The sequence below is a fragment of the Serinus canaria genome, chromosome 1, assembly GCF_022539315.1.
Source record: "Serinus canaria isolate serCan28SL12 chromosome 1, serCan2020, whole genome shotgun sequence".
Taxonomy (NCBI): Eukaryota; Metazoa; Chordata; class Aves; order Passeriformes; family Fringillidae; genus Serinus; species Serinus canaria.
Window position 1 is genome coordinate 5,096,497 of NC_066313.1, and position 140,848 is coordinate 5,237,344.

Sequence of the window (140,848 nt, forward strand, 5' to 3'; positions counted from 1 at the left end):
AACACTCTTTTGGGCTCCACCAGACCTTTACTGGTGAGACTCAGAGAAAAAAAAAAATCCTTTGTTATCCCTGGACAGGGATGTGTTTTTTGAGATTGAGTTTTGTGGTTTTGTTACGAAACTTATGACAGTCGGTCATGTGGTTTGCTTTCTGGGCCGACTGAACCCTGCTGAACCCGTACGCAAGGCAGCAGAGTTTAATGATTCACAGGGGCTATGTTTTGGGTTGGCTTCTGCTGGATGGAGGCCGTGCAAACCTGCATGGCCAGGGAACCCTGTCAGCTGAAGTCACTGAAAAAACTTAGCTCAAATCTCTGCAAGCCTGGACCCAACACGGCCCCGCTGCTGGGCCAGGCCTATTTTGGGTGTCTTGAGTTCCAAGAGCTGGCCATGCACACCTAGACTTTCTCCCTGAACAACTGGGCTTTCCCTCTATTTACAGTAATGGTCGGCTGCAAAATTTTTTTGGGAGTCCAAGAGGGCTTTTTTTTTTTTTTTTTGTGATTTCACTCTTGCCTTTCCCCCTTGCCTCCCACCGCCGCGTTGCTGCGGGATGAAACTGACCCCGAGGCCCTTGGCGCTGGGTCTCCGCCGTTTGGTGTGCCCGGTTATTTGCACGACCTTGGGAGGGGGGAAGCGGGGCGAATTCCTGGCCGGCTCCTCGGCAGATCCTCGAGGAGCCGGAGCGCTGGGAGCCATGGTTCGTGGCGGCGCTGCCGAGGGTGGGACGCGGCGGACCTGTGCTCTTTACTCGGCGGGTTTAGCGCTGCCTTTGCTGCCGGAGGGAGCCTGGAATGCCCCGATCCCTCCCGGCCAGGGGGAAAAGCGGGCTCCTGCCGCGTTCGCGGGGAGGCGGCGGGCGCCCTTCTCCGTGCCCCGCTCCTGTCACCGGAGTTGGAGTTCGCATGGAGGAGGCCGGCGGAGGAGGAGGAGGGAGGCGGGAGGCGGGAGGAGGAGGAGGAGGGAGGGGGCCGCCTTGTTTGTGGCTTGTCAGCAGCCGCTGGAGACAAGCCTCCATGTGTGAAAGCCGCTTGGCATGAATGCCTGGGCCGTACCAAGCGCCGCGGCGCCCGCGGGGGGAGGCGGCCCCGCCGCCCCGCCGCCCCGCGCAGACAAAAGGCCCGGCACGGCTTCCCCGTGAGTTGCCCCGGTGCTACCGTAGCGCCCGCCCGGCACAGCAGCGCCCGCTCCCCGCCGCCCCCGCCATGCCGCCCCGCGCCCTGGCCGCCTGAGACAGGTAAGCGCCGGCCGCGGGCGGGGGTTCCGAGCCGGCGCCGCCGCCCCCGGGGCCGCTCCCCGCCCGCCGTCGCTCCCCCGGCTCGGCCGCCGGCGGCGCGGAGCGGCCGCGTGTGCCGCAGTCAGCCCCGGGCCGCTGCCCGACGGCCCCGGCTCGGCGGAGGAAAGTTTTGCGGCGGCCGCGGCGCCGTGCCTCAGTTTCCCCCCCGGCTCGGTTTGCCCCCGTCGGCGGGGCGCGGGGAGGGACCGCGCCGGCCGGGGGGATCCCGGGACCGGGCGCGGGAGGGACAAAAAGCGCCTTCCACCTGTTGGCTTCTGTTCCGGCGGCTTTTATGGGGGCGGCGAGCCGAGGAAGGGCCGGGGGGAGAGCCCGGGGCGGCCGCCGACCCCGCTGCCCCGCGGCGGGGAGAAGCCCCGCGGGGGAGGGTGGAAAGCCGGGGTCTTTTGTCAGCCCTCCATCCCGCTGCCTCCGGAGCCAGGCAGATCGCCGCGGGGATGGGAGATGTTTTTTCCCTCCTGGATGTCGGGAGATTAGACGAGATGTATTTACAGTTGCCGTTTATCAGCAAGTAAATATCGAGCTCGGCGTGAGAGCAGCAACGTGAAGCCTGCTTGCTTGCTCTCTTGCCGGAGGTTTTGTAGCTGTTATCCTACTGTTGGTGAGGTGATAATGTACAAGAGCCAAAAAAAAAAAAAAAAAAAGAGCAAAGGGGAGAAAATTCCTGCTACTCACACCCGGGCTTATCACAGTATCGGTACTGGCTTTGGTTAAATTTGAAGGGATATTTTTTTCCTTGTGTTATGAGACACAGAAAGCCTCCCGAAATGCTAGGTGCATCCTCACGAGGTCTTTTAAGTTTGTCGTGTGCCATCGTTCAGGTTTCATTGATTCTAGCTGTTTTGTTAAAAAATAACCTACAAGATTCTGAGCTGCACAAATGTTCGTCATCCTAATGTCCTGGCACAACCTATGCGAGGCAGGAGCTGGAAGAGGGGGAGAGAGTGAGGATATGTGCTTTCCCAGTCAACGCTGGGAGGAGAGCATCATGTGTTGAAGAATATGAGCAGGAATGGGAGATGGGGGAGGGAGTCTAAATTGTCCTGAGACCCTATTCAATCCAGCAAGGAAGATGGAGGATCTTGCTGCTGCAAAAAAAATGCACGGCAGAAATCTCAGCCAGCTTCTCTCTGACTTGTTACCTCCCTTCAAAAAATAAATAAATAAATAAGCAGGAAAAGAATCAAAGCAAACCCCTGTGATTTGCTGTAACGTTTTCCATGATACCTTTATCCCACATGCCTTACAGTCAGTCCAGTGATGGAGGTATGTGAGAAGCAGGGAGGGAGACTCTGAGACTTATCATCACAGGAGGGGGAGAAGTATCAGATCATGTTTGAAAGGAGACTTGTCAGGCAATGAGGTAGGGAGGAAAAATGCCTGTTCTAGGCAGCTGGACCTGGGGAGAAGAAGGAGGTTGCTCCAGGACCTATGGTTCTGAAACTGGGTAGAAAATCCGTGGAGAGGGGATGTAGACAGATGGGGGAGCAGGGAGGAAGGATATCTAAGGAAGACCTTGGACTGTCTCCTTGGAGGGCTTTGAAAAAAGGGGAAATCCTTAACTGAATCAGGGCACGGGCAAGGCTAAAGCACAGCTAAGCTAAGTGTGATGTAGCAGGACTTTCCAGTATGGAAGAACACAGAGGTTGAGTTTTCTAACTTAGTGGAGTTTGGGGCATTTGGTGAGGGGAAGAGATTTCTGTAGCTGGAGTAATTGTGACTTGGGCAAGAATTGCATTTGGGAGGATGAGGAGAGAGCATATGGCTTGCCTTTTCCATAGGTGGCTTCTATGGTAGAGGGGTTAGAGGGGCCTTCTGTTAAAATATCTTTGTAAATTTCTGTTTATTTTGCTGGATTCTAACAATAGCAAGGAGAAAGTCATCTGTCCCTTGTGAAGTGTGGGGATGAAATAAACCTTTATTGCCTTATTGATGTTTCCACGCACCCAACACCTCCACAGACATGGAAACAGCAAGTTTGTGCAAACACACCTGCTTGAGTTGCACATCCTTGCTCTTGAGGGGTAATGTGCACATGTTGTGAGCATGGTTCCTGCACAGACATGGCCCAACTCTCGTTGTTTTCCTCAGTTTACAGGATAGTTTGTTCCCTCAGCCTGGTAGCAGTAGTATATGGCAGCCAACTTTGTGATAGCACCAACTGCACGTGAGGTGGCTGAGACTTAAAACCAGTATTTGACGTGTTTTAGCTTTTCCATTCATGGCAGCATTCCCATGATGGAGCAGGGACATACCACAGGTATCTCAGAGGCAAAAATTCAGTGTTACATGCACATGCAGAGGGCAGATCTCAGGTCTAATGTAACCCAAGTCACTCTCTTTGAGAGGAAGCTGAAGCAGCACCAGCTCATTGCAGGCAGAGCTCACACGCTGTTCCCACACATGCAGATCGCACGTGTGCACACTCTACCTTTATCCAGGATCACCTGTTTGAATTCCAGCTGGGCAGCACAGGGAAGTTTTGCACCCTCCTGGATGGGGATTTGATGGCCTTTCTGTTCCAGCTTGGCACTGGACGGGCTTGAGCCACAAAGGCTTAACAACAGGGAACACTAATGAGCCCCTGCTTGGCATGCTGAGAAGAAAGGCCAAGGGCTGAGTGGGCATAAAAACAGTGGCATGGAGCCCCTTGGCCAGAGTCTGAGCCTCGGCACGAAGGCTGGGGAGGGAGCAGAGTCTCTGGAGTCGGGAACAAGCCAGCAGCGCTGCAGCAAAGGCAGGAGAGGAGACCATGTTGGGGGGAGGAGAGCAGGCTGCTGTTTCCACATCATCTGAAAACTCAACCTGCTGTCAGGACAGAAGGAAGGCTTGTGCATATTTTATGTCACTTTTCTCCTTCTAGGACAAGCTGCTGATCTGATCAGCTATGCACTTTAAAATCCTTGACGCGCCAATCAGCAAGTATGACTCGAGGCCAATAACCAGCCTTGGCCTCCTGCCTCCGCTCCTTTGTGGACATCCCATGCCGCCCTTCCCCGGAGAACGTGTGCACAATTAAACCCTGCACGGCGTTCCTCAACTGCGGCATGGGATGTGACGAGCTGCATGGAGACGGGGACAGAAAATGGCAACGTGTCAGGGCTGGGGGGGGGGTGGAGGCGGGGAGGGGAGTTGGCCATTTCTTATGCTGTTTGCTGATGTCTGGAAGGAGACTAAATGGGTAAATCGGTTTTCCTTTGAACTGGTGCTGTGCTGTTCCAGTCAGCTGCTCTTGCTTCAGAGGTCTTCAGTGCCAGCTCAGGAGTTGGTGGGGCTGGCAGTAAACAAAATGTATTTCACTCCTTCAGCCTGAATTTTGTTGGGGGCTGTCAGACAACAGATTTCTCCTCAGCAGTTAGTTATTCAATGCTGCTTCTGCATGGCAGAGCCACTTGAGCCACTGCAGATGGGAGCACCACTGGTGCTCCCTGCCCTGTGCCTAAGGGTGCAGACAGCCCAGGCACCCTAGTTTTGACAGCAGTCTCTCACACACAAACATGTAACTCCTGTGTCCCATAAGCCAACTCACTGCCCTAAACACCATTTTGGGACATGTGGGGAAGCGAATATTTTTTCTATATGATGCAGATCTGTGACCCTAACTGAGGCTCTGCTTTATCCTTCACTTGTCCCATGTGAGAAATGGCCATCACACGTGGAGGTCGCACAGAACTTGAGGTCCTGGTACTGATCTGATGGGCAGCCTTAGGCAAATTGCCTTAAAGCTGGTGTGGAGCTTCCTGCTGCAGTCTGTGAGATGGGGTGATGCTTGCCCAGCACCCCAAAGGGCTGTGTGTGTGTGTGTGTCTGTGTGTGTGTGTGTGTGTGTGTGTGTGTGTGCAGACACCACAGTGGCTCGCACACCAGCCCACAGACAAAGCGTGTGGTTTTGCACCGAGCGTGACTCACGCGACGGTAACTTCTGCTCGAAGTATGCGCGCACTGGGCACTCTGTTGGACCATGAATTCTGTTTTGTCCTTCCAGCAGAAAACAGCACAACTTGCCAGTGACATGGACTGGACATGTATTCCCATAACAACAATATTATAAACATATGGTAAACCTGGTGGAACCACTGCTGTCCGTGTCTCCACGCAAAACAAGGAGCCAGTTAACAGAATCTTGAGGCTGTCTGAGGCTGTATCTCCCCAGACTGTGATCTCATCAGCTTTCCCAAGCTAACCTCAACCTGGTCACTGCTTGGATTGTAAACTTGGGCTGGGTGGGGGGGTGGGAGCAGTTAGCAGGAATGGCTTTTTGTGATTCAGTCCACTTCCCTGTGACTCAGAACTGAACCATCCCTGGGTAGAGTATTTGGGGATAGTACTCTTCAGATGTCGAACATCAGTCTAGTTCTTAGAAGTTCTGCAGTACGCTTGCTTGCTTGCTTGCTTGCTTGCTTGCAACTGGGTTTTTCTCAGCATCTTTTGTGAAAACAAAACCCTAAAAACTACTTCTGACTATTAAAGACGCCATGGTAATTTTTGCCAAAAGAAGAAGGGGGAGTGGTCTTAGCCCTGGGCACTTTGCCAGATTTGAGCTCAGGAAATTGCAGTCTATCTAGGTAAAACTCCCTATAGTTTAAATGAAAAAAAGTATTCATCTCTTACTGTCTTAAAGGGTAAGCACTGTGTTCTCTGGAGCCTTAAACAGACAGTACATTCTGGCTGGAGAGGTGGTTACAGTTGCTTGCTGGGAGAAGAATTTTTTTATGCAAAAACTGGGGCCTTTTTTGCATTTTTGGGATGCTTCTAATTGCAAAATGCTGTATGCATTTGAGGTTATTGCAAAGCTTGAATGAATATGTGGCTCAACATACAAATGCAAGGAAATATGCTGGTGTGCTGTTTGCACAGGGAGCAGGCACAGCCAGCAAGTATACATCTTTTCTGTGGCAGAAAAATAAGGACCAGTTTTTTAGTCTTGCGCGTGTGCATCTGGGGGCTGGATTTTGTATGTTTAGCAGCAATTGCTTTTGTAAGCTGCTGCTAGGGCACGTAACTGGCTGTGTGCAATTGCAGTAATGGAATGTGAAAATGCAACTACACACAGACCTGTAATCTTGCATGCAAAATACTGCTGGTCTAGTTCTCCAGGTACCAAAAAATGGTCTGAGATTGTACTTGCCTTTGTATTTAACTGTGTTCACCTGCATTTTTCAGGTGACAGCTGTGTGTGTGGAGTGCTGAATGATTATCCTTTCTATTTTTGCTCCAAGAAGAAGGAAATTAAATCTTTTACTAGTGATGATGGCAGTGCATGTGTTGTGATAAGTCCAGGATGGAGGTGGCTGGGGGGTTGCAATGAAAATTCCATAACGCTTTGAAATCCTGGGGAAATGCATGGGTGAAGGAGAGCAGAGTGGGCTCTTGCTCCCCTTACAGATGAGGAGTACTGAACTGTCTATGTCAGTGCTGTCAGGATCTGACCTTACCTTCTGCCAAATCCAGTACTTTCAGGCCCCCCCAAAACAGAATGTGCATTCGGGCACAGATGAATGCAAGGCTAAATATCCATGCTGGGAAGGGTGTCCTTGGATATTCCAGCCCAGGACTCCCAAAGTGTGAAGCAGATCTCCTCCTCCTCACTCAGTGATGTGCCTCAGCCCTGCCTCAGCAAGATGCAGGCAGCTGGGGGGGACGACACAGGAGAACAGCTCACTTTCTCTGCACTTCACTCTCCAGCTTCTCTGGTGACAGTGATAACAAAGGGCTGCTCAGCATTGGGTGATATGGATCTCTCTCAGCCCACTAAACTTGAGTCCTGCAGGCTTCTCACTAGCCCTCGGGGCTTGGGTGTCACTGCACCCTCCCAGCCTGGAGTGGCCTGGGACAGTACCCTTGGGGACTGACAGCTGAACTTTCTCCAGGAGTTCTGGAAGCATGGATTTCCTCTTACTGAAACCCGTGATTTTATTTTGAGGTTATTTCTTGCCATCCTGGGTCCTTGACTGCAATCACTTCCATTTTGCATGCTGCTCTTTGTAATTGAATCTATCGATGTATATTTAATCCACTTGGCACCGTGGTTGGTAACTAGGCACTGCTTTCCAGCCTTCTGTCACTTGTTTTCACAATTACTGTCTGAAGTTGGGGTGGGTGCCTGTCGCTCAGCTCTTTGCCCAATTGCTAGACTGCCTGGGAAGACCTGTGCTTGACAGTCAGTCCACAGCTGGTACAATGCCTGTCCTTCCATCTGGACTTCAGCCAGGTGTGTAGGACTTGGGTCATGGAAGCTAAGCCTGTTGGGTTTAATTCTCTTCTCTGCCTCTGATTTGCTTTGTGTGATCATGGGCAAGTCCTTTAACCTCAGATGGCCTCCACTGGGTTATCTACTTCAGAAAGGTGTTGTAATGCTAATTATTGCCAGCTCTTCAGAAACCCCTGGTGGGAAAAAAATGCATTTTATTCAGAAATATCACTGACCTCCCTGGCCTTTCTAAGCCACCTTGATGGTGCTAAGAGATATTATTTTTCCAACCTCAGTAATGTTTCTTCAATTTTTCATCTGTACGTTCAGCCACTCTCTCAGCTGCCTGTAAAAATGCCAAGCTGTCTGAAGCCATGGAAATATTTTTATAAACTTGACAGCACAGCAAACATTCCTCCTTGGCAATAAACAAACAAGGTACACAACCTGCCGTTAACTTCAATTTATAGCAGAGAGACCTTCGTCACTCATTGATGAGGGAATCCTAGACAATTCTTGTGCTAGCAAGCCATAAAGTAGTGTTGTCTGAGATTAGGAAAATGCTGGATCCTTTGGGTTCCTGTGTGCTGGGAGTAATTGGGAAGCTCTGTTTGCCCAAGTGCATGTGGGAGTTCAAGCAGGCACCAGGTATTTGGTTTATTCAGGGCTCTTACAAACTATGTTTGGTTCGGGTGTACGTGTGCTTGGGGGCTTGGTGTCTGTTTGTAGGCACAAAAAGCCTGTTTTCCATAGTGGAAGCTGAAACACAAAGGTGGTACAAATTAAGGATAAATTTTAGACACCTAAAAACAAAAGCTGCAAACAAAAGATATCAGTCAGCATTGCAGGAGCAGAGCCCTCGACATGCAGCCTCCTCTGCACCCTCCTTCCATTTTCCTTGCAGCTGGCTGTGGGCTCGGAGGGTTGGCAAGCACCTGAACCCACACTGCAACATCTCCTTGTGGGCAGCACCCCACGTAAGCACTCAGACAGTGCTCATTTTGGTGTGTTCTAGGTTAATTTACCCTGAATACATCTAAACACAGAGAGGTCTTCAGAGACCTAGGTGGTGCTGGCAAAATACAAAAGGAGGTACCCCTCTTTTTCTCTCATTACTTTGGGTTATCTCTTACTTTTGTAGCAGGCTCTCTTCCTGCCATCTTTGAGTAGTGGATTCTCTGTGGTGTGCTCAGGAAAAGAAAGTCTAGACTGTTCTTCACCCGTGTCTTTGATGGAAGACTCAAAGTAGGGAGCCAAGCTTCTTTCTACCACCTCACTCATTCACTGCCTCTCTGTCTCTGTGCTGTAGTTCCTCCTTTCTTCAAATGGGGATGACAAGTTTTCACTCTGCTTCCATAAAACCTTTGAAAACTAAGGAGAAAAACATGCAGGGCATTTGTCTTCCCTCTCCAGGAAATCATAAATCCCTCCCCTCTCCCCTCACCCCTCTCCCTTCTCCTCTCTACCTTTTTTCCTCTCTCCTCTCCTCTCTCCCCTTTTCCTCTCATTTTAAGAGTTGTTATTATTATATTCTGTCCCTTTAGGTCTCCTCTACTTCCACCGCTCTTGCAATCTGTCTCTCTCTGCTGTTTCCATATCCCCTTCTATTTGCAGCTCTCTTCCTTCTGTTCATGTCATTTTCTTCTCTCACCCTGTATCTTCTACCCTCCCCCACTATTCATGCGCCGCACACTCCTATCGCTTCGCTCTAGTTTATCCTCCAAATTCCTCCCTTATGTGTGTCTGCACCGTGGACCCCTTTTTGTTGCTGCCGGCTGCGTGTCCCTGGGAGCTGCTGGCAGGGTTGGCTGTCCGGGCCTGAGGGAGAAGGACAGGGTGTGGGATCAGCTGGACAGCCCCCTGTTGCAGTAGGGTGGGGGTTGCCCTCTGAGGGAGCAAGGTGAGACTCCCTCCATGTGTGTGCTGCTGGCTCTGGATGGAGCTGCCTCGAGTCCTGTTCTGAGCTGCAGCACGGTTGTCACTTTAATGTATGAGCACTTTGTTTCTGCCTGGAAGCTTGATGAAGTCTGTAGTCTCAAATGTTGTCTCCTGATTCACCTTACCTCCTTGGACATGACCTTGTGACTTTCTCTGGTCCCATTGTCCTGTTGCCATTCCCCTGACTTCCCCCTGGCTCTAGACACTCTGTCCTGAAAACATGGATTGTGTTGTGCCTGGCTGCTTGTTGACATCTGTGGTTGTTGAGAGGATGACTGTCCCATGTGTCACTTCCAACTGAGTTCTGAGCCCTATGCTCTGCCAGGGAAAGCCATGATGGAGGAGGGAGAGGCTGAGCACCAAAGGTCTGGGAAGCCCTGTGCATCTTGATGGAGAGCTGCACTGAGCCCACAAGCCAGTGCCCAGCAGGTCAAGACAACTGTTCAGTGTTCCTGGGAGACCTGTGCTTAGCGTCCTGCTGTTGTAACAGGACAGGAACAACAGGGTCACTGCCTTAGGGAGAACCCCTCCCATCTGCCTGAGAGAGCCACTTGATCCCACTATCTGATGTGGGATAGAGTTTCCTCCAAGTCAGCCAGGGTGGTTGCCGTGTATTTAACCACCTCTCTTCAGGGACAGGATTTTGGATGCAAGGATCAAGCCCAGTGGCAGCAATTAAAAAATAGTGGGTTTCTTTATATCCCTTCATGGACTCTCTTTTCTTCACACATAGGGGACATATGGCATGGAGAAGTCTCTTTCTCAGGGTAGGAGGAGAGGTGGCTGCATCTAGGCTGATGGGAGAACAGCCAAATCAGGGCTCATGAGGTGTTCCTGACAGCAAGGCACCAAGAGGTCAAGGAGATGGCCATGTGCTGAAGTTCATCCAGTGTCCTACAGAGCAGGGCATGGTGACTTTTTGGCCTCCAGTGGAGTTTAGCTGTACTCCTGGGTAGCACATTTCCCCCTGCCAGGTGTCAGTCAGTCCCAGACTCAGTAAAGTCATGAGCCTCAGTTCCCCTGACCAGACAGTTCCTGATTTCTCTCTTCTGTCTCTGCAACACTCCAACCCTTCCTTAGCGTGCTGGATGATTTCCCTCGTGCTTCATGTGAGGTGCTGTGCACCTTTTCCCATTTTTCCCACAGCCATTTTTATCCCTCTCCATACCTGCTTCACCTGTTTTACCTGCTTTTTCCCTCCTGCTCTGCCTCTGGGCTAGGTCTCTCTCCAGACTCTGTCTAAAACCCTCTGCCTCATTTGCCTTCCCATCTGGCTTCCTTGTCTCCGTGGTCATGCCCTGAGCTGTCAGAAGCCAGGGGAGGAGGACCATTGCAAGAGCAGAGCACAGACTGGAGGGTGTGAGGGAGAGCAGAGAAGGAAAGCAGATTCCTGAACCAGGCTCCATCATTTGCTGGTCTCTGGCCTCTCCCAGGTATGTGCTCTTAGCTACACCGCAGAAGTCCCCTTTTCCCAGAAGTGTGATTTTCCCATTGCTTCTACTTCACTATTGGCAAGCTCCTGAAAGGTTAATGAAGTCATTCACTGCAAAAGGAAAAAGCACATCTTCCCATGTTTTGCATAAATTAATCTTGGAGATTATGGAGCAGCCAGTGCACAGGCCACAGGATATGCAGCTATGTCCTTGAATCTTGTCACCCAAAATGCAGCTCTGGGAGTATCACGTAGGTGATAATGTGCTCTCCAGTCCTTGATATCAGCTGAGGCTAAAATGTAGGTAAAAAGCTGTGGCCTCCTCAGTCATCTTTATTCATGTTTCATTGTGTGTAACAGAGACTGGGGAGGAGGTACCCAGGAATGCCCACAAGCCCTTCCTCCCATTGCGGTGGATCCTTGTTTCCCACAGATCCTCTTTAGAAAATGCCCTGTATCAGGTTTCATTCCCCCTGGATTTTTTTTTTCTGCCTGAGAAGTATGCAGAAAATCATTCAATTGGTTTTGAACCACATGAGTGGGAGCAGGAACCAACCCAGAAGATAAGTGTTCTGACCTTTACCGCACTCAGATAACTGAAAATAATAACAAATAAATACATCTTGTTTCTAAACCTCAGACTTAGGTATGTGTCCCTGCCTTACTCAACAAGAACCTGAGCTCCTGGGAGGGCTGAGGTTATGAACCTGGTAGCTGCCTGCAGTAAGCAGCAGCCCCTTTGCTTTCCTTTTGTAAAAGGATCTGGGACCAGTCCAGATATTCAGGATGTGAGGGGACAGGGCCAACATCCCCACACTCCTACCATTTTGCTGCTAGGACACTGCATGTTTTCCCATGGCTGGTGTGCTGGGAGAATGAGAATTTGTTTATTTCTTGCCTGCATGTGTTTCTTTGTGCTTTTTGCCTCTTGTTTTCAAATACAGGGTTGACCATTTAGGGCCATGCAGGGCTGTCTACCAACTCTGCATGTATGCAGACTCTGGATAAGGTTATGGGATTTGCTCAGAAGAGAAAAGTGCTAAAACCTCCAAACCAGTGAGTGTTTGGAAAAAAAAGGGAACCTGTCTAGAAGGAGGACATGCTGAACTGTTACTTGCAGCGAGCTCCCCAGGTCTGGGTCTTAGGTCAATGACTCAGACTTCCATCATCTCTGCAGATGCCCCTGGGGAGGTCCATCTGAGACAGCCTCTTTCTGCAGGCTGCTGGTGACAGTAAATATTTGTATACTGCACGCTGAAGTGCTGATATGGGGCTGGAGTCCCATTGTGCAGTGTGCTGTTCAGAGCCTGGAAAGAGACAGTGCCTGTCCTGAAGGATTTACTGCAATCCCAAATTAGAGCTGGAAAACAGGCTTTTTGTGCCTACAGACACCAAGCACCAAATTCATGGTGCTTTCTGTCATGGCTGTGGCTTGATGTTCCTTCAGCAGGATGTTGCTTCCCTTCCCTCCTCTGTGACATGGGGAGATTGTTTGCTTGGTTTCTGCCATCCAAACCACCAGCCACTGTAGAGATGCCTGTATGCAGACTGTGGGGAGGATGTTGGGAGGTTTCTGGCACTCAGTCAGTGTAAAGCACCTTATTTATTAGAGTCTAATGCCCGTTTGGGATGTACTTCTGATCTAAAGCTCCTGAATTCCTCCCTTTTAACGCTAAAGAAGCCATTCAGAGGCCCCCTGGGCCCAATGTGTGCTTCTGCTGAAGACTGCCCTGATCATATATCTACCACTGCCCAGACTTCGGGTTCAGTGATTTTGTTTTCATTAGAAGATCTCCTCCAACTCACCTCTTCCTTCAGGGGTTCCAGCAGATACCCAAATAAATATGATATTCAGTGGGCTGTGCACGTGTTTCCATACGCTACTGCAGTGTATGGAAACGTGCATTTTCAGCATGCAACCTGAGACATGCCTGGATGTTTGCATTTGTGTTGTGTGGATGCCTGCATTCATGTCTGCCAGTGTATTTGGGCTGGAAGAGGTAGCAGCGAAGCCTCTGGCAGCTGGGAAGAAAGGAATGACAGGCTTGCTAGGGGAGGGAGGAGAGAGTTTGGTAGCTAAGATGAGGATTGGGTAACAACTGGAGAGGGAGATCAGATTTAGGATCCATGTTGCTCACTTAAGAAAATAGGAGAAGCAGTACATTGTTTATTGGGGATTGTGTTATTCCTGTGCATTATTTATTAGACTTCTGCTAATGGTGCTGCATAAAGAAGTGGCACTTCTACAAAAATTTCACAGACAGCTGGAGGATCAGTTCCAGGAGGTATTGTAACCAGGTCAGGTTGGTGTAGGGAATCCTGCTGGGCTCAGTTTTGACAGGCTTTGGAAAAGAGAAGATTGTTCAGGAGGCATTTGGAGGGTAGAAAGGGGGGGGGGGGTGTCTGTGACTCACCAGGGAACAATGATTGCTGTGAGGATAAAGGGGCAGGCTGGAAGAAGACCTGGAGACAATGGTGAATTCCTGGGATCAGCAGCTTCAGGATTCCAGCCTGAGGTACAAGAAAGCCTGAGAAAATGATGTGTTTAGGAGGAAGCTTTAGGAGTAATAAAGGCAGCTGGTGAGAAAAAGCCAAAAGTAAGGAGGAAGCAATGCTGCACCTTGAAGTGGGTCCTTTAAAGCTCGATTTTGAGGCAGGCTTTGGAAGAATGGATGTGCAGTGACTGTAACTGAACCCTTCCTGAGTTACCTGTAGTGTCTGTTAACACAGACCTGCTGGTCTGCAGCCTCTCCTCTACAGATGCAACAGGCAAAGCAGAGGTGTTGAGGTACCCAGGGAGAGGAGACCATGTAGGTTTGTGAAGTTCATAGTGCAGGCAGATGGGTACCAGGATATGTGCCCCCAGCTAGTTCTTGGATACTGGTCCTTTTTTTCATTTGCAAGATGTCCGGTCACTTAGAGAGGTGGGACTGCTCAGTTCTGGTAGGTGGCATTCTTCTTTCACTCAGCCATGAATCTGAAATCAGCCAATATTGGAGGAGGAAATCATGCCATTGGTGCAAACTGTCTTTGGGTGAGAAGCTAACTCATAGTCACCAAAATACCCCCCAAAATGTAAAGGTTTTATTTTTAAGGTTTGTTTTACCCCACCAGGTTCAACCATTTGGCGGGGAACACCCTCCTTACTGCTTGTGACTTGTTTCCATGAGCCAAGAGCAGGTCTAAATGGAAGTTGCCTTGGTGACACTTCAACCTGAGAATCTCTGTGCTGAGCTGGTGCAGAATTTTGGGGCTGGAAGGGAGGAGGAGAAACTACAACATAAGCACAGCTTCATGGGCTGACCTTTATTTTTCTGACTGCATTATGAAGCCTACTGTGTTAGATGGAGTCACACTGTGAACATGGGAAGTCCTGTAGCACAAACAGTAACTCCATTAGCCAGAGTCAGCTCCTGCCCTCAGTCATCACTTACAGCACAGCTGAGCTACCATTACTGAGTGGTATTTTATCTAATTTTGAGCAGAATTGGTGCAAATCATTCAACAAGTACCTGTGACTCTCAGTGTGTTTAAGAGTTGTTTTGGGTTTTATTTTTCAGTTATTGTCTGAGCAGTGTATTACACCCTACAGCAAACCTTATTGTGTGCAGCTATCCTGGGGTGTAGATAGGGCTAAGTGCACTGAGGACTGTAACAATAATTCTGTGAGTGGCCTGGAGGTTTGGAATTAACCAGGCCCTGATGGGACACGATTCTGTTAATCCACTGTGTCATTTAGAATAGAAAGTGACTTGGGCCAACCAGCTGAAATGCCTTCAGAGTGTTTCTCCACCTTGAGAGAATGTGTGATCATCTGAGATCTGAGACTTGAGTTCTAGCAGGGATTATCCATTGGGAAAGGACAGTCCATTTTGAAAGTGAAGTGCTGATGGGTCCAGGAATGATAAAATCACCCTTGGACTTTTTTTGTGTGTGCGTGAACTCCTAGAAGTCATCTATGTTGGTATAAATGAGATCATTTGGCCTAATTAGTTCCAAGCTTAATTAGCAGTAATTATCCCAACATGGGAGTAATACTCGAGTAGGAAGTACTGAGTCCTCGATTAGATAGATCTCTAATTGGTGTTACAATATTGTAATTAAAGCATGCTTGTACGCCTCTGCCTCTGCAAGTGATTTGTTTTATGTCTGATTAAGCAGGGAGTCCGGCAGCCTCAAGGAGGCCAGGACATCACCACTGATTGAAACAGTGTATTATTCTTTGTTATAGGAAAGAAATGATGAATCACATGTACTAGGAAACACTGTGGGCCAAATTAGTCCTTTGAGTAATTGCTACTGGAGTTAGGGAAATTACAAGAGGGGTAAATTTGGCCTCAAGTGTATCAGCTCTATCTGTGTATCACACAGTTAAACAAATACTCATTTGAATGTGCAGTCTGGCAATTACACCATCAGACAAATGCAAGTGAGTTAATCTGCATTTGCGATCACTGGATTGCAGGGGTGAGTTTGGCTGCTGGGTGATGGTTATTAGGTTGCACATTCTGCTCAGATTTTGTGGGAGGTGGTGCCATACGTCCCAGGATGCAGCTGGCACAGTTTCAGATGGCCGCTGCCGGCTGCAGTGTCCTCTCCTTGTTGAGGTGGGACATGGAAGGTACCGCTAGGGCCACCAGGAGCACCTGGCAACTGAAGGAGATGGACAGAGTCCTCTTACAGTAGTATTACCTTCAGTCTGGCTGGTCTGATCTTTCCTAGCAGAGGACCCCTCAGAATATCAGGTAAACATTTTTTTTGAAGAAGTTTGAAATGAAGAGAGTGATAATGGGAACTTTCTGAAATTAGTCAGCATCAAAACACGAAAGCTTCCTATGTCTTTTTAAGAAACCACCTCCTTAGGAGTTGGCAAGTGTGCTGCTTTATTACTTATCTGTTCGCTACATGAGTGGGCGACTGTACTTCCTGATTTGGTTCTCCAACATAGAGAGATCATCAGCATAGGTCTGTAGAGGACAGTAACTCCTCGCCTACAGAAAGTAACAAATAGGAATGCATGTATCCTCTGGCTGTCACAAAGGATTTCTAAGCACATTCGAGTCACATCCGAAGTAACACGTCATCTTATTTCCATTCTACAGCTGCAGAAACTGAGGCACAGATCAGTTACTTCTCTTGCTGCAGCTCATGGAGCTGGTGTATGTGGCAGCACCAGGAATGCAGTGCAGGTCTCATCACCTTCTGCTTCACCCACAAAAACATCTTTCTTTTCCAGGAGGGAGAGTCCTCCCAGAAGGAAGGAGATGACTTGAGCAAATAAAGTACACAGAATTCTGTTAAAGCAATATTAGGGATAAGAATTTAAACACCCCATACACGGGAATTCAAAGCAAGGGTTTCCATAGCAGCGTTGCTTGGCCATATTGTATATACACTGTTTTGCATTGTGCTGGTGATGTCAAAGGCATATTCTAATATCTGTGTGTGCAATATGTCTGAATCAGAGTTGCTATGAAACTTAAGGGAGAATTACACCGTGGAGGCATATTCTTGTGTGGTGTTGGGAAGAAATAACAGAACTAGGTTTTGCTAGGATTTTTCTCCAGAGATAATTTTTCTTAGAAAATTGCTGATTTGCCAGAATTGTTGCTATTTTCAGGAAAAGTTGACTCCAGTTTTGTTTTTCATCTTGGAAAAAAAAATGGAGAGAAATTTTAAAGCTGTCAAAATGAAACATTTCAAGAAGGTAAAATGAAACATTGCATTTAATTCATTTAGTCAGTTTCTAGGTAGAAATTTTGAAAACTACTTTTTCGTTTTGTGTTTTTTTTTTTTTTTAACCTGATCAGATATAGAACAGTTATTTAAAATTTCTGAAAATCTTGAAGGAATAAAAAGCTTGTTCTTTCACACCACGTAGTCCTGAACTGTCCTGGGAGTGGCAGGTGGCGAGGGAGTGACCGCATCACCCAGCACCGTGTGCCTGCCCGGTCCTGTGTTGCAATGGGAGCTGTGGGAGAGGTTTCCCACTGAATACCTCTCTAACTACCTGGTAAAGGCACGTAGCAAAAAATGCCTGCTCCAAAAACTGCTCAAGTCTTTCACAAGGCTCAGCTGTCTCTAAAAAGCTCGGTATCACCTGGATATCATGAGGTTAAGCCTCTGGACCGGGAGTGTTTTGGGTGGGAGCCACTGTTTGTCACATCGTTAAACCTCGATTCAGCAGATGATGGGATCTCCGAGGGGGAGCTGCAGCCTCCCCTGCCCCACACTGGGTATCATGGGGCCTCTTCTCACCTCCCTATGCATGGACAAAGAGAGGGCCTCCCGAGTGGCACCACAGCTCTTCCCTGTGCTCATCCCTCTCTGCCCTTCGCTTCCAGCACCTCATCCATGCTCTGAAGCTCTCCTGGGTAGCAGGAGGGATGTTGCACCCTGGGCTGGGAAAGAGTGCTTGCACTCATGGAAAAGCCCTGTGAGTTATTTTGGCACCACTCTTCCTGCTGGCAGCAATGTTTCTTCACTGCCAGCATTCCCAAATGTTGGTGTAGCCTGTATGCCAACGTCTCCTTTCTCCCTGCCCCCTCATGTTGCAATTGCTAATTTCTGTGCCTGTGCCTGAAGAGCTGTAGTTTAGACTTGCTTTCCCATGCATTGAAGCCATTCTTGTTTAGGGAAGAAACTGTAAAAGGGGTGTGGGAGAGAGAAAAAAAGAAGAGAGCTGGGTTTTTTTTCCTTATGTGGCAGTGACGAATGCTGGATATTAGAGAGACAAGCTGACAAACATCTGAATGAGTGGAAGAGACTTCTAACCCAAAGGGAGGAGTTGTGGTTTAGGTTAAAGCCACAAAGGAAGTGAAGGAGGTTACCACTTTCCTGTCTGTGGGCAGGAGGTTCTCCTTGTGCTCGATTGAAGGCTCAGCTGTAGCTTGTTCTTCCCTAGGAACATGCTCATCTGTGTACTTCTTGAAAGGCATTCGAGCTGGCGTCTGATCTTGGGAGTGACAAACATCCCCTTTATACTCAGAAATCAGCAGGAGCTTGGTGCTAAAGATCTGGGAATCACAGTCTAATTTATGGAGCCAGATATTCTAAAGCGTCTTGTTAGGCCATGTGTCTTGGTTGGTGCTAGTTCATGTAGTGTTTTTCTCTGTGCTTCTTCCTCTTGCTGATTCCATTTGGTTTTTTTGTTGTAAATATCTGTATGTACCTCTGGGGCTTGTTGGCTCCCCACAGGCCTCACTTCTCTCATGTTCCTGAATGATTGGCAAATTGTGTCTCCATCCTGCCTGGATCCAGCAGTCTAGCATGCTGATACAGGACAGATTCTGAATGTCATTGGGTTCCTACCAGCATGGCCTGTGATCAGGATTTTCCTTGATTTTCTGTGCTTACTTTTCTTTTAACGGTGCAAAGGCTTTAGCTGTATGTGGTTGCAAAGTTTGTTGTCTCAGCTCTGCAGCTTCACTCTTCATCTGAGAGAAGAGGGTGAGTGGTTAACCCTGGTGTGCTGCAGAAGGCATGCCAGGAGGGAGATGAAAGAATACAGGATTGCTCTTACAAGAACATGAGCCTTCTCCTGAGTCAGAGGAGCATGGGCATGCGAGCTGGCTGGCTAGCTTAATCCAAGCTATCAACTGGTGACTGCACAGTTAGAACCACTGTCAGGGACAGGGACTTCAGTGTGTGGTGCCACTGCCTTCTGATTACTGTGTACTGCTGTACATGAAAAGAGCATCTGAAAGGTGCTCCCTGAAGGGTTGTTTTGTGGTCTCTAACCTTCCATTAACAGCTCACCTTAGACCCTAACCCTGGCCTTGGGATGAAGCAGAGTTATTTCATTTACCAGGTGTGAAAATCATATTTTGCCATGTGAGGATGTTTGCTCTCTCAGGTGTATTACAGCAACTGGGGTTTCTTATTTTTGTTTGTTTGGGTTTTAATGCTTTGTTAAAACTACAAGATATCATTAAAGATTCATATGTGGCAAGTGTGTCCTTTTTTGCAGAGTGTTTCCTTTTAGAGACCTTCACAGTATTGATTTCAAGTAGATTTTCCTCCTCCTTTAAAATGTTTCTTTTGCCTATGGATTTTCAGCATTACTCACTGGAGCTGTGGGCAGTACATTCCCCAGACTATACTATCAAGCCAGAGTCCCTTACTGCTGCTCTTTAGGGACCACTTCTGAAGCTGGAAAGACCATTCATTTGCTGTGTTCACTCAGTCCTGCACAACTATCCTGCATAACATCCTCATTACTCCAGGATGTGCATTGTCATCTAACTGAGCCATGGGTCTGCTTTCACTGTGTGCCAGTGGATCCCACATAATCTGGCAGGAGCCTTGAGTCCAAGCCTCCTTGGACTGAGTGGCATTTGTTGGGATATTTTAGATGTAAAGGGAAAACAAGCTCTACGGTGGGGAGATGAAGAGACCGGAGTGATAAGCAGCTGATGTTGTAAGGTCATTTGGTTTTGGATTTCATTTCTCAAACTCAACCTTGTGGCCACTAGAGTGGGGAACAGGGATTTCTTTTTGGAGAGGGCAGAGGACTCAGCAGAAAGGCTGGGAGTGCTGGCCCAGCACAGATCCCAGAGGACTGAGGTACCACTGCCCTTTCAAGGAGGGGGGTGGTGTCCAGCAGCCATTTCTGTGCCCCAGGATGAGGCCCTGGGGTCCGTGTTCTCCTGGTGGCTGAAACACCTCAGTGAGAGCGAGCTGATGGTGTGGGTTCAGCCATCTTTTGGTGGATCGTATCTGTAAGATGTTGAAGACTTGGATTCAGACCTTAAAGCATCTGGCTTATGGAATTTGGCTTTGTTTACTGTAGTGTTATAGCCTTAGGGCCACAGAAAGTGCAGCTTTATTGAAATCATTGGAGTTGTGCTTGCTTATGGCAGCAGGGAGCTGGGGACGTGGTTTTTTGGAACACGTTGCCAGGAACATAAACCCTTTTCTTTGGGAGATGCTTTGTAAGGATGACTCAAGTAAATGCCTGGGAAACTTTGTCCTAATGGAAACAATTGGAGTGATCAGGTCTTAGAACAACTCTTATTTCTTCCTCTCATCTGTGACTTTCAGAAGCCACCATCCTAAGGCTCAGTTCTTCTCTCCTTCCTCATTATCATCTTAGTTTTGAACATCATATACACCACCATGAGCAGGAACACCCAGGGGACACTTCACTCTCTGCACATGGGGGAAATAAGGACTTGGAAGAGGAAGCCAGCTGACTTGCGTGGGATCCCGGCAGGGTGAAGTTGTGTCACTGGACAGAGTAGCAGCAATCTGTTATCGGATTCTGAAGTGGAAGGTATTTGTGCTTCAGCGTTTAAATATTTATGGGAGATTCTTGCTACACTCTTTGATGCTGGATGCTCAGATAAAAGCAATTACCAAAAATGCAAGTGATTTCTAAGGACAATGCACACAGAGTTACCTGAATTTCTTGCATGCTGGATGGACTGCTGGCATTAATTTTGTGTTGGTTTGACAGAGAGGGTGGGCAAAAATTGCAGGTTGTGTGTAGGAACAGCCCATGTTGTAAGCAAGTCAAGGCACAGGGAGTGTCCCATCAGAGTTCCGTTACCAAGGCTGGTCCCTTGTGCAGCACCAGCTGGCTTGTTAAATGGATGCTCTGAAATAAAAGGGTATAGATGGAAAGAAGCATGCTGTCCTAGGTGTCTCTCAGGACCTACAAGGCAGGTATTGTCAGCAGATGTATTCCTGCTGGGGAATAGCCCAGTAGTATTTAAAATAAGCTGGCAGATTTTGTGCTCAGATGGACCAGGAACATTCATGCAGTCTGTTATTGCAGTTCAGCTGTGAGAGGCCAGCACCACTAACAGAGAGGGACTAGCAAAATGTTTGGGCAGAAGTATGTCCAGTCATGACATCTGTTGCTAAAGTGGTCCACAGTTTGCACCATAAAAGTGCATAAGTAAAAATGGAAAAGAACAAGAGTGAAGCGTTTATATAGCTAAGCCAAAACTCTCAAGTGCTCTCTAATAATGAGGAGTCCTGGGTTTGTTGGTGTTGTCCTCTATCATCTAAGACCTTGCAGATCTGAAAACTGGTGATTAGTGCAGGAGAAAGTCAGCATCACACTGATGATAAGCCAATGTCTAATCTAAAGAGCAAGGGGGGAAATCTGCATGTTTTCTTTGGAGGCATCTCTCTGTTTTATGTAATTTTGGTACAACACCTGAAAATCAGTGGCTGGTACTTTTGAAGTGTATCTCTTTCATCAAAAGCTGTTTGAAACAACAGATTGCACCTAACCATTCAGTCTAAGCTCCCTTGACATTTTTAAATGACAGATAATGAAAACTGTCTTCATTATAACTCACGCAATTTCATCAGACTGTCACCAGCAAACAATGGCAAACTAAAGACTGAACAACCCTCAACTCTACTCTCCTAGGTACCTCTGCTAGAGTACCTGGTGTCTTTTCAGCTTCTAGGAAATATAAGAGGTGATATGTCTGCTGGGGAGGGTTCTGCATTGTGAGGCATTAGAGGTCAACAGGAACATGTTAAAATCTGTCTGGGAGCCAGCGGTCAGATGGCATTAAAATGGAGCACAAATGTGAGAATGATCGTGGGTGAGAGACATGGCTTATCTAGCTGAGCGCTGAATTCTGCACTGTCTTCAGTTTATGAATGGATTTAAAGCATGGTGCCAAACAGACCATATTGCAGTTGTCTAATCCTTAGGTGACAGAGGCAGGCATGATTGTAGGCAGAGCTGTATCCAAGAGGGCTCATCAGAACAGCCCAGTCAGCCTGGCATTATTGCTACCTGATCTGTGGGAATCGGTCCAGGCCCTGGGTCTGAACTGCCGCAGGGAAACCTGGTTGAAGGAGCAGCTGTTGAGGTATGGTACTGGCTTATCTTCCCCTGCCTGTCTCTCCCCAGCCAACATTGCTGCAGGCTTGCCTGGGCTGAGCATCAGTCACCCTGGTCCTTCCCTCCTTACCCAGCCCCCCACTCCCCAGATTTATAGATTTCACCAAGCTACCCCCCAGAGTTAGATTAGAAGGAGAGTGAGAGCAGTAGGGGCATTTCACAATAAAACATAATTTCTACACGATGGCCACAGTATGGGAGAGGCTAGCACTAGGGAGTGAATTACAGGGGTCCGGAGAAGAGAGAGGCTGTGGGAGAAAGAGAGTTGTTATTGGAGGACACAGGGAGGAAAATGACGGAGATAGAGGGTGTAGATAAATAGTTAGAAATGACTGCAGCAGTGTGATTTGGAAGGAAAATCAGTCACTACTTCAGTCACCAGTGGTGATCAGTTTAGGGAGCTGAGTGGTAAATTACAGGCAGGTTAGGACTCCAAGAACACCCGTGACCCTGTGAAATGCTGGAAAGAGAAAAGTTGCAGTAACAGTAAGACTCAGATCTCATCTAACTGAGCATGAGTATCTCAAGGTGAAATAGCAGAAGGAGAGGAGGCGGGAATATTGATTTCTGCCTTGCAAAACAGACAACAACGCCTACTTTTTCATAGCAAGAATTTAACCATTCGCTTTAATGGGCCAGTCTGTGGTACAGTGGGGGCTTGGTTTCTTTGTGCACAGTCTAGAGGGGAATTCATGCTGAAGTTGTTTTTATTTTTTTGTAACCTTGAAAGAGAGCCATTAGCAAAATTTTACCCCCAAACAACTCCATGCTGCTTGTAGGGGCAGCATGAGTGGAATCTGTCCATGTTGCTGGCCTGTTGTGCAGCAGGCGGGTACCCTGAGCAGCTGGATGCTGGAGGAGCACTGCTGGAAGGCACAAAAAGCCCGTTATGTCAGGGGAGCTGCTGTATGTGTTGGCGACAGATGACTTCTTCTGTCTGTCTGAGGGCAGACTTAGCCTCCTATTTATCCTATGAGAAGGATGCTTCTAATGAGAGGTGCTTTCTTCATCTGGTCATGGCTTTCTCAGAAATGTTGCTTTGGGAATGAAATTTTGTTTGCTTGGTTTTACACCATGGAGGTGCACATGTGTGCCCTGGCTCTGTGGGCAGGCAGCACAGAGAACGTGGCTGTGTGGCTGTGTAAGGGGGCTTGGTGGCTTGTACCAGGCTCAGCAGGTGGCTGAAAGGAAGCAGGAGGTGAGTTTGGCAATTTTGTGAGTTGCTGTCATGTCTGTTCTCATTGATGTCAAAGATGGCCATACACATACAAAGGGAGTGTAAAGACATGGCTGAGAATCTTAAAAGGCTCAAGGGTCAGGCAATTCCAAAGACAAATTTTCCTGGCAGGACCACAGCATTCAGTGTGTTAGCAGTTCCCTGTAAAGCATGGGGACTGTGTGGTGGAAGCAGTATTCCTGTGCAATCATTGGTTCTGAAGTCTTCTCTGTGCCAAAATTTCCCACCTTTGTTTGGTATGAATTCATATTTTTCATGTGTTGCATGAGCATATGCTTCCCCAGATTCTGTTTACCTGATTTCCCTTCTGAATCAGTATCTGTTCTCTCCCTCTTTTTCTTCTCCCTGTTTTTTTTTTTTTTAATCATAGGAGATAGAGCTGAGCATTTATCTCTATGGCTGCATGATACTTGCCTCATACCTGCTTATTGACTTGAGGAAAGACTTTCTAAACAGGGTAAGAGCATCCTGCAACTGGAATCTTTTAATACACGGGATTTGTTCATCGCATTAGAGTTTTTGATGGGAGATAATGTCTTCAAGTGGGCAGATCAACTATAAGTCTCTGTGGATGTCCAGAAGAATATTTTAACCACAGGCACAGTCCCCAGCCCAAACCTGATTAAGGCTCAGATTGTTTGGGTGCTCTTATGAACAGGAAAACACAACTGTTTTTCTCTTTTCAGTGCAGACAGGAAAGCGAGAGCAGGGCCTTACTTGCCCAGGTGAATTTGCCATCATCTGCACACTGTTGCCTTGGGGTGATGTGCAGCCAGTGCTGGTCAGATCTGTCAGCCAGTCTCATTCCCAGCACATCTCCATGTCTTGTGCAGCCAGCTGGAGAGTAGTCGTTGCTGAAGGTGATTTACAGGTAGTTTTTTTCACCAGCAGTGGGGACAGAAGTGGGGTTTGCATATGTGTGTGTTTTGGGGGATGTGTGTGACTTTATGTGGAAATTGATGTTGGTGTGAGTAGAGAGGCATTTCCCTCCTCTGGGAGGCTGTGAAGTCCAACCCCCAATGGGATGCAGAGGGACTGTTCACACAAAGTATGTTAAAAATATTCTCTGCTGGTTTGCAGGATGAAGGCTCAGCAAAACTGAGGAGACTCGGGTTAATGTCTAATACTAAAAGAAACTGAACAAGAAAGAAAGCCACAACAATCTCTCCCCCTCCCCCAGGCCTGATTTCCTAATCTTTTAGGAATGATTTACAATAAATAAAAGATTTTCTGAAAGAAGGTTTTTTTTCCAAGTTAACAATAGAAGTTAAAATACCCCTCCCTGTGGTCCTTTCCCATTTCTTTCACACTGTCCAGCTTTAGACTTCATCCTGCAGCAGGATTCATGAAGGCAACTCCCCTGTGCCCATGCAGAGAGATCAGGCGGTATGCAAACCATAATCACCTGGATTCCTTACAGAAATGGGTTGTTTCCTTTCGAGAAGGCTCATTAGAGCATGCAGCAGTGTAAACCTGAAAGCTTGTAAGAAAATGGTTTCATAGAGACTGATCTCTCTTGTCCCACAGCTCCTCTGATCATTTACACGGGAGCACAAAAGAGGGCAAAAAACTGCCAAACCTAAAGCAAACAAACAAAGCAAAACATCCTCCTAATGGTGTGTGTTCTTAATTTCCAACAGTGATGGTGTTTTACACCCACTTTGTGCAGGTGTACACAAATGCAGGTCGGGAAGCAGTGTAGAGAGCAAAGCTCTTAAGGAGTTAGTGGAGCTTCCCTGCTGGAAGGTTATAATTGCACTGAAAGAGGGAAATCTTGCCTCGGCAGACAGGAAATCTGTGATGCAATTTCAGCACAGCATTGCTAGAGATAGAATAGCCCATAAACTAAAAAAAAAAATTGTAGGGAACACCTTGCATGGCCCAAATGTGCCATGTCAAAGCTAATAGCAAGGGATCCCATGGCTGCAGAAGCAGTAGTGAGGGGCTACATGGTGTACGGTGTTGACATCCTTTACCTGTGAGGAGACATGCCCGTCCGTGATCCTGGGTATAGGGCCTGTTGGGAGATTCTTCTTACTGCTGACAGCTTTCCTTGAGGCAAGGTTTTTAAAAACATTATTGATTGAAAAGGCCCAAACTCCTGTTATATTTGAGGTGGAAGCATTTCATGTGGAATGACCGTGTGTGTGGTTCAAGAAGGCTCCACTTCAGGCAGTCCATGGTCAGGAGCAGGGTGTGACTTCAAAAAAGGGTACTGAGGATCCATGTCTCCATTTCACCTTCCCTCAGTCCCCGTCTTCAAAAGTTCCTGTTCCTCAGATGTTTCCACCTCCTCCAGTTGTGCCAGTTCAGCTGCTTGGGGGGATGAAATCGACATCAGGGCTTGTCTGGTGTTAAGGTTTTGTTCTCTTTAGTAGGGCTTTTAAAAAAAAGTTGGATCGTTTAAACAGCTCACCTATGCATGTAGCTACATAAATAGTTTAACTGGCACAAGTGAGCGGCAATAACTGAGAGAGCATGGCAGGATCCTCTAAAACTGGGTCTGCTGCAGATGGAACAGTGAAACAGAGCCACAGCCCTACACGCTCTCAATGTTATTTGCATGAGTAGCTCCATTGTGCTTCAGTGGGACTCTACTTACACATGTAAAATTAAGTGTTTGCAGGGCCAGGCCCTTGAAGAGAATAAAAGCCACGATCGGGGTGTGCCATGCTCTGAACCATGTACAGAAAGTGTCATGCAAATGTATTTTGCTGGCTGGGCTATCTTGTTTGATCTGTCTGCTCCGAAGAACCAGAGCTCCTGTGGCAACTTTCCTTAGGCTTGGGTTGCTCTAATGGAAGAGGGCCCTGATTTTGAATAGACGGGCTGATCTCCTGCCCTCGCTGCAGACAGGGAGTTGTGAGGAGAGCATACGCAGTCTGGTGAGAGCTGTAATGCTTCCAAGATGTTCTTGGATTTGCCGGAGTGCTCTGAAGAGTCGGGACAGCTGGTTTCTCTGGGACAGCTTTTATGAGCTTGGCCAAGGGAGGGCAAGGTCCCAATACAGGGGGCTGCTCTCGAGGCTGGTGGGGACAGTCCCAACATCTGGGGCTCTGCTACCTGAAATCCCGACTTACAACCAGTTAGGATCGTTTTGGAGCCTGTTGTTGTCATTTCCCATGGTAAAACCCTTCAAGGACAGCCTTGGGAATTCACTGCTGTGGCGGATTCCCAAAGGTGGTGGGTGAAGCAGCAACTTAACTCTTGAGAGTGAAGCAAACCACCTTGATTGCTGCTCTCCGGAGCCCCAAAGAGAGGAAGGAAGAGACTTAAAGCCGTTGGAGGGGAGAGGCTTGGTGTGGTTATTTGAGACCGCTGCCTGCAGAGTTGCACAGTCATTTATAACTGTTTGAAATGTAGGGGGATGGGGTCGGGGGGATGGGAGGGGAGTCGAAGGAACCACAGCATCTGCAAACTAGTAGCATTTTGTGCTCGTTTTCCCCGTCTGACTCCTAAAGGGACCAGGCAGGGAAGTACTGGGTTGGAGGAGGGAGGAGAACAAAAAAGGCAGTTCGCTAACTCCTTGTATTTTATCACTGCTGTTCCATGTGTCGGGATCGAGGCACGAGTAGGATTTTCAAAGGTACCTTTGGAAAATGGAAGTTGGGTGCCTGGCTTCCTTAGGCTCCTTAGAAAAATCCCAGCCTCTACTGCCCAAGGGCAAACAACTTCCTTTTAAGCAAACCACGATGGGGTTCCTGGTGGCAGTGAGAGTGGGACTGTATCTTCTGTGGGAAGCACTGTGAGGTACATTCTCTTCCTTGCACCATGTTGGACTGTCTGGCCAGCATGGTGGGATGCGTGAAGGACAGGAGGAATTGCAGGTGTAGCATTAAGAGATCCATATCAATGTAGAAATGGGCAAGGTTTAAACATCGTGTAGAGGAGAGTGTGGAACCGATGGCAGCAAAGGTGGTGGTTCCAGTTTCACCGACACTTCAGCTATAAAAGGTGCTGGCCGCGATCACTGGAAAGATGCAGGTGGGGCTGGCGTCAGTGGGTGGAAAGACTTGTCAGAGACCAAAGATTTCCACCTTCGGGTCGTGGATCCTGGGAACTTGTAGCCCCAGGGACTTGTCTAGAAACGGTGTTAGTAGGCTGGAAGTCTGTCCAGCGGAAAATGCTTCGGGTCTCTGTTCTGTAAACCAGAAGGCACTGAAACCCCACCGTTAAGAAGTGTGTCCCTGAAGAAAGAGTATCTATCTGGGGTAAGAGGTGATAATTAGCAACTGTTGCAGTGCTCAGGAAGCTGTAGAGTTCTTTAACAGTGTTTGCAAGTGGTCAGGGACAAGGGGAGGAGAAGAGAGGGACAAAAAGAGAAAAAGGGATTGAGGGCTGAGCAAAGAGAGGAGGTGGTTTTATCTGCCAAGAGCAACGCCCAGCGTGAATGTTGCGCTAAAAGGGTCTTCTTCCAAAGACTTGAGTTACTTAAAAGTGGGAGTTGGACAAAGAATGGGTCGTTTGAGGATAAAGGGGGAGGGAGGACACTGCATTTCTGTTCACTGATGTTGTATTGGCTAAACAGGTTATTCAGGCAGCACGGATAAGCAAAACTGATCCGCTGACTTTCTCTGTTCGGCTGCATCGGTGTGCCACCGGTGGCTTGGAAACCTCTTCCTTACAGCCACGAGATCGCCCATTTTAAGAACATTTTGTGGAGGTGAAGGAGAAGGATTAGTGGATGTTGAAAGCCGTCTTTTCACAGAGTAAGTCTCAGGCTGAAAAGGGCGGGGTATTGCTGCAAATCTTCAAAACTCTTCACTGCCAGTTTGAAACCAAACTACATTGATGTCTAATCCCCCAAACACGGAGCATTTGTCCAGGATGGGGCCCTTGAGCATTTTTAGGAGTTGATAGGTTGTGTCTGTTTGCCATTACTGCCTGGTCCCTCCCTGTTCAGTTCCAAGCTGCTGCTTATCCTGGCGCTTTCTCTCCTCAGAAGAAAGCCCTCAGGTCGCTCGGCGGGTGGGCAGTCGGGGTGCTCAGCCCCCGGGGAGGAGGGACGCGCTTCTCCTCCACTAATTCCCCCCCCCTCATCCCGCGTTCCTCGGAAACATGTAGAAGGAAGGGACATGTGCCAGCAGCCCGGGCCGCTACACGACGGTCCAGCGGCTTCCCCGGGCCGTGCCATCGGGCTGGCGGCGATTCCCGGTGGCCGCCTCGGGTCCCCAGGGCGCGTGGAATTCCCCTCGCGGGGGGGGTAGCGAGGCTGAGGCGGGGGTACCACGGCAGCGGAGTGGGCCTGGGCGGCCGGTGCCGAGAAGGGCGGGCAGGGCAGCAGCTTGGGGCCGGGCGGCGCCATCCCGTATCCCGCATCCCGCGGCCCCTCAGGGGCCCCGCGCGCCGTTTCCGTTAAGGGGGTACCGCCGTGGGGGGGGGGGGGGGGGCGCAGGGTGGGGGCGGGCCCCCCGCGAGCGCCGCCTCAGGGGAAGCGCGAGGGCCCCTCCCCGGCCCCACCGGGGGCGCCTTCCCTGCGGTACCTGGCGGGCACCGGGAGCGCGGGGAGCGCCCTTCCCGCCGCCCGGGGAACCGGGGGAATGGGGGCGACTCTCGGCGCCCGACTCGGCGGAGGGGAGTTTGGGGTGGAGGGGGGAAGGGTGGCAGGGGAGGCGGCCCCTTTAAGAAGAGCCCCGGGCGCGTGGTGTCTTTAAAAGAGGAGGAGGGGGCGTGGCCGCCGCGGGGCGGAGGCCGAGTTATGTTAATGAAGGGGCGTGGCCGCGAGGCCGAGGGTAGCCTGTCTCTTTAAGAGCCCGGCTGGTACCACCGTGCGGAGAAGGGGGAAGGGCCGCAGTCCCCGCCCTCTGGCCGGGGAGAGGCGGGGCGGGGGGGCCGGGCGAGACCACTGCGCGGCGCGGGGAGCGAGAGGCGGTCCCGCCGCCGGCCGAGTGAGTAGCGGACGGTACCATTGCCGGGGCGGGGCGCGCGCGACGGGCGGTACCATTCCTCTCTCCGCGGGTTGCGGGACGCGGCGGGAGGGGGGCGCGGGGGGGGGGAGGAAAGAACCGGTGTGGGGAGAAGGCGGGGGGGGTAGCGGGCGGGGGGAGCGGGAGCGAGGGGCTGCGCTGGGCGGTACCATGTGCGCGGGGAGCGGGGGGGGGAGGCGCCGGCGGACAATGGAGCCTGTGTGTGTGTGCGGGAGGGGGACGGAGCCGCCGCGCCGCCCCCGCCGGCCCCGGGCTGAGCGCGGTGAGTGCGGGGCGGGCACCGGGCACCGGCACCCGCACCGCCCGCCCCAAGTTCGGGAGTTGGGGGGGTCCCGGGGGCGCTCCAAAGGAGGCGGCGAGGGGAGCCCAGGGGTTGCATGGGGTGCCTGGGGGGCTGTGATCCATGGGGGGATGTGTGGGGAGCAGGGGGTGCTCTGGGAACTCTGCTCCTTGGAGGGATGTGCAGGGAGCAGGGGATGTGCTCCGTGTAGGGATGTGTGGGGAGCAGGGGATACCTGGGGGATGTGCTCCATGGAGGGATGTGTGGGGAGCACGGGATGCTCCGGGAGCCGTGCTCCGTAGGATGTGTGGGGAGCAGGGGATACCGGGGGGATATGCTCCATGGAGGGTCGTGTTGGGAGCAGGGGATGCTGCGGGAGCTGTGCTCCGTGGAGGGGTGTGTGGGGTATGGGAGGTATTCTGGAAGATGTGCTCTGTGGGGAGCAGGGGATGCCTGGAGGATGTGCTCCATGGAGGGACGCGTTGGGAGCAGGGGATGCTGCGGGAGCTGTGCTCCATTGAAGGAGGTGGGGGGCATAGGGAATACTCTGGGAGGTGTGCTCCTTGGGATGTGTGGGGTGCTTTGGGGTGCACTGGGAGCCCTGGAGGTTGTGCTGTGTGGAGCGGCACATGGAATGCAGTGCCTCGCGTTGTGGTGCAGGGGATGCCCCGGGGGCTGTGATGTATGGAGGAATGTATGGGATGCCGTAGGAGATGTGCTGGGAGGAGGCATGTGTGGGCTGTCCTGGGTCGCGGTGTGGTGCATTGGATGCTCCAAGAGCTGTGCTCTGTGGAGGGATGTGTGGGATGCTCGGTGATGCGGGGGATGCGCTGGGGCTCTCTGCTGTGTGGAGAGGTGTGTAGGGCACTGGGGCTGTGCTCTGTGGGTGCAGCACGGTGGTGATCTGTGCTGTCCCGAGGTGTGTGGGGCACTGGGGCTGTGCTCTGTGGGGCTGTGGGGGCAGCACGGCGGTGATCTGTGCTGTCCCGAGGTGTGTGGGGCACTGGGGCTGTGCTCTGTGGGGCTGTGGGGGCAGCACGGCGGTGATCTGTGCTGTCCCGAGGTGTGGGGGGCACTGGGGCTGTGCTCTGTGGGGCTGTGGGGGCAGCACGGCGGTGATCTGTGCTGTCCCGAGGTGTGTGGGGCACTGGGGCTGTGCTCTGTGGGGCTGTGGGTGAAGCACGGCGGTGATCTGTGCTGTCCCGAGGTGTGGGGGGCACTGGGGCTGTGCTCTGTGGGGCTGCGGGGGCAGCACGGCGGTGATCTGTGCTGTCCCGAGGTGTGGGGGGCACTGGGGCTGTGCTCTGTGGGGCTGTGGGTGCAGCACAGCGGTGATCTGTGCTGTCCCGAGGTGTGGGGGGCACTGGGGCTGTGCTCTGTGGGGCTGTGGGGGCAGCACGGCGGTGATCTGTGCTGTCCCGAGGTGTGTGGAAGTGCCTTCGGGCCGAGCTGTGGAAGGGGACAGTGTTGGGTGGACTAGAGAGGTGGTTGTGAGATTCCAATCTCAGTGAGGGGCTGGGACATCGGATGGGAGGGGCTGTTGGATTGGGAGTGAAGACTGGCCTAGGAGAAAGAAGCTGGTGTAAAAGTGGGGCGGGAGCTGTGTGTGTAAACTCTGTGGTTGGGCTGAAGTGAGGGGCTGGGGCACAGGGATGTAGGTAGTGGGATACACTCCCTACATGCAGTGAGAGGGTGGGAGATAGTGTGTGGGACATTAGATCACCTGGGACATGCTGTGAGGAAGGGATGGGGGCTGTGGTGCAGGAAGTACTGAGCTATGGGCATCTGTAGGAAAAAAATGTGGAGAGCTGGGTGAAGAAATGAGTATGAGGTTGCTGGGGAGAGTGGGGAAGCATGTGAGGAGTTGTGATTTTAGTCATTGTAAGAAAGAGATATGGGAGTGGGATTGGGGCAGCACTGGGTGCCAGAATATGAGCTAGGAAGTGCTTTCAGCAGGAGGGAGGTGGTGCGCATGGTCATGAGGGAAATTGTAGGGCTCCAGAGCTGGGAAGCAGTGTGGATGGATCAGGGGAGCAGGAATCCAGGGAAGCTAAGCCTGTAGTATCAAACTAGTAGGTGGGATACCAAGTGTGGGAGGGATCTTGTATATGGGGATTGTGGGGAAGAGCAATATCTGTCAAGGCAGGGGAAATGTGTTTATTTGGAAGGATTCCTACTAGGTATAGAGGAGAGGCTCTGTGTCTGTATGAGAGAGAGTCTGTGCTCTGGCTGGCTGCAAAGGGGGAAGAGAGACTAAATCTGAAGTTCCATGAGGTTAAGGGTTAGATTATGAGAAAAAAAAAATAATAGTAGAGACCCCAAAAGCTTAGGGAAATGGTGGGACAGGTGGATGCATGCAGGCAGCAAGGCTCCACTTCTTGGATGAGAACCCTGTATTTCTGTGTTGTCCAGCTGCCTGTCCCCAGGTTCTCTGTGTAGCTGATGGGTCTAAAAAGGCCTCTGAAGATGGAATGTTTGGGATTTGGAAGGTGGATTTTACTCAGGGAGGGTAGACAAAGCATGAGGAGACAGATGGGTAGAATCTGATGTGACAGTCAATTGTGGGTTGCTATTTGGGTGTAAAATATTAAGGTGGGATGATTACATGATTAGTGCTTTAATAGTAAACTACATGAGAAATCAGAAAATTGTCATGCAGCAAAGAAAGAATGAAATAAGTGTCAGATGGGAGCTGGTTGTGGAGTGATTCAAATCCCGCCAAGGTGAAAGGAAAGATGCATATATTCTTCAGATGCTAGACCCAGCATGGACTCTGAAGCTGGTCTGGAAATAGCCATGAACCTCACTTTTGGGAGAGAAACATCAAGTCTTGTAGCCCTTACCTGGTAAAGTAACACCTTCTCCTTGGTCTGGGCAGAGAAGAAAGGGTTGTGCCACGTCAAGTTTGTCTCCTTAAACCTCCTTGTTGGTGACAGGATGATTTTTCTGTCAAAACACAGTTGGAGGAAGCGGGGGAGACAGCTCTCTCTGTTTTTAGGGGTTCCAGTAACATTTTTATTTTCCTTGAAAGTATTTTGTCCTCGGTATCTCTGTGAAAAGCCCACACAGACATTGGATGCTCTGAAGGATCCTTAAATGTTTTTCCTCAGGCTTTAAAAGCATGAGGAAAAAAAGTGATGCAGATTTTTTTTTTCTGTTTTGTTGGATTACTTGATCAGTGATTGCTCGAGATATTACAATAACAACCATTGGAAAGCTAGGCAAGGCATTATATGAAATCAAATGGAAGAATTAACATACTTAAAACAGCTTTATTCCCACTTCTTTTTGTTTACCTCTCCTGCTTTCTCTGAGGTCTGCCATGGCCAGTCTCTGGCTGAGGTGGGGTGTTACAGGTGTGGAACCGGGAAGTTGATCGGGGCACACACGCACAGTCGTTTTGTGTCCATCCCGCAGATGGACAGAGGAGCTGTGCTTGCAGGAATGCACACTCTTGCATCCCATGGCACAGGGATCTGCTTTCTTGCCTGAACTACAGGGGTTGTTTTCCCGAGGTTTTATAGCCATTTTGGACAAGTTGGCATGATGGCTCTGTTATGCAGTGTGGATTTTTTTTCTTCTAACAGTGATCTCCAAAGAGATTATATTTAATGAATGTGTCCTTTTTTTCTTACTCAGTGCATAAAAATGGCTCAAGGGCTCATATTCTTTCCCTGTCTCCCTTGCTGGCCTCTCCTCAAACAACAAAAGAAAGGCATCTTTCTTTTTTTGACTTGGAGATTTAGCAACGATGTTAGTTTTGGGATTTTGGAATTTTCTCAGTGGGGCAAGTGCGTTTTTGTTTTGTTTTGTTTTTTTTAATCTGTTTTTTTCTTTTGGGTCGGGATTTTATTGTGGAGAGGGGTCTGGGGATCTTGGGTCTCACTGCACTTGTGTGAACTCTTAACACCTTAATTGAAGGGGTGGAGATGCTGAATCACTAACAAAGACCTCCTTTATCCAAAATGTTAATCAATCATTGACGTTAAATAAGTGTGAACAAAACCAAGCAAAAAAAACCCCCACCCTAAACAAGTTTTTGTGTAAGTCCCCCTCCCATTCAGCTGCTCATCTTTGGTCAGGTTAACGTGATAAATTCTTTTGGGAATGTATTTTGCCTGTGCGCTTGATTTTTGCAGTGTTTAGTAAAAGTTCTGTTTATGACTACCCAGTGTAGTTTTCCCAATACAGATTGTTTAGCTCCTAGATGTCTAAAGAGGTTCTGGGAAAAATTGTGATTTGCTCTGGTGTGGGGGAGTAGCTGGACTATGATAGTAGTGTTGTGACCATCTTTTTGTACACTATTTTTTTTCTTGTTTGTTTTGGGGAGTTATTTTGCTTTTCTCTCTTGTGATGACTTAATTTGTTTATTGGTCAACACAATCTTCTAAGCTAGGCAGGACCTGAATTTTAATGTGAAAGAAAATAAATAGCTTTCTGGTCATACAACCAGAAACTTTGTAGATATCTTCTGGATATTATGAATACAAAGGATGTGGACTCTTTCTTCCCTGTGCTTTCCCCTTCCTCCAACCCCCCCCCCCCTTACATTTCATCTTTACAGTTCATGTGCTTGGATTGTTTTCAGTTAGGGTTAGTCCACAGCCAAACTGCGTTTGTCACCAAATATCCAAATATAGAAACTGAGGCGACTGTAAGCCACAAGGCTAAAATATTCATATACTACAGCTTTTCTGAGCAGTTTATATGTTTGATGTGGATAAGAATGGAGTACCTTTGATCCATATTTCCCAGCTATTCAAAGGCTTGCTACTCTGCAGCACATTGACTTCCCATACCTTTTTCTACATGTTTCTTTCTAGATGTTGTTTTTTCCTCTGAATTCTTGACGTGGTGTGTCAATTCTCTTGCCTCACAAACTGTGCCTATGGCTTAGGAATTTTGCTGGTCTTTTATAAATTCAATAGGAAAAAACCCCAACCCCAAACAGTAACAAAAACTTTATCCTGAGAAGCAATTACACTCAAATGAGTATTCAAACTAATTTTATCTTAAATGTGAGCTGTGCTACCTTGCAGGGCTTTTTCTCTTCTGCTTTGTAGAAGTTTGTCAGAATTTCTTCATAGCAATACAAGCAGCCTTCATAAAATCCTTCTAACTCGTTTGTGTGGCCTTGGACTTCACAGAAATCTCTGTGCCTCCCTAAGGTCTGTGGTCTGTTTACACAGATATGAAGTCCTTTAACCCAGCAAGTTTTGCTGTGGGCTTGGATTTCCTGCTTACAAGCTCTGCTGGAGTCCCTCTAGTCTTCCTGCTGGCAAAATAAAGGTGTTAACTCAGTTTTTCAGAGCAATTTGTGAATGGAAGGAGATTTCATTGCCGAATTTTTGTTCAAGCACTGCTCTGCCTATTGAATTTAAAAGAACTTTCCCCCTTACTTGTCTGTTAGGTTTTTTTTTTTACTGCTTTAAAAGTTTAATTGTTTTGGAGCTTGACCTCCTTTGTAGTAGGCACTATAGAAGTCCAGAAGAACAGGAACTTTATTCATAATTAGGAAGTCCAGATAATCTTGAAGAACTTGAACAAAGAAAATCGATCTGTTGGGAAATTTCTGAAGGGTTGCCTTTAAGAACATGCAGGCTCATAAACGCTGTTTAGCAACAATAGGTGACATTTAACGTGCTGAATCCAAGTGAACTGTTCCAGTGTTAACTTTTGATTTATATTTTTGAAGAAGCAGGGGTGTGCGTTGTGCTGCACCCTTACCTGTGGGCTGAGCTGCCCTCTGTTCCTATTCCTGTGAGCTCTTCCTTCAGTGCTAGAGCTGGGTTTTGAGGAGTCCGTGGTGCTCATCTGTTTTGACTCTGCACCACCCTGCTGTGTGTGCTGGTGCTGCTGTTTTGGAGCAGCTGGATGCTGGAACAGATCAGGGAGCTGATCTGGATTAGAAGTAGTCTGGCAAAGAAATGATGATACTTAGCCTGCATCAGTTTGCCAGACTGGTTTGCTGTTTGGCCATGGGCACATCAGACAGTGTGGTGCAGGGTGGGAGTAAATATTGGTACCAGCAGTTCTCTAAGTTGGCAATGCTGCCAAAAGGAATGCTCATCTAAGTGTATAACTGAGAGTCTGCTAAACTTGCTAAATGTTTTTTACACCTGTTTGTTACAGCTTCCCTTGCCTGAGAACAGTTCCTCCAGCTTACCTTGTTCTTTTTGCCAAAAATCATCTCTGAACGTATATGCAAGGGATCAGAAGAGAAGCCCTCTTTAAGAAGCTTTAAGCAGGGCCAACAGAAGAGTGTGGTGGCTTTGCTATGGAAGAGTTTCTGCTGCCTCAAGACTTTCTAATGATACAGAACATGTACTGTAAATTGATGATAGACTATTTAGTATGGTTGCAATTAAGCAGTGAAACTCATGCTGTGAGAATCTTGCTGAGGAGCAAGAATTCAACAAGAGTTAAAAAGCATCAGATGTCTTTAAGAATATGAAGAATATTCAATTATCGTAATCAGTGGCAGTAGAAATTTTGGAAGAGGTATTAAGCTTGTGGTCTAAACCTTCTTTTTTATTCTGCTCTAGCAGTTGTGCTTCTATATCTGGAAAGGGAGGGGTGGAATAGCCTGTTGTGCCTTGGGTTTGCTGCATGGTTCTCACACCTCTCTGGAAACTTGATTGAGAACCAGTGTATGAGATGTGCCATAGACTTCTGGTTGGATCCTGGTGAACCATCCTGAAATCTGGTCTGAGTTACTAAACTGTGGCTATCGTGAAGTGAACTGCTGCCTCACAGCAGTTTATTCCCACTTTATTCCTACTTCTGTGGGCTGTTGTTACATATTCTTTTGCAGAGTTGAATCTGAGCACTCTGGTTTTGATCTTCTTTGACAATACTAATTGAATTTATTTTAAATACTGTTATGAAATTGCAGTTAACTATATCTGAAGAATGAATGTTCTCTTTAGAGAGATCCGTTTTTTTCAGACAGACTTAAAAGCAGAAGTGGGATTTTCCATGTTTGGCCTTCAAGAAGATGCTTGTGGAATAGGGAAAGGAGATCAACAGTGGACCTATAAGGTGGTTGGCCTGTTTGTTTTTTAAAGCCTAGGCAGAATCAATGAAATCCTTTTGAAGGAAGGAAAAAGTGCCTTTTACCACTGACGCAATTTCTTTCAACAAAGAAAGATGGAGCAATGTCCTCTGAGATTTCACTGAAAATTGGGTGCTGTAGTCTTGAAAACAGTGCTGGTTTTACGTGCTCCTTAGTGGTACAGTCATTGGCATAAAGAGTGGATGAGATACACAATAATTTAGCTGCATATGGAATCGAGGGAGAGCTTGCTGTTACTGTATTGAGTTCAGAGCAGTTGTTGTTCAGGCTCAGATAGCCATGCAGCTGCCTGTTCAGCTCCTAGCACTGGCAATTACTCTGAGCTGGGTGTCTTGTTTTCATGGCTGTTTGGCCTCTTAAGAAAGCAGCGCTGGTGTGTTTTTTCCTCCTTGGCTTTCTGGTGAGGCTTTGTCTGCATACCAGCAGAGCAAGAGAGCTTCAAATCACTGACCCACCTTGTCACTGATGGTCTTCGTGTGCCTGTGGTTGTCCTCTGTGCCTTCTGAACAAAAGGTGCAGATATCTGTTTTACCTTATCAGTGGGGTGGCTGGGGCCCATGGGCTCTTTTAAAGCCTGGGTTACTTGGATTTGGTGGCAAACTTGGGAACAGAGCTTGGCTCTTAACGTGCCTGTGGTTTATCTACTTGACCATGTTACTTACGCTCTACAAATTGCTTTAAGTCTGTGAGTCTGCCTGTGTATGTTGTGTCAAGCTATCTTTGCCACCTTTGCAGTGTGTGCAGAGTTGTGAAGACCTGAACAAAAATTCTGGTTTAGTGGTTCACTGATAAAAACACTGGGTAAGATCAAGCAGTGCAGACCATTTTTCAGGTTGCTCAGAGCTCTGCTTTCTGCATTTTACTAAACTGACTTCTTCAGGTGTCTTGATATCACTGTTCCACTGCCTGTGAAATGGCAGTGTTCTATCTATGTACCAATCTGGATTCGTTTGAGGATTGATTGGAAATGTATTTGCTGTGTAATATAAAACCAAGTTGTAGCCTGTTGAGGTGAGCAGCCACAGCCTCAACAGGGACAGCTGGTACAATGGACAGTTGAGGCAGTCCTATGTATGGAGAAACTCTTTTCAGAACTTCTGATGGTGGAGTGGAAGTTTTCCACCACATTTTATATGTATGTATGAGAAAAAAAAAAAAGTTAAAAAACTTCAGGTCAAAATGATTTGACAGCTTGTTAACAAGAAAACACTTTCTTCTGCCTCTTGAAAATAATAATAATTATATATATATATATATATATGCATATATACAAAAAAAATTAACCTTCTTGTGGCTGGGGGATAGAAGGTTGAAACTGTCAGGCAAATAGCCACCATCCAGCAGAAATGCTTCTGAATGCTTTAGTGAAAGGCAGCTTTGATTTGACAGTTATGAGGCTTTGAAAATAGCGCTGTGTTTATACAGCTCAGTAAATACTTTGAAGTGCGTTAGGCTGTGCTGTACATGCGTGGCTAACTAGAGGAATATTAAATGCCTACATCTTGTGTTGAGTGAGGGAGGATCCTGCAGCAATTGGAATTGCATGCTCCTCATACTTTTATAAGATCATGTCAAAGCAGTAGATTTGATAATAGACCTGATTATACAATTGCTTAATTTCTTGTCAAAATAACATTTTTACATGCAGTGTTCTGAGATCTTTGAGGTGACCTCATGTTATTTATCAAATGTCAGTTTTTCATCCCAGCAGCTTTGATATAATCATGTAGCATCGTGGAGTACTGTGTACATGCAGTTTTTGCTTGCTGGAGTTCTTTGAAGTGCCTTACTCCTTAGAAGAGTCATTGCTGTTTGGAAGATCCTGCATTTAATAACTGGGGAGCCAGTATGGAATCACTGCACTGTGTCACTGAGGGTCGTGCTCCCTCTCACATGCCTAATGTGGATCTGAAAGCAACGGAATGAGAGGTTCGGTGCACCAGGGACAAGCACACCCTGGCACACATTTTACCCAGCAGAAAGCTGCAGGGGATGTAGTAACTCTTCAGCTCTGCTCCCATGGGAATGTTGGCTTTGTGGTGTTGAGCTCCCCAGATGCCTGAGAACAGCAGGAGGGCTCCTGCAGAGGAGCAGAGTGGAGGGATGACTGGTGGTGACAGTCCTGAACGAAAACTGGTCTGGCAGGCACTGCTGGAAGGTAGTGGTGCTCAGGGGGGCCTTGGAAAAGTGCTCATTTGGGAGGAGAGAGAGCAGAGAGCTGTAAAGGTGAAGGTTAACATGAAGGAAGGTGTATGGTTTGCCCCCAGCAATTCCGACTGGTGTCATGTGTCATGTCCCCTTGCAGCAGAGTGGGGAATTACTGCTTGCTGTAGCCCTGGGTTTTTCTCAGAGAGCTCTGTCCTGTACTGACCCATCTCAGCCCCACTTAGCTTATGAAAACTGACAAGATTGCAGCCCAAGGAGTTGCGCCTGAGGTTTGCTTCTTATCTTTCATTCTGGAAGCCTGTTGAAGGGATGCTGAAAGGGAAGGAAAAAGCACTTGGGTTTTTTCTGTGCTGAACTGATTAGAGACTTGTTTCTCCCAAGTCTTTTGTTTAAGCAGTGTGGTGTTAATACTGCTAGAAGAGCAAACTGCTGTCTCCCTATTCAGTATTTCAGCATATTTTCCCCAGCCCCTTTCAAAAGATTAGTTTCTGTAGAATGGCCTGCTGGCAAGTTTGACACAGGTGTCTTTTACCTGTGGTTGTTCATGCTGATGTCCCTATTTAAAATTTTCAAAAAATAAACCCAGAGAAGTAAGAGGAAGGAGATTGCCTGTGGCTTCTCCTGACTCCTGAAAAGTAAATGAAGTTTTGACAGAAGCCAAAGCTATGAAAGCAGGACATGGAACTCTCATTACCCACTGGACTCCTGCATGCAATGCTGACTGATGCTAAGGCTATTAACTGCTAACATGACATGGAAAGCTGCAGAAGCCTGTCATATGTTAGGGAAATACTGTTAAAATGTTTCTTGAAAAATCGCTTATTGCTCGAGCTTTTGATCTTTATCGGTGTTTACAATAGCTGGGACTCCATGGCAGCCCAGCTGCTGCTCAGGTAGGCGACGCTCCATGTAGGGAGCTCCAAACTCCACTTGTAAAGTACATAGACTGCTCCCAGCACTGCTAACAGAGGTGGAGCTGAAGTGATGTTGGCAGCTGCGCTGGAGTGAGCCAGGGCTGAGCTGAGGTCAGCATGATGTCGTGACAGGGAGCGCAACGTCGTCCCCGACGCCCCAGCTGACCCGCACCTGCCAGTGCCACTGTTGCTGCTGAAGCTGAAATGGCAGGAACACTGAGGGGAAGTGTTCATAATGTTCCTGTAGAGAAGCAGATAGCTGTAGCTTAGGCTTTGAGGGTTTTTTTTAAATAATTTTTCTTTTGGCTTTTTCCCCAGACTGATTTCTGGAACTGTGTCAGAATCTGCCAAGAGCTTGTTCCAGTCCCAAGTGAACCAAGTAGTTCAAGTGTTTTTTACATAATAGCAGATGGGAAATTGAAAAGCTCTCAGTGTTTGTCTGTATACACCTTGAATTTGATCACCAGTATCCGTAAGTGTCTGTCTTCTCCTCTACTTTGGAGAAGGAATTTTACAGAGTCAGAAGCTGTCTAGGACAGCCATGCATCCCCACTGAATTATGCGCTGAAGTGTTGTTAAATACATTAAAAATAAAGTTTAATGGACATACAGTTGTCTGTTTGACAAGAAGTGTTAGTGTTATTCACAACTCTGAAAGTTATGCTTGTGAGAGTAGCGGGCAGCATGTCTGTTGCAAAAGTCTGTTTCAAAATGATTTTTTTGAAGTACCTAAAAAGAGTGATTACTTATACAGCCTTTATATCATGGCTACTGTTAGTTATCCATGTACTTATCAGAAGGAAGAGAATAGTTGCTAGAGATACCAGTTTCTCAGAAAAGGGGATAGTGACATGAGAAACTCATAAAACACTTAATTCTCTGAGCCTTTGAGTTTGTATTGTGCTTTGTCAGCAATTGTCTTCACTGCACATTTTAAAGATGTAGAGCAAAAGATTGGATTTTCTGTGCCCTTTGCTGTTTTGAATAGACTTCAGGAGAGATTTGTTCTTTGGGAAAGGTCCCCATCTGTGGTGATAGGGGCTGGGATGAAGTATGGGAGGAAGGGTGTCTGCACTGTCTTATTTGAGAGGTGTGGATGGGCAGGCAAAGGTAGGCTCAGCAGAGCTACATTGTGTGACCACATGTACTGCATTACTGCATTTGCATGGGCCTGATGAAATATTCTTACAGTTTCTGGGAGGCTTATCCTGTGGTCCTAAATTCTTATATTTAATGGAACAACTCAAGGGAACTTCTCTCCATTTAATGGCATAGAATCTTGCATGCCCTTTTCCTGTCTGTGTCTGTTGCTCTTCAGTGTGCTAATTTTAGGTGAATCTGTCTTTGCTCAACCCCATTCTCTGTGCTTCAGAGCTTGATCTTGTTGTGGACAATAACCTACTCATTTAGAATTCAACAGAAATGCTTACAAACCACCACAGGAGAAGGTATTTTCCCTGTGGAGGTTGCAATGCTGCCTGGTGGAGATTGTGTAGCCCCCACATTCTTGTCACTAAACTTATTTTGCTACAAGTTCTTTATTATTTTGTTTATTCTGGTATAAAACTGTGAACATAGAGATAATCCTGTGCAGACTTTGGAATAGCAGTGATTTCTCTGATGTGGTAAGATGGAATTCTCTGGGAGACTGTGAGAACTTTGTGCATAATTTTTTATTGTTATGGCATGAACACAGGAAAGTCCATATTGTTTCAGGGTAAGTTAGGACCATCTAGAAACTGATGACTGGCTGGGAGTTGCTATCTAATCACCTTAGATGAACAGCTTATCACTACCTACCCTTAGGTATCCAAGTTACTATCTGAAGGTACCTGATGTATTTTCTGCCCTTGTTTACGAAAAAGGGCAGAGTGACCTGGCAGAAGACGGGCACAAATATGTTTCAATAAGCATAAGTATATCCATGCCTTTGCCATCAGTCAGCACTGCCTCCTTTGTGCCAGTACCAGTGAGCACATGGACACCTTGTGGGATGAAACAGGAAAGCTGTCTCCTGAATATTATTTATATCTTCACAAGTGCTGGAAGGGATAGAGTTGAATTGGCTTAGGCTGGTTGAAGTTGCTTTCCTGGGTCCAGTACAGAGCTGGTGTGCAGAAGGTAAGGTTGCATTTTGGACAGACCTATTTGAATGATGATAGATTCAATCCTAGTAGTGCGACAGGCACGTGCTTTATCCATCCCTGGGAAAGGATGAGGAGGACAGCTTTTGCTAGAGAGACAGATTTAAAGGTGTATTTAATAGCCCTTGGTAGGGAGCCCTGTCTAAAAATTAGGACTGCTTTAAAGGATTGAAGTGTCTTGTGTCCCTCTATCCTCAAGTGCCACAGGGAGATGTATGGAGTGTAGAATATTCATGTCATTTTATCTATTTGCTTTTACATGATCTTAAGGAAGTTGGACAGCTCAATAAAAGCTTTGAATAACACTTCCTGTGTCCTCCTTGTTTGCCAGTCGCTCTCCTTATCAATGAAGTGTGTAATCAAGTACTTTATTAAAACAGCAGCTTATTAAAAACTAATGTGCAGCTCAGCTGCAAGTGTGTAAAATAAGCAAATGTTCAACAAAACTGGTAAGTGCAGCACGTGATGAAAACCAGTGGTAGCTCTTGGGTGTAGTGGAGTCACCTTTTGCCAGTGCAGCTATTCTCCCTGTCATGTGGTTGAATGAGGGTCGGAGAAATCGGAGGTGCCCTTCCCAGTAAAAAATGTGCTGAAGGAGCGTGTTGGCTGATTCATTGCCTTGCTCCACCTCTCAGGTCACACAGGGAATCCACTGGTGGATGCACTTGCAGAAGTTTGCTTCCTGGTGTCTGTCAGGATCAGCGGTTGCTCAAATACCTCCTGCTGCTGCTATTCTTGGTTCCTTCTAAAGCTTCTGTTCTTCCCTGAGCAATCCCTTATTCCACTCTCTATCCTTCCTTACCCACTCCACTGTCACAGATACAATTCAGGGTGCAGGCTCAGCTTGCATTCAAAGTTATCATTTGTTTTCTGCAGCAGCATGTCTCCAGCCTTTTTTCTTTTTCCATGCTGATTTTGAGCTCTCACCATCCTCAGTCCAGCACAGACTGACAGTCTCAGAAAGGCCATGGGGAAAATAGCAGTGTGCTCTTTCTTGTATGCAGAGAAAGGTTTCTTGCCTTTAATGCTTCATGTTGCAGTCAGGCCACAAGTCTGATACTTTTATCTACTTGGTATGCCTTTATTTCATCTCTCCACATTCTCCTCCTCAAAGAGGGAGAAAAGACTGAAGTGAATCAGTCATAACTGCAGCTGTTCCTGCTGGAATAGCCATAATGCTGTATACCTCCAAGTACTTGATCACTTGTCACTATCAAGCTTCTTCAGCTTAAGGCCATAAAATAGGAATTAACTAGTTTGAATTTTTTTAAACCTTCTATTTGCAGTGCAGTAATATGGTGGCTGGTTTGTGGAAGTACAGGGGTGGTCAAAATATTTAACTGAAAGGTAAACTGAGATGTGCATTTGCATCTTATTAGTTACTCTGTGGTAGCTGCTTTGTGTGCATGCTCTCAGCCTTTTGCCCTTAAATTCACTGTGAAGCAAACTGCCTTGTGCTGACAGGGCTGAGACCGTGCAGGTGAGAAGCAGAGATGGGACACTAGGGAATGGAATTACAGTGCAGTAACTGGGTAGCCTAAAAGATGGATGGTGCCCCTCTTGCAGTCCTGAGCTATGGTCTGCCAGGCTGTCCTTCCCTGCCAAGTTGGGATTGAATGTTTCAATATTGCTCTGAGCAATGTTTGTGATAGATTCTCTCCATCGTGATGTGTGCTGATGTTCACACGCTTTCCTTTTCAAGGGAAAAGGCGATTTCTGTCCCTGCTCTGGGAGAGGTGTGTCAGTATTGGCACTGGCATAGCTTAGCCTGTATTGTTTCATTGGGTGGGGTGGGGGAAAGGGGAGAGGAGATATAACTGGGTAATTGGGTTCAGGGATGATTGTGCTGCTGTAGTGAGTTTTACTGGATGAAGCAGCTTGTTGCGATAGGTGTTTGTTTCAGCTTCTGTCTGCAGGTGTGACTTGGCTAGATAAGGATGGTCTATCACGTTGATGATTTCATTGTTTGATTTGGCTGGACTGGGTGGAGAATGTAGCTGCATTGTTTGGGACTAGCTTTGTAGTTTGGTTTTGTGAAGTGGATTACATGGCAGCACATTGCTACATTATTAAGGTGAAGCTGCAGTAGATAATAGTTGGAGAATGTTGGAGGGAAGAGAATATACGCAGGCTTTCTCAATACATAACTGGTTGAGCCTTCAGCTCCTGTGTTTCTGTTGGGAGATCTGGTCAGCAGAATGCATTGGGGTTACACAAAAAAATTTTGGTAGTGATTTCAGTTTGCAGTTGTACTTTAACTGCAAGGCTGTCCATGCTGTGTAAATAGCTAAGAGTGCTCTGAGGTACCACACTGGCCCTAACAGTGTGAGTGTTGTCTGGATTCATACTGTCTTGCATCCTCTACAGTTTTCACAGCGGGTGAGGGAGAAGCTGGCAGGTCACTGCTGGTTTTTTTGCTAACCTCAAATTTAGCAGTAAGCTGCTCTTCAGAGCCTGCGTTTCCTTGCACTGCCGAACGTTCAGGCACTTAAACTTGCTTTGGATTCCCTTCCTCCTGTAGGGTATGCAATGATGTGAAGTAGAAGCTGCCAGAGCAGTAGATAGTGCTTCCTCCTTCTAAAACCTGCCTGGTTATCCCCTAGATGTGATTGCCTGGCTTTACCTGATATTTGATGTTTCTGTTTATACATTGTCTGGCTGTGGAGGAGGTTGCATATATGAAGCACAAGGGTTTGGCAGGAATTGTTGGGCGCATTGTGAGGGGAAGGTGAGCCTTTGAAGAGAGATGGGTGCAGAGAAGGGAAGATGACATGCCCAAGCTTTGTGCCAGCTTCTCTAAGCACAGATGAGCTCATGGGAATCCATCTGGCTAAACTTGGGATTGCTAAAGCAGGTCTGCTCTATTTCCCCTCCATGGGCAGTGTGGATCTTCAGAGTCTTCCAGTCTGATGGTGGCTTCTTGGGTGCTGATAAATCTGTCCAGGCTGAGCAGAGGCTTCTGCTTGGTGGTTCAGAGCAGCTTTTGATTTCTCTGCTCCTGTGGTTGAATGCATGGAAGGGGTGTACAGCTTAGCTGTGAGTTCTTGTTTGTGAAACCTTTTCTCTCCTTTTTCCAGGTGACTGTTTTTTGTGAGACAAGTGGTTTGCAACTCATGGCCTCCACAATGAGTACTGCAGTGTCGTGACACCAGGGGTCTTGGTAAGCTACTCGTTGGAAAAACAAGGATCTACTGTATCTCCATGAATGCAGATCCATCTCTTTTTGTCTATGCAGTTAAAGTTTGAATTAATTTAAAGCCATCGAAATTGTAGGCTGCAAGCAAGTGGGGTGGGGCTACATTTTCACCTGTTCTCACCTCCTCTGAGCTTGTAATGATAGTGATGTGGTTACATGATCAACCAGGTCAGGGTGAAAATCCAGCTGAATAGAAATTTTTGTTGTTCTCCTTGGGTTATTTCCCATTCAGATCTTTCCCTGATATGGTGAGAATGAGTAGCCAGCTGAACCATCCCATTTCTCTGCCTGCCATACCTTAAAGCTATCTTGAAAAAAGAGCCTTGGATTTAGCTTTCCAAAATTTCTTGAAAAGTGGTTTGACCATTCATTGTCACTGATTCTACCTCTAATTTTAAAGCAATGATACAGGCTTTGCTATGGTAGAAAGACTCCAGCTGCAAAAATACATTTCTCTAGAGCTTTTCTATTATTGAACCCTAGATTCCTGGGCATATATGTGTTAGAAGTGCATTGAGAAAAATCATGAGACATTCCATTTCACATTATAAAAGATGGTACACTCCCCGTGTGCAGAAATAAGCTGAGGAAGTTGAGTTGCTGTTGTTCCTCCAATTAATATATTGATGTATCCTTTATAGCTCTCTCTGGTAAGAATAAATTTAAACTGAGATTGGAAAACACAGTTCCCTTACACAGCACATCACTTTTAGTATATGGAAGATGTGTTTATAGAATAATAAAAATGTAAGGTTAAAAAATTAAAGGGTTCTCTTCCCATGCCTGGGTGAAGTTGAAAGTTTGGTGATGTCAGGAATACCATGTAGCCAGTGTGTTTGTGCATCTCATCTTCATGTTTTCTCATTGCACTGTGCAAGACTGGGACCCTTGAGACAATTCTCATCTTGTAATAAAAGGTAACATAATATATAAATATCCAAACAGAAAACCTGAGGATTAAGCAACCAGAATACTTAAGTTCATCATGCAGGCATCTACGTCCTGCTGTAAGCATCGAGCTCTGCTCACTTTCATGCTGTTACTCCTGCTCTCATTTTTTTTTAACCTGTAATTCACTGTATTTTCAGTCACACCTTCACCTTTAGTGAGGGTGCAGTAGTTTCACAGAGTTCCACTGGCTTTTACAGATTTGTCAATCTCTCGGAAAGCAGAGTTGCATGCTGTTCATAATGTTACAGTTTTATTTAACAAAACAGACATAAGAGCCAAATTTGCATGCAAAGATAATACAATTTAGATATGTGTGAAGAGATTCTGTCTCCTCTTTAATGTATCTGTATAGAACTAGCTGTAATTGCAACATGATAGTATGAACAATAGGGATAGGGTAACTCCAGCATTGTTCCCAAAATCAATGGGATAACCAGTAACAGCCCCAGAGAGGCATGCCGGGTCCTCAGGAGCGTGTGGCTCAGACTGGAGTTCATCTGATTATGCCTGATAAGAGGCCTTTAAAATGAGACATTTGCTGCAGAAACATTCCCCACATTAATAGGTTCATGCAGCACAGTGGAGATGAGAACAGACAGTAGGATTACTTCTCTGGCTCATTAAGAAGATGTGTTTTAGAGAGGAGAATTTTTATAGGTGATGCAGAACTTCACATAACTAGTGCAGTGTGAATCATATTGAAGTAGAGCAGCACAAAGTCACTAAGATGTGTAACAGCACATCCTCACAACTGTGCGAATTTGGGGAACTGAAAAACCATGGTGCTCAATACTTCAAATTGCTGTTAACTCTACTTGGCCAGAGGTGATTACAGAGTAGCAATGTCTTTTAATCCTCTGGTGTCATCAGCACATAAGCCAATTTTTTGTTTTGAAATGCAGTTTGAACAGTAGTTTCTTCATAAAATCCAAGACACTTCCATCCTAATAAGATTTATTTTGTTTCATTTGGTATACATCAGAAGAAACCACTTCTTTGGTGCTGGGAAGGAATATTGGGAATATTTACATTTGAATAATATTTAACTAGCAATGCTTAATACATTAACAATAAATCTTGGTTAGATTCTAAATTAAGTGGATTTGCATCTGAGTAGGTGAGATGAACAGAAGAGATTTTGTTGAAACATAAACAAGACAGAAATTTGTTCCAAAATAATTTAGCCCAAAGCACATAAACAGTAATGTTCAATAGTTTCCACCTCCAGAAACAGCTTTATGTGCCTTACTGCCTGCGTCATGCATATTGTTTCTTAGAAAGAAGCTGAAAAAGCAGCTGCTTTTTTTGTGCCTTTTTTTTTTTTTTTTTTAAGCCTCAATAATGTGTGGTGTGTTGCTGAGCAAATTTAGCTGGGTACTACTCCAGTGCTTTTTTGACCTTTCTAATAGATATGATGAGTGACTAACCCCTCATGTTTTCAGAGTAATCACACAGAACAGTAACTTACAGGTGGTCAGGAAGGTATTTTATTTTATTTTTCTCCCTTTGTGTAACCCTTAGCACACATCATTGAACATGTGTCTAGGTATATTGGACAAAAGAGACAAAAGATTTAAGCAGAGTTTATGTTCTTAAGAAATATCAGATTACAGCCATTCACAGGGGAATTTTGGATAGCTAAGTCATGTTGGGGATTTGTACTTTCGGCTTCCTGCTGACTTGCTGTGAGGTGTCTTTAAGTTGAGCACGGATGCAGAATCTAAGTGTTCAGATACAAGGTGCTTCCCTGTTTTGTTGACTCCAGAATGATTTGCTTTGGACAAAGGGAAGATGGCTTCTCTGCCTGTAAACTGAATGGCTAGCCCGGGCTGTCTCTGGTCTGAAGTTCACATCTGTCTGAAAGCTCTTTTTCTTTGTCTTCTTGGGAATGGGGGAAGAATTGCCATGCATTGCTTCACACCCGACACATCTGCTTGGGAAGTTCCTCACTGGTTTTCTGTTCTCTCCTTGTGGGGTGGTTTGCAGTGTGCCCTGGAGATGCGAGACTTCCCCTGGGCAGCAGGAGGCACGCATCTAGAGAATGCTGGAGCTGCAGGAGGGAAGTGCCCAGTGCAAAAGCAGCGAGGAGCAAAGAGAAAAAAGGCAAGCAGGCAGCCAGCACTGAGAGAAGCGGGTGGCAGAAAGTGCTTCGACGCTGCCTCTGGCGGCACGCTCCCCAGAGGAACTTGACAAGAGCCCATCTGCGTGTGTGTGAGACTGTGAGCTCAGGATTTCTGTCAATGCATTCCAGTAACCCCAAAGTGAGGAACTCCCCGTCAGGCAACACACAGAGGTAAGGAGAATAGCCTGCAGTCAGCTGCTGTGGCTTGGTGCACATTGCCATCCCTTCTCTGCTGCTGGATTAGCCCAAGTGGTGTTTCCTGGTCCCTCTGTGTTCCCATCAGCCTGCTGAGTACCTGAGCAGTGGCTGCACAGTACTGGTGGTCTTCATGCTTGCAAGGCTCAGGATGAGCTGAAAGCTGTAAACCCATGAGGCGTGGATTCTCCATTCCTTGTGCTCTCCTCCCTTTCACCAGGTGCCTGGATAGGCTGTAGGAGAGTAAACATGCTGTTTCTATTTTGGGTTTTTTTTCCTTTCCTCATCTTCTAATTATCTATTTCCTAAGAGATAGTTGGGCATCAGAAGGTCTCTCGGTCTGTACTTTCACACAAAATGCTTTCTCCATATTATTGGCTTGAACAACCTGAAGAACTGATCAGCCGAGCACTGAGATCCTCTGTGTCAGTCACCAGTGCAGCTGGGCAGCTTTTCTTCTCCACTAATTTGGAAAGGGAAAAATATGAAAGCAAAGCAGTGTCCAGGGATTTTGGATGGTTCTGATTGACAGAATTCTTGAGTTTTGAGTATTTACTCCTAGAGGTTATCTGGAGCTTAACAGTATTTCAGAGGGAGTGCTTCTGAGTCAGATGTCTGTCCAGAGGACAGCTTGTGTGAGACCCACAGTGATGATGCTAGCAAGCACTGTCTGTTGGAAATGATAGTGACGATGCTAAAACAAAATGCAGAAGATCCAATGGCAATGGAGTAAGTGGAGGGTGAGGAGGGAAGGGGTGCCTAATACCTACAGAACTCAGAGGAGCAAAATATTTTTAGGATGCAATTTGCTGGATGGAAGAGGAATGAAAGACTGAGTCTCCTTTGGCAAATTGAGGAGGATTCATTCTGCCCCATTTTGTAGGAGTGTGCTTGGAGATGGTATCCTTCTCTTTCCTTATTCAGGGGCAGGTTGTAGCTGGTTTAATTGTTTTCACGGTCAGAGGTTTGTGTTTCTCTGGCAGCTCGCCCCAATGGATGACGAATGCTGCAGTAATGCTGGGTTTTCCTTGTGCTCCCTGTAGAACTGGATAGGGAGGTGCAAGGGAGGGGTTGGGGGGGGTCTGCTAATCAGAGCTACAGTGTAGTTGGGGTCCAGGAGAATGGTGAGGGGAACTTTATAGTGCCTTGTTTGTTTACTCTGAGCTGGTCTTGGTGTGAGGTGCTTCTCTGTGCACATAGAAACCGTTGTCTTTATTGACAGAAGCGCCAGAGGTGGGTCCTCATGTGACAGCAGTTTCTGGGATCTGGCAGGTCTGTGGTTTGCCCTGGTGCCTTCTTGAGCAATGAGATTCCATCTTGGATAATAACCCTTTCAGGGCATGTTCAAAAAAGCACCTGCATGACTCTAAGCTTGCAGGCATTTTTTATTTGTCAGCAATTGTCTTAGCTTGTAAAGGTGACAGTGGTTGTTTCTGCTTCACTCTAATCTGTTCCTACAGGGCTGAATGAATTAATGGTGTGATTTGTCACTTTTTCCTTTTCTTTCTTTTTTTTTCTCTCTCCCCAGTAGCCCCAAATCAAAGCAGGAGGTGATGGTCCGTCCCCCTACAGTGATGTCCCCGTCTGGCAACCCTCAGCTGGATTCCAAATTTTCCAACCAAGGCAAACAAGGGGGCTCCACCAGCCAATCCCAGCCCTCTCCCTGTGACCCCAAAAGTGGAGGTCACACCCCCAAAGTGCTCCCGGGCCCGGGTGGGAGTATGGGGCTGAAGAATGGGGCTGGAAATGGTGCCAAGGGGAAGGGGAAGAGAGAGAGGAGCATTTCTGCAGACTCCTTTGAACAAAGGGAAGCTGGGACTCCTAATGATGACCCGGAAATCAAAGGTACGTTTGCTAGGGTTCATGTGCAAATGCAGATAATCAGTCGGAATCCTCTGTGAGATGGAGAATTGCTCTGCAAGAATTAATGAAACATCTGTTTGTCTGGGGTTCTCAAAGTTCCAGCCAATGAAGTCTAAAGGTCTGGAAAGCAGGCAAAGAGGAGAGATTGTCATAGCTGGCATTGGTAAATGTCTTGTTCACGCTCGGTTAGAGCCCAGACCTGACTCTGGTGGGAAAGTTCCTTTGTAACTCGCAAACTCCCCCAGAGGATTTAAAAGTACAAATGCAACCTGTTGGTCTCCTTCTGGCCTTTGGCCTTTCAGGAACTGTTCTGTTGTAACTGGGGTTTTAACAATATGCAGGTCTGTTTTGTCAACACAGATACATAACCCGTAGCACCCAGACTGGTAACACAAGCCAGGGAGTTGGGATTTCTGCGTTCTGTTCATGGCTCCAGCACTACCTCTGTGACGCAATGCAAAATCAGACCACATGTTCAGTTGTCCATCTTTGTTGTCCATTTGCTAGGTCACCTAGCTAAGGTGGCTGAGCAAAAGAAAAAGTAGAGTTTTGCAGGAGTGTTTTCATGAGGCAGACATATTTATCTTTGTTCCTACATAAAAGTTCTAAAGTAGTTTTCCTGCTTTTTTATGGGGCCATTAGGGAATTCAAAGAGATCAATTGTGGGAACTGCCACTTTCCATGGAAAGGGACAACAGAGGAGCTTTCTTCCAGTGTTGCTTGAAGGACACCAAGGCTTTAGAGGAAAGATGTGATGTAATAGAAGAGTTGCCTTTAGTGGTGCTTGAGGAAGAAGCAGGAAATTTCAGAGGAAAAAAAGCTCTGATCACTTTCCAGAATTGATTTGCAAAGAGATCCCATGATAGTGATTCCCTTCTTTTCCCCTTTGTCTCTTTCCAGACTGCAATTCTGCTGATCATGTGAAGTCCCAGGAGTCTCAGCACACACCACACTCCATGACTCCTTCAAATGCTTCAGCCCCAAGGTCTTCCACACCTTCCCATGGTCTGACTGCCACTTTGGAGCCAGCAAGTGGGCAGAAGACTCCATCCAAAGTGGTTTACGTCTTTTCTACTGAGATGGCCAACAAGTAAGTAGGTAGCTGCTTGAATGTCTTCTGGGAGCTGGAATTACATTTGTGCTCATCTTTTAAGAGATTATCAAGGGCACTTTAAGGGCACTTTCTGCATCAAGTAGCAAAAAGTCATTACTTGTTTTGGGGATGCTGAAGAGATTGGAGTGGACCATATCCTTACCTTCTTTGCTCTGAAAAGTTGTTTCATTCTCTGAGGTATGGGTATATATATATATTTTTTTTTTTTTGTAAATGCTGGCGGATTTTGTTTTGCAATCCATGCAATGAATAGCAGCCGGGATGGCTTAAACTGAGACATGAACCCTGAATGCAAATGAGTTTGTAGATGTAAGCATTTTCTTTTGCTGCTCATCTAGAGTGAAATATTTGTGGCTAAATCTTTCTCTCTTTTGCCAACTGAAAGATAGAATGGAGGCCGGTTAAGAAAAATTGATTCTTGGTTTCAACTGGATATGTTCATCTGCTTGTCTGTCTTTGCAGGGCTGCAGAAGCTGTGCTGAAGGGACAGGTGGAAACCATCGTGTCCTTTCATATCCAGAACATCTCAAACAGCAAGGCGGAACGAAACACTGTACCCTTGGTAGGGAATACCTGCATGGGGGTGAGAAGGGGAAATCGTAAATGTGTCTGCATCTGGTTCAGAGAGATGGATAATTATTTACACTCTGAAATAAGTTTTAGGAAGACAGACAGCTGTTGTTCAGACTGACTGCAAATAAATGTCTTGGGTCATCCAAAAAAGAGTTAGAGTCTTGCCATATTTGGGTAGTGTATTTCCGTCCTGTAGGTCATGCAGAGCTAGCACAGATGAAAGGGGTCCCTGCAGTAATGCCTTGAGTAAAGTAGGTTTCTGCATTGCCAAGAGGCTGCTGTGTAATTGCTGCATGAAGGCTACCATTCCCTGCACATTTTGGGCTGGTGGGATTGAGATTGGGTATTTTGTTTGCACTGCTGCTTATGTGACATGGCTGTAAGAAGAGCAAGTGACTGAGTGTGGCTTTCTCTTGCAGAATCCTCAGATCACTGCACTTCGGACTGATCCCAAGCCCCTGCCACAGCCCCAGCCCCCTGCTGCCCAGGAGCAGAACCCTCCCCAGAACGCCAAAATGCAGCCGACTCCACCCGTGTCAGCGCCAGTATCCAAACCCACTGGCCCCCCTTGTCCCATAGATCAGGACAGTCCCAGTGTGGAAAGCAAAGTGATGTCTGTGGGCAGCCCTGCCAACTCTACTCCATTGCAGACAGAAGGATTTGGGCAGAGTTCAACCCCCAATAATCGAGCAGTTAGCCCAGTTTCCCAAGGTAGCAATAGCTCTGCTGCAGACCCCAAAGGTCCGCCCCAGCAGGGGTCTGGTGGGGACCCAGCCAGTTTGGGTGAGAATCCCGATGGACTGTCACAGGAGCAGCTGGAGCACCGAGAGCGCTCATTGCAGACCCTGAGGGACATCCAGCGCATGCTCTTCCCTGATGAGAAGGAGTTTGCGGGAGGGCAAAGTGGGGGGCCACCCCCAAATTCTGGGGTGCTGGATGGTCCCCAAAAGAAACCCGAAGGGCCAATACAGGCCATGATGGCTCAATCCCAAAGTTTAGGCAAAGGGTCGGGTTCTCGGACAGATGGAGGGGCTCCGTTTGGCCCTCAAGGACACAGGGACATGCCTTTTTCCCCAGATGAAATGGGGCCTCCACCAATGAACTCCCAGTCAGGAGCCATAGGCCCAGACCACCTGGACCATATGACTCCTGAGCAGGTGGCCTGGCTCAAGCTGCAGCAGGAGTTTTATGAGGAGAAGAGAAGGAAGCAAGAGCAGGTGGTTGTGCAGCAGTGTTCCCTGCAGGACATGATGGTCCACCAGCATGGGCCTCGTGGGGTGGTCCGAGGTCCTCCCCCTCCCTACCAGATGACCCCTGGTGAGGGCTGGGGACCTGGGGGTCCAGAGCCCTTCCCTGAAGGCATGAACATGTCACACTCTCTGCCCCCCAGGGGCATGGCCCCTCATCCCAATGTGCCCGGGAGCCAGATGCGTCTGCCTGGTTTTGCAGGAATGATGAACCCTGACATGGAAGGCCCCAATGTCCCGAATCCCGCCTCACGGCCTGGGCTTTCAGGAGTTAGTTGGCCAGATGATGTGCCAAAAATCCCAGATGGGCGAAACTTCCCTCCTGGTCAGGGTGTCTTCAGTGGCCCTGGCCGAGGGGAGCGGTTCCCCAATCCGCAGGGCCTGCCTGAAGAGCTCTATCAGCAGCAGTTGGCTGAGAAACAGATGGGCCTCCCTCCTGGTCTGAACATGGAAGGCATCAGGCCTGGCATGGAGATCAACAGAATGATGCCCTCCCAGAGACACATGGAGCCTGGGAACAACCCCATCTTCCCTCGCATGCCGGTAGAAGGACCGATGAGCCCATCTAGGGGGGACTTCCCAAAAGGAATACCCCCACAAATGGCTTCTAGCAGGGAGCTGGAGTTTGGGATGGGCCCTGGCAGCATGAAGGGGGACATGGGCATGAATGTCAGCATGGGCTCCAACCCACCCCTGGTCCCTCAGAAGCTGAGGGAGGCAGGAGTTGGGCCGGAAGAGATGATGAAGCTGCGCCCCGGTGTGTCGGAGATGCTCTCCTCTCAGCAGAAAATGGTGCCGCTGCCATTTGGGGAGCACCCGCAGCAGGAGTATGGCATGGGTCCCAGGCCTTTCCTTCCCATGTCTCAGGGCCCAGGAGTCGGTCTCCGGAATCTCAGAGAACAGATCGGGCCTGACCAAAGGACTAACAACCGGCTCAGCCACATGCCGCCACTACCTCTCAATCCCACCAGTAACCCGAATAGCCTCAACACTGCTCCCCCTGCACAGCGCAGCCTCGGCCGCAAGCCCTTGGATATCTCTGCGGCTGGCCAGGTGCATTCGCCAGGAATCAACCCCCTGAAGTCCCCCACGATGCGCCAGGTCCAGTCTCCCATGATGGGGTCTCCCTCGGGGAACCTCAAGTCCCCTCAGACGCCCTCCCAGCTGGCAGGAATGCTCGCGGGCCCCACTGCCGCAGCTGCTGCTGCCTCCATTAAATCCCCTCCTGTCTTGGGGTCTGCTGCTGCTTCTCCTGTCCACCTCAAGTCTCCGTCTCTCCCCGCACCTTCTCCTGGATGGACTTCATCTCCAAAGCCTCCTTTGCAGAGCCCTGGGATTCCCCCGAACCACAAGGCGTCTCTAACCATGTCTTCTCCAGCCATGCTGGGGAACGTGGAGTCGGGTGAGTGCTGCCTCTGCTAGCCAGATTTGGTGCTTTGGTTCATGTTGGGTCATCCAAGATGGGCAGCAAAGGGAGGGAGGAGGGTTCCTGCAGCAGGACAAGAGCTGGACGGCCCTTTCCCTATTTGAGGGGGGCTGTACCGAGGCTTTGGTGGGTAGCCATGCAAGTGGAGGGTGAGAGCTTCTCCTCCTGTTGTATTTGTGAGTTTGCACCGTGCCTCCCATGTGCCTCCCATGTTTTGAGCTGACGGCTGATCACCCCATCCTTTCACTTTCACTTTCACAGAATGTGAAAGTGAAAGGATGGGGTTAAGAGGTGTGGAAAGATGTGGAGGATTGATGGGAGAAATCTCTCCTTGGAAGGGTCTTGTGCTGTTCTTCCATAGCTCATAGTCATTGTAGCTCAATAGAGAAGATCCCATTAACGTTATTAAAGCTCTTTGGTATAAAAGGTTCCTACAAAGACATGCTGAGCAGTTAACCAGCTGTGTATCTAGAATGGTTAGTCCTTTGTCAGGAATGGTTGGTCCTTTGTCAGTTTACATTGCAGACAGGAAGTTGTGATTCAGTTGTTCAGACTCCAAGCATTTTGGAGTGATCTAACCACCGCTGTACATAACATTTGGCTGCGTGCTGAGCTGTGATGTGCCTGGGACCTTGGGGTCCTGCTGCTGGCACACTTCTGCTCTCACCTTCTCAAAGCTCACCCGCCCTTCAGTCCGGGCTTCCACAGCGGCCTGGACTGGGCAGCCTTCCCGCCCGGGAAATTCTCCTGGCTGGGAAAGTGGAGCCCTTTGCCCATGTTGCCCTCTAGTGCTGCCGCGGGTAACAGCGGGGAGCGGGACCGGGATGTGCCTGTGGGGTCGGCGGCTCGGGAGGGCACCGAAGTGCTTCAGTCTGTGCCTTGCTTAGTGCTTAATGAATGCTTTGGCATGCAGCTCTTCCAAACCATGGATCTTTCGGCATTGCAGTTTTTTTATATTCCCTGTTCTCATTTCCTCTTTTGGTTGGGAGGGGCTGAGGAAGGTGCCGTGAATTATCAGTGAGAGTACAGCTTCATTTTAGTGTCTGGACATTGGTCTGGGTGGCATAAAATTCGTCAGTGAAGAACAAAGGAGATTGGAAGTGCAGTTAAGTTACTTCTAATTTTGTGAGAGCAAAGGATGGCATTAAGCTAATAGGTGCAGAGAATGCTTCTTTCACTGGAATAAGCAGCTAATATCTCTGTATGAAGCAAGAAATGCAACGTAAACAGGGAGTTTTACTTGTAGCTCCTGATGCAGCTTGTCAGAAATGTGCTCAAATGTCTCAGCATAATATCTTCTACAGCTTGCCTTGTGCTGCCTGTCTTTTTTGATTTTAGATTTTGATTTTTATGGCTAGCTCTGGTACCTAAGTCTGTCTTCAGTGTATGGAAATTGAATAGTAAGATTTTCAGACTAAACTGGTAATTCTTCATGTGGTTTTGTGGAGGCTCAAGATAGTTCTAGTTAGAAGTGCTATGCAGTAGGATAACAAATATTAATCAACTTGACCAATAGGCTTATTTTTCTGGTTACCTTTCATACTCATTGACTGCATTAGTCATGTAAAGTCTTGCAATAGGAAAGATTTCTATTTTTTGAGATTTCTAGGGGAAAAAAGTTTGATTTGAGGAAAACAGTAAGAAGGAGAAAAATTTCAATTCATTCTCCCTTTTCTTTTTTTTCCTAAGGTGGTCCACCTCCTTCCACAGTCAGCCAGTCTGCTCCTGCAACTCTCCCTGGAAATCTTCCCTCTAGCAGTCCTTACACAATGCCTCCAGAGCCAACACTGTCCCAGAATCCCCTCTCCATTATGATGTCCAGGATGTCCAAATTTGCCATGCCCAGCTCTACACCGCTCTATCATGATGCCATCAAAACTGTGGCCAGCTCGGATGACGACTCCCCTCCAGCACGCTCCCCAAACTTGCCACCTATGAACAGCGTACCAGGTAAGAAAACCAAAGCAACATAAGCACAAGGCATCAGGGTGATTTTATGGAAACCTCATCAAATGAAGACAGTCAGATGGGAAAAAACTTGAGGAATATGTAGCCATGGTTGTTTCTGAGGAAGCAGTTGCTGCTCTCTGAAATGTAGTGATGGAAATTCTCCTTGTAATTTTTTTCTGTTCAGAAAGTGTGCATTCTTGGGAAGGTGTCTTAACATGGAGGGCACTTGTATATGGGAGAGATTGTCCCTCAGGCAGACTGGAATTATTTGTGTGAATGAAGGCTGCTCATGGGATTAAGGGTCAGATCTACAGTGTGTTATCCAGAGGAAAGTTTACCTCTCCTGTCTTAAGGCAGTGCCATAGAAGCTTCACTGGTTTGAAGGGGGTTTGTTTGGGTTTTTTTTTGACACTGAATCATCAAAACCATAAAAGTAGGCTGTAGCACCTCCACCCTATTGAATTAATACTGAAAAGGGGGATGAGTGGATGTTTCAAGAGTGGCAATTGGTAATGAATTCTTGATGAGTTTACCTGTAGTTTTGCAATATATTTCACATAGTAATGGCTGAATATATCTGGGGAAAGCTGACTAATTGAATAAGTTCATGATGGTAACTCATTAACCTCATTGATCAGTGCCTCTTAGTCTTATGAGGGTTACCTGATTTATCACTGCTGAGTTTTGGAAGGAGTTCCGGTCACTTCCCCGTGGACAAATGTCCATATGCTGATAATCTGTCACAGACATGTTTGCTACTGCCTGTGTCATCCAGACTGTCAGGGAGGTAGTAAAAGTATGGTTTGGATTGAAATCCTAGTTATGGAGTGGGCTTTTGTCACTGATAGGGCAGTGACAAGCTTAGGGAGGTGGCTGTTCGAATGGCAGAAAATTTCTGAATAAAATAACACTTTTCAAAGCCACTGCTGATGGTTTTCTTACTAGCAGTGTTTATTTTTGTGTGTGCGCAGACTTGGTAACATTGCACAAAGCTCTCTGACGGTTTTATTGATTATTACTGGTTGTTGTCTAAATGTGATTCCTTGTTTCTTCCCTAGGAATGGGCATTAATTCTCAGAATCCTCGAATTTCAGGTCCAAACCCAGTGGGTCCAATGCCAACCCTTAGCCCAATGGGAATGACCCAGCCTCTTTCCCATAACAACCAGATGCCCTCTCCAAATGCTATGGGACCCAATATACCTCCTCACGGGGTCCCCGTGGGACCCGGCCTGATGTCACACAACCCAATGATGGGGCATGGTTCCCAGGAGTCTCCAATGGTACCTCAAGGACGCCTGGGCTTCCCGCAGGGGTTCCCTCCCGTACAGTCCCCTCCACAGCAGGTGCCATTTCCTCACAACGGGCCCAGCGGTGGACAAGGCAACTTCCCAGCGGGAATGGGCTTCCACGGAGAAGGACCTCTGGGGCGTCCTACCAACCTGCCCCAAAGTTCGACAGATCCAGCACTTTGCAAGACTGGAGGCCCTGGCGGTCCAGACTCCTTCACTGTTCTCGGAAACAACATGCCTTCGGTTTTCACTGATCCAGAGCTGCAGGAGGTGATCCGTCCCGGAGCCACGGGAATACCTGAGTTTGACCTGTCCAGGATTATCCCATCGGAGAAGCCCAGCCAGACACTACAGTATTTCCCTCGTGGGGAGGTGCCAGGCCGCAAGCAGCCTCAGGGTCCCGGGCCTGGCTTCTCCCACATGCAGGGGATGATAGGAGAGCAGACCCCGAGGATGGGACTAACATTGCCCGGCATGGGGGGCCCCGGGCCGGTGGGGACTCCGGATATCCCTCTCGGCACGGCTCCGTCCATGCCCGGTCACAACCCGATGAGGCCGCCGGCCTTCCTGCAGCAGGGCATGATGGGGCCGCACCACCGCATGATGTCACCAGCACAGCCCGCCATGCCCGGCCAGCCCGCGCTCATGAGCAACCCCGTGGCCGCCGTGGGCATGATCCCGGGCAAGGACCGAGCCCCCGCCGGGCTCTACAGCCACCCGGGCCCCGTGGGGTCACCTGGGATGATGATGTCAATGCAGGGCATGATGGGACCCCAACAAAACATCATGATTCCCCCCCAGATGAGGCCCCGAGGTATGGCTGCTGATGTTGGCATGGGAGGATTTAGCCAAGGTCCTGGAAACCCAGGGAACATGATGTTTTAAGCTGCTACCATAAGACTGGATGTTCTGATCCTTGTCAAGATGAGATTCCAAGTCCTGAGGGCTTTTTTGGGAGCTTCAGGAGTACAGTTTGGCCATGCAATAGGTGAAAAGAGACCAGAGGATGCTTTGGGAAATCTCGAATGTATGGAATTACCTGAAAAAAAAAAATTCATTTTAACAGGTTGTTTTTTTTTTTAAGATTTATTTTTTAAAAATTATTTTTGTGGACTTGGGTATCCCGTGACGGCACCTGCTTTGAGAATCTGTAGCTGTATTTTGAGAATTGCCATTTGTCACAAATTGCACCATTCTCTGTATGTTTACGTCCTTCGGACTGGCTTCTCCCAGGACTCTCGGTTATTTTTGGGGTTTTTTGTGTACTGTACTATATTGTAAAAGGGATTTTAGCAGAGACTTTAGTCTTTGGGGTGAGAGGAGAATGGGATTCTAGGCTGTTTACTTTAGGTGGAGAATCCATCTTCAGAACTTCGGACTATTTTCCTTCAACTCCAATGTATAGAAAAACCAAACTACGACCTCAGAGCAGAGTATTAATGAAAAGCACAAAAAGGAACTTAAGTTCAGTGAGGGGAATCTTTTAAAAGAAATAAATAATAAGTTAAGGACATATTTTTCAAATTATGGCGTGCTGTCCAGCACCTTCTGTCTCTCCCTCCCACTCCTTATTAAATAGGCTTCTCTCTCTCTCCGTCCCCTTCTGTCTCCTCCTATGGCAGCTGCAATACATTGTGTTATTTTGGGGAGTAAATCTAGGAGAGCCTCTCCTCACGTGGGGACTCTTCCCACTTCTAGGAAGGGGCTGGACTTGGACACTGTTACATCCTACAGTAGTCTCTCACTGTTTCCTATTCTCCTTTTCTTAGAAACCCCAAGTGATTTTATTAATGTGGGAGTGGAACAGACACTAAAAGTTATCCAGGATTTTTTTTTGTGGTTATTTTTTTTTCCTCCCCAGCGTAAAACGTTCTGTGTAACCTCCATTAAATTTGGTACAAAACCACTCGCCAGGGCTGTGGTGTCAGAAAAATAAAATATATTGTTTCTTACAAAAATGAACTGTCTCCTTTATCCAGTCCAGTTGTTTCTGTGTAGATCAAACAGCTGGCCAGATGACTGTTTGCTCTTCCTTGTGATCACAGCCAGCCTAGGGGCCAGGTGGGCTAAACTTTGACAGCTCCTAAAAGTCTGGTCAATAGGCAGCGGTGTGCTCCTTTTGAGGCAATTCTGTTAACTTAATCCTGAACTGAGCTTGTTATCCCTTGGAGTGAGGTCTTATTTCAGAACACCCCAGGAACTATACTTACAGACTTCCTCAATTTGTTGAGGGTCAAGGAACAGATGAAACTTGTTTCCGTCACTTCCTCCTGGAGAGTGTTTGCAGCACTGCAAGGTACATGGGTTTGAGCTCCCCCTAAGCAGCAGTGTCAGTCTGCCAAGGCACTGGGATTGTGCCTCTCTGGGGATTCTGGATTGGGTCAGGTCTCTGATTGCCAGCACTGAGAGCCTGAGATGGTGGGGAATGATGAACTTTAATAACAAAGGTGAGAGAGAAATTGTCAGTGAGCAGATTTTTATCAAGACAGCCCCGCTGAGTAAATTGTTGCTTTGCCACAGTTCTCATCGATTGCTTCCTAATCCCCTGTCTTTTCAAGCTTGCCTTTTGAGAGGATTTCAGCAAGGAGGTTTTATGGTTCTGCCTATGAGGAGTGAAAGGATGGATGACAAAACATGGATTGGGAGTTGAGTCCTGCTCCTGGAGAATACTATCATGAACAGATATGGATCTGTAGACCAGGGTGTGGGCTCTGTGGCTGGCTGTTTTCTGGTCCCCCAGCACTGTCTATGCAGTAGGTAATCTGTTCTTCCTTCCACTTACTGCTACTTAAAATGATTTCAATGAGTAGTTTCTTCAGAGGGCTGGCTATTAGTGTGAAAATTCATGTGGAGAATGAGTATTTTTACCATGCTTGTGTGTGAGAATTTTTTACAGTTAACTCATCCTTAACAGGTGGAAAAAGAATTCCTCTTGGTGGCTGATTTACTAAACTTTTGTTGCTGGTGTTACAAAATGAGTGAAGCCATGCACTGTTGGAGGCACACAAGCCTCAGAGCCTTCTGTTGTCTGCTTCCAAATTCACCTTTGTGCTGTCATGCAAATTTACGATGATTTTGGGTGAGAATTACTCTTTTGACAAAGTGTAGGATGTCTGTTGTGGTGCTTCCCTCTGACAAGACAGGCAGCGTGAAGCACAGGCTTGTCAAGATTTTGGAAAGAGATGACAATGACACAGTAAGTGTTATTTCTGTAGAGCGGAATTACCTCTTCTTTAAGTGGTTGCGCAGCTCCCTTTTGAGGACCTTGCATGGCAATTGTTACAATGCAACCTTTTTAAGTGTTGCCACTTCTGCCATCACTCCTGACTGTTTTTACCATGTTGAACAAAGCAAAGTTCTTGATCGACATAGAAATGAGCCGGAGGTTTTGGGATTTTTTTAAACTGTCGTAGGGCCTCCTATGCCTGTTAAGATTTTGAATAGCAAAGGATTTGGGTGGCTGTGACTTATTCCAGGAAAGTTAGCATAGGAAATTCACTGTTTCAAAGCCACTGAACAGTGAGAGGATACATTTTAAACATGCTGTATAATTAAAGTTCCTTCTGTCTCTAATTTATGATGCTGGCATTTAGTATGTTAATGAGATTTTTTCCTACAGAAAGCACAGATGATGTGGATTCTCCTGAGTCCACATAGGTGCACTTAACTTCAGTGTTTGCACCAGCAGATGAGCAAGAGTTGCTAAGGTCTTAGTTGGCTGCAGTTGTGAAAATGACTGTGTAGATGTGCGTAGATGAGCTTCTTTGTTTTGCTCTGATTCTACTTCTTCCCTTTTTGCTTTGCAAATGGAAAAGCTTTCTAGCTGTCAGCCTTGCGGATTCACCTGAGGATCTGTAAGTCAGGCTCTGTTCTCTCCTGCTTATCAATAGTAACTGTGACTCAGCTTTGGTAGTCATGGTACAGTTGAAGATGGAAAGTGGGTTGCCATTTTTAGTTTTCTTCCTCCCCCCCCCCCCCCCCTTTTTTTTTTAAGCTTTCAAATCATCCTCCTCCACCTTTGTTTGAAAGAATGAAATAGACTTTATTCATACATGCTTGGCTGCTCTTCCTCTCTAGTAACATGGGAGGAAACAGTCTGCTGTTCAAATTATCTCATCCCAGATGGCTGCGCAGCCGGAGTGTGGAGAGACTTAAAAGGTAAACCCAGCAGATGGTGAACTTCTGAAACGCGAAGTAATGTGCCTGCTAAATCAAAAGTTTAAAATATTTGAAATCTGTTTGTTTTAAATTAGTAGACTTGCACTCAGGTCATCTGTGAAGTACACTGGCAGTTTTAAGCACTGTCCAAATAAACTCGTGATTTGTACCTGTATCATGGGCTAGCTAATCTGCCAAAGAAGATGACAGCAAGGAGCCAGCCTAAGGAGTTTAGTCCTGACATCCTTGGGGTGTCTAATGGGTCACATTTCGGAAGACAGACCGGTGTGTGGAGATCTGATCTGCATCAGTCTTTGTTGGGATTTGAATGCTGGTAGTGCTTCTGGTACAATACATGTGTCCTGACTCAGAGTAGATGTGGGTGCCCAAATCTTTCTGAGGGTAAGTTGAAATGCCCCATTTTTTGTTCCCCCAGAGTATTGGGACTATTACAAATTTGGTATATGCAGGGCTTAATTTTGAGGTGCTTTGTGTACTCTCTGCTATGCTGGTTTTCACTCAGGTGGAAGGACGGGCTACATTTTATTAGTGGTGTGTGGTGGTGTTTGCAGGGGTCCCAGGATGAAGGAAGAGATTAGAATCTTGACTCCATGTTTCAGAATGCCTCAGCTTATCCATGCTGTGTTTGCAATACAGTAGCTCCCATTTACTTGTGTCTTTTGCTATTAAAACTCTTCCACTGTCCAACCAATCCTCTTCTGAAATGATCATTTACACTAGTTGTGGTCAGAAATAACTCCTTCATCCTGTGAGCCACAACTACCATGGAAGTGCTCAGTGGGATGGACCATTGCATGGCCCAACCACTTCGACACTGAGGGGAAGGGTAAGGCTAGAACAGGGCAGAGGGGGCACTGCAGAAACCCTGCAAGAGACGGTGAAGTAACCTGTTCCCAGTGGCGCCTTCCTCCAGGCCACTGCCAAGAAGCTGTCCTGCTTTTCTAAGGTCTTCTGCTGTTACTGAAATCTGTGTTACTCTACTACCTAGAGTGATAGGAGGATCTTAATTGTGCAAAAGCAGTGCCCTTTAACAATCTTACCTGCTCTGGAACAACTTGCACTGCTGAGTGCTCTGTCTTGTGGGTGTGTTACAATTTTTTACCTGGCTGCTGGTCAGTTTTGTTGGGGATGCTCCTAGTTATTTTTTTAAGAATAGGTATGTGAATTCCCCTTTTGTATCGCCAAAGTTCCCGATGCCTTTTTCCAAGCAGTCCATGCCTCACAAATGACTTGTAATCGTAGACCTAATATTTTCATCACTGTTCCCCAAATAGTTGAAACTGTGTATAAGAGAGAGCTTGATTAGAGCAGAACACACTGTTCTTAAGGAGGGGTAGGCATTGATTTTTATGTAGTGGCATTATGGTTTCAGGCTGTACAAAAACTTGATGGAAAATAACAATGCTTTGTTTGCTTTTTGACAGCTTCTAATAGCAGTTCAGTGAGACCTCCAGCAATGTATTTAGCATTCAAATTATTCTGTTCACTGTGCGTGGTGTCAACATGCAATTGTGTTGGGGGCAGGCTAATGAAAGAGTAGGGGTGAATCCAGCCCATTCTTAGGGAAAAGATGCTGTAGTGCCTCCATCACATATCTGTCAATGGCTTACATTAAGTGATTTTTTTTCTCTAAGTGAGAAGAGGTAACACAGAACCTAAATTGCAAGGCCATTTTAATAAATGGTCCCCCTATTTTAACCTCTGCCTATCCCAAAGGATGTAGGGACCACGTTTTACTTATGTATTGACAAGTGGAGATATTTTTCAATGAAATAGTCAGTGAGATCGAGTGCACCCTGAGCAAGTTTGCAGAGGACACGAAGTCAAGTGGTGCCATTCACACAAGAGAATGACCTGGACAAACTTGAGAAGTGAGACTGTGAGAGCCTAGTAAGGTTCAACAAGTCCCAGTACATGGTGCTGCACCTGGGTCAGGACAATCCCAGACATGAGCCCAGCCTAGGAGAAGAAGTCATTGAGAGCAGCCCTATGGAGAAGCACTTGGGAATTGTGGTGGATGAAAAGCTGGACATGAGCCAGCACCATGTACTCGCAGCTCAAAAAGCCAACCATGTTCTGAAGCCCTGTGGGCAGCAGGTCAAGGATGGGATTCTGCTCTGCTCTCATGAGACCCCACTGCAGTGCTGCATCCAGCTCTGGGGCACCCCAGCACAAGAAAGATGTGGACCTGTACAAATCAGTTCAGAGGCCACAAAGATTATCAGAGGACTGGAAAATTTCTGTTATAAAACAGGCTGAGAGAGTTGGGGCTGCTAAACCTGGAAAAGAGAAGGCTCCAGAAAGACTTTAGTGCAGGCTTCCACTGCCTAATGGGGGGCTTATAAGAAAGAGGGAGAGTGACTTACATGAGCAGGCAGTGATAGGAGAAGGGAGAACAGTTTTAAACTAAAGAGGAGATATTTAGGTTGAATTCTTTACTGTGAGAGTGGTGAGGCACTGGCACAGATTGCTCAGAGAAGCTATGGATGCCTCATCCCTGAAAGTGTTAAGGACCCGGTAGGATGGAGCTTTGAGCTGCTCAAGTGGATGGCATCCCTGCCTATGGCAGGGGGTTGGAATGGTATATGACCTTTAAGGTTCCTTCCAACCCAAACCTTTCTGATTCTGACTTTGGCAAGATTGTGATTCCCAGTGCTGTCTTAGTGGAAAAGCTGTCATCTCAGCCAGAAGTACTGCTGTTGGTTAGTGCTGTATTCCTCTTTCAGCAAGAGAAAAATAGATCACTGCTGCCCAAAGGTAAAGTCGATAGCAGCTCCCCAGACTTCCTTTTTTAAAGCACATTAAGCAGAGTTCACCAAGATTGTGTGTTCTTGTACTTGGTCCACTGTGGTTGTTCTGCATGTTCATGGCAGAATTTCCATAATTAGAGGAGTGCAGGGAAGAGGTTTGGAGGCTTGCTGTCCCTTCGGAGATGTTTTCTGTGCATGAAAATGCCCTCAAGAAGATAGGGTAGCTAAATGCTGTGCAATTAGGGAGGCTCATCTGTCTGCAGAGAGCAACCCTCCAACATGCCAAAAGAAAGGGAAAGGCATAATGGCTTCTGCAGTTTACCAAACATAAAATCAGTGTTATGTCAAAGCTTTCAAGTCTGGTAGCACAGAGCAAGCTGAACTTCATCCCATAATTCCAGCATATGAGGAAGAGGAATGTTTTGTCACATATTCCTGATACAGATGGGCAATTTTAAATGTTATGTTCTCGCCCTTGCTGTTTTCAGCCTCTCCCTGCTTTTGTGTGGTCACCTCAGAAGTAAACTTGAGCCATTCTGTCACGTGGCTTCTTTCAGCTTGCTGCTAACAGTGTAAAGTGACACTGTGCCACCCTGTGTCTGGTAGGAAAATGTCCCCTCATCTAAAATACATTTGGAATAGAGAAGGCTAGCAAGGACATAAAGAAAAATAGTCGAAGATTGTGACAATAAACTAACTTTAATTTATGACAGCTTAATTATGAGTTAGTTTTCCAATTCCTGTCCACTTTGGAGCACAGGCTACAGTACTTCTCTGGAGTGAGTGAGTACTGTGAAAGAACTTCCAGAAATTCTTCGAGTGGGCAGAGACTTGCTTTACAGCCTTTCACCACTTGCTCCTGCAAGGCAAAGAGACAGAAACACAAATATTGTGCACTGCCAAAGCCCTTTTTTGCTGCATGGTGGAACCACAAGCCCAAGATTTGTAGGAGGGACTTGCCACAGGATCTCACCTCTCCACGGTAAGCCACGCGCACAAACCACTCCTTGGAGCGCCGGTGCTGATACAGTTCCAGGGTCACATCAGCAGCGTAAGGTGGCCACTTGTGATCAAAGGTGCCCAGTGCCAGAAGGATAGGAATTAGAGTGGAGTCATGAGCAGCATAGAGGAAGAGCTTTCTGGAAAAAAATTATAAAGGAAAAACAGACCTGGAATGGCAGCTGTGTTCCTCCGTAGATAGGCAGCAGCACTCATGCTTTTTTTAGCAGGTGAGTGCTCCTTTTAATCCCACACATTCAATGTCTTTCTGAACCAGTTTTTCACAGTGCCATCAAGTTAGAATTTATAACTATTAGAGAAGGAGTTCTGTGCTGTACCTGGCCTTTTCAGCTGGATTTGAGGGATTTACTGCTGCTTTAATGTTCTTCTCTAAGGTATTTAACAGGAGGCCAACACTCATCTGAAGCATTTCTCTAGAAAAGAAGCAGAAATAAATTTACTAGTTTTAAAACTTTCACACAATTATACGTGAAAACTTGAGAACCTGCTTTTCTCTTATGATTTGATCACCTGTATTGAGTGTAGGTAAGAACTATTAAATGCAATTAATATGGCCAGTTTTTAGTTCACCTGTTGTGTAGTCACCACTCGAATGTGAGGACAGAATGGGAGAAGAGAGGTGTTAACAAGCAGTCTCATGAAGTGTGGCCATGTAAATGACAATCTAGAAACTCTTTAATTGTTCTCTAGACTGTTTTGTTTCCCTAGTATGGTTTCTGAGTGCATGGGTTTCAGCTAGGCAAGATTACTGCTGCAAAACAGCAGCTGAAGTGGTTGGGGTCTTTGGTGAGGAGAGGCAGGATTCAAGAAAGTGGCTGTTGTATTTAAAAAGTAGTTTTTTTCCTCTTGTTAAAGAAAGAGATGATCTTTATACAATATCTGGTGGGAAGAAACTCCCTCTACCTAATGAATACATCAGTGGAAATGGAAGATGTGTGTGACTAACTCTCCTGGGTGTTGTGGGAATGTGGTAAATCAGTCTTTCATTACCTGAGATCTCTAATACATGGTAAAAAAAAGACAGTCCTATACTACCACCTGAGAAGAGCTGGTGAATGTGGCAGCTGCAAATGATTCTGAAAGGAAAATGACTGCTAGGCTAGCAACTCAGCCAGCCTTCACAAACAACTGTGGAGGAGGTAATTAGTTGCACGTAGCAGCAGATTCTCTCTGCAAGTAGTTACATGTGTGCAGGGCCTGGCATCACTTTTTCCGCTAGCGCCAGCGCTTCTCAGCTGAGCTGTGCAGGTGCCATCCCTGGGATAAGCTTCCCAGGCTGGAATTTGGACTGTACTTGTGCAACCTCAAGGGCAGCCTCAGGGCATGGGCTGGAAGCATCTTCTCTTTTCTTTTGCTTTTGCCACTGGTTCACTTCAACCCCTGTGGCAATTGAGGCCTTCACTGCCTACCTCATGGCATCTTAGTCTCCTCAGTGTGCACTCCTTTTTGCTAGGACTCAAGGTGCTGAACTTTACATTGAGACAGCTGAGGCACAAAACTCATGAGTGAGTTCTGGTTGGGGAGTGCAGCAGATGGGAAAGCATTTCTGTCTACTGAGTAAGCAGGTTATCACATCCACCCTAGGTAAGACAGCCGCTGAGGCCAGAGGCATGGACAGAGGCAATCACCTGGAACAACTGTCTTCCAGAAGGAAAAGCATGGAGTCAACACATCGGCGCTCCACTGTCTGCTGGAAGCTCTTCAGCACAGGGCAGCTTGGCATATTGTGCACCTGGAAGGAGGAGATGCAGCAGAGTGGTAGGGTTTGACCCTCTCTGAACCGAGCCTGAAAACACATGGTGACTGCCCACAGAAAACAGCTGCTTGTATCACACCATTTGTACTACAGTATTGTACTACGATACGCATGTGAGGATTTTTAGGATGGTTTTAAACACACAGACTTGCTCTGTGTACCAAAAGGATGGATGTTTGTTCTTAAGGATCCCATTCCATGGGGAGTGTAACACATTGAGCCATTCAGCTGGCAGACCAGTTATCATTAGCGCCAGCAAAAAAGAGGCACTAAGGAGGGGTAGAAATGTGCCCAACTTCCTTCCAGTAGCAGCAGTCTGGCTCACAAGTAGTGTGCTGGAACGGGGATTAAGATGACTTTTAGGTGCTGAGTGCCAAAAAGCACTTTATAATGGGGAAGCAAGGCCCAATGCCTCTATTAGCTCTACATTACACTTGAAAGAAATACTGGATTTCAAGGTAAGAACAAAAATACTGGAGACAAGTCTTCATCGAACCTACAGCAAGGCTGACCCCACAACTTGCATTTTCAAAAGGTCATGCTATTTCTATAAGCATTCTGGGTTGCATAGAAAGCTACTGGAGTGCACATTAGTATCCGTGGGTGCTGGCACTGTGATTTCCTCCATGTGCATGGTAAGGGGATGTTTCTTTCTGTGACAGTGAAACAGAAGGGCTCAGCTCACCTGCTCAGCAAAAATGTTATCAAGGAGGACAAAAAAATCCACAGACTCATCATCATTAATGCCCATACTCTTCTTAATTTTTTTCAAGTCATCACAGACACCTGGCTGGTGCATAGCATTCTCTGACCTATCCCTGTAAAGGAATTAAGAAAACAAAAAAAATTTCACACATTAGGCTTTCTATCTTTTATTTTTCTCATCACCCAGCCCAGTGGAGTTCTCCCACATCAGTGAGGAGTAGAAGAGAAGCACTACAGCATACTGAGTGATTCCTGATGTTGGGATTCTGAGCTGCAGAAAGGACAGATGCTGTATCCAGATTTCAAGGATCAGAGCTGGCTCTCTGCTCTCCCAAAGGCAGGAGGAAAAATTAAGATGAGATGTGAACACCCCAGAAGTGCCTCCCATAAGCAAGGGCTGTATATCAGCTAACAGATCTGGTCATACTGGAACAGTACAGGTCTGTGTCTTCAGGGAGTAGCCTTTAACTGCCTCATGAAAGAAACAGCTTTGAACTGATTGCTGTATGGTGTGGGAAATAGGAAACACCTAGATTCCTGCTTGTAGTTTTAAATCCAACTTTTGCTTTGTTGGAAGCCATTTGCATCTTTAAGCTGCTTTAAATTTTATTTTAAAATATAAGGCTGAGACTATCTGTGCTGGCCATTGTACTCCCTAGGTAGTCTGCCAGCTGAGGCTGTGCTTAATGCAGCTCAAAAAGTCTACCTTGATATGGTCACAAAAAGTGCAGTTGGTGGGCAGAGGGGAGCAGGGAGCAGCAGACACTGCAGATTACTTCTTTTCTGGACAGGTGATGTTATTCAAGGAGGCTGAATATGCTGCTTCTAGGGACTGTCACCTCACCACTGTCTAGACCAATCCTTTGGCTGCAGAGTCAAGCACTGCACAGTGAGCTCTTGCAAGTGAATTCTGACGGCTCTTGAATTTTGGGCAAAAATATGCTAATGTACAATCTAGCCAAACTGTAATATATCTGCCTCTCTTTTTCATTTTCCACCCTGTGCCCAAACATGGCACAGGCATTTCAAAGTACTTGATTCCACAAACATGAGTGTTCTACGTAAGATCTTCCTTATTTCACTTCATTAGCCTTCATTAAATGTGTCAAGGCTGAGTATATTTCAGTTTCTTCAAGGTATGAATGCAACGAGAGCGTTGAAATAATCCCCAACCCAGAAGCTGAATATAAAAAGGAGGCCCAATATGTTCACACTTAAGAGGCTTATTAAGGGATGTAGATGACATTAATTCTGCCCTGCAGCAATGCTACAGACTAGCTGTACATTAGTTAGTAATGAATGTTTGCTAGACACAGACTAAATTGAACTGGTCTTTCAAGGAAAAGTCTCTATTTTATTTTCTTCTGCTGCCACTGCCTGGTGTATAATTCCGGTTACCAAGTATTTTATACAACTAGCTAACCACTCCCAAGAAAGTGGTACGGAAAGAAATTGGGAAATGGGAAGAAAATGTGCTGTTGTAAATTACTACTGCTGAAACGAAACAGCAGTGAAATCATACGGGGAGATATTGCTGGCAATTACCTGGTCAAGTATTTCAGGCGCGGGCAGTTCTGGTAATTAGGGTAGAGTATTTCAGATCTTGCTTCATCAGTGACAATGACAACAGGTCCTGTGGAACAAGAAGGAAGTTTCTGTGATCAGTAGTGCATCTACGTTTCTTTAGACTGCTTTATAATCACTCCCAATCTTTGTGCTCAAGTCCAGTGTTATCAACTAGCAATTTCCCCTGAGCTATCACCTGCAACACAAGCCACTGTACTTGTTTCTGTGCATTTATTTCCACAGGGATGCCTGCTGTGCACCTTGTAAAGCTTCGCAGTTCTGTGTTCATTTTTCTTAGCGCCAAAAATTAGTCTCTGTGTCATGAAGTGTAAGGAGCTCTGGCAAGTCACTTCTACTTGTTAGTGGAACTGAATGTGGAAGGAGCAGATGTGAGATCTTTAAAATGCAGAGCTTATTTTTAGAACAAGTAGTTACCAACTGCAGGATACAGGTGAAAGTTACTCCAGATACTGAACTTGTATCCAAGACACTTGGGTTTCCCTGAGAAACCTTTTTCTGATGTGTGAACTTTTTGCCTTCTTTATGTGGAAGAGGGTTAACACAAAGTCCCTCAGCAGGTCTGAAAGAGCAGTGGAAAGATACGCAAAGAGAGGGAACAAGTGACAAGCTGGTAAAGACTCTACAGGACCAAGAAAACTGGGGAAGGGAGCCAAGTGCAAACAGAGGAAGAAGTAACAACTAGGAGCCAGAGAGAGTTAGGATGCAGAAGGTGTGTGCATCTAGGGAAGACTAAGCAAGGAAAGGCACTGTTCAGAAGTCTCCCCAACCTTCTTTCTGCTGTTGGTACAGCCCAGCTAACACGCAGCGTGTGGACTCCAGATTCCGGAAAATATTAGTGGAACGGATGCTGAAAGAGAGAAAGCAGTTTGTGAGGCAGCACTTCCACCTTCATGTAAACATGGCTGCAGCTGGGGAGGGCTTGCTGGAACTGAGGATTCTGCTTCCACCATGGCTTTGGAAATCTGTGGTGAGACTCTTCTTTTGTCACTACAGATATCTTAGGTAGACACCTATAATCTGAACTGCCCTATCAGAGATAGTGGAGCTAACAAACTAGCACTTCTCTGGTGTGATTTTTTTTAATCATATGCTCTCAGCATTACTGATGTGAGCAGCAGGGGTTGCTTCATCTCACTGAACTTCATCTGTCTGCAGTGAGTTAAACTCTGCTCCAGAAATGCCTGTTTCTCTTTGCTCACCACAAAAGTGCATAACAGCACTGGCAGTGGCTCAGCCTAGGTGAGATGAATCTGTCCCTGGCATCACTCTCAGGACTGCTGGGCAATTGGATGCTTAGTGTCATGAGAGATTTCTAGTGCAGGCTCTGCAGGTTGAGCAAAGATGAAGGCCCAGGGGGGCCAGACTGTTTGCTGTGGGGTGAAGAAGGATATGCTATCCAGTTTTCCCTAGCACAAGGCTACTGGTTAAGAGGCAGGAAGAAAGGAAGGTCCAGGAGAGAACTGAGAGACTCACAAGACCTCAGCAGGCTTAAATGTTGGTGAAAGAAACTGGACTTCTTCCATATAGTTTTTCCTCAGCCGTTCCCCCAGGGCGAATGTCTGCTGCATCCCCACTTTTGTCAGCTGTCCTGCGACTGTGCCACCCTAAGAGCAAAGAGAAGGAGAGGTCTCCAGTGGACTGTGGAAACAAAGTCTACAGAGGAAAGAGGAATCCACCAGCAAATATACCCTCACCTTAAAAACAATCTTATGGTATTCCTCATCCAAGAATGAGGGAGGTTGAGGTCCTCCATTTAGATCTGTCACCGTGTAATCAAACTTAGTCTTAGCAGGTACATCTAAAAGAGCGAGATGCCATTCCACCTGTTTCAAAACAAACAAACAAACAGCTTCAGTGGAAAACTTTCAGGGACATTAAACCAAGGACTTTTAAGTTAAAAAGTCGGTTTATTAAACTGAAGTTGGAGTATCACAGTGTGCAGCCTTGCCAACAACACAACATGGAGACAAAGGGATCTCTTTACACAGCTCATACAGAAATGAGAGTAGTGCCACTCCCTGGATTTGCAGATCTGATGTGCAGGAAATGCAGTACTTGCTTTACTCCCCTTACAGGAGAAGAATCTGAAGGAAATCACAATTGCTGCTCTTTGTTACACACTGAAAAGCTGTTGTAGGAAACTACCTGAGCTATCCCGGCTGGCTCCCCAGGCCACCTCAGTGGAAGCTGGGGGTGCCAGATTCCTTGTGGTAACACCGAGGCAGGAGCCACACCTTTGCTGAGCACCCGTTGTGAGGTGCACAACTTGCCCTTGGAGTAAAGCCTCAGGCTGCCCATCCCTGTATCCTGCCCCTGAGGGCTCCCTGAAGTTGCAGCAATTGTCCCCTCTGCCATCATCTGTCCCACTAATGTGCTACTGCTGTTCCAGTTTAAAGAATCACAGAATTAGGTTGGAAAAGACCTCTGAAATCATCAAGCCCAACCTGTGACTGAGCACCACTGTGTCAACCAGGCCACCATGCCATGTCCAGTCCTTCCTTAAACACCTCCAGGGATGCAGACTCCCACACCTCCCTGGCCAGCCCATTCCAATGTCTAATCCCTGTCTTTGTGAAGAAATTCCTCCTAATGTTCAACCTGAACCTCCTGGGGCACAGATTAAAGACTGTCTCCTCTCCTTCTGCTACTTATTCCCTGGCAGAAAAGCCTGACCCATAACTGGCTACAACCTTTTTTCAAGAAGTTGAGAAGAGTGATAAGGTCACCTCTAAGCTTCCTCTTTTCCAGACCAAATACCCCCAGCTCCTTCGGTGACTTCTCCTAACACTTGTGCTCCCTACCCTTCCCCAGGTCCGTGGCCTTTCTTTGCACTCACTCCAGCACCTCAATGTCCTTCCTGAATTGAGGGACCCAGAACTGGACAGGGATGATCACTGCCCTGCTCCTGCTGGCCACACTACTCCTGATGCAGTCCAGGATGCCATTGACCTCCTCAGTCACCCGGGCACATCGGGCTCACTTCAGTCGCTGTCAAGCAGCACCCCCAGGCCTTTTTCCACTGGGCAGCCTTCCAGCCACTCTTACCCAAGCCTGTAGCAATGCATGGGGTGCAAGCTCCCAAATTCCCATGCTTTCCCCTCAGAAATTACTCTCGGTATCGCTTCGGGAAGGAGAATAAACGCCAAACCACCAGGCTGCCGGGAGCGAGGCAGGAGCTCAGCGGCAGGCACGCCGCCGGCTCGGGTCGGGGCACCTCCGCACCACCCCTGCCCCGTCCATTCCCGTCCCGAGCTCACCGGCTCTGCCCCCGGGATCGGCCGCAGCGGGGTGCGCGCCCCGTGCCGGAACACGACCTGCACCAGCCTCAGCTCCAGATACTGGCGCCGCCCGCTCTCGCTGTCATCCCACTGAGCGGCCGCCGCCGCCGCCCGCCGCCGCTGCGTCCAGGCGGCCAGGCCGCCCAGCACCCACAGCCGGACCCCCCAGCCCATGGCGCCCCCGCCGGCCCGGCCGCACCGCGGGGAACAGTGGGAAGCGCAGTCCCCGGCTGAGCTCCGCCTGGAAGCGGGCACAGAGGAAGACCAGGCGGGGACTGCGGCTCCCGGCGGGCGCCGCGCAGGGGAACGATGCGGCTCTGGGCGGGACGGGCCGCGCCCCCGCCCCGATGGGGGCACGGCCGTCAGCCGAGGCTGCCGGTGTTCACGTGCCTCCGCTCACCGTCTTGGTTTCGTTGTCTTCCCTGGGGGACGCCCCGGGCGCCAGTGTGCACAGTGACCCCGTGTAGCGTTCCAGGCTTGGGGAAGAGTCCACTGTAAAACGACCTGGGGCGCCGGTCACAGCGATTGAACTGAACCAGGTGTGCCCAGGTGGCCAAGGAAGCCAATGGCACCCTGGCCTAGAGCAGGAGTAGCGTGGCCTGCAGGAGCAGTGCAGGGATTGTCCCTCTGTACCCGGCCACACCTCGAATGCCGTGTCCAGTTCTGGGCCTCACTTCGGAAAAGGCCCTGAGGGGCTGGAGCGAGTCAGGGGAAGGGTCTGGAGCACGAGTGTCGTGAGAAGGCGCTGAGGGAGCTGGGGGTGTGAGTCTTTAGAGAAGGAGCCTCAGGGGGACCTTACTGCTCTACAAGCACCCGAAAGGACGGTGTGGCCAGGTGGGGTTTGGCCTCTGCTCCCAGGGAACGAGGGACAGGATGGGAGGACACGGCCTCAAGCTGTGCTGGGGAGGTTCAGGCTGGACACCAGGAAGAAATTCTTCACAATAAGTGTGATTAGAGACTGAAATAGATATTGGAATGAGCTCCCCGGGGAGGTGTTCAGGGAGCAGGGCAAGGGTGAAGGACAAAGAGGAGGGAGGGGATGTTGCCTTGCACAAAGGCCAGAGGGAGGAGCCGCTGCAGGTGGTGTGAGGCTGGCACAGACACCAGGATGTGCAGAGGGGGGATTTTGGTCACCTCGCGTCTCTCAAAGCCCTGCAGTTCTGAAAGGGTTGCCTCAGTTTTCTGAGCTTAAGAGTACGTGAAACACAGAGGCTCAACAAAAGCAGAGAGAAGGGGAAAAATATTTAAGAAGCCAAGAAAATAACAAATGAAGGAATCGAGCCTAAATCAAGAGAGTGAGAGGTCAAGAATGCTGAGGGGAGAGGGAACAGGAAAAAGTAGTTAAGAGGGAGAGGGAGGGAGAGAGGGTGGAAGAGACATAGAGGTGATGTGATAGAAGTGAGCAGGGAGAGAGGCTCACACTGAATTTATTTGTATTTCCAGTCAAATGTTATCCTGGAAGAAAACCCCAGTTCCTGTGAAGTTGTGAAGCCTGGGACTGCAGGGTCCCTCCTGGGTGGCCCTGGCTGCTGCTAAGCAGCATTAGTGGTGAGATATATTTTAGAATACACCACACCACAGCAGGTGCCTGGAATTAGAGGAGAGATGTCCAAAATAGCAGGCGGCTGTCAATTTTTTAGCAAATGGTGTTGCCCTGTTTTTTTTCCTTTGTCCAACTGTGTAGAAATTTATTCTAAGATGCACCATCTTTACAGAAACATTTTCAAAGGACCTGTTATTTTTACCCTTCTGTTGCTTTTTGTGACCAGACGAGGAGCAGAAGGCTAATCCAATGGCCACCAGGGGTGAAATTTTTTCACTGAAGGAAAGTAATGAGCTCTAATGAACAAGCAAGTTTTAGGAAACTTTCCACTCTGAAAGCAGAGCACAAATTTCCTTCTGGTTGGAATTTAACCAGAATTGCAGTGATTGCTATCTTTGCGAGATATTAGATTGCTATCATTTGCCTTTTACAGTGCTGCAAAAATGTATCACACCTCAGAACACTCTGCTTTTATAAGTTTACGTTTACATCTTCCTTTTTTTGAAGAGGAAACTGAGTCATAGTGAGCTTTGTAGTTTGACCAAGTCACACAGTCATTGCATGGCTGATAAATTGATAAGCTGTGAGGCCTCAGTTTTGTAATTTGACCAAGTCATGCAGTCATTGTGTGGCTGATACATCGATAAGGTGTGAGGCCAACTAGCACAATTAGATTTTTTTGTTCTACTACATGGATTGAAATTAAATAATGCTTAAAAAAATACCCACAAAAGAAGCAATTTAACCTGATGAGTTGGTGTGGTTTATTGTTTTTTGGACTAAGTGAACACCTTGTCCCTGAGCAAAGGTAAAGGATGGCCAGGTTGGATGGGGCTCTGAGCAACCTGGTCTAGTTGGTGTCCCTGCCCATGGGAGGGTTTAAAACTTGATGATCTTCAAGGTCTGCTTCCAACCCAAACCATTCTATCATTCTGTGAAAAATCTTTATCTCCTTATGGTGTAAATCAGAGATTTACCATACAATGTTTGTATGGTAGAGGCACAAATAGCATTTGGATGCCCCTTAGGGAGGTGGGTTTATTTCCCCCAAATTGGTAGGGGTCAGAAAATAGAAAATGTTGCATTGACTTCTTTGGTTTCTTTCCCAAGCGCGTTTTGCCCAGTGAGGAGAGTGAACTGGAAACAGAGTGAGCTGTTCTCCCACAGCTCTTCACCACACAAGCTGCAGCTGGGCTGGGAGCCTGGCTGCTGGAGAAGGGTGGCTTAACCAACCTGGTGTGACTGCCCAAAGTGGGCCACAAGCAGCTCCTGCCAAGCGTGGTATCTCTGTGTGCCAGCCTTGTTTTGGGGCAGCTCCATCTCTGGGTGGAGTACGGGCTGCTCTGCTGTAGCACAAAGTGTTTTCCTGCCCTTCGAAAAAATTCTTCCACTCCAAAATGTTCCCATGGCTGTCTTTCTGAGTGCAGTGAAGGTGCTTTCACTCTAGTACCTTGAAAAGATCACAGGTACTGAAATTTCAAATGCAACATGGGCAGGAGTTTGTGCAGGATTCATGATTGGGATCATAGGCTCCTGCATCCTGCAGCCAAAAGAGGTTTCTCCATTCCCATCTCTTGAGCTAATGGTGGTGTCTCTGTGTCCTGCAAGGACTGCTGACCACAGTGGCTATTATAAACCAGTTAGTCTGGGCATGGAAGCTGTATTGCCTTCACAAAAGGCTGAACTTTATAAATAAATTGTTTGAGTGTGCTGTGCAGCTTCCTGTGGAGCTGTATCACTCTTGTCTCCTCCAGTCTGTCTGTTGTGGTGAACCTTGTAGCCAGCTGCTTTGTGAGCAAGGCGCCTGGGGAAATGGAAGGAATGTTTCCACTCCTAAAGTCTGTGATCCTTTGGGGTGGATTTGGCAAAAATAAACCCCTAAATGCCACCACAGAATGAGCCCTCCCTGCAAGGCACCATTCATGGTACACTGTAGAGATCTGACGCATCTTGTCTCATTTTCTGCATGCTTTCACATCAGTGCTTTACCTTCCAGCAGTGAAATGATGTGTGTCAATACACAGAGGTCATAATTTAATTTCTGAATTCCTGCAGGTTTTGTTGGAGAGTCCTGGAAGTCAGACTTGTCATATTTAGGGCTGCCATTGTGAGGGGATTTTTGGAGATTTTCTTTTATGTACTTTCAAAACAGGTCAACAGACAGTTGGTATGTTCCTGCCTCTTTTACCTGGGAAGATGTATCTTTTCCTCACTTTTCTTTGTCTTGGGCACTTGGTCATTGTCTGTGTGGCAGTGGGAGAGCTGGAAGCTGGCTGTGTGCTGGCAACGGCCTGACTGTGCCAAGGTTCAGCCCCTGCCCAGTAACCCAGAGCAGAAGATGCATTCCCTGCCTTCTGCTTTTCTTTTGTTCCAACTTTGTCATCCTAAACTGGATGATGCCTGCAGCCATCTGCTGCATTTGGTAGTCTGCGGCATCATGCCGACTCAATTATGCGCCGCTCTGGGAGAACAGCAGGCTGGTTTTCTCTTCAGCTTTGAAAGAGTGTTTTTCCCTTGCACAGGAAGGCTGAGGGAAGTAGGAGCCTCCAGAAGCAAGCTGGATAAGCTGTTCCCAGCCATGTCAGGTGGACTCTTCGTGCCTGTGCAGTCCAGATGTGGTGGGAGTGCTGCCAGTCTGTCACTGTGCCCGAGATGCTGCATCCTGTTACTCAGTGCTCCAGTGCTGTGGCAGATGTGCTCCCCTGTGGCAGCACTTAACCATTTGGCACTTGTAAGCTTTATCACCTCATTTACTTTTTGTGGATATATATGAAACTAATAGTATTTCTATTAGACCAAATGTTTTGGGATGAGGTGAAATTAAAAAGGAGATGGTGCAAGTATAAATTACATTTGCTTTTTTTCAAAACAGGCAGGAGAGAAGGGCTGCAAAGAGATGATGTTGAGCCTTACGGACTCCTAGCAAAGTTGTTTTGTCATGCTTTCATACTCAGAGAGAAGTGACCATGCAGGAGGATTTATGTGTGTGATTCAGCCTGTGACATCAGTCCTCTTCCTGTGGTGGGCAGAGGAGACATAACCGAAATCTGGGTTGAAATGTTGGTGGTTTTGGGTCGGTTTTTTTTGTTTTTGTTTTTTTTGTTTTGTTTTGTTTTGTTTTTTCCCTGCAGGTTTAGGATATATTTTGAGATTGCGGGACTGCCTCATGTTTTCTTCGCTTTCCCTGCAGGCAGTGGACTTGATGGGTTTCAACATGCAGCCACTCACGTTTGCTGTTTGAATCCTTCTGTGCTGTCCATAGTGCCCTGATCCTTTTTCCCCTTCAGGGAATTCTCCTCTTCATTAAATGAGGATGGGGTCAGATCAAGTGGTGGGGAGCTAGAAAACAGGGACTTGTGCTATTTACATTTAAGACATTTCTGGCCCCACCAGCTGTTCCATGCGTGTTATTTTCAGAAGGGCAATAATCCACAGGAGGTCAGGAGGGTGGGATTGTGTGAATATATTGGGTGGAGGAAATCAAGACGCTTGGGAGTACCCAGGCCTTGTCATGATGAGAGTCTGGATCCCAGATGATTCTGGCTGGGAGAACTTGGAAAGTTCTCAAAGTGTTGCTTGCATGGCTAGGAAAGGCTGCTCAGCTGGGTTTGTTAGCTGTTTTCAAGAGTCATCTGTGTTTACACTGCTGGCAGCACCACCTGTTCTTTTTTTTGAACAATAGTATGTGTGTGTGTAAATATATATTGCTGCATTTCTGCATTTATTTTTAGCCCTTTTTAAAAACCCCCAACAGGTTTGAAAGATGCTGTGGATTGTGAATGGTGCCTGGCGTCATTGCTCACATTGATGGTTGTCAGAATTCCCATGCCAAATCTCTGCATCTATTCTTGGTCCTGCAGCTCTCGTACCCTGGAAAAAATAAAATAAAATTCCAAAAATCAAGGAACTTTTTAAAAACTACATTTTTCCCTACAGGTTTGTGGAAATCAGACTTGTTGATTTAAACAAGAGCTTTGAGTCTTATCACTTTATTTTTCAGCACCTAATTGCAAATGTGTGGCAGGTCTCTTTAACGTGTTTCATATGGCCAAATGGAGAAGCTGTTTTGCATATCAGGCTGATACAGGCACTGGATGGTAAAATGTCAGGGAGCCAACAGCAGTTAGCTCCCCACCACCAGCTCGGAGGAAGCGTAAAACCAACTGAATTATGGCAGAGCTTGGGCCATCTCCACATCTTGGGTGACACCAGTTGCAGAATCACAGGGTGAATGCTCCTCTTATCAAGAATTAGCAGAGACATGAGACATACTATGGTTTTTTTTACATTCATAAACAAAGGACATGCATTTTGCTATTTTGTGCAATCAGCAAGAGAAATCCAGTACAAAGCAACAGTTGATAATTTAAAGAAATACATAGTTATCCCTTGTTAATTTTATGGTCTGTAGTTTGGAAGTGTCTCCCATCCATGCAGTGCAAAGCAGGTTGCAGTTGTTAATCTGCACCATTCCCTGGTGAAGTCCTACACACATCCTGATGATTCCTGGTGCCCACCCAGAAGAGATGGTATTGGGAGAAGATTTAATGGAGTGCCCTGGTGCTGCTGAGAATCCATGGCAGAACAGGCAACAGCACACAGGAATCTGACTCATGCAACAGTGCTAGAAGGAGTGAACTGCATCTCTTCTGAGGGTTTTCCCAGGTTTGGAAAGCTGTTGGAATGTTGGCTGCAAACAGTACATTTGTATGCAGGCAGTAGGCAGTAATTCAAAGCACGAAGGTAATGAACTTGAAACTGGGTCCTGGCACACAGTGAGGAGCGTGGAGGGAGCACTGGGAACTTGAGCTAAATCAAAGTCAGGGTAATTTCTCATGCAGCATTCAACAGGGCGTTCAAACTCAGATTATCTTTTGGCAGATGGGAATAACACTTATTCCCTGTCTCCACAGGAAGGCTGTGAGGTAGCAAAAGTACATGCAGAAGGCTTTGTATATGCAAGACTTCAGCTGTTTTTTCACACTATATTAGTAGTTGAGTGACAGATACAACCTTTCCTTCAGGTCTTTTCTGAGAGCTCCAGACCCTTATGGTTATGAAAACACTGCTATTACAAAATGGAAATAGTTGGGTTGCTTTTGTGCATGTTGCATGAGTACATACACAGTGTTGCTGAAGACACAGAGTTTAAACTCTTATCCTGATTTGTCTTCCCCAGCATCTGATTTTTCTGAAGACACTAAGGTTTTTATTCTGGTTCCCCTGTACATTTACTCCCTATCTCAGGTCATGGCATTCCTGTAGGCTCTCACCACCTCCTTAGTGGGAGGCAGGGTCCACTATATTTCTTCAGATGGGAATTTCAGGCAGGCAAAGCCAAAGATGACTGGCCTGTTGTCAGACATAAAACTTCTTGGAGTAGGACCTGAGGGCACTCTCCAAATTTCCAGGCTGGTGCCTAAGCTGCTTGTCCAGGCTCAGTGTTATCTTTTGCTGCTGTTCTGATCCCATCTGTCTGTCAGCTGTACCAGCCAGTGCTCTGTGGGTATTTATGCTGCTGCCACTTCTCACGTCTCAGTTTGGAGTCATTTAATGTGGGTGACTGAGATTCCTGGAGAGGAAGAATTTGAAGTATCCCAGACAATGGTATGGCTGACATAGTTTTTGCCGTAAGACTATGTTTTACTATTAATTTTAAGGATTGTTGACACACATGAGTTTTTCTTTGGCTTCAGGGTCTGTGGTTTCAGCCATAAAATAGGGTCAGAGGCACAATGGTCTTGGTCTTGGAGTTTAATATCCTTCTTTTGTAAAATAATATAATAAATGGGAGGAGAAACAAATGTTTTAAAATCTCCAGTGATGGTGAGATTTTAAGAAAGAGGCAGCACAACATTTTTCATGATACATTTGGCATTTTTGAAGAAAGATTCCTGGTAAAACCTGACTGCAAGTCAACAGAGTCAACACCTGAGTCAGAGAAGGGAAAGGGGAATGTCTCCCTCAGTAAAAAACTTGATTGCATGTTCTCTTACTCTCAATTACCCTAATTTGAAGTGGGGAGCTAATGAATATTGCTAAATGGTTTGAAACAAACAGCAGCACTGTGGACAAAAAATAGTCATTACGAGCTGCAGTGTTATCAACCACAGTGAATTTTTCACAGATTTGTAGGTTTTAATGCTGGGGTGAGTGCTCTGGCTGTTTGCTTAGTGTAGGGGAGAGGACCTTACCCAATAATTTACAGCAGGGTCAGTAACTTCTTGGTACCACTGCACACTTTTTTAAATCCCATCACCATAATTAGAAATTACCTCATCCCTAGACTGTGCTTTCCAATTGTTAATTAAAATATTACTTCTCATTGTAAGAGTGCTTCTGTTAGAAGAGCAGTCAGCTGTCAGAAATGTTGTTCCTTTTTGCAAGATATCAGGATTGAAATTCTTCTCACCTTCATCTTGGAAAGTGAAACAGGGCAAGCTATAGACTCCCACTCTAGGCCAGTCTGTGGTGCAGAGACCCTAGGGGTGACATGGGAGGTGACACTGCATGGCAGTACAGAGCGGCCAGGCCTGTCTGTGTCTGTGTGTCTGAGGTGCTGTGGATGTGGGGTGCTGTGAGGTGGATGTGCTCTGCAGCCTCGCTGCTTGCTTAGAAATGCACCTAGTGTGATGGCAGCCCTGATTTGGGGGAGGAGTGCTTTGGAGGGTGCCACGTGTGCACTAGGGCTGGAAAAGGGATAAAGTATCTCATGTTTTTTCCTTTGATGATCTGGAGCTCTCAGGTACCTCACTGTGATGTGCTTGAGTGGTCAGAGATATTCATCAGGAATCAGTGAGGATATTCCAAGTTCTCTTTCATTTAATGAATGTCTTTGTTGTTGATTTAGGACTGAGTACTTTAATGAACTTTTCAGAAAGTCCTCAGATTTGGCATTTCTCTGGAAATGTCAGAGATTAATCTTGTGAAGCTAGAAATAGGGAGAGCAAAGTGTAGTTATATCCTAAGAAAATACAAGGCCACAGAGGGAAAAAATAATCCAAAAACAGGTGAGAAAAGAGTTCTTATCATCTGCAAGGGTTGAAAAAAAAATTTACTGAGTGTGAAAAACTAATGTGAATTGGAAAAAAGTGCATTTTTCTGTGAATATGGAGCAAAGACGGTAGTAATTTCTGCTATGTATGTGTACCTAAGTGCTTTCTTGAATCTGGGCTGAAGTGGAAGAAAAGCAAGGTGGGAAAGAAAACATGGTTTCACTGGACTGCATGATTTTGCAATGTCTAATTTTGGACACTTGTTTCTGAAAAGCCTTGCCTGTAGCCTGGCACATAATCAAACTGGTTTTGTCAGAAGCACTTTTCAACTTCAAACCTTGTTCCCAGGCCGAAGAGCTGGCACGGCATTTACTCCAAAACCCAAAAAATAGCAGCAAATTTCTGACCTCAGGCTTGTCTCTTGCTGCTAATCTGATTCCTTTTAAGGGTAGGAGCTGGTGGTTAACATGATTTCCAGTGAAACCCTGCTTGCAGCTGGATATGAGAGTGTTGGGTTTTGCTGGGGCTGTTGATAAAAATGTTATGGCCACACACCCATATCCAGTTTCTAGGAAAATCTTACAACGTGTCTTTTGCATTCTTTATATTGTCATATGGCTGACCATCACTGACATGCCTTCCTAAGATTATGTTCATGTCCAATAAGAGCATGAAATTTAACTCTCTCATGGGTCCCTCCCAGTTCATTTTGACCCCTAGCTTGGCCCCATCTGCTTTACCCCTTCCTGTCTAAAACAACTTTAGCATAAAGAGGAGCTCTTGCATATGAATAGTGAGTCACAAACCACAATTCTGAATAATCCCTGAGCAGCTCCCTGCTGTGATCCAGCCCCAAGAGGTGGAGATGTCCTCTCAAAAAATAGCAGGGGTCTGCAGTAGACTTGGTCTTGCTCCTGCAAATGCTGCAGCGGGGTTTTTCTGGTCTGTCATGTGGCAGCCAAACGGAGTTTGTAATACAGAAATGAAAAGAGAAAAAACTGCCTAATCTTCTAATAAAATGTAGCCACCTCGAGGGAGGAGAGTGGCTTAATGTAGCAGTCCTACAGGCCTCAGTCAGAGAATAATTTAAAAGGAGTATGTAAATATTGCAGCTTTTCTGCATTTTGCTCTCTGACTTGCTCTGGGGGAATACTTACTTCCAATGTATGTGGAATGATTGCTTTTATTCCCCGAGAGACCAGTGGGTTTGTGTTAATGGGTTGGCTGTGAAGCCTGGCGTGTTAGAGGACAGGGGAGGAGGTTTTATGCTGGTGCTGCAGTGTGTTCACAGAATCACAGAATCATAGAATATATTGGGTTGGAGGGAACCTATCAGGCTCATCAAATCCAATTCCTGGCCCTGCACAGGAGAAGAATCACATAATTGTCCAAACACCCCAAGAATCACATTGTCCAAACATATTTTGAACCCTTGGCTTGGTATTGTAAGCACCATTTCCACCAGGCAATGCATTATGGTTGGTTCTCTTATGTGTTTGCTATTACTAATCTAAATGCATTTAATTGTCCTTAAAATGTCTTTTGGTGAGTATTGCATAAAGTCTTTAGTGGAAGTGTGTTGTTTGGTTTGTGATTGGCTACACAGCACTAGATTGGTTACACAATATTGTTGGTGCTTCCTGAGGGCTGGAGGATCACAGAGCTGCCTCTGGGGTGGACATTGGCCCATATGAGTTTAAAATTTGGTTTCCTTGACTGACATTTACTTTCTGAGAACTCTGTTGCCCGTCAAACTCAATTGCTCAAAGGTCTGTGGGAAACCAGTGTTGGTATGTGAATGTGGCCTCAGCAAATTCATTTTTAAAAATGTGAACCAATGTTCACTGGAGGAAAAATGAAGCATTTCTGCATTATTTGGCTGCACTGAGTCTTACAAGCTCATTTGATCCTCCTTCTTTTTCTGTCATCAGATTTTCATGACAAAGTTATATATGTATGGTATTAGAATTCCCGAGCTCCCCAGAAAGATCTTTAATCATCTAGACCATATAAGCAATGAACACTTCAGGCAAAAGCAAAGCTATTAATTTTGCACTTCAAAGTCACAGTTTTTCCCCCCTGCAAAGTGTATCTTATAGAGCTGCCACTCTCCATCCTCATTCTCAGTCTATCCATACCTCTGGTGCCCCGCTAACCTGAATCACTGAAATGTTCTTTATTCACAAATGTGTGCAGAACCTGCCATCAGCCCTCTACAGGATCCCCTCCTGTCACCCCTGCTGGGAGGAGGTGCTGGATTCCCTCAGGGGCACTCAGAGCCTTCTGGCATGGTGGCTGAGAGCATCCCGAGGGAGCTCCCCTGGGAGCAGCAGTTCTCCTTATGCCTGTGTTAGTCCTGGGCTTCCCAGGAGGCAGCAATGCCAGCAGGGAAGCTGCTCTGGAGTACCTGCCATTGCTGTGTGTCAGGCTCTCTGCTATGCTTTGCTGCCTTTTTTAGTTCTGAATTTCTGCCTTCTCTGTACTTCGGCCATTTGCAGTCCAGTCAAGTATGGGCTCATTCCTGTGAACACACAGTGCTTTTGTTCTTTGGGGTTTGGGTCTTCCTAATTCCTTGGCCTCAGTGATGTGTCATGGAAAAGTGTTTGAAGGGGGATTGTGCAGGCTGTCAACTTCTTACCTATTCCCTTCTAACAGTCTGAAACTTTATCAGCACTGAATTTGCTTGAATATTGTCTTGCCCACATATTCTGGGAGAGGAAACAACTTGCTTGACCCATGTCCTCTAGATCAGCCATTACTTTTAAACCTCTCCTTCAATTTCTCCCTCAAATTTCTCTTAGCCTGCTCTGCTGTCCCACTGTGCTGTTCGTGGAGAAGAACTCAGAGGCATGACCTTGTCTCAGTTCAATACTTTATTAGTTTTGGCATTCTATGTATTTTTAAATATAGGTTTTCCTTTTATAGGATTAAGTATTTCTGCTTTAAAGGCTAGTTGAAACACGTTTCTCTGTCTTCCTATCTCAGGCTCAGCAGCTGATCAGCACAAGACTGTAGATCAGAACTGACTTCTGGCTCCTTCAGAAATCAGTTAGAGGAGGAAGTGGTTTGAGGTGTGCTGACCAAGGAGATAACTGGGGTTGGCGTTTCTGTCAAATGTTGGTTCCAGCTGTTGCTGGAGAATTCACAGTTCTGAGAGTCTGAGCAGTCCCAGCAGGTAGAATTGGAGAAAAGAGGGGCAAGAACAGAATGAAAAGCTCTCATGTTTCCTCTTTTCTCCCTCTCAGAGCATTGTCTTTGTAATGCTGCCATTTAAAGATTGACTACCTATCCAAGGACTGAATTTAATATGTAATGTTGATTCAATTTGCTACTATAGGATTGTCAATCCATCCATCTGGTACAAAGCAATATATACTAAGTCTGTCTGAAGGGACAGGTCAGCCTGTAGTAAATGTGCTCCTATCATGGTGTGACAGCCTGGCCAGCCTTGACAGCGGGTTCCAAGAATCACAACTTTATGGTCTGTCAGCTAGTGCAAACATCCATCCATCAAATATCCCCTACTTGTTATACCTAGAAGACAGAACCATGGAGGCATTAAGAAATGTGTGGCAGAGGGAAATTATTTGCTTTGATACATTCAATCTCTAGGATGAGAGAGAACTGGGATGGTTGTACTCCCCTAGTCTCAAAGATCACCAAAACCCCACCCGTGAACATAGCTGGATTACAGAGGTCTGAGACAGCACAGAGGAGATCCTTGTCCTCTTTTGTTCAGCTCTGCCTTGCCCTCCAGCAGAGACTGTAGCTCAGAGCTTTTAAAGTTTGGGCTATTTCTTGTTTTAAACCACTAACAGTTTATTAAACAAGGTCTGTGTTCATGCTTGAGTGGCTTTACTAAACATTAATGTCACTCAGTAGCCAAGTGTTCCACGGGGAGTGCTCCTGACTTCCCCATTGCCTGTCTCTCGCAGCAAGGTGGCACCCTAAGGGACAGGCATGCTCAGGGCTGTACATGTGCCAGTTAAAAAACAGGGTCTGCAGGACCAATCCTGCCTTCTTGCTGCACTGTGGAACTGTGGCTGCTCAGATGGCATCGTCACCCCTGAGCTGAAAGCCCCCAAACCACAGCTCCTTAATTTTAAAGGGTGCCTGTAGTTTCTAATGCAGTTAAAGGCCCTTGTAGCAGTGTCCTTATTGAATTCTGGATTCATTCTTTATGTCCCCTCTCAGTCTCCTTGCTGGGACCCAGTACTTTACTGGTCTCCAGCTTCCCAGCCTGCAGAGTCCCATGGGATGGGAGATTGTGTGGAGAAAGTGAAGAAGGGCACTTCCTTTGAGTGAACAGGGGGAGCCAAGGCCAGAAGGAGGGAGCCTGTGAAAGTAGAAAAGTGGGAGAGCAAAGGATAAATTTCAGAGGAAGGATATAACTGAGGGAAGAAAAGGAATTTCTTTGGGCTGGGTAAATACATCTTGAGAGATTTGAGTACCCAAAGGATCGCTGCAGAGATGGTTAGCAGTGTATTCTCTCAAGGCCTTGTCTCTTACAAAGACTTCAGGGCTCAGTTACTGCATGGACAAGCAAGCAGATGCATGGGGGACAGGTTTTGCTTCCCTCTTCCTGCTGAGTTGGCTTCACATCACAGGTGTCCTCTGGGAACAGAGTAGTGCTGGGATATGCAAGGAGATGCAGGGAGTAAGCCTTTGCAGGAGGGTGGAAGCTCTGCTCCCTGACCAGCTCCTCCTTCCTTGGTAATGCAGAGGCAGGCAGGGGAGCTGGGGGGGTTCCTGTTAGCCAGTCAATCAATCATTTCCTGATGTTTATTATTTATCCCCCTGGCCAAACCCTCCCCTCATTCCTGCCACTGGGCAATGGGAATTTTTGTGATCTCTGAGCAGCAGAGGCTGGCGGGCAGCCTGAGCCCAGCTAGCAGCTCATTCTCAGCCATGTGAGAGGAGAAACATCCACAAGGAGAGATTGGAGTTAGAACTTTATTAGGAGAAACCTAGACACGACTGACTAAAATCTCATGTTAAGGAAAACACACACTGTCTTTTCAGGATTAAAAAATACAAATATATAAAAACTTACAAACAAAAACATGGTTTCCCCCATCTGAGTGTGAATGTGTATTTAAATGTACAGGAAGCTGTACCAAAGCTGTGTATCAGGAGCAGGGATTCACTTTCAGTGGCCCTGAGAGAGGGAATGGCTCAGTCCCCTCATCAGCTGGTCCCAGGCCATTTGCTTGTGCAGTCCAGTGTTGGGAAGCTGTGGCCTGTGTCTGAAAGGGCAGTGCAGGGTAAACAACAGGGAGCAGCTTGGCTCTGTTTAGCAGATCTTTAACAGGGGGATGTCAGCTCTGCACTGAGGAAACATCTCTGGAGTGGGAGCTGCCTGCAGACCTCACCCACCAGACTCACAGTGCAGCCTCGGGCCCCAGGGGCTGCTCTGAGAGGCTACAATGGAGGAAAGACCTGGTCCAGGGGTGATTTCTAGCACCATGTGTGCTAGGGATGGAGTGGGGAGGGTGGCCTGGGGACAGAGCAGATGCTTGCAGTGGGGACAAAAAACTTGACCTGTGCTGGCTGGCAAGCTTGAGAGAGCAGGCAGGAGCTGAATGATGTGCAGGACCTGAGCAGGACTCTTTCTGCTTGCAGAGGATGCTGAAGTGTTTTGGTTGGTTGGTGAGAAGACACAGGCCGTACCTCTTCTGCAGATAAACAGAAGATGCTTTTCTCTCAAGTGGGCAGCTGGCAGCCTCCTTTCAGCAGAATTCAGATTGCTTGAAAGATGAGTTTCAAAAAGGGGAAAACCACTTTGTTTCTACATGATACTTGTGAGATATCTGTTCTCACAGGAGAGTCTCTATTTCTGGTGATGGATGTCTTGCTTAGGATTGATGACATAAGTATCTTGGGAAAATTACCCAGTCTTCATCAACTGGTCATCTAAGTGATTTCCCTGGGGCCAGTCTGCTCTGCTGACTTAGGAATGAGGAAGGGATTCCAATGTTAGACATGAGGCAGCTGTGCACTGGGGACCACAGAAGTCCTTATTTATGGGGAAGAGTTGTTATATACACAGTGTCAAAAAATTCAAGTAGGATTTATTGTGTAGGTAAACTGGTATAAAATATCTGGGCTCAGGTAGAGAAAGGGAGGGTTAGAAAGAGCCAAAATGAAGCAGATGAGAAAATCTCTCTTTCAGAAAGCTGACTGGTGTGTTTCTGCTCCCTGCAGGTGAGAGAAGCTTCAGCTCAGTGTAACTGCCAAGCTGATGTTGCAAGTGTTGAATAGAGACACAGAAGATCCAGAGGTCCAGTCAGTCTGTTAAATACAGTGTCACAGTGGATACCCACTGGGCAGGAGTCTGCTGGCCCGTGCTCTACCAGGCTAAGGGTGGGTAGTCTCTAATCCCTGTGGGTCCCATGGTGAAAATACAGCTGAGGGCTTCATATCCCAAGGCTGGTGTCTCTCTTTAGTGCCTGTGGCTGCCCCTGTCTTGAACTGTGAGAGGTGCTGTCTGGACAGGATAGAGAGAGGATATTAAAACAGGGAGGTTAGGGGCAAGAGTTTGGAGTCCACTTTGCAGAAGTTTTACTGAGTGCTGGGACAGCTCCTTCTCCTCATCCCTGCTGGAGACAGGTCACACAGACAAATCATCCGACCTTGCCTTGCTGCTGGCACGGCTGGCCTTGCTGAGCCGGCGTTTCTCGTTGAAGTAGTTCTCGGGGAAGGCAGGTGCTGCACATTCACTGGCCACCTCTGGACTCTCCACGTAGCTGGACTTAATGAAGGGCCCTTCCCCAGCAGCATCCTCCTGGCCGTGGACCCTCTCGGTGGCGAAGTTGGCGGTGTTCTGCTGGGAGGCCATCTTGTTGCTGAAGGGGCTGATGAACTTCCCGTTGGGACTTGACAAGCACTGGTTAAAATCTGGGGGCGGGGTGTACATCTGTGCCCTCTCCGCCTGCGGGGCAGACTCCAGCCTGCCAGGGGCTGTGCTGGGGCTGGCTTTGTAAGACCTGGAGCACCTCTCTTTGGCTTTCTTCCAGCCCAGGTGGTAGAGCTCGGCCAGGCTGAGGAAGAGGGAGAGCACTGCCACAGCCAGCATGAAGACGATGAAGACGTTCTTCTCCGTGGGGCGGGACACGTAGCAGTTGACAGGGTGGGGGCACGGTGCCCGCTGGCAGATGTACAAGGTCTCCAGGAAGATCCCGTACAGGACGTACTGCCCCACAATGAAGGCCACTTCCATGGCGGTTCGAATCAAAATGCTGTACACGTAGGTGTTCAGCAGGCTGCCCCTGAGAATGATTTGGCCTCCTGCTTCATCCCAGCCAGACAGCTTAGTCTCCTTCTCTGCCATGGAGCACTTCTGCTGGTAGTAAGTGTCACCACCATTTTTGTTCTCTCGGGCCTCTATTTCTGCCTCCTTCATCTTCCTCTTCTCCTCCATGCGCACCGTGTGCATGGCATGGCCCATGTACACCAGGGACGGGGTGGAGACGAAGATGATCTGCAGGACCCAGAAGCGCACGTGGGAGATGGGGAAGGCCTTGTCGTAGCAGACGTTCTCGCAGCCGGGCTGCTGGGTGTCACACATGAAGTCAGACTGCTCGTCCCCCCAGGAGGATTCCGCCGCTGTTCCCAGCACCAGCATCCGGAAGATGAAGAGCACAGTCAGCCAGACTTTCCCCACCACTGTGGAATGTTTGTGGACCTTCTCGAGGAAGTCTCCCAGGAAACTCCACTCCCCCATTGCTGCTCACCAGGAGGGGTGAGAAGTCTCGAGAGCTGAGCGCTAGCCTCTGTTGGGAGAAAACAGAGAGTGGTTCTAAGGAGGTTTAGGAAATGCCCAGCTGGTAATGGATGGAGTGAAATGGATTTTTTTGTTTTGTGTCAGAGGAAATGTTTTCATTTGCCCTGAAATGAATGAGGTCTGGTTTGCTGAAAACTGTATTTCACATCCCCTGGAAGCCTTGTGTTGTTCTTGGGATTTCTTTTTCTTTTTTCATTCAGCTACCAAAAAAAAAAAAGTGATCTTTTTTTTACGTAACTCATCTACAGCCTGCTAAATGAGTTCCCAAAACCTTGAGCCAGATTTATTTTTGATTCAGAAAGTCCTTTCACTGTGATCTGCATATTGCTTCCTCTGTGGACTGGGAAGTTAAAGCAGCATTCATCTGTCTGTAGACTGCACTCTGGGAAATCCTTAGTGGGCTGATCCCCTGGGAGATAAGAGTGGAATATACAGCCTGGCCTGAGCAGTGGCACTGTCAGATATTACCTTTGTGTAATACCTGCACCAACACCTGGAATGTGAAATGTGTGCAGCTCTGGGTTTCCTTTATGAGCTCAGTGCCACCACTGAAGCACAGAGGAAACTTCTCTGTTGCCCACCTGCTCCCTGTCTGTAGGTTTTGCTCTGGTTTTGCAGTGTTTTCAGCTGTAAGTGTTTCATTTACAAGCTGCAAATGTTTAGGGGAGTGTAAAGACTTTGGTGGGCTGTGCCAGTTCTGGAAACCTAATCTGCTGCCACCTTGTCATGCCTCTCTGAGAGGGAACTGCTGCAAAATCTAAACGGTGGGTCTTGCTCCTTCTGCTTTTCTTAAATGATGAGGAAAATTTCACAGTTCAAATGAAAGAGACAAAGAAAAAAGCCTCCTTTGAAGTGCCTCCCAAGGACCAGCACTCCTGGGAAGTGCTGTTGGTAGGTGGTCTGATGACAGGAAAGGTTTTCTGGACAGGGAGTAAGACTGCAAAGTGGAAATGAAGGAGGGCCTGTTTCAGTTTTGTTTCTGACTCTGACAGACTGTTTCTGGCCAAGTCACTTAACCTGATGGATAAAAAGAAAGCTGTGGGTTTAGTCCATCTTTTGTGGGGCTCTGTGGGAGTGCTTGAGCAATCATTAGATCCAGTTATGCTCACCATACCTACCTTGCCAGGGCACAGCAAAGCTCTCCCTGGTGAGAGTTAAGGGCTGGGTGCTATAAAGTGTGCACTATTACCTTGGAGCTAATGTCCTCCCACAGTCATTCTTTTGGAAAATAGCATTTTAATAAGTTAATGTAAAAATAATCATTGTAATGAAATATTAAAAACACTAGTCAAGGTAAATCCCAAAGCCACAGGGACCAAATTGTTAACTCTCCTTTATTGTTCCTCATCCTGTCTTTAGGAGCCAATTATTTTTATAGTGCAAAGAACATTTGTGGAGAGCAGACACTGTTAAAAGCTGAAAATTTACTGTAGCAATATTGTGTAGATTTCCTGTGAGCAAAGGCTGGAGAACAGATACACTTGTTGAGGGAAAAATATCCCCTCCTCTAGTTATGTGAGTGATATAATTTAATGTAGCAGCACACGCCATAATTCATCCCATCCTTTGTTCCTGTGCTGTGTCCAGCTGCAAGGATGGATGGGACAAAGATCAAAAGTTGAATCTTTTAATTCCTGGTGCTGCTGAGGGCTGCCCTGGGAAAGGTGAGGATTGCTCAGGAAAGGAGACAGGGCAGTGGCCGCTTGCTACCCCACCACCTGTAAGAAGCCATGTGAGCAGGGAGAAAGGACATACAGGAAAGCAAAGGATGGGGTTTGGCTCTTTCCTGCCCAGACAGGCATGCTGCAATCATGCTGCTGGAGATCCTGGTGGCTGCTTGGCATATGCAGAAGCTTTGGTCTGCTGCCAGCCCAGAGCTGGAGGAGCAGTAACACAGAAAATCAGCTGGTCTTTCTGACTCCTCTCGTCTGCACTGGTGGAAACTGGTGAATGTGAGGGTCTGTCTTACCTTCTGAATGGCTTTGGTGCAGTTACTGCATTCTGGAGAAATTAGCATATGGCTTCATTCCAGGAGCACCAGGGGATTAAACACAGGCAGATAAATCAGTGATGGGAAATATTTACAGACTGTGGCACTGGGATCAGCGTGTTTGCTTTTTTTCCCCCAGAGTGCAGAGAAGGCAACCAGCTGCCTACAGCTCAGTTATGTGTGTCCAACATCGCTGTGCTGTAGCACAGCTGTATGTGTGGAATATTCCTTACAAGGCAGCACTTTTCCAGGTGAGTTTGTGTTGTTTACTCATCCCTTTTCTTGTTTCACCTTGCTTGGCAGTGTAAATATGAACACAGTTCTCCCTGGCTGTGCAAAGGCTGTTTTTACTTACTGCCACAGGGAAGTACAATCACAAACTGAGCCCCTCTTCCCATCCATTCTACTGTGTGCAGGTTGTTTGGGGTTTTACAACAACTTGCTTTCCCCAGGGATGGCTACTAAGCCTAGACACTTGGAAATTGTGAAAATCAGGATGTGCAGGACACAAAGTAAAGCAAATATAAGTGCAAGAGGAATCCAGAAATAAAAAATGGTAATGGGTGCAAGAAGAACAGTAATTTACCTGTCTCACACATGCACAGAATATTTCAAGAAGCTGTAAATCAGAAGGATCTGAGGCTGGTAGTCATGAGGCTTTAGGCTAGATAATAGGGACATTTCCTCTGCCCTCCCCTGCACAGACTGTCTAAAGAAAGGACTGCCCGGAGGTGCCTCTTGATCATCCTGCTACAGCCCCTGCTGCAAGGGCGTAGGTGGCCACAGGGGAACAGATTTTGGAAACCAAGAGAAGGAGTTTCCCTCCTAGAGCAGCATTTTTGGCTTAGACATTTGATACTTACTAGCGAGCTATTTTTGCAGCGCCAGACCAAGGGTCTTTGAGAGCATCTAGTTCTCTGCTGCCAGCAAGAAAAGAAGGATTGTCACCTCCTGACAGCTTTTCCTGGCTATGCAGAGCTGCCCCTGACCTAGCCTTTCTCCTCATAGCTTTACTATTCTTGGGAATTTTCCATATAGCTTTTGCCTCAGTCCCAGACTACTGTTGCCCTCACATGCTTTGACCTCTCAGCGTCTGAGCATCTGCAGCCTTTTATATTCCTAGTTTGGGCTCAGATGGACAAATCTCATCTCACTCTGGTGTGACTGGGCAAAAAGCATCTCTGGGTATTTTTGTGGGGTCTCAGCACCTGGTGGAAGACAGTCTTGGCAGCAGGGTCATGCATATTCAGGAGCAGTCGTGCACTGTGCCACTGCCCTTCCATGCTTTTGGCTGGCAGCTTTCTGATGGATCCCCACGGGAGCTGGGCACCGTCACGGGACCCTGGCAGCGGGAGAAGCGTGTGTGACACAGACCAGGGCAGCTTGGCACTAACCCAGCACCGTGGCCAGCCTGGCTCAGTCATCACCTGGAGCGCCACTGAAGCTGAGGAAAACTGAGCATCACCCCACAGGCCGAGCATGGAGTCTGCTCAGCTCTGGGCTGCCTTGTGACTGCCAAATTCCATGATAAAAATACCCCAGCGGGGACAGCACCTGCTAGTACGCCAGGCTGGCTCGCCAGCCATGGGCTGCTCTCTGCCATTCCTTTTTTGCACTACCTTTATCTGCGGGAGGGGAAGTGTCTGTTGCCCTCTGAGCAGTTTTGCCCATCCTCTTGGCAATGCCACGTGCTCTGAAGGACAGGCGAGCGTTTCACATCACTGCTGCTCACTCATTCCGGTTGGAGCTAGCCAGGGCTCTGATGAACAGCTAGCAAATCCACACCAGAGAGCCAGGAGGGCTGTTCCTGTGCAATCAACTTTATATGAGTTTATTTCCCTGGGGGTCACTAGAAAGAAAGTTTTCCCCTCTTTAGAAGACAGGCAAGACTATCAGCAGTGATATAAATAGCTGAGCTCAACACTTCAAGCTAGCTTTTCCCACAAGGAAGGTGACAGGAGGTCGCCATCTCTGCAGGATGTTTCTAAAATAAAGTGGAGAGTCTGATTATAACACTGTTTTTGCTCTCCCTTGCTGGGCTCACCTCTTCCCCGTGGCAGATCCCAGGGGCACATGGAGAAGCTCTCCAAGGAAGGCTCCTTTGTGTGAGGCAAGCACAGCTCCCAGGGAGGGGGAAAGTATCGGATTCAAAGCCATTGCATTTTTACTCAGTCTCTGTGATTTGCTCAATCAGGTACAAATATGTGTCTCTGAGAATTAAAGAGATTTCACAGTGAAGTGGATGGCCCAGGATGTTTTAGGAAGCTCACATTCCAGACACATGGCTGTTTGTTGATGCCATGCAAGAAGTCCATCCCCTCCAAGCTACTGTGAAGAGGCAGCTGTCCCCTCTGGGTACTGGGCATGTGAGCAGTGACATTGCAGTGGGGCATCCAGGCTGGCTGGAGCATGGTCAGTGCCTATGAATTGCTCATGGCTTTCCTCCCTCCAGTTGTGTTATCTCATACAGGTCCAGGCCGGCACATGGCACAACAGATCATGGTGGGTGAGTGGGCAGAGATCTTTGTCCTGTGCTGAACCCAGACAGGAGAGGAGCCCACAGTGCCAAATTGTACACTCACAGCTGTAGGCACTTGGGAAGGACACCTCAAGCTCTTCACTGGAGGTTGGTTAATGCTGCTTTACTTTAGGATATCCAGCCCCTTGTTAGTAGCCTCAGCATCCCATGCAGTGCAGATGTTGTCACCTCTGTTTTGCAGATAGTGATCACTGGGGTACAGAAGGGACAACCTGCTTGTTTGAGGTCACTGTGTTAGAGACAGTTTGGGGACAGAGCTCAGAGGTTGTGACTTGCAAGATTCTGTCCTTTTTTCTACACAGCACTGCCTTTTAAACCTCATGACAGCAATACAACACTGCTTCTACTGCACATCTGCTTCTACAGACCTTCTACAGCGCTTCTCTCCTGTGCCCTCAGACAACAACGACTTGGTTACCTGAAAGAAAACCCAGTCCTACTGCCCTTCTATAGCAGGTAAACCTGACAGAACCAGAGACATTTTGTTTTGTTTTATTTTGTTTTGCATTGTGGGAACACGTGGCTTACAGCATTAAATGATGAACTGAGTTAGAAATGCACTGTGCAGAGTGGGTGCAGTGCTTTGGATTAGAGAAGATTTGTGATGTTAAAGCCCACCTCAGCAGGTATCTTTTTGTTCAGAGCTTACTGGCATTGGCTCCTTCCTATGGATATACAATGGACAAGCAACAACCTATTAGGCATTTTTGTCCAAACACCATCTCTCTGGCTTCAAATATGCACACAAATGCCTATGATAAGTTTCTGCCTGAACCTGGCCAGTTCTTCAGCCAAATTTGTAATTCTGATCTGCACATGAACTTGGAATAAATAGCTTTGTACTTATGCTTTTAAAGAAAAATAATTGACATGTTTGCATAGGTTCCATTCTCGTTCCTTGGGTTCAAAGTCCTGTGTTGAGCCAGTATCAGAGTGACATTGACTCTAGAGCTGAAATCTCATGGGAGAAGAAGAGCTCTGTGTTGACAGCTCTTGTCCTAGAAGACAGACATCCAATGTTTCTTATCTTTCTGCTCCTCCCAAGTTCGCTGTAAATTCTGGGAGGGTCATACTGGTATCCAGACCACTGGCCCTACTTGTAGTTGCAGACAGGTTGTTATTCTTGACGAGGTGTGCTTTCCCCCTCCTCTCCAAATGTGGAAAGTCTCGGAGTTCACGAAAAAGAGAGTGGGTGAGAAGATAAGGGAGTTGAATGACCCGTCACCTCCTGCACACACAGGCACACAACCCTGGCGCACACAGGGACACAGACAGAGGGGAATCACTCAACACCTTCAAGTGTGTACATCAGGGATGTGTTACACACACAGATGATAATAATATGTAGAATATTTTCATCTGAAGTGATAATGGAAGGTGCAGACTCCCAGTCAGTTGAATTTTTATTAGTTGTCTGTCCAGAACATCTAATGCTATTCCTCCCCATGTGCTTTCATAGATCCAAATATTAGGGACAAGCTCTGCCTGGTGTAATCTCAGGAGACCAAGAACAGAAGAGACCTTAAACTCAGATAATTCAAGCTGAGGGATGAATTTATCCCACTATTTTTGAAAAGTTGGCATCAAATAGTTACATGATAGTGGTATCCAGGCTTACATTTAAAAAGCAGGGAGCATCTTCTAATTCTCTTGGGATTCTGAATTTGCAGATGATACTAAACTGGGCAAAACAGAGGTGAGGAGATAGGAAAAGTGGGCACAGGGAGCTCTGGAAAACAAAAACAAGCGGAGAAATTTGGGGGCTGCTGTAGTAAAAGCTGTCCCTGTGCTTTGCTGAGAGAAGCTGATCTCAAGCACTGCTCAGTCTGTGGGGAAGGCTGGTGTAAGGAGATGTGCAGGGATGGCAGGCCTCTCACTGGGCTCAATATAGCAGCAATTAAACCTGCCCATGTGATTTTAGGCTCGTTCACAGACTGCATGAGATGCAACTCATTTATAGTGTGGAAATAAAACAGACTGAAGAGGTAATGGGAGAAGGACAGAGCTCTCATTCAGACTTTTCTCATCCTTTCTTCCTTCCTCTCACCCCAGTATCTCCCTTCTCCCTGTCTGTCAGTTCCCTGTGGTTTCCCTACAGTCAAGCTCCCCCAGAGAGCGTTGCCTCAGTTTTTGGGCAGTTTTGACCAGCTAACTCTAACAGCACCCAAATTGCTAATTCTTTCAGCCTTAGAAAGGGGACATTTTCAGCGACTATCTATTTCCCACTTATTACTACCTTGTCAAATCTCATTTCTTCTCCCTTTCCAAAAATCTGTAGGATTCTTTTCACACTCCAGCCTCATTGCTATATCCTTGCCTCAGTCTGGCTATGTGAGTGGATTTTTTTTGTACTCAGTGTATGCACCATATACATATGCACAAAAACACACCCCCCCTTTGAAACCAACTAATACTAAATTGGCAAAGCCCAGCAGTAGGGAGTTAGGAAATGCTGGGGTTACTGTTCTCAGTAATCTTAATTCAATCTCTTTGTGCCTGTGCCTCTTAGAGTCCTTAACCACATCCTCACATTGTCACCTCGTTCTTTGCACAGGATGCCTGCCTTGTTCTGTGCCAGCCTGGCGGGGGGCTTTCTTGAACAGCAGCTATTCAATGTTTTGTTTTCTTCTCATTGTTCAGTGGGTGGCTTGTGCCTCATTTACTGTACATTATTCAAGTCCAGTTCTAAAGACAGAATTATTAGTTTCCTCATGGGTTTTCCTATGGCTTTCATCACAACAGTATCTGATCGCTTCACAATTATAAATCTACTTACTTTCATTACCACCCAGAGGTGAGGAGATGGTGTTAGATCAGCCGTGCAGCTGAGGGAGTCAGGCAGTGAGAGATTAAGATAAAAACTGTTCATTAATTTTGGAAGCTCTTTGGTGCTGTGGTTAATCTGTTGATGCTTTTTTTCCCAGTGTACTTAGCAGTGTATAATGTGTATTCAGAGCAGAGCTCTGTCTGGTTTGTGCTGGAGTGGTAGAGTTTATCACTTCCACCAGTTGCACTGCATGTAGAAGTCAGATACCCAAAAGACAAGAAATGGGCATTTATGGGTAAATGTAGCTTAAGTGATTTGTCTCATCATGACAGAGGAAATTGGACTAAGAAGCAAGAATTAACCCCAGTCCTCTTGGATAGCTTTATCAGACTGCAAACTGGAGACAGTTTTTCTCCCATCCCACTATTCCTTCCTTTCTGCACCAGACATCTGAAGTGCAGCAGAAGACCCTGGAGCTCTGCAGGCATCACCCTTGCCAGACTGCTTCACTTTCCAAGCCACCCTGTGCCCTGACCAAGGCATCTGTCAGCTTTTCTGCTTCTAAGGGAGAGCAGTTTCATATGGAAATTCTTAGCCATTCTCAGAGCATGTCCATAATGACATAAAAAATGGAGAAGGGCAGAAATAGAAGTGTAAATCCCGTGGTTCTTGCATAAAACCCCCCTGACCCCTCTTCAAAGATACACTCGAGAGACTTAAAAGCGTGCATCTCTCTGCTCATTGAATGCTGTGTGGCATGAATATTTCTTTGTTTCAGAGAAGAGCTACCATGCTGAGTATTGCTCACAGAGATCTCTCTGTTGCTAATCAATAGCAATAAAATTGATCTCCCCCCAAATATTGAAATCTTTCCATTGTCTTCTGGGAATTATTTCTAATTTTAAGCCTCTATCCTCGTGCCTCATGCAACAGCACCCAAAGCGTGGAGCAGTCTCTAAACTGTGCTCCCCTAATGGCATAGGGCAGTGCTGAATTACTCATTTCTCCTTGACTATTTTCAATGCTGCAAGATAAGTCAGAAAGTGGGCAAATGTGTGCAGAATGTGTGAAATCTGTCTGAAGGTCAAAAAGAGAAGAGAGGCTAAGGTATGAAGTTCTGTATTTTCTGTCAGAGCTTAAATTTTTAAATGCATATCTAATACTAAAAATGTTGTGATAATATATAGTGTTGAGTGGAAAAAAAAAAAAACCAAACAAAACAACAACCATCACCAAATACTTATAGTAACAGGAATACTTAACATAGTTCCCAAGCGACAAGAGCCTGATGAGTATTTTAAACCCTGAAGCCTCAGGAATTCTCCTAAAGTATTGCACTGCTCCCAAGGAAAAGGGGAACAAAGTTAGAAATGTGTGCTTTTCTCAGAGTAGATTTTGAAAATAGCAGCAAATGAAGAACTTTTTGTCTCCTGTTACAAATGCTGAATACTGTGAGGCTTCTGAATAACTGTTTAAGCTGCTCTTAGCTGCACCCACAAATTGTAACAACATGTAACACACATGTTACACGCATGAAGTACTTTAAAGAGAGGAACACTTAGGCAGCAGTAGGGGAAAACTTTCATCCACACTGCTTCACCAAAGAATTTTGATAGTTTACTGTAATGGAGGGAGACGTCAATGCTTAAGGCTCATTCAGCGCAGGACTTTTTTAGCTGAGGTTTGTTCAGAAAAACCACTTATATGATCATCTAAAGGTTGTTACTTGTTGGTACTTGAGGGACAGGGGCTCTGCCTCAGTTTACCCAAGTTGTTAAAACTAAAATGCCACAAAGCTCCCTAGACATGACGAATGGGCGACCAAACAACCCTTCAGGAAGTCAAAGGAGCCACCACAGATCTGAGGTGGCAATTAGTCAGCAACCTTTACACTCAACTGAGATTGCCTCTTTCCAGGTGGGTGTATTCCAGGGGTACCATATTCTCAAGGTGGGCTCTTCTTTGAAAAAGCAGTGTTAAATTATGGAAATGAAATTGCATAACTATTCCAAGTATAAAAAGCGGGGGGGGGGGGAAGTTAGGAAGGCAAATAAAAAGAAGCAGCAGCAGCTGGTATGGGAGAGGACATTTGTCCCTTCAGGTCTGCATGCCTCCTTGCTGAGGCTGCCACAGGCAGCGCGGGGATGGAGGAGAAAGGCATTCATTCCCTGGCGGCACGCACAGAACGTGTGACTGCGAGATACCAGCAAGGCACTTCTCTGCTCTGGAGTTACATTCCCAGGCTCCATGTCACACACCAGCCAGGACACAGTACCCTCAAGGCAAAGAAACTGCAATATTTTGAAAGCATCCTGCGCAGTTCAGAATGTAGGCGGTTAATGCAGACACTTGATAAAGAGTTTATACCCCGAGAGCCTCTCCTAGGTAAGAGTTCCCTTCACCACAGTCCTCCGAGCAGCTTGACAGCATGTTGAAATGGGATCTGACAGAAATGACAATTTGCACGTTATACTGTCTGAGGGAGGATGTTTGGGGTTCTTATAGTGCTTTCCTATACATTGGAATCTATTGGTATCTATGTTCATCACAAGGAAGTTACTTCTTAATTCTCTAGCTGCCTGTGGTAAAACAATTTAATTTTTAAAATGTCCTGAGCCCACCATGTTACTAGTGGGAATGTTTTACAGAGAAAATGAAAGAAAAAGTACATTTCTTAAGTTATTTTTTGGCCATCCTTCTTTTCCTGCCTTCCCAAACCCCTTTTTTCCCTCATGCTCTTTTCCCCTTGAGTGATATAACTTGATCTACCATCAGCACTTCTGCAGTTCTATTATTTCCCCCTCTTGGTTGCTTACCTGATTTTCAGTGTCTTGTCTTCAGTCTCCTTTCCTTGCTTTAGCACTTTCCCTTTTTGTAGTGAAGTTGAACTCCTTGTTCTCCTCAGCTGCTTCGTTTTATTCCTTTAATATGGTTCTCTCTCTCCCTCTTCCTCTCTTTTTCTCCACCCCCTTTCTGTGTCACTTTCTGTCTTCCCCACTGCCTCTCCGCCTTTCCCCCTCTTCTTTCTTCACCTACTTTTCTTGTCTCTCCCACCCCCTCCAGACTAATCTTTCTATTTTCAAACCTGGTTTCCTGTTGTTTTTCCTTTCCATGGATCTCATTCCTCCCTCTCATTCTCAGCCTCTCCCTGTGCCACCCTCCTCATGCCGACAGGATGCATTCGCTGCTGGCTTCGCGCAGTCCCTTCCAGCCACTGCTCCTACTGCTCCTTTGCACATCTTCCCACAGATAACACTCTAAGCCTTCCCCAAATGACAAGAGACAGCCTTGCCCCACAGTTACACCAGCCAGACCCTGGAAAGGCTTTTCCATGCAAGACAAAAGACAATTCAACTGACAAAGGACATATTTTGGACTCATTCAAGCTTAATCTGGCAAAGCAGAGTTCATGTGCAGCAGGGTCTTCCACCTCTTCAAATCACACAGAACTTGCTTTGCTGGCTCGGACCAGGGGCCCAGCACAGCTGCAGCCTTGTCCTAAAGGGCACCAAATGTATCCCAGAGACTTTTTACATGCCCCCTTACTGATAAGTAGAGAATAATCTGCCTGTCAAGAGAGGTGTTTTTTGTCACACCACCCTACCACCACCTCCCCGCACACACAGTCAGACTCATGAGCGTTTGGGCCTCTCTTAAAAATGTTTTTGACGTGTCAAATGTCTGAAGGTCTTGTATTTCATGTGTGTGTCAAGCTGAGCCTCTGATTCCTGCACATCAGGAATGGCCCAGTGAGGAGGCAGAATCAGAGATGACTTCTGGCTTTGATAAAGGTCTCAAAGAATCTGTGGCAGGAGAGTGAGATTTGCACAGAAGACTCTGTGACCTGAGAACCAACTTGATGCACTCAAGCTTTGGTGGTTATCTTTCCAGCAATCCTCTCCCATCCAGAGCATTGCCTAGGGGTCTCTATGCATCAGTGAGTGCAAATCATGAAACAAAAGCAGTTCAGGGACTAAGACTCAACGTTGGCAACTCTTCTGATAATCTTTGTCCCACTAATTTACCACCTCCTTTAGTCACCAGATTGAAAGCCAGTCTACAAAGGGACAGTTTTGTGCAGAGGCTATCTCTGGAAGTATGTCCTGTAAGGACACTCTCACTCTGAATTTAGGAGTGCAACTCTTTTCCAGGAGGGCTGTATCCTCAGTGATGGTTAGTGCAGGATGCAGGACAAAGAGTGCAAAGTAAATTCCCACAGCAGCTCAGTAACCTCCTGGTATGGAGACATGTTTAGTCACCTGCTGCTTCATTTCTAACTTTATTGAAAGCCCTTCTGTGGCTTTTAAGAAAACAGAAGTGTTTCTGGAGTTGTTTCTCCCTCTCCTGTGTGGCAGTTGTGTATCTGCAATGGAAATTCATGGGAAGGAGAATATCATTCCAGCTTTTTGTCTTTGTAGAGTAATTTCCACGAAGCGTTATTATGTAAACTCATGTTGATTTTATGCCAGTGAGATTGTCAAGGAATTCATCATAGAAGTGTCCAAAAAAAAGGTGTTAATAATACAGGTCCAGCTCACAGATGGCTTTGGGATAGGCTAGGGATAAGGCTTGTCAAGTGTTTTTCACATGCTGTAGAGAGACAGGTCCTGTGAGAGAGCTGTCTGAAATGCACTCACCTCCCTGTGTGGCTGACACTGACACTTTGCTGTACACTCAGGGTGATCAGGTCTGATTCTCCCTGCTCATTCCTTTGTGTTTCCTGCTCAAAGCTTATTCCTGAGTGGCACACACAGGTAATCCTGAACCCAGCAGATACAGTCTGGTTCTGCTGAATGTATGAGGGAGGGGAGAAGGTTTCTGTCCAACACATGCATGATGCACAGGAGGTACCTGTTGAGAGCTCTTTCTGTTTTGGTGCTAGAGGTAGCTGTTTGGGTTTTGATGCACGAAAAGGAAATGGTAGAAGTCAGACAGGGAGGCAAAAGACAGAACGGGGAGTAGAGATGTTGTATGCATACTTCAGCCAGTCCCTCAATGTGTCATCCCTTCTCTACTGCATCCTCTTCAAGGGAAAACAGGGGAGTCCTGGCAGCTTCTCCAGCCCGTCAGCTAGAAAAATTGCTGGTTTACTCAGTCTTTAGCAAGGAAGAATTTTGACTCCCCTCCCCAAGAGCTGCAGTTTTCTGTTATGCAAAACTTGTCTGACCTAAGTGAGGAGAGCAAGTGGAAGAGAATGCTGCCCCAGACAGTGGGAATGAGGAGAACAGCTGACAGCTTGCCGTATGCAGCTTGCAGATCACAGCAGTTTGTGATGCTGTGCAATGCGTTTTGAAGGAAAGCAGAAATAAAACAGGGAGGGAAAGGGAAAATAAAACAACATGTACTATCTTTTGATCAAAACTTAAGAGCTTTCTTGGATTAGGATTCCTGACCCCCTAGGTAAAAGAAACAGAGCAGCCCTTATCTACCTGGAGTTCAGTAAACCATATGATATGGTGTCCCAGAAGAAGGAAATTAGTGTAGAAGATTCAGCTGAAGAAGACAGGGATTATTAAATAAATCCTCTAGTGAGTAAGAGACTGACAGAATTGATACACCAGTTCCTTAATAGGTTGAAGGGAAATTATCTGTGAGGCTGCTTAAAGATTGCTCTTAGGACTGATCTTTTTTTTATATTTTTGTTAATTACCTTGGCACAGAATGTAGAAACATTAATGAAATCTGCTGGTGAAACCAAGCTGGGAGGTATCATGAGGGCAGAGGTGGATTCCAGCACTGCCAGAGCTGAAGGCTCTTTGTGACTTGAGTGATCAAGGTGAGGTTAAGTGGGAGAGTGCAAAGTCACACACTAGGAACTTGTTTGAGAGTAAAAGGAATCTCCATCTCCCAGGGGAAAGAGATGGAGAAAGATGGGGGAAGTTCATGATTCAAAGGAGGAGGAACCAGCAATGCTACATGGGGGTGAAAAAGGCAAGCAAACTTTGATGATGTAGCAGCATTTCCAGTTGCAGTGAGTGGAAGTAATGTCATCCAAGAGGATGAGACTTCTCCAAAATAGTTCTGCAGTGCTGCTTCCCCACATGCAGGGAGGATATCCAGCCTGGAGCAGGTGTAGAGGAAGGCAGTGGGGTGGTCAGAGGGATGGAAGGTGTCTCAGCCAACAGTGTGTTTACTTATCAGTCACAGCAGTGACTGCACAGAGATATTTGAACTGATTTGAAAATAGACGTGCTACCAGTTTGAGCTTTTCAGCATTAATTATTTTGCACTGAATTTCATGCTAGTGCAGCTACACAAAGTAATTAAACCACGGTGTGATGTGCCTGCAGGGTGAATACTATAAGGGAGCTTAGTTACTTAGTCTGGCAGAACAAAGGTTAAGAGAGGAGAGATTTGCTGCCTATAAATACTTTTAGGGATTGGGGGTTGGGAAAGTAAGTGCTCAGGAGAGAGCAGAGCTACATAAGCTAAAGGACAATGTGGCACAAGAATAAATAGATATAAATTGGCCATGAATGAATTTAGGTTGGAAATCAGAAGGTTTCTAAGCAACAGAGCAGGCAAGGAGGTGCTGGAACAGCATTTTAGCAGCACAAGTTAGGGTGGAAACCTAATGAGATTTAGGACAGAGTTTAGTAAGTTTAGAAAAGGCCATTTGGTTTGTACTTGCCCGTTATTCAAAGGGATTGAACCTGATAAGCCAAGAGGTCCCTTTTACATTCTATTTCCTTAGTGCCTTAGTGCCTCAGCAGATCTGCACCCTTGCATACAAAATCCAGGTAAATCTGGAGCAGAGTTTATGTGATGAGTTTTTCAGCATTGATCCCATGGATATTTAATGGAGGGATTCACTCTGTGCCTGAGATTTAAACAAACAAAAGAGCAAGCCAAGATGATGCATGGAGAAGGTCTGCAGATATGCAGTAGTACAGATGAGAGCTCACATATTAAAGAGTTTCTTCACAAAAAACAGGTGCTCCCAGAGCATCTAGCTTTGCTAGAAGGCTATTTCAAATGCAGCTCTTGAGATGTGAAAACTGAAAGAGATTGTCTGAAGGGAAAATGTCTTGTCCATTCCTGCTATTACTGAGGTTTACTGCATTGGGAAATTTCAGAGAAAAACACCACCCAACAGTGGTTGAGTTCATCTCTGCTGCCTGGCCACAGCACTGCACTTATTCTGGTTCTTCATGATGTTCCATGCTGGACAGGCACCTCTCTAAAGCACCTTAGTACCTTCTCCAAAGCACCAAAGGATGGTGCCTTCCTGATGAAACATTTTATCTCAAATCCTCATGCATGGATATGATTGAAAGAGAAGGCCAGAGAGGGGAGTTCTCTGCTTTACATTAGACCTCTAGAGACAGTTTGAAGGCATCCTCCAGCAGGAGGCAAATTCCCAAGGACAGGCTGGGCCCAAGGGAAGAGGAGTAGCAAAGGCCCCTGAATAAGAACAGTTTTATAGTTACAGTTCCTCATTTAGTAAAAATCCCAAATTATTCCATATGGATGGATGTTTTCATCTTCCCAACCCAGAGTACCATACCAGCACAGAGTGAGAAAAGAGGAAACAAGAAACAAACAGTTGTGAAACATCACTCTGTGTCAGACTCATTTTCCAGTAAACTTTTCAGCAAGGAAAACTGGAAGAGGTTTTCATCTCACTGAGGAGAAATTGCCATCTATCCCAAAGTAAATGCTCAGCTGTCAGCTTTATGTTGCTGGAAACAAAGTACTGCCCTCTCACCCCTCTGCCTCCACTTCTCAACTCTGCAGCATCTCTGAGTAGTTGAGAAGTGCTTTGCAGATGATAATGAAATTGCAGCTCCTATAAACACCCTCCTTGTTTTACAGGTGGAGGAACCAGACCGTGGAGAGCATAAAGGATTTGTCCAAAGGATCAGCAAGTCATTTTAAAGCAAGGAGTCCTCATCTACCTAGCCACCAGACATTCATCTTGTCCTGCAAACCTCCAGCTGGATGAATTTCTGCCTGACATAAATATGTGTGTATACATATATTCAGAGATACGTTTCCAAAAGAAGAAAAGAAAGAACAGACCTTTACCTCTTTTTTGCTGAGCCTGCACAGGTAGAGAAGGAGCAGGTAAAGTTGACTGAAGGGTGGGTGAGCTTTAGCACAGCCCAGCTCTGTGCCAGCGTTGGGCTCCCAGAAGAGATCCTGAAGGGTCTGAGGGAGGACACTGAGGGCAGGCAGGAGCTCAGCCTGACACTGTCTCACTGGCTGGAGATCCCTTCCAGCCTGGAGGACCAATGCTGGGGGAGACTCACTCCTGAACTGTTCCTGACATGCACTGGCAGCTGTCTGCCTGCTATTCTTTTAAAGGGTCTTCATGGATCAGGATAAAATGTGATCTTACGCAGGCGGCATTGTGAGCACAGCTTGGCTCAGGTTCAGCTCTTCCTCTGGCTCCCAGCTACTCTATTTTTATTGAAGGAATTCGAGGCTATCAGAAAGGAAGTCAAATTGTTTTAGGAAAACAATAGAAAAGCAACTTGAAGTTTATTAGCTTCCTGCCCAGGGCCTGGGACCAACTTGTCAAACTTATTAGAGTGATGGCAGAACTATTTATTTAAAAGGGCTAGCTACAGGACCCACAATTTCATTCCTGTTTGGGCCTTAGTGAAAACAAAGGAAAGCCATAAAATAATATCTGAAGGGAGCAGATGGCTAACTGGTAAATGGTGTGAGTAAGGTTGGCCTGTGAGCCATTCATGGTGTTCATCAGTGCAATGGTTTTTGTGGGATTTCTTATCAAATGCATGGATCAAATTCACAGGCCAGTCCCATCATCCCAAAGCCCTTGCTGTGGCTCAAATTTACAAGTGGAAGCCTCACACCAAAGAAAACAAATTTGGCAGGAAAAGGTCTTCATTTAGAGCCACTGAAAGGAGCGAAACAATGCAGCAGGTCTGCAGGAGAGCCAGGAATAGAGCCCAGGTGTCCCTGACCCTGTTGGACTGCTGGAGCCCCTCGAGTGCAAAAAATATTTATATCCCTCCGAAGCAGCTGCAGTCTGCTTCCCCATCCAGCTCCCCCAAAGCAGCCACACCATGAAGTCATGCTGGCATGTGGCTGGTGAGAAGAACAGGCAGCCAAACCATCAGAGTCACAGAGTGTCTGTGAGCCTGAGCCTTCCTGAGGAGCCTCATGGTTTGCAATGGAACAAGAGGAGAATGAAACAGGTAACTGAGAAGCATTTGCAAACTCTATGCAGTGCAAAGTCACATCCCTTGTTCAGAGGGCCTTCTGCTAATTGAGTGCTTAACCAGCTTCCAGGGAGGATATAGGAAGAACTCACCTCTCCTTTCAGCAGTGCAGTCTCTGGGAGCTCAGGCGCTGCAGTACTGAGCTCGCAGAGCTGTGCACAGCTCAGTAACCACTTCTCAGATGAAAGGAAGAAGAGCCCACCTCAAGAATTCTCTTCCTTCTTCTCCTCATTAGCTTAGCTAAAAGCGGGAATGCAAAGCTGCAGTTCTCTCTGAGGCCTGGGGCAAAAATGCATCTTGTATTGCCAAGACAGAAGATCTTGGTTTATATGTTCCTTTTCATTTATCCAGGTTAGGTGTTTATAAAAGAGTCACATTGAGTGCATTATCTTTGTAAGAGCCTAAGAAACTGGGTCTTAAAAACTTGGTAATTTTAATCTAAATGCAACAGTCTTCCCTTTATTTAAGGTATTAGAAGCTTTTAGAAGGTTTCTGTGATTTCTGTCCCTCTGAGGTACTGCCTTGGTGAACAAATCAGCCAAAGAAGTGCACTGAGCAATGCAGCATCCTAGTTCATCACAGTCTGTAGGTGTTTACTTAAAATTAAGTACAATTCTTGAGTTGCACTGATTGCAGTGTAATTTAATAGTCTGGAAGTTAGGCACCCTACACTGCCAGCGAGGCCAGCTTTCCTGGGGGAATTCCAAGGCAGATAGTGGATACACTTTTCCATAGCCTCTGATGGAAGAGATGCCACGTGCAAATCCCATGATGGTTCTGGCAGCAGAAAAATATTTTATTTGCCCTTATTTGGGGTCTGTCTCATCTGGGCTGGTATCACTTAATCTGTGCTTTGTTCTAGTAAGTGGTGTTTTGATCCTGAATGTGAGGTGTGAGAGCCTTTTTGTCAGTCTCTCAGGCCTGCTGGACTCTTGGTAGCCCCTGAGGCTGAGATCCTGCAAATTCTTGGTCTTGTGAGTGGCTTGATAATAGTTACAGCTTGGGGCCAGCTGTGTGGGTAAGGTCCTCCTTGTACAGATGTCATAGACTGGAAAGTGCTGTAGATTATAGAAACTCCTGGGTTTCTTTTTTTCTTCTAGGACCCAACATGGTTTCTCAGAAACTTCTGGAACTACAGCAGTTGCTAGCCTGCTGGACACATGGCTGCTGGGGGACTTCTCACCCCAGAAAGCTGTGACATGCAGCCATGTGGTGCCATTGCTGGCACCAGGTTCCTGAGATGTGCTCTCCCATCCTGGAGTTGTGCTGCTGCAAGATCCCAGCTCCAAATCTGGGGGCTTTAGGAAAAGTCTGCAGAGGTGGAAAGAATCACAGGCACATGTCTCTTCCTAAAGCAAGCTGTGGGGTAGAAGGACCTCAGCCTGCTCTATTCTTTGTCCACAGAGGGAAGAGAAATCAGGATGTGAATCTGCTCTGAAGGCAAAGATCTCCAGAGCTTTCCCTGGAAGTCAGCTTCAGAGGAAGAAACAGCTGAACGGATTTGAGGGAAAAGAGACATGTGCTTGGATGATGGTGACTGAAACTGAAAAGTAAACAGCCTGAGCTATGGGAGGATTCTCAGATGGTGCTTATTGCTCCCAGCCAGCTTGTTCTCTTTTGTGATGGTCTGAAGGAATCTCAAGGCATGACCTCCTGGGTAAAATTAAGAACTTGATTAATTGAAAAAATTCACGAATTATGATTTTTCCCACCAATTTTGTGATGTGTGTTGGCTGGATTCTGAAGCCTTCTGTAAAGTAAATCACAGCAAATGGGGGAAAGGGGGAAGGGGCAGGAGGACACTGCTGGCCTGAGCAGATTAGAAGGGTGCATTTTGTACTAGAAGACCAAATATCTATGTGTGTTCAAGAGCTCACCAGCCCAGCAGTGATGTGGGGCAGGGAAAATGCCTGTTAAGGGGCTTTCCTTTCCCAAGTGTGCCATGAGCCCTGTGAGGAAAGCAGGCAGCCCTGCTCCTTCATGCTGCACTTCTGTGTGGCTGTGTGCATAAAGGCAAATCCTCTCACAGGCACACATCAGGCATGTGGTGTCCTGAGGATTTATCACAGCAAAGCTTGGAAAAGGTTGTGCCCAGTTTTGCTTTCTGGAAGGTAAAGTATTTGGTCAATTCAAATCTTCTGAATTGTTTTTCTGGACACCTGGGTTTCCTGGTAAAACCCTGTCTGTCTGCCACCCCCCTGCCCAGAGAGGTGAGAGGCTGCAGAGGAAACAGGTGTGTGCATGAGTCACCTGCAGCACAAAGCCAAGGAAGTGGTGCCCTGCCTTCCCCCCACAGCCACACAGGGAGCCCTGCTGGCTCTCCAGGTGGCCACAAGCTCATGTTTAAAGCTACAAGGAGTGGGGAGGAGGCTAGGGAGTTCTCTGAGAACTGAAGTCCTGCCAGTGGCCTAACACAGGGCTCTCCCCACTTAGCTTCCCATTTAATTTAATTTGAGTTCTCTCTTGGTGCTCATACATAGTGTGAGCATATATGGAGCCCTGCTCCATATAAATCCAGGCACTGCATTTTTACTGGGCCCTTTGCATGATGGAGCTTCTTATTTTTAATGCTAAGTGGAGGAAAAGATGAAGTATTACCACAGGACACCTAAGAGAAAACTATCCCCAAAATTGCTACCTGAACAGAAATGTTTCATTTGTGGGTTAATGTCTTTTATCTCTCTGATTTAGTGATTGACAGATGTTGTTAAAATGGGCTTGCACTGTGGAAAAACCCCGGTATGACCTCATGCAGAAACCTGGGGATAAAATCTGACCAGTAAGTGATGTCAGACAGGATTGTGTTTGCTTGCTGATGTTTATTGCTTTCCTTCAAATGGTGGAAAAGGAAGAAATATTTAAACTTTTGAAACAAGCTGAAAGTATCTATAAATTCATTGGTTCTGTTCTGAATCTTGCAGTTCAGTTTTGCTTCTTGGTGAGAAATGTGAAATTTATTTTCCTTAAAAACTCCCCCTCAGGTTCAATTGGGATATGAAACAATATCTATCAAAATAATAAGTAATTTTTTTCCTGGTTGGGGGTGTTGAGTTTCATTTTTCTGTGTGTGAGAAACAGAGGTGCCTAAGCAGTGCACATTAGTAGGATATATGGGTTTTGCATGTGATACCCATGTGATGTGGCATAGGCACTTCCTATAATTATCCTATGCCTGTTGAAGGAGAGCAGTAAATTGGTTCTTTCAGCCCAAGAGGAACCCAAGACTGATTTTTCAGACAGTGCTCTCAGTATTTAGGAGTGCTGTCACCAAAGCAGAGGCAGCACAGGATGTGGCCACTGAAAGAGGAGTGGCAGTGGTTAAAAGCAAGACTGCTCACAAGAAGAAAAGAACAGGGAAATGGGAATCCTTGATGTTGTCTGCTATTCCCACACTCTTCCCCCCCTTTCCTCTCAGGCCAGATTTGTGAAGAGCCATGTTTCTCCCTCAGGGAAAGTAACAATTTAACACAGCAGGGAAGAAAGAGGTTTTGTGATGTGCTGCATGAAATGATGCAGTATCGCTCAACCAGCATCTGGTAAAACGTTCCTAAATAGCCTCATCTTCCTGTATCAGCATTTCCAACATCAATAACTTTATTGGCAATAATCAGTAGGGTCTGGGATTTCATGGAGGAGGATGGATGGCTGCATTTGGGGAGAGAATCTAAAGGGCTTTGAAGAATCTTGATAGAAAAATGCTGAGGCAACACCACAATTACTGAGCTGAGAAATCTGCACTGATTTGCAGTTCCCAAACTGTTTGGGAAACATGAGAAATGCTGCCTTGAGAGTAGAGGCTGATGCCTTAATGCCATCAGATTCCTAAGAGCTGGAGAACTCTCAGAGTACCACAATCTAGGGCGAATCTAAACCTGACTTTGGGGTTTGTCCTGAAGCTCCTGTGGCTGTCCATGCTGGCCCCATGAGCTCCAGAACTCCCTACAACCCTCTCCCAAATACTTCTGAGAGAAGCACTTCTCCCATTTCTATCTGGTAGGTCTGGACAAATCCAAACCACTCTTCCAGTCAAATTCCTTCCAACCCAGGTCACACAACTTTTCCTTCCATCTGAGCAATCCTTTCAATTTCTCTTCCTCCTCTCAGAATCCTGATCATTCTTACGTTAGAAAAGATACTTTGATAAACTTCTTCATATACTTAAAAATAATCATTCTCCACCCTGAAAAGTGGAAACTCCAGCACAGGAACGATGCAAAATTATCTTTCAGCTACCAAAGTGATGTGAACTAGGAGCCTGCAGCTGTGTAAGCAAATAGACCAGTCTTAGAGGAATCCATGCAGAGCTCAGTGGTGATCTGTGCACTGGTGTCTGGCCTGCTTTGTGCAGGCAATCTCCTCTGTGCTGGCCTGCATGGGAACTCACATTTGGTTTCCAAGCACAACAAAGCTGTGAGATGGTTCAGCGAAAAAAAAAAAAGATGATGGAGATGAAGAAACTTAATGTGATGCCAACATTAATATTATCTGGCCTTGGTAATGGTCAGAGTTCTCCAAAGATGGAAATTTCTGGGCCTTCTGCTTCCTTTAGTCTTCTGCTGTTACCTCCTGTCCAAGTGGCTGAACCCAGCTGGTGATGGTCAGAAATGTCCTGCAGCATGTCCAGGTGTTGGAGCAGAACTGTGGTGACTGTGGTGACATGGTCAGTGTGGATAAAGTGGAGAAATTCATTCTGGACTGGGTGGTGAGGTGCAGTGAAGGAGAAAGGAGACACAGCAGAGAAGACCCATCACTTTTGTACCTTAAGCCATCTTAAAGGCCTCAGAGTTCTGGACCTGTTTGAGGCTTCTTGTATTACCCAGAGCAGCCTCCAAGCAGCTCCATCTGATAACAGGCTCCTCTGAGCTATACCCCTCCTGAGCTTTGCTACCATCCAGGCTAGACTCCTAGTCTGTCTAGAAATAAAGATGGGCTGCTGCAAGAACTGGTGTCAAAAAGGGAAGCTGGTCTCAGCTGATAAAATTAAAGAACAAGAAGTTCAAGTCCCTTGATGTGCCTTCCCACCTGAATGATGCTATGCTTGTAAATTGTTGAGAGCAGATGGTCTGCAGCAGGTCAAGGTCACTGCAGCATCTTCTATACTGGTAAATCATATCAATGTACAGAATTTCTTCAGCATTTCAAGAAAAGTAGTAAAAGGAGAAATTATTTGTGTTATTAAAAAAAAAATCCTCAGATTAGGCTGTTGAGTGGCCTTGGTTTGAGAATGAAGCTTTGTTACAAATCATGAATAAGTAAAAAGAAAGAAATTAATGAAGTAGTTTGCCAGTGTGACACAGAAAAAAAAAGAATAAAGGGACATATCCCAAAGGACAGTTTAAAATATTTGGTAGCGTCCTGGAAAGGAACAAGACCATGACCAAAACTGTAACTAGCACAAATGTATCTATTACCATGTATGTATCTGGTAGGTAGTGTTATACATGGACACACATGTCCCACGGCATCAATAACATTTTTTATTTGGGGGGTTAAATTGCTCATTGAGGAGGTCTCTTCAACGTTTTAACACATATTTTATTTACTTTTCTAGGTGCATATCTGTCAGAGTGCCCTTTTTTGTTTTGCTTGCTCGAGTTTTCCTGGTTAGAAATAAATATATCAACTTTTGTTCATGGCTGGCTTTTCTCAGTAAGAAGGAGTCCTGAAAAACGGATACAGACATTCTGGAATTGTTTGCTTTCCCTGGAGCATTGTTCTGTGGCTGAGACTCCTTTGGCAGAGGATGCTTTGTCCCCAGGTTCCACAGGGACTATTCCTGCCTCCAAGTTCCCATTCCATTTAGGGAACAATTGCTGAAGTGCCTCGTAGATTGACATCTCTCTTTTCATGTGCCAGGGGGTTTCTGAGGCTTCCCAAAGAGCCGTCTCTCCTGCTCTGAGACACCATGGCACAAGTTCTGTGGGGCTGTAGCCTGGACTCCTGTGGTGGAGTAACCTAAAATGGCCAGGAGACAAAGCAGTGAGGTAGCAGTAGAAACCCCTGGCAGGAAAATGAGCTGCTGCACTGGCAGAGGAAGTGTAGTGATCTTTAAGTACTCCAGGCTACAGGGTAACTTTAACTCCTCACAGAAAAGGTTGTAGGAAGCATTCTTGTGAGCAGCTCCATGACAAGAGAGGCATGATTGCCCAAGCACAGGGCTTACTGCTGGAGATGAAAAGACAATGTCTTAATACTGATGAGAGACTGCTCTGCTCATCTTGAGAACAACTGATGTGGCACAGCTCATGTCCATTTGGCTTTCCTCTGCCTCCCCTCCTCCCTCAGACCCCATGCTGGGTGTTTCTGTCCATCCTGTCTTGTGGGGGCTGTTATTCATCAAGCCAAGCTCCTGAATCATCCTGGGAGAGCATCACTGGCCTGTGAATAAATGGTCAGGGAACACACTGACTGTTCAACAGTCCTGGTGACAGTGGGATCAGACTGGAACCTGTGCCTTGGTCCCTTTAGTTTGTGAGTTTTAGCTGGACCTTCACTGTCTGAGAGCACACTGGGTTTGGAAGAGATGGAAGGTCACAAAGTAAACAATGAAGTGTGACTGTGCCACTGAGCTCAGGGAGAGAAGAAAAATTAAATCCCTTAAATTCCATCCTGCTGCATTTATTTGAACTGCTTTTTGGTAGTGGATAAGGTGATGGATTCCTTAACTCCTGGCTGCCCAAATAAGTGGGTAAGGACATAATGAACACCTTTGCTAAACTGATGAGCTGATGCAGTGGCTACTTTGTGTAGCTCTGGACTGATGTGCAGGTCAGTGCTGGAGAAGGGTTGGCTTTTGCAGAGCCAAGTGGCTCCAGCCTTTTGTGTCTGTGGTATCTCCATGAGCAGAGTGAGCCAAGCTCTGGGCCCCAGAATTCCCAGCTGTGCATGGCTTGCTCTGTGCTGGGCACTGAGTACAAGCTGGCAGGGAGGCAGTCAGTCCTGAGACAACACATCCACCAGCTTAGAAAAACAGTATTTGTGCACTAACTCTGCTGCTTGTAGAAGGGAAGCCATCAGCTATTAAACATCTAAGTTTAGCTTGGTTGTCCACTTGTCACAGATTGGAGGAAGAGAATATTGGCTGATTCCTGACTGCTTTTCAACTTTGGGAAGGTGAAAAATTTGTGGAAAGAATGAAACTGGAGCATGGAAGCATGCAGAAAAAGTTGGTGCAGTCACACTATTACCAAAGTGTGCATTCTTACACAGACAATGTTGCAGAGCATTTCTAGATGCTGGAATAAATATCTTGTGTCTGCAGAGAGCATGTTCTGTGTCTGGAGATCCACTCCCTAGTGCACTGTGCTCTTTCAGTTGGGGTGTCTTTGAAGTGAATTTGTATACTGATGTTTGTCCAGGCAGCACCTGAAGGACTTCCATTTTTTAATTTTAGCTGAAGGGTGAAAATAAGGACCACCATGTGTATACATAAGGTGGTTACAGATGAGATTTTTTGCAAATGAAGAAAAAACCTACAAAGAATATGAAATCAGGAGCCAACTGTAGGGCTCTATAGACAGCCAGAAATATTTTGGCTGGCTGAAAACCTGGCTCTTGGTCACTGCTTGTCCTGTACTCAGCCAAATCAGAAGTGTTCAGGTACTGAACTGTGTTGCTTTTTAATGCACTGAGAATTACCAAGAAACCAAAGATTTTCTTTATTCCTGCCTGAAGCTCCCAGGAAGCTGTGTAAGTGTCTGTCAGTTCACTTGGTCAGGACTTGTGTTGGCTTGTTGGCTGGCTGCAGGCAGCTGGGTAATTGAAGGGGCAGTGATGTGTAACACCCCACAGTTGTTTGGTCTGTTGAACAAGGAGGAGATGCCCTCACCTACTGACATCATTGTGGTAGCTAGTGCAGGCTGGAGCCCATCCTGAAAAGAAATCCCTGCAAAAAACTGGCAAGAAACCTGCTCAGGAGGAGAGATAAGGGCATTGGTGGTGAGCCTGTTGTCTGTGCTGTGCCACACAAGTTACAGAACTCAACCTGGCTTCTTTTAAAACAAGGTCTGGTAGGAGCAGCCATCACAGCAGCTACTGCATCTGAGGGAGAAATCCAAGAATTTTTAGCAGGCACAGGTGCTTTCTTCCTTCAGCTCTCTGAACTCACCAGAACCTGAACACAGCTCAGTAGAAGTGGTGGATGGGTGATGTGCTGCACAGTGTTGGTGTGCCCCAGGACCTCAGAGATCCCAGAATAAGGTTCTCGGTGTGAATGCATTCCCTTGACTATCAGACAGAACCATCTCTGGTTCCCAGAGACCCCTGTCCTCAGCTCAGTGATAAAAGCACTTTTTAACACCAAAGCTGCTGTGTTCCCACGCCTGTGGCTGTCATGGGGGAGGCCGGTCTCGAACAATAGCAGAGGAATAAAGAATGGCCCTGCTAATCAATATCCTGCCCAGACGCTGAGTCAGGTGGCAGCTCGGGCCTCTTTAAAATTCCTACATTGTTCCTGATTTCTCATTTGACTGGGGTAAAGTTTTATCTTTAAGGAAAGAAAACACACAGGACCGAGTGTCTCTGCCTGCTCCACCATTCCCTTCCCACACCACCCCCACTCAGTTTTGCTGCCTTTGTCCTGTGGACCCTCCAACAGTGAGGGATATGGATAGGATTTGCCAGTTTGGACTTGGAGCTGAGTGTGATGTGCTGTGGTCAGGACAAGGTGACTGTGGTCTGAGCAGGACACCCTGAGTCACACACACCTGCAAGGCTTTAGATAATGCACTCTTTCACAGCCACATTTCCATGCCAGCTCATATTTATGTGTTTGGTTTTTAAATGGTCGGAAGGGAAGACAGGGATGCAGGCACAGGTTTCCAGAAAATTTCTCCACAGATGAATGTTTAGAGCCCTGGCAGGATGCTAAGACAGTCTGTGTGTGAACAGACACTTGGAAAATTGACAGAAGTTATATTTGCTTAAACAAACTGCAAGATCCAGTAGCTCAAGCTTTTGAATCCACCTCAGATGCACTAAAAACATTTTCCAGAAGGAGAAGGGGGCCAGCGAGGCTTTTTGAAATCTCTGGATCTCACAGGACCTTGTGGGATCCTCTTTGGGGGTTTCACCCTGTCATCCCTGAGCATCGCCCCAGAGCTCCTCTCACCAGCTTGGAGTGGGACAGAGGAAAGTGTGGCTCTGCTCCTTCACCTGCACCAAAGGCTACAGAGGAGGAAGCTCAGAGACCTTCAGGATTTTCCTCATGGCTGGGGGGGTCCCTAGGACATCTTTGTGGCTCCATGGCCCTGCTTGCCTCCCACTGAAAGGCCTCAGCAGAGGGGAAGAGCGTGGTCCTGGCTGTGCTGCTGGGCAGGAACTGCTGGAGCTGCAAAGGGAACCGGTAAGGGTTCCATTTGTGCGTGTAGATAGGAGATAAGAGCTGACCTACCCTTCACCCCAAACTGAACTCTCTGAACCTCAAACAGGGTAAGCAAGTGCTTGTGAAAATGCTGGGGGGAAGCCTGCCAGACTGGCAAACTTGCTGCTCCTTTCTGGGGCTGGGAGCAGACCTTTACCCACTATCCATGGAGTCCATGAGGAGCTCTCGACTAGAACACCTGAGGACTGATAGCACAGAGGAGTCAGGAGCTGAGGATGCCTGTCAGAGAGAGGAGTAGAAGTGGAGAGAGAAACAGAAACTACAGACAATGGTGAAATTATTTCAAATTAAGCTGAAATAGCATCTCCAAGATGTTTGAGCAGGGCCCTTCCTGCACGTGGTCTCTGTTGCTCAAAGATATCCCTACAGCAATACACATTACAGACACCGTCACAGCCTCTTCCCCCTGTGCAAATGTAAACAGGTCAGCATCCCCATCTCAGTGTGTAACAGAGTTCCCACATAGGAAATCTGTTTCTTCTGGGAAAGAAACATCTCCCTTTACTGATATCCCTGCATGTTTAAGTCTCCTGGGAGCCTCGGATGTGTTTTTCACAGCACAGGAAGTGGAGCATGCCAACACAAGCATGGTATGGCACGGGGAGGGCTGGCCTGGCCCAACAGCAAGCTCTCACCCCTAACCCCATGTGCCTGCTGTCCCAGGAGCAACAGCAGGATCTGCCTGTCCTGCTACTGCCTGTGAGGTGCATTGGTGAGATATGTTTTGTTTTGGATCTCAGGGAGTTGGGAGAGACTCTTTTGCCCATGGTGTCTTTATGAAAACTAGGAAGCAGAAGGCATGGATATCTCAGGAGGTGTTTTCCAAAAAAGACACACCAAGAAAAAGTGACTCTCTCTTCTCTCTATGAATGTAAATTCAGGTGTCAGAGGACCTCACAGCTGGGCTGGTTAAACATTCAGTGCAGCTCAGCATTGCACAGGTGGGCACTCCTTGGAGGTGAGTTTCTTTCTCCATTTCTTTCAGACCTGGCTGTCTGTGCTGAGGCTGCTCATAAGGGCTTCATTGGCACCAGCTGGGAAAGGGAGCAGCTGAGCCAACCACACTCACACCCTGGGAATAAAAGGGAGTCCCTTAGCTTCTTGAAGAGCTTGTGGGTGTTTGCTGTGTGTCTCTGCCTGGTAGCAGTGCCATGGTGAGTTGGTTGCTCTCCAAAATAGTGTTGCTTGAGCCACTGGGCCCTAGCTGTGGTAGCTCAGGTAGAGGACATGTCCTTGGTACACCTTTGAGTCCAGATTCCTGAGTTTTGGGCTGTTTTGAAACACTCCAATCAGTCTGTGGCTAGTTGGGCTGTCTCTGTTCTTGCCATGTGGAGTTAATGGTCACTGTGGCAAGAATGGATCCAGGTTGCCCTGTGAGCTGGTTAAACCTCCTGTTCTTTTGTGGGACTCGGCTCAGGAACCGTGGGTGCACAACAGAAATAAATTTCTCATGAGCTTGTTCACCTTCCCCTGAAAATCTGATGGAAAGAGACTTAAGTCCTAATCAAGCTGCTAGTCACAGCAGGTTTCCCAGGCCCTGGGGCTTGCCTGGGCAGGGGACTAATGCTGCTAGGGGCTCTGCTCCAGGCATATGGGAATGCTTGCCTGGGAAAGAAGTCACTTCAGGCAGCAAATCTTTCCTCCCTGGGAGGGAATGGTGAGCAGGCATGAAGCAACCAGGAGACACGTCCATCAGCGTGTTTGAGCAAGGAAAAATCTCTTAAATGCTCACCAAGGAACCCTCGGGCATTTCATAGGAAAAAATTTGGTCACAGCTGGGCTGGAGTTGTGACAGCTTCCCATGGGGATGGAATGGATGGATGGACAGAAGGCTGCACACCGAGAGGAGAGGGTGAAAGGTGCCTCCTTCCAAGGCAGCAGCTGGTGAGAAGGAGCCTGGGCTGCTCAGTGTCAGCACACACGTGGCCCTGGGGAAGTATGAGCCCAGCTCCAGGCCTTGTCAGCGGCACCTCGTTGACTTTTAGCGCTTCCTTATCGTGTCCGTGCTCACCTCGCGCGGCGCCGATAAAATGCCACAGCTGGGGGATCTGTGAGCAGCCCTGCAGAAAACCCTGCAGAGCATGGGAGTCTGAGCTGCCAGAGACCAGCCCGGGGCTCCAGGGCACAGCAAGGTAATGAAGGAACGCTCCCAACCTGGGGCAGGGCAAGGGTGGGATGATCCCCATGGTCAACACTATGGGACGGGCACGGCAGCAAGTGAATTTTGGGGCAAATAGGGGTTTGAAAAAGTTGGGCTTGCAGGGACTTTCCCAAACCTGGCAGAGTTGGAAGTGTGAGCCATGTGAAATGATTGCAGGGTGTTAGTTCTTAGAGCTATAAACAATAGAGTTGGGAAGGAATGCCCAGGTTTTTTTGGTGGGGTTGGTTTTTTTTTTTTTTTTTTTTTTTTCTTTCTTCTCCAGTAATAACATTTCTTTCTCTTGGGGTATTAAGCACCTAAGTAGTTCTGGTACTTTTTTAGTTATCACTAAAAAAAGGTGTTATTTTCCCACATGTTACTGCTCCCTTACCTCTAGGCCTACCTGTGGGCCCACAGCAATTTAATTAATTTTTTTTTTTTTTAACAGGTGAGCAACTTGCAGTGATACCCTTGGGAGAGTCCTCTTGATGGTTTGACCTGAGGCTCCCTGAATATAAAACCCTGAGCATCTACTGAGCTGGTATGTAATTTTTGAAACCTGTAACTGCTGCCAAACTGGTGAACAGTATCTTGCCACTACAGGAAAACAACCAAATCTGACTGGCTGGAAAGAAGAATTTTCCTTCTGAGTGTGAAATTTAGATGTTATTTCCCTTTATTTTAATTTTAGTTTTATTTTGTTAAAAAAAAATTAAAGGGTTTTAAACTTAGTGTTCTTCTTCCTGAACTAGAGAGAAAAATCTATGATGCCAGAGTTCCTTACTGAGAAAAACCTCTAAAGTTTTTACCACAGAACATGGAGTCAAAGTCCTTTTCTTTTTTTCATGGTTGAAGTTTTGACTTCACCTTTACTGGTCCAAATATTCTAAGTGACTAAAGGTGAAACAAGGGACTACTTTAGAGGAAGGAATTATAGTTAACAACAGAAACTTGCAGTGAAATCAATGAAAGGTTTCAAGTTGACTTGCTGTTCTTCTTTTATGTCTTATTCAGAAAATAGGCTTATGCAGCTCTTGGCATATTTTTTTTTTCTTCTTTGGCTACAGCTCTACTCTGTACTATGTTTTTCATTGAATGTTATTAACCCAGATCTCTTATATAGCATTGCTCTTGGAATCATCCCTGTAATCACTTCCACATGCTGCAAACTTGCAGAATGGAGCAAACTCCTTCCATATCCCCTGTATTGACATGAGCTTTGCCAAATTCTTATTCTCCAATACTTGCTGGGATATCTCAAAGTTTATTTTCAAAATCATAGTCCCAGAGCTCTTCTCACAGGAATATCTAGTGTTGCCCCAGTCACCTTTAGGAGTCTCTCACTTTTTTTTTCACCAACTTTGATAATTTCTGTACTTTTGAAGTGTTCTCATCTTATGCTTTCTTTTGTTTCTGCCCAACATCTTGTGCTAGCATCTCTTTATTTCGGAGCCTCACCATTTCTCCAGTCTTCTGTCATCCCCCACCAGCATCTGGAACTCTCTGTGGGAAACCTGGGCCTTTCCCCAAGAGCACCACTCTCCATCAGCCCCAGCCCTTCTGCTCTTCTCCCTGACAGTGACACTCAGATCCCCACACCTGTTACTGTATCCAAGCCCTGCCTTCCATATGAACCTGTGAAATTTCATCATTTTTTTCCTCTGAAACCTGACTCTCTCTCTATATTGTCTGATTGAAAAGCTCCTCTATGCCTCTCTTCCAAGCCTTCAAAATTTATTATACTGCATATCAATATTGTTGATATTTTTTTTTTTTTACTCTTTTCTTACTGGCAGGATTGAGACCATAACACCTTGCAAAGAGTGAATAACCAATTCCCTTTGACATGGATACTGATGGTCTGCCCAGCTAGGAGTTTGGCAAGGGATTATTGTAAGGTGTTTATAAGGTGTTTGTTGCCAGTGTGCTACCCTGGCACCCACTGTTAGCCCTTTGAGAGCAGTACTTGGGTTCCCAGTGCTGCTGATGCCACTTAGTCTCTGGTCTCTGTCAGTAATGCCCTCAAAGTCTGAATTTTGTGACAGCCTGAGGATGGTATCTAGTTCTTGCTTCTCTCCACTGGCATCCCTCTGCCAGGGCTAGATCTCATACAGGTTTTTCTTTGACATTTTAAGGAGCTTCTACTTCAGATTTGAGTCAATTTCATTCTAGAATTCAGTGCTCCATTCAGTGCTCCAGCCTGAAGGGCTTTTTGTCCAAGGCACTTGAGGTCAAATGGAGACAGTGTTGATCTTGACTTTTTTCTTCTTTTTTCCCACATTCTAGTGAAATGTCCTAATTAGTGACCTACTGGGCCACATCACCACCAGCCTGACTTACTATAATTTTATCATTTTTTTTTCTTGAGTGCTTTATGATACCACTCCCCTGTATCTTGTACATAGACCAGGAAAGACACCAAGGTGGTGAGTCCCATTTTCAGGATACACGTACCACAGGTGGGTGTGTGATATCCATGTCCTTATGAAACCATACCCTCAGCAGCTGTTTTTCCATGGATATCTGATGTGGCATCCCCTAAGGGTTCTGGTATTTGCTGGTGCTCCTCTGAGGCACCCAGTGCCAGCCACCTCCACTCTTTGTGCAGCAGTGAGGGGGTGTGAGCTACCAGCTGAGCTGTTCCTGTTTGCTGCTGACCTGGTGAAAAAGTTCACAGTGCCAGCAAAAAAGGGAGGAGGAGGAGAAGAAAAAGGGACTAGAGAAAATAAAAAGCAGAGCATGAAGTTAATGAAAGTGGGGGAGTATTTCTGGTATTATAATTTTGCCAGAATTAGGTTTCTTTAGCTCCTGCTGTGCTTTGCTAAAAACGAGTCTAGTTAGCAGCAGCAGATGTAACAGCTGTACAACTGTCAGGGGAACAAGAGAAGCTATGAGAGCTCCATGAATTAAGTAGATTCTCTTACTTTCTTTGTGTGGAGGTCTTAGAAGTGGAAGTTTTCAAAGTGTGTCCTGCTGGCTGCTCATGTGAAGGGATTGGGATGTTGTAGAAGGTGAGAGAAGGGCACAGCAAGCAAGAAGCATGGTATGTTTTCAGTCAGGAAAGGGAGAGCATTTGGGGAATGGGTTACTGGGGATGATGGGGTAGCGGGGAGGAAAGATGTGCCTCGGGAGTGGGCACTACTGTTGCAGAAGTGGGGATGGGAATTCATGAAGCTAAGAATAAATGTGTTTGTGGAAAGGATACTGGTGGTTATTTGGCAACCAGAAACTTAAGTGATCAAAGAGTTTAGTAAGACCTTCTGACTTTGCCTTGCCCTTCCCAAAAATATATCATGGCTGTGTGGAAGGTCACCTCCCATCCCTTCTTAGATGTTAATCACCCCCTTCAGGATAGGTGGCCTATCAGATTGCATAGGCTGGGTAAACACAGGGATATGTGATAGCATATTTGCTGGGCTGCAGGATCTAAAGGTAAGGCTGATCCCTGCAATGCCAAGATATTTGTGAGGGGAGGCAGGATTCCTGCTCTCTTCAGCTGCTTGCTCTCCAAATGGAAGGAGGAGACATTTCAAATTCCTGGCAAGCTCCAGGCTATAAACAGGCTTTTCCTGTGTGAAACAATGAGGACCTAACAGTACTCAGGAGCTGTCTGCTTTTCTGCACAGGTCTAGTACTACTGAGAGATGCTTTTGTGGGGAGGATGAAGCCCATCACTTGTGGAGACAGAAGTGCCCAGTGCTACTGGAGTAGATCATACAAGAAGATGGTATTGAAAACAGAGGAAATCGAAGTCCCATCGAGCTGAAGCAGACAGAGACAGAAAGGGGGAGGAGTCAAAAGAAAAAGCAGCAAAGAGGAAGAAAATAATTAGGCAAAGGTGGGAGAAACTATTGTTTTGCACAATGGAGAAGTGGCTCAGCCATTAAATACACTCCATAAACACTGTATATTTTCAGCTAGCTAGCCTAAGGGCCTCTGTGGGGGCAAGTACACAAATGATGGGTCCCCAAGCCCTGCTGCTCTCTCAATGAGAGTGGAATTTATCACCTATATATGATCCTGAATTCATCTGGGGGGATGTGGCTCTAGCATGGTCTGGCTCCTCTGTATCAGGTTTCTGAGTAGGCCTGTATTCCCCAAAGTAATGTGAAGGTTGATATGAGCAAGGGAATGCATTTGGTATTTTACTTTGTGGATCACAGGGCAAGTGCCACATCAGTAGTCATGGATGCTGTGTTTATCCTTACCCCTTGTGCTAGCTTGAAGACAGTGGTGCTGCAGCTTGAGTGTCTGAAGCTGTTCTTGACATGTAGGCTTTTGGCATAAAAAGAAATCTCCATGGGTCTGTCACCACAGGCCACAGCCATTCCTTGGGGTGCAGAGTATGCTGGGTGTTGGTGCTTTGGAATTACTTGTAAGGCATTGCTCTGTTTTGCCTGGTCCTAGTCAGGGGACTGAAGTGAAGGTTACTGAAATGCAAACCACTTGGATGTTGCAGGAACAGAAGTGTCCCTTACAGCTAAACTGAAATCTTCTAGGAGGTAGGTTGTTCTCACACTCATCAGCTATGACAGTGGGGGGAAAAGTGCCTGTCCAGGTAGGACCTGCTTCACCTGGACCCTTTGTTTACACAGGGCAATAGCATGGGATTTCATACCTTCTTGTACTGAGATCCTACAGTAAAATGTGAAACTTCAGATATTCCTTTTTCCCAGATGGGAAATCTGTGCAGTAAGACTGCCAGATCCATGAGCCCTTTTCCTCCATGGGATGAAATTCCATTTTTTCCATTGTGAATCTTACCAGCCAAGGGTGTTGCCTCACCTTATTCATTAGCCAGCTAGTGTTGGTGTAATTAGGGATAAAGTAGATAATTTCAAAAAATCCCTTGGAAGTCATGGAATCCATGTATTTGCTTATTTGTAATTTGTATACTGCCCCTGAGGCAACCAGGCATGGAAATGTAATCCCATATTTGTGTATTTAACAACTGAAAAGATGATGTGAGAAGAGGTTTGGGATTACAACATTATAAAGAAAACTGTGACTGTCTAACCTCCTGATTCACCTCCCCTGTGGTAGGTCATGCATCTCCTGGTGCCCAGTCCTGTGGAAATCCTGTATTTCAGTGTGCATTGAGGCTGGTTTTTCTGACACAGGATGGAGCTGAGAGTGTGCTTAAGCTTGTTTTTGTCCCAGCCAGAGAGGGGAAAACTTTCTTCATTAGGGTCCTGTTTGTGGTAGGCACTACAGAAACACTCATCAAATGTTGACTTTGCTCAAAGCTCTGAGACTCAAATTACACGAGGTGGGCTGAGGCAGGATAGGTGGTGCTGCTACAGTGCTTCTAGAGAGCTTTGTTGTTACTGGTTTCTTGCAGTGCAGGTGTTAGGGAAACCCATCAGTGCTCCAAATGGGTGGAGATGTGTAGTTGGAAGGAGGAGTGAACATGGGAAAGTTGGTCATTTGTGGCTCAATGCTATTGAGCAAGACAGCAAGATAGTAACTGATCAGTAGGAATGACTCAAAAATCAGTGATCTGCAAAAAAAAAAAAAAAAAAAAAAATCCCGACCACAAACCAAAAAAACATTACTGCAATAGTCTGGATGACTCAGAAGGATGGGGCCAAGCATAACATTAGCTGCTGTAAGTCACATGTCAAAGAATAAGGAATACAGGCTACATTTATCAGTTGGCAAGTTTGTCTTGGGAAGGAGTCGGGGCTGGTGCAGCTCTCTGGCTGAGTACAGAATTCCAGGAGGATGCTGTAGCTGGGGGAACTCACGCAGATTTCAGTAAATAACCTCAAACTGAACGCTTCTAGGAAGGGCTGAGTGTGTGTGTGTGTGTGATTTAGCACTAACATGTCACTTCCCATGTACTCTGTTTAGTGCTTTTGTTGGTAATTCCTGGATGGAAGAGGTTTCAGGGACAATGCCTGAGGGTGTTAAAGAATTGGAAGTGTGCCTTCCAGTAAAAGAGGCTGAAGAGGTGGGGTGGAAAGGAAAAGCTGAAGGCTAACTTTTCTCAGTGTCTAGACATACCTACAAGGAGAAAAAACTTCCTGTGGTCTAGCAGACTGAGGGGCACTAAGACCCAAAAATATGAATGTGAAACTGGATTTTAAAAACCCCGGTAAAATGATGTGAGAAAACCCACTGTTTTTAAACATCATCTGTAATTAACCACTAGAAAAGCTCAGTGAGGCTTTTGGAGGATCCTTCCCATGAGGCTTTAAAGTTGATGCTGGATTCTTGTCAGAAAGGGGACCCTTGTAGAGATGGGAAGGATTTCTGCAAAGTTTCCTGACCCAAGTTTGTGAAGATGTGGGTCTGGATGATCATGCCACTTCTTTCTGGCATTACTGTCGGATGTTGGCTCAGAGCTGTTGGCAGCTCTGGGATCTCAGGGGGCAAGAGGCAAAGGCATTCCCCCTTTCAGCCCAGGCTCCTTTTCACCCTGCCCCAAGCAAAGCAAACACTCACCAGTGTTTACTTCACCTTTTTATTGGATAGTGTTGCACTGATATCCCAAAGTAAATGAAGCTTCATTAGTGTCCAGTGAGGTGGTCAGTGATGACTAATTGTCGTCTATCACTGGTGCTTTAATTCTCTCCAAGCCTAATCAAGGCATTCCTTTTACATCCCATCATCTATGCCTCTGTCATCCATTTCAGACTTTAAACCTTGTTACTCTCTTGTATTTCTTAGCCAAACTAGAATTAGTTTTTCCTTCTGCTACCTCAATGAACACCTTAACTTTTTTTTTGTGGAAAACCTATATTCTCATGAAGCCTGATTTTGCTTTATTTCTTACCTTATTCCCCTCAGACTTAGACTTTGTCAGAGGCCAAGTCTGTGCGCGTGGAACAATGAGAGGTGCAATGTGCCATTAGAAATGAGGTCTGAGACCAGGAGAAGGATGGGTGTTGATGCAGGTGGAGGCTGGGACAGCATCAAGAGGTGCCAGCAGAGGCTCTGAGCCTTTGCACACAGCATGCTGTAACAGTGACAGAACTTCCTGGGAAACACAATGGCCACTTGAGAGCCAGCCCTAGCCCAGGGCAGTGGAGGGGAGCCAGGCAGGGCAGCAGGGCTAGCTGGGTGGGGCGTGTGAGGATCTGTGGATGTGACTGCCGAGGCTGTGCCGGGTGGGAAGCTTTTTCCTCCTGTGACTTCACCTGGACTGCGTGCCAACCTCGGCACACAATGTTATCACTGCACGCCAGCACGCGGTCGGGACGGCTGTGCTCGCACACAGGGCCCCAGGAGACTTTCTCCAGGCCTTGCAGCTTCTGGCCTTGATGGCTCTTGCCAGAAATATGCCACAGCTCCATTCCCTGGTTTTGTTCCCAGTGGTACCGGAGCTGGCTGTGCTCCTGGTGCCACCGAGGTGGGGATCTGGTGGTGAGGAGTAAAGGTGAAAGGTTTTGTCAGGACCTGAAGCAGGAACCTCTGCTCTACCCCACCCCTCTCTGGCAATCAGGGCTGCTCTTGGCTCTTTCCTTATCCAGGGCTTATTGCTGTGCTGAACAGCTGAGTTAATGAGTCATTAAGAACACTCTGTCCCTGTTGCATGGGGACTTTGCTGCCTGGATGGAAATCCTTCCCAAGAAGCCCATTCCCCTCTCTGTAGCAAACACAGCTGTTGAAACCTCTTGGATAAGTAAATGCAGTCCTTCAGGGCTCAGGCCCAGCCTATGGCAGTGGTTTCCATGGGCCAGGGATGAGTGGTCTGCCTCCAACCATCTTTACTTTTGTCACTGTTAAATACCTTGCCTAAAAGGGAGAGTTGGGCCTGGATCATCAGAATCTCTTGGCAGTTTCACAGATCTCCTTTCATGGCAGTCTACAGAAGCTCTAGCTTCTGTCAAAGAACATGCTGTAGATCAAATGCTGCCTCTAGAAGTCACAGCCTCAGCCAGCCTCAGCCAGCCCTCTTCCCTGCACTAGGAGAAACCCTTTATTGTTTATTTTGTTCTGTTGTTTCATGAATGAGACCTTTCTACCCAGACAAGCTTAGGCATCCTTTCCTTAAACAAAGAACCTTTCCTTAAATTCTTTGGCAGACTTTGGTTTTCCCAGGACTGATGTTTTGAAGACATCCATGTTTTACATGCTTTGACATTCAAAGAATGCAGCAGCACTGCAGTACTTGGCAGAAAAACGTGGTGGTTCCAGCCTTTGACATCTGAGATTCATCACTGGCTGGTCTTTGGCATTAAGGAGATGCAAGACACTTGTTCATGCAGGTGTCTGTCTCCAAGTTGTCCAGAGGTCTTTGCAGGTTCATCAACAGCTCTCCAGGATTGGTGTTTCTGCTCCAATGGAGTTGAAATGGTGCAGTAACAAACAGGAGGCTGCTGGCACCCTCATGCTGTGTAAGAATCCTCAGGATGATGCAGCACTTCACCTCTTGTGACTCTGCTTTCTGGGCTGCCTCACAGATCATAAATTATTTTTGGGAGGTTGACTGGAGATGAGCAGGTTTGAGCCCTTAAAATTACATACCAGCAGCCCATGTGTAGATCTGCAATCTCATGTGATCAGTATGAGGTAAGAGGACACTTCTTGACACCTTCTTCATTCAAGCTGGCAGGTAGTCCTTAAAATAAGCTGGCTTTTGAACCAGAAAATAAGCACTATTTTTCTAATTTGATGAATTAGGGGTCATGGAGAACACGTAACAGGAGCTTTAGACAGTAGAAGGCTTTCAAATTGGAGGATAAACTAGGCAGGACTGAGCTGTGTCCACCTGTCTCTAAGATGTGCAGTGAGAATTCATGCAGCTCCTCAGCTGCCTGGAGCTCAGAGCCTTCCAGAAAGTCACTGCTTCCTGGGACAAAGTTCTCCACAGCAGAGCTACAGCTGGTCTCCCTGCAGAAGGGCAGGAACTGCCCTTCCCTTCCCTGTGCTAAAGCAAACCCAGTCTGTGTTTGTCCAGCCCTCTGAGCCATCAGGTGTGCTCTAGATCTGCAGTCCCCTTTTTCATGGTCCATCCCTCTCCAGGACTTGGTGACTGTTGCAAAATGTTTGATGTTTTCTTCCAGATTATTGATTGCTAAAAATATCCTGATGCCAAACACCCTCCAGGATCTTGGTACAAACATACTACAAAAAAACCCCCAATCACTTCTAGTTCTCAATTGTGTTTTGGAACCAGTCTGATAGGTCATTTATAGTGTGTTTAATGACTGCTGTCTTATTTTTATGCCAAGCAAGTTCTTTAATCATAGTGCCACATGACAGAAGGGAAACTGCCTTCCAGGATCTCAAGTATTTTGTACCAGCTTTGTTATATTTAACAACTGTACATGCAATTTCCTCAGAGAAAAGTAGGAACACAGTTCAGTGGGAGTGAATTTTCTATAAACTTGTGTTGGTTGCCCCTAGTTATGTTTCCCTCTTTTTATTCCCTGTGTTCTTTGTTAGCTGCTTCATTATTTAGTTCAGGTCTAAGATCCTATCACAGGTCTGTAGTTACCTGTGAGTAATTATGAGAAATTATAAAATATTTATGCCCTTCTACATAGTCTTTACAAAATGCCAGGCTATGGGATTTCTTCTCCTCCTCCAGGACTTACCCATTTCACCAAGAAGTACAGAAGATCAACATAATAATGGAATTATGTATGCAGCTTCTGAAAAAAACCCCAAAACTAAAGAAAGTTAGAAATTTTCAGTGCCAGGTACCTAGTCCTGGTGATTTAAAATGCCTGATTTAGTAGGTGGTATTTAACTCCTCTGAGGTATTACAGGAATAGACATGTCATTACCAAGGTCTTCATCAACTACTTTCCTCTCAGCAGTAGGATAGGAGTATTTATTGATTTCTTTTGTTGTTCTCTGCATTGCTATTGAATAATCTAAGATTTCCATCTGATAACAGATCAATACTATGAGTCAGACTCATTCTGGTCTTAATTTACTTTTTTTTAAAAAGACCTTTGTCAGTCTTTTTCCCCCCTTTCACCTCCATCATATTTTTTATAATTCTTATTTTCTAATTTATATTCAGCTTCTCTCATACTGCTTGTTACATGTGTTATACCTTACTTTAAGCTGCCTCATTTCAATTTTACATGAGGTTGTGTTTTTTCAGTTGCATTATTCTTTCTTTACTGGGGAGTTATGTATTTTTGGTGCCTTGTAAATGATTTTTAAGCAGTTGCTAGTGATTATTTATATTTTTGTATTTAAATACTTTCTTTGTGTTTATTTAGCCCATAATTCTCTCCAGGGCTGGGAAACAGGACTTTTAAAAGCAATATATCTTTTAAAGCATTGCATTACCAGTTTGGACCTCCTTCTGCTTTTTCATAAAAGTGCAGCAAGTTGGGGATCAGTGAACTTGCTACCAGCCTCTCATTTCTGCCATCACTTTGCCCATCCTGATAAGGGAAATACGAGTTTTGTTCAATTTGGTTTTAAAGTTTGCCAAATGAAGATGTTAAGAACATTTAAAAATCCCCAAGGCTGTTTATTGAGTCAGCAATATCATAATGTGTTAAGCTAAACAAAACTTAAGTTTTTTCTTTGGTGAGTGCTTGAGTAACCTGTGCCATATTCCAGTATTTCTTGGTTATCCATCCAAATCATCAATCTTGTTACTGAAGCACCAACTCACAAATATTGAATACTCATAACTAGGAAATTGGGATACAAAATCACAAACAAACCAGCAAGTACTTTTATTTTTGCCCCACTCAGTCTGTCTTAGGGCTATGCCTATTGATTTTAATATTGTCTTACAAACCATGCCAGCATTTATTGCAATGTCTTACAGCTGTAGTCCCATGGGCAGGCAAAGCCTTGATGAATACAAACTGGAAAGGAATGCCACAATTGTATGCAGCTAAAGAGGATGTACTGGAATGGACTCGACTTCTATATTGTGTTCCTGTAAAGGAAGGCACACTTTTGTAAGGCAGAGCCAGGGCTGCAGCTGCATAAACTCAGCACTGCTCAGGGGGAGTAGAAACACACCAAACCTGCAGCACCCTGGGCCAGAGCAGGGGGGAAAACAGAAATATCAGAGCTCCTGTCCTTGCTTCAGAGCTTTGTGGACTGGAGAGACACTGCCCATTGGAAAACATGCCTAGATTTTGCTGAGGAGCTACCTGTTACAGCTGGATTCACTGGGATGGTGTTTATCAATCAGACAAGAATGGGGCTTCATGATTCAGGGCACATGGAAGAGCATTCTACAGTTGCTGTGCCAAGGTGGGATTTAGAAGTTTGGAATGGAATGGAATGAGCTCCTTAAAATTCTGCCAGGTTTCACACAGGACAGGGGACCCCCAGAGAGTCTTCATGCTTCTTTTAGAAGGATCCTAACATGCTTTAAACCATATTCCTCCTAAGAATATGATGTCCACTGAGCAGTAACAGGGCTGCAAGGGATTGGAGCTTGCTGGAAATAATGAAGAAAAACATCTCCAGGCCTCTCCAAACTGGAGAAGCCCTTTGGCTCTCCCACCCATGTTTTCTGGCTGCTCTGTACGTAGATAATCCTTGACTCCCTCCATCTGGCTGTTTATTAGTTTGAAGCCAAGCTGTCTCAGTGATTGCTGAACATCTCTGGATGAAGGATGTGTCTATGGGCAGGTTGTCTTGTTGATCAGGAAATGAGAATGAGTGGCTCAACAGCTTCCAAGTTCAATAACCTCCTTTACTTCTTAATGAATTGCTGAGGCATGAGAGGCTTCCGTTCCTTGCTGGCATCTTTTACACTGTGCCCAAAGAAACAATCATATCAGGCTCAGGAAGACTTGAAAGGGCAGGGAAACAGGAACCATCCCCACGGATGTCCTCCCTAGAGAGGCTAGGAACATGCTCTGCTGTGGGAAATGGGAAGCTGAGGTCAGCCAGAGTTCACAGCAGGTATGCACATCTCTTGGGATGGGAAGAAGAGATAATGGCCTGCTTTGCCATCCCCATCCCTGCCTTGGTCTGCGGGTGAGCTCTCCTGGGCCACCTTCACACCCTGTGTGCAGAGCACACCTCCACTGTGTGGTTCTGTGGTGTGGAAATGAAGGCAGGGAGATAAAGGTGGAGAGAGGGTGGTGACAACACTCCTGAGAGCCCTGAGCCTACCACTCAGCAAGGCAGGCCTTGGTCATGTGAGAAGAGCCCAGAAGAAGTGAGAAAGGAGTAGAGAATGGGTCCCCATCAAAAACTGGAAGGCAAAAAACCCCATGGACAGTGAGGTAATGGGGGATGCTTCCAGACATACAGACTTGTTCCCATCTTTCAGAAGCTTCGTCCCTTCTAGCTCCTTCTGCCTGGGAATGTTAAGAGATTGCACAAAAAGTCTTGATAAAACAAACATATGGAGATCCCCTCAAGAGGCTGGGAGATATTATTAGCTCCTCTTTTACTGCCAGGCGTGGAGCAATTAATTACCAGAAGTATTATCAGGTACTTGTCACTGCTTTCCCTGGATCCACTTCACATAGCCCAGATTGGCTGTAAGCAACATGTTCCCTGGCTGGCCTGATAGCTCACAGCTCCTGATAGCAGCTCCTCTGCTCCTCTCCTGAGGATCTCAGCACTGGTGGAAGGGCCATAACCTCGAATATATGCTGAGAGAAATCTGAGTCCATGGACCACTTAAGCATGCAGCATGCCTGTGTTTTTAAATCTTCTCAGTGATGTGCTCCACCTCTGTGACCAGGGGGACAGTTTTGGGCAGGAGGCAGACAAAGGGACAGGTAAGAGGAGGTTATATGGGACATAGGGAAAGGCATTTTGTGTATGATGACTGCATAATGCATGTTTAACAATTTACCTATGAGTTCTGGGCCCTGTCCCAGTGCTGCTCTTCAAAAATGCCACTGCAGATGTGCTAAGAACTTAGAATTTCTAACCAACGCACTCTTGCAAGGTCTGGGCTTCCAGAAATAGTCTGGTCAGGTTTTAAGTGAAATTATGCTGATCCATGAAATGTGTCTGAAGGAGTACTCTTCTCTTCCTGGTGCTGCTGCAGTAGCACAGCACCTACCTTTGACACATAAGAATTAATCTTTTTTTTCTTACTTGTTCTTTGTACTTGTAATGAATTTTTACTAGTGAGATACTTTTAGTGAAGTTTCTATTGTTAACTGTTTTATTGTTAAAGGGAAAATCATGCAGGTCAGTTGGTATACCTACGAAGTATTTTCTAGAGAAGGGATGCAGGTTCAGGTGAAAATATACATTTTACTAGTAAAAAAGGTGCTTTGACAACAAAGTTTACACTGAGTCTTCAGGTAAAACTGGAGGCATCAAAATGATCTTCATGTCAGTTTAACTCCATCTGTTTAACCGTTGTAAAAGTAAAAAAAAAAAAAAATCGTATTCGGTATAGTCATTACAGCATCACCTCTCATACAACATACACCTCTCCTGCGTTTGCCGTGCTTAGTTTTGTACTGCAGAGGAAGTTTAGGAAGCGAGTGAAGGGGAAGGTGGGGTGCAGCCAGGAGAAGGCTCAGCGTGCCCGTGGCGCTGTGGGTCCCGCAGAGCATCCCTCGGAGCGGGCGCACGGATGAGAAGACACCGCCCGCTAGCGGCCCGGGATGCGGGAGCCGCCGCTGCTCTGCTCCCGGTGCTGCACCGCGACGAGGTGCGGGGCCCTCGGGTCAAACCAGCACCTCTGGGCTACAAAACAGCGAATTGGTGGAAATGGGGTTATGGGCAGCAAACACCTCTAAATCGGCAGCACGTTCAGAGCCGTCACTGGAGGAAAAGAACAGGTTTGTGACTGCCCTGGGGCCAGCCCTCCTCGCAGGGATAGCAGGGCTGAACAGCGGGCAGCAGGACAGCACCACCGTGCTTCTCACTACCCCAGCTAATTAGCCCCACTCCAGAGGAGATAATTAACTCGAGTGCAATTCCTTGCTGGAACAGCCAGCTTGCTCCCAGGTCTGTGCTGGGGTACCCCCAGGCTGGGTTTTCACAACTGATGGCAAATTTTTTTTTTTTTTTAATGTGTTTTTCAACTGAAAATACTTCTCTGAGGTTTCTTCAGGTCTTTGGTCCTTCCCAAAACCATAGAGCCTTAGAAAGCCTCCCTCTCCCCCTGCTTGTTTTTCTGCTTATGAGGTAAGATCATCCTTAACAGATGTTTGTTTACCTCTTCATAAAAACCTCCTGTGATTCTACAGCCTCCCCAAGCAGCGTGCTGCTGTGCTTTGCTATTCTTGCCATTGCAAAGTGTTTTTCTAATGTTTAGCTATATCATCTTTATTGCAAATTAAGCTGATTATTTCCTCTTCTACTTTTGGTGAATGTAAGGGACAACTGTTTAGTCTCTCCACCCATTATAACAAATGTTTATGTGCTGGAAGACTGTTATCATGCCTCCCCTCCCGTTGTTCTATTCCTAGAGAAAACAAACTCAATTATTTTATCCATTCCTTATAAGTCATGGGTTTTTTTCCACCTCTCTTATCATTTTGCTGTTCTATTTTGGACTTTCTCCAACTTGTCTGCATCTCCTGTAAAATGTAGTGCCTGGGAGTGGACACACTGTTCCTGCTGGGAGCTCAGCAGCATCAAATGCACAAAATAATTGCTTCCATTGCCTTATACACAAAATCTGCATTAAAGGACTTTAGAATGAGATCTGTCCTCTTCTGTGGGGATCTCAACAGACACACATTGAGTCCCCCCCTTAGTTCTCTCTGCTGGATTGGTCACAACTGAGTTTGGAGCAGCACACCTGGTGTCTGTGCAACCTTTCCTGAGCTGGATCTTGGTGCAGTCACCTCTGTAGAGGCAGCCCAGCTCCCCAGTGTTTCACATTCCTCTCAAATTCCAATCACTTCAGCCTCCTGCCTTCAGGAGGGACTGCTGACCCCCAGCCCAGCTGTCATCCTCTTCCTTTTGTCCTCTAGTCTGTTGTCCAAGACACTCAAGGAAATACTGAACAGCCCTGGAGGCAGAACTTCAGGGACACAATTCTGCCAGCTGGAAAAGTGAAGCCCTGATAATTACCCTTGATTATGGTACTTCAACCTGTTTACCTTCTGCATGGTGACTCTGCTTGCTGCCCTGGGAGCCTGTAATCTAGATATTTTCTAAGTGTTCACTGAAATCAAAGTATTTTACACCTACCTTTCCTCCTCATCTACCAGTCCTGTTAGTCAAAGAAGGAAATTACCTTGGTTTGACATGATTTGTTCTTCAAAATTCCCTGCTGGTTGTTTCTTATCAGCTTATTGTTCTTTAGCTGCTTATAAATTGATTGTTTCATAATTGCTTCCATATCTCTCTAGGTATCACAGTTAGGCTGACTGGCCTGTAATTCCCCAGGTCCTCCTGGAACAGTAATTTTCAGTGAAGAACTGCATTTAACAGATATTGAAAGGCATTCCACATTTTGCCCCGCTTATCTTTATTAATTGTCTAGTTTGGTTCCATCCCTTAAATTAAAAACGTTTCCCATAAGTATTCATCCTCCACTAGAGGCTCAGCACAACCCAGCCCTATCTTCACCTCTCCTGTGTTCCTGCCCTCCTGTTACATACTTCCCCAATTTTCTTCCTCCTTGATGCTTTATATCTTCCTCCCTCTCTTTTCTTTATTGTTTGCTTGCACCTCCCTAGCAAAATAGATTCCCCAGCAATTCATACCCACCTGGTGCCTGGAGAAAGTCCTGGGAGCCTGGCCCTAAAAATGCAGGCAGTGACATTTGCCAGGCTTGCAGGGACAGGGTAAGGTCTGCCTAAAGATTTGTCCAGGGCTGGCTACACTTTACATGATTTCTGAGACCAGTAGGTGGCAGAGAGATGATAAAATCTGGGAGACTGATCCTGGTGGTGAGAGGATAGATCACTTTGGCTCTGGGATGGACAAGGACACGTGCTACTAGAGAGCTGTGTCTGGCAGAGGAGAGCTCTAGGTGGAGGTCCCAGCTTCTTGTAGGGAGGCTGAATGTGCCCAGTGCTCAGCCTCAGCCACGAGTGAGAGGTTTGTGTGCTCAGCAGAAGAACAGGAAGCGTGTGCCACTTCCTAGCTAAGCAGATCCCCAGAAGATAACTTTGTTTGAGGGAAGGGTATCGTTATCCAGGGTTGTGCTCTATATAATTGCACAATCTGCTATCATGCATGAACAGAGCTGTTCAATAGCATGGCCCTGCCTTGTCCTGACATCATGTCTGTGTTGGAAATCCATTTGGAATGAAAAATCCCACATTCCCCAAGTGACCTCGTAGTTTCTGAGCAAAAGGCTGAGTTGCAGCGGAGACTTGACAGACTCAGTGGTGCCAGGGACAGAAGCTCAGTCACCAGCCTCAAAGTGGATAAAGGTTGAGAAGTCAGCAATGAAGCAAACTTCTTTCCAAAAGAAAATAGTATTTGAAAAGTGTAGGAGATGCCCATGATTCTTTGAAGGCAAGAAAAGTCCCAAAGGCAAAGAAAAGTCACTGTGAGTTAACAGTGTTGCTTTCACTAGCTGATACTATTTTTAGCACTGGTTTTTGGGGATGAAAGTACTCAACGCATCTGCAGGTTGCATAATGAGAACATAAATACCAAGGTACACAGGTTGAAAGTGTTTGCCCTTCTCAGTCTGGCACTGTCAGTGCTGCAATTCTTTTGTAGACTCAGTGATTGTCACGTGCTGCATGTGAGGTCCAGTCTTCTCAACCTTTGCTTTTATGGTCTCTACTCCTTTCTTTCACAGCCACTGCTTTCATGTTACAAAGGTAGCCCTGACTTCCAGCATTACCCTGGTGCCTAAGAGAATCAAGTCTCTTTCTTGTTCTTCTCACGCTCTGCCTTCTCCTCTTCATGTTCATCTCAAACAACCACTTCTCTGCATAGCCCCAGTACAACAGTAATTCCTCACTGCCCAGCTTCATTTTAATTTAGACCATTTCTTTGGGGGGAAGAGGCCCTAGTGAGCTGGAGAACTTGACCCAGAGCTCAGTGGTGTATTCATAAAAGGCCTCCAGATGAAGAGACTCTGTGGTTTTCCACAAACCAGAAATGTCCTGCGAAACTGCATGTGCCCCATGCTAAAGGCTCTGCACTCTGTGATACCAAAGAAAGTCAGCCCTGATCATTTGGATGAAGGTAACACAGACCCAATAATCACAGACTTGAATGTAATTTCTGTATCAGTTGCATATTGCAAGCTGTTCTGCAACTTGTCAGACAATATTTGATATTAGGATAGCATTAGCAAAAGGCAGATAGAAGGTTAATGGGAAAGGTCTCTGACAGTAGCTGGATGTAATTTAGAGATGGACTACAGCCATGTAGTTACATACCAGATTTGGGGTTTGGCTCATTATATTAGAGAAAAAAGTCCTAGAAAGGGATGTGCACATTCAGTTAGAGCTGAGTTTTCCAAAAAGACAGTTTTGGTTTGAAAAGGAATGGGCACTTTACCATCTGAACCACCTGCCCTCTGTGATTCACCAGCCTGCAGACACTCTAAAAGTGCTGGGTGCTGGTGCTACTGTTTAGTCCTCCCTCTCTACTGCTTCCCAGAGAGGGGTTGAGGGTGGCAGTGATGACCACTCACTCATGCATTGATACTAGTTTATCTCAGTTAGTATATAGCAAAACCGAACAAAACAGCAAAGGTTTTGTTCTTTCCTTCTCCGCTGTCGTTACTTCTCTCATTTATCCAACTGTGCCTTTTCTGATTCATGTCGTGTTCTTGTGAATTCTCCACTCTGTGTCCTCCCTCCAGGAAGGCTGTTCCCATGCTTTATGTAGCATTTGGCTAAAAAATATTCTGCTACTGCTTCTCTGTTCAGGAGAGTAATTTTTTAAGGCGTTCAGAATATGACTTTCAGTCCAACTATGTGCATTGAGGGTGATTTTTCTTTTGTCTCCAAACTGGTTCCTCTTGCAGAATATGATTATTTTCCATCTCTCATGCTTTAGCTCTTTTGAAATCCAGTTTGAAAAACATCATCTCTGCCTCCAGTTGTGCTTTGGACCTTGGGGCTTTGCAAATCATCTTAAAAGCTGTTTGGGAAGACAACTCCTGAGATGAAGCTCTGAACTTTCATGGACACAAATGCCCAGAAACACAGAAGAGTGGCCTGAAACTGCTGGTTTGAAGGTACGAAATTTTGTGTCCCTCGTGTTTTAATATCTCATTCAAATGACAGTATTTTTGGAGACAGAGTGTCTCCCAATGCCATTCTGGGAAATTAAATTCAGTGTTGAGTTTGCATAAAAAGAGAGGAGAGGTACTTGCTGCTTCATCAGTTTATGAGCCTGGCATCTGTATCACTGCTTAGCAAATCTTGCTTCTAGTAATCCTCTTTTTTCTTCAGAGCTGAGCACCAAGAGCATATTCTGAGCAATACCTCCAGAAAGACTACAAAAACCACATCTCAGAGTAAGGTTATAGCCTTTGACTTGTAATTAAAACTCTCAGAGCATTTAGTTGTACTTGTGGATGCATTACTGAGCCTGTGGTCCCTCTCTTCTCCAGCCTCTCCAGCATTTTTGCAGGTGGCTGGTGTCAGGCAAGTGTGCCTGGGGTAACATTCCTGTGTGCTGGGCTGCTGAAATTCAACTATGGTCCTTAACAAAACAGTTTGGTTTAGACATTCTTGAAGCGTGTGCACATGCAAGATGCATTTGGAGGAAAAACTAAGCAGAGCTGAGACACTGAGAGATGGGGCTGTAAAATTAGTCCTTCTCAGCTTTGATAAATATTCACTGATAATCTTATTTTCCCATTCTGCTGCTTTTTCTGGGTAAAAGATGTTAAAGAGCAGACCAAAGTATCTGACAATGCCAAATATAAACCCACTACTTCAGTATCTGCCTGAAAATCAGTAATGCAACTTGTCTGTTAGAGCTGGGCATAAGGTAACAAATTAATTCAATTCATGCTGCCACTATCAGAGATGTTGGCGTTCCCTTTTCACCTGCCACATCACAACACCTAAAGACCAGCGAGTGTGGGCACACACAGAGCTGTGCTGAACCACAGTGGAACTGCAGAGATGCTTTGGTCCCTGCTTAACTGAGCAAACTCCCATTTATGCATGTATTAGGTTTTAGCTGCCTGTTCCTCTCCCCCCTCTGCTTTTTCATGTTCAGTGGACTCTCCTCTCTGTGTCTCTGCCTCTCTCTCTCTTTTTTTTTTCCCTATTGTTCCCCACGTCACTGACTGTCACTCACTTCATAAAGCCGTCTGGCTCGGAGCTTAAATATTGCAGGGCAACTAAAACCCACCATCAGAGCCAATTCAGTCATATCTGCTCAGTCGTGCGACAAGATTGGGGCTTTTAGGGTAGGGAAGAAGAGAGACAAAAGTTCACTCTTCCCTGCAGAGTGCCAAGAGAGGAGGGGGACACATTTCTTCGGTGGAGCCTCTGACAGCGGCAAGTTGCTTGCTCAACATCCTTAACCTGTTCAGCCTCTTTGGCCGGTAGCATGCACAGGTGGCGACGTCTGGGAGCAGGGTGGGGGTCTGCAGCCAGCCTGGCAGAGCCCAGAACACCAATCTGTTGGCTCTGAGTGGGCTTAGGCAGAGTCCTGCTCTTTCCTCGTGACAGGCAATTTCAGGGGAAAGGTGGCTACCTAAATGCCTCGCTTACCCCTTTTTTTTTTTTGAGGCTGGAGGGGCTGAGTGCTTGCAGGTGGAACCCCAGACATTCAGACTGGTTGTGCTGCTCCTCATCCCTCCACCCAATATCGTTGCTTGTAGTTGAACTGACTGAGCCACCTTGAACTTGCAGAAACCAGAGGGGATGGGCATGGCAGAGTTGTGAAGAATGTTGCCAGTTGGAAGGGATCTCAGGGAGGGCTTAGCCAAACAAGCTGCGAGCAAGACGTGTGATGGAGTTAGACAGGAAACATTTTCCCTTCTCTTGTACAGTGAGTTTTCTGTGTGATGAGCTTTATCACACCTAGAATGTTGCTCTTGAGGGCTGCTGTGGAAATGTTCAAATGGTAGTGTAGATATCAGTGTGACTCACAGGGGATGGAGGTAACCGAGGTGCCTGGGGGACAATGAAGCTTGTACTGCGTGTAGTCATGTTTTATACAGAGTTGCACGTGATTGGTAACTGTGGGGTGTACTTTGCTCCGTGAATTTGCAGAAAGAGGATGTTTAAATCAGTTTAGATAATGTATGTAAACAGCATAATCTTCTGCTAGACTTGTTAATGTAAGCGCTGACATTAACACACTTCTTTACACTACTTTAATGACTGAGAAAGTAGCAATTTTCCTTGGTGATTAAATTATATGTTTGCCACTTATGTATGTGAGGTGTTTGTGCAAGCTGAAGGAACTGTGTTCTGTTCTTGATTTTCTAACATGGATGTCCAGGGTAAAAATATTGTGAAGTTTGAAGGCAAGTAATACGAGTCCGTTCTTGCTTTAGAAAAATGCCATCATAAGTTTGAGGGTTTTTTTTGTTGGTTTTTCTTTGATTGAAAATTTGTGAAATTCCCCCAAGCCACAGAATTCTCAATATTTTGCGTGTTTGTCTATGTGTGACTATGTACACAGAGTAGTTGAAACAGACTGGTATGCGTTGGTGTGTCGTAACATATGGCATTACAAATATATCCCCAAATACGTCTGAAGGAGGAGGGAAGTTTAGATACTCAGATTTTCTTGCTGTTGACTGTACCTTCCTTTTCCTAGTGCTTGTGTATGTGTCTGCATTTAGGGAACTATAGATGGAGGTAGTATCGAAGAGATGAAATTCTAGATCCCTGTGAACAGCTATTTTATGAATAATGTTCCCTGTTTCACTTGCCATCCTCTATGAGTTGGTCTTTCTGGGCCACTGTAATATTCCACATTCCTCAGAGACTTCAGACTGCTGTGATGTGTTAAATCAACCCATACAAAACAACTTTCATCTCTATTTTCCTCATTCACAAATCTTCCCTTGCCTGAAATTATATAGTGGGAAGTTCAGGATATGCAGAATGAAGCCCTGACCTAGGAATAATTTCTTATCATGCAGAAGTAATGACAGATGTATTATTTGACTTGCATTACCTGAAAATGGACGACCGCCTTAGCTTTGCAATAGTGTATCTGCAGCTGGCTTCCAGCTCTGTGTTAGCCTGAAATAGTGGCACTGACATTCTAGAGACAGAAAATAGCATTTTAGATCCCAGTTAGAGACCTTGGTGTTTTCCCCAGGTTGGTTCCACTGAGAGTGTGGTAACCGACTTCAGAAGTAGATGCAAAGAATAGCCCCAATACCACCAAACAATTATATTGCATATAACATATTCTGTCTAGCAAAACTAATCTATATAGTAGTTGTTAAGCTTATACAGTGTTACTACCACAGTAATGGTGCTGTAATTGCTGTTCTTACCTTACTTCTACAGTGATTGCTAAAGTAGAATTGACATTTGCAACCTAGAGAGAATTCAGGTTTATTTGGGTGCAAGATGGGTGTAGATTTGAGATCTGTTTGACCTGAGAGGGGCTCTGGTGCAGAAGTATTTGTGTGCTTGAAAGCTTCACCCTCTCTTCTAACCACTGCAGCTGCCTGCTGATAAATCTGTTCCACTGTATTGCTGGTGAGTGTTTGTACGTGTACAAAATCTAAGCAGACTCACAGAACTGAGCCTACAAGGCGCCACAGAAGACTCTCACCTGCAAAAGGAGATAAATATACTCCCTGGCTGAAAAGTAATTGCCCATTTAGAGCCATGGAAGGAAGAATTTAGCAGGCAGCTTGCTCTGGCTTTCCAGCCTTTCTTCTGCTAATAAATCATTGTGAACAGGCAAATCAGCAAGCAAGCAACCGCCTGCCCTTCTGTTCTCAAAGCAACAAAAGACATCAGGGAGAAAACCTGAAATCTTTAAAATTTAGCATAATTTGTGGTCTTTCTCTTTTGTTTTTTTCTTCCCTTAGACCATAAGAAATGGGTGACTGGAGTTTCTTGGGGAACATTTTAGAGCAGGTGAACGAGCAATCCACTGTCATCGGGAGAGTTTGGCTCACAGTGCTCTTCATTTTCCGTATCCTGATCCTGGGCACGGCTGCCGAGCTCGTGTGGGGAGATGAGCAGTCAGACTTTGTGTGCAACACCCAGCAACCTGGTTGTGAGAACGTCTGCTACGATGAGGCCTTCCCCATCTCCCACATCCGGCTCTGGGTCCTGCAGATCATTTTTGTATCCACCCCTTCGCTAATGTACTTCGGGCATGCTGTGCACCACGTCCGCATGGAGGAGAAGAGGAAAGAGAGGGAGGAAGCTGAGAGGCGCCAGCAAGCTGAGGTGGATGAAGAGAAGCTGCCCCTGGCTCCAAACCAAAACAAAGGCAACAACCCTGATGGAACCAAGAAGTTTCGCCTGGAAGGTACTCTCCTGAGAACGTACATCTTCCACATCATTTTCAAAACCCTCTTTGAGGTGGGATTCATAGTAGGTCAGTACTTCCTGTATGGCTTCCGAATTCTCCCCCTTTACCGCTGCGGGCGGTGGCCCTGTCCCAATCTTGTGGACTGTTTTGTCTCCAGGCCCACGGAGAAGACCATCTTCATTATGTTCATGCTGGTGGTGGCTTCCGTGTCCCTCTTCCTCAACCTGGTGGAAATCAGTCATTTGATCTTGAAAAGAATCCGGAGGGCTCTGAGGAGGCCGGCAGAGGAGCAGCTTGGAGAGGTCCCCGAGAAGCCCCTCCATGCCATCGCAGTCCCCTCCATCCCAAAGGCCAAAGGCTACAAGCTGCTGGAAGAAGAGAAGCCGGTGTCCCACTATTTCCCTCTCACAGAAGTAGGGGTTGAGCCCAGCCCCCTTCCATCAGCCTACAATGAGTTTGAGGAGAAGATTGGGATGGGACCACTGGAAGATATCTCCAGGGCATTCGATGAGAGGTTACCATCGTATGCGCAAGCAAAGGAACCAGAAGAGGAGAAGGTACGAGCAGAGGAGGAGGAACGAGAGGAGGAGCAGCCAGGGCCTCAGGAAGAGCCAGGGGTGAAGAAAGTAGAAGAGGAGGTGCTGAGAGATGAAGTGGAAGGGCCTTCAGCACCTGCTGAACTTGCCACTGATATGAGACCCCTGAGCAGGTTAAGTAAAGCCAGCAGCCGGGCCAGGTCAGATGATTTGACTGTATGAAGGTGCAGGATGCGGGGAGCAAATGAAAAGGAAAAGATTGAAGAGAAAAGGAGAGATAGAATCAAAAGATATTTTTAAGCAAAGTGCTAAAATGGCCACTTGAATATTATTTCCTTTTATGAATCTCAACTGGAAAGGTACTACCATGGTAACAGTGCCTTATTTGCCCCATACGTCCCTGTATCTCCCTGTTTCCACATGCCAGCTCACTCCTTACGGTACTATCTACACTGTACACATAACTGATGTATTTTAAAGCCTAATATGGCAGTGATACCCAAATGTCGCCACTGTGATCATATTTACTGAAAGCCTTGTGTTCCACATTTCTCTAGGAATGTGGGGCAGATCTGTCTTTCAGCCAGTGAGGGGAAAGACTGATCAACAACTGTATCTAGTCTTTCTCTTTCTGTTTCCTCCTATGGCTCACTGAGCAGATCTCCCCTTTGCTGTTGGCATGGAATTGCAGTTATTTTATTCACAAAGTGAATTCTATGCTTAGCATCAACACACTAAAATACTAAGCCAAACTTCCGTTCTTTATTCAGAAAATAAAGGCAAAATGTTCCAAATTTTTCTGTGAATGCATATCTGAGTTAGGTAAATATATTTTCCCTGGTCAAAAATATTTCTACTCTTCAAGCAATATTGACAGTGGGCAAGGTTAACAGTAGGTCTTTACTAGGACTTAGCAGATACCCAGAGATGGATTATTTGTTCCCAAGAGGGTCATCCAGCCCTGAGACTAGTTCAGAATACTGGAAAGAATAAATTCAAGTGATATTTTTTACTTGTAGCCTTGTGACTTAAAAATTTGAAACTAG

The 140,848-nt window shown here is 46.5% G+C and overlaps 4 protein-coding genes across 15 annotated transcripts in view; 2 read left to right on the forward strand and 2 right to left on the reverse strand.

Moving 5' to 3' along the window:
• The first annotated feature begins 1,140 nt into the window (after nucleotides 1-1,140).
• BCL9 (BCL9 transcription coactivator) lies at nucleotides 1,141-58,288 on the forward strand. Of its 8 annotated transcripts, none has more exons than XM_050971827.1 (9): nucleotides 1,141-1,237; nucleotides 44,545-44,627; nucleotides 47,601-47,907; nucleotides 49,460-49,776; nucleotides 50,695-50,884; nucleotides 51,371-51,470; nucleotides 51,901-54,130; nucleotides 55,844-56,104; nucleotides 57,163-58,288. In XM_050971827.1, the coding sequence occupies exons 3-9, from the start codon at nucleotides 47,855-47,857 to the stop codon at nucleotides 58,278-58,280; spliced, it is 4,269 nt and encodes a 1,422-aa protein (XP_050827784.1). In that variant the 5' UTR covers nucleotides 1,141-1,237; nucleotides 44,545-44,627; nucleotides 47,601-47,854; the 3' UTR covers nucleotides 58,281-58,288. The 8 variants fall into 8 exon arrangements, with proteins under 8 accessions (XP_050827784.1, XP_030090031.2, XP_050827780.1 ...); XM_030234171.2 differs by lacking the exon at nucleotides 1,141-1,237 and adding an exon at nucleotides 27,500-27,670; XM_050971823.1 differs by lacking the exon at nucleotides 1,141-1,237 and adding an exon at nucleotides 28,752-28,849.
• A 6,716-nt stretch (nucleotides 58,289-65,004) lies between these two features.
• ACP6 (acid phosphatase 6, lysophosphatidic) lies at nucleotides 65,005-72,909 on the reverse strand. The gene is made up of 10 exons (XM_009092662.4): nucleotides 72,650-72,909; nucleotides 71,087-71,215; nucleotides 70,866-70,996; nucleotides 70,160-70,239; nucleotides 69,351-69,438; nucleotides 67,786-67,918; nucleotides 66,973-67,076; nucleotides 65,662-65,757; nucleotides 65,298-65,463; nucleotides 65,005-65,183 (listed from the first exon to the last, which is right to left on the reverse strand). Exons 1-10 carry the CDS (start codon nucleotides 72,842-72,844, stop codon nucleotides 65,043-65,045), a joined length of 1,263 nt encoding a protein of 420 aa, XP_009090910.1. The 5' UTR covers nucleotides 72,845-72,909; the 3' UTR covers nucleotides 65,005-65,042.
• Nucleotides 72,910-86,131: 13,222 nt separating this feature from the next.
• GJA5 (gap junction protein alpha 5) lies at nucleotides 86,132-104,582 on the reverse strand. 3 transcript variants are annotated; one of them, XM_018916855.3, is made up of 2 exons: nucleotides 104,316-104,582; nucleotides 86,132-88,980 (listed from the first exon to the last, which is right to left on the reverse strand). In XM_018916855.3, exon 2 carries the CDS (start codon nucleotides 88,929-88,931, stop codon nucleotides 87,819-87,821), a length of 1,113 nt encoding a protein of 370 aa, XP_018772400.1. In that variant the 5' UTR covers nucleotides 88,932-88,980; nucleotides 104,316-104,582; the 3' UTR covers nucleotides 86,132-87,818. The 3 variants fall into 3 exon arrangements, with proteins under 3 accessions (XP_018772400.1, XP_018772402.1, XP_018772401.1); XM_018916857.3 differs by having other exon boundaries at nucleotides 104,310-104,582; XM_018916856.3 differs by lacking the exon at nucleotides 104,316-104,582 and adding an exon at nucleotides 99,104-99,318 and having other exon boundaries at nucleotides 86,133-88,980.
• A 1,762-nt stretch (nucleotides 104,583-106,344) lies between these two features.
• GJA8 (gap junction protein alpha 8) overlaps nucleotides 106,345-140,848 on the forward strand; it is a 35,080-nt gene continuing 576 nt past the window's right edge. Inside the window, exons 1-6 of one of the 3 annotated variants that reach the window (XM_050980222.1) lie at nucleotides 106,345-106,452; nucleotides 106,883-107,011; nucleotides 117,449-117,541; nucleotides 120,627-120,838; nucleotides 134,845-135,025; nucleotides 138,815-140,848. The exon at nucleotides 138,815-140,848 is cut by the window's right edge and continues 576 nt beyond it. In XM_050980222.1, the coding sequence (XP_050836179.1) occupies nucleotides 138,825-140,024 (1,200 nt within the window). In that variant the 5' untranslated portion in view covers nucleotides 106,345-106,452; nucleotides 106,883-107,011; nucleotides 117,449-117,541; ... (1 more) ...; nucleotides 134,845-135,025; nucleotides 138,815-138,824 and the 3' untranslated portion in view covers nucleotides 140,025-140,848. Of the gene's footprint in view, nucleotides 106,453-106,882; nucleotides 107,012-108,169; nucleotides 108,258-111,029; nucleotides 111,292-117,448; nucleotides 117,542-120,626; nucleotides 120,839-130,931; nucleotides 131,047-134,844; nucleotides 135,026-138,814 lie in introns of those variants that run through there. The other 2 variants (XR_007778859.1, XM_050980225.1) reach the window with 2 other exon arrangements.

Bases quoted from the DNA above. Each gene is read 5' to 3' on its own strand.
- GJA5 (XM_018916855.3), bottom strand. From the start codon at position 88,931: ATGGGGGAGTGGAGTTTCCTGGGAGACTTCCTCGAGAAGGTCCACAAA.
- ACP6 (XM_009092662.4), bottom strand. From the start codon at position 72,844: ATGGGCTGGGGGGTCCGGCTGTGGGTGCTGGGCGGCCTGGCCGCCTGG. The intron at 67,919-69,350 runs GTAATTGCCAGC...ATTCCTTTACAG, and splicing joins CGCCTGAAATACTTGACCAG to GGATAGGTCAGAGAATGCTA. The intron at 65,184-65,297 runs GTGAGATCCTGT...TTTGCCTTGCAG, and splicing joins GCGTGGCTTACCGTGGAGAG to GAGCAAGTGGTGAAAGGCTG.
- BCL9 (XM_050971827.1), top strand. From the start codon at position 47,855: ATGCATTCCAGTAACCCCAAAGTGAGGAACTCCCCGTCAGGCAACACA. The intron at 47,908-49,459 runs GTAAGGAGAATA...CTCTCTCCCCAG, and splicing joins CCGTCAGGCAACACACAGAG to TAGCCCCAAATCAAAGCAGG. The intron at 54,131-55,843 runs GTGAGTGCTGCC...TTTTTTCCTAAG, and splicing joins GCTGGGGAACGTGGAGTCGG to GTGGTCCACCTCCTTCCACA.